General features: G+C 37.0%; 1 pseudogene; it reads left to right on the top strand.

The window, feature by feature from the left end:
• Positions 1-138089: 138089 nt before the first annotated feature.
• LOC102269228 (small ribosomal subunit protein eS8 pseudogene) lies at positions 138090-138840 on the top strand (annotated as a pseudogene).
• The last annotated feature ends 5339 nt before the right edge of the window (positions 138841-144179 follow it).

The following is a 144179-nucleotide window of genomic DNA, read 5'->3' as shown; positions in this document are numbered from 1 at the left end:
CAGACACAACTGAGCGACTGGCACTTGGTACTCACTTGAATGTATTTATTCCTGGATATTTAGTTTTATTTTTCCAAATTTGGAAACAATAAATATGATGTATAATATACATACATCTTTTTTTCCCTTTGTCAAATTTTAAGAATTTTTAAAGAAAATTCTTAAAAATATCTCTCAACCTGACACCCTTTTCTGACCTACATTATTTCTCAACCCAGCAGCTAGTCAGAGTAATCCCATTAAAAAAAAAAAAAGTCCAGTTTGCAGTTGTCCTCTGAACAAAACTCTCCGCTCAGTCTCCATTTCACCCAGATCGAAAGCCAAGAATGGAGAGAGTCACAGATGGTCGGCCACAATCTTGGGAGAAGCATACACCCTCCTCAGAATTGTGGCCTGGAACCCTTTTCCCTTTGATCTTTACACAGTTTACACTTTTATTTCCTTCATGTCTTATCTCAAATGCCTGCTAATTTGAGAGGTCTTGACTGACCAGCAATGCTCTCCTTATTCAGTTCTATTTATTTTCAGGTATCGCCTCCTAGCATACTTTTATTACGTTTCTCTTGTCTATCTTTCACAAGAATATAGGCTCTTCAGGGGCCAAAAATATCTCTGCTCTGTTTACTGTCATATTGCTGTACCCAAAGCACAGCGAGCAGCGTGTGAATGAAAGAATGAACCACTGAATGGAATACAAGTTGGGATCAGCTCAGCAAGGATACTGGGCATTTTATAAAGAATTTGTATGAGAAGTACACCTGGACACATTGAAGAGGCGTAAAAGTTTAGATTTAAAAAAATAGATAAATAGTGTGTCCATTCATTGATTTATTCAGCAACAATTTATTCATTGTCAATACATGTGAAGTCATGTGTTCAGCATAAGACACACTGAAATAAAAATGATGTCACAGCTCTTACTGGGGCTTGAACTTTCATTTTCATGAAGGAGAATTCAACTGTGGCTTCAGAAAGATGGCTGGTGGAGAGAGGATACCCTGGGGATTTGCAGGGCTGGAACTGGGGCACCAGTGCAGAGGGTTTTGTCACGGGAGTCTGGTTTAGGGTAACAGCAGCAAGTACACAGGGAAAGAGGAAGAACCTTTCTTCTGCTAAACACCAGTTATTCACTGAACGCATTTGTTGTGAGTAAACGAGCTCATTATCTTGAACGAGCTGTAATGAAGAATGTAGGGGATAATATTGATTCTAGCCCCTGACAGTTTAATTCAAGACTAGTTAGTAAAAATGTCAGGAGTTTGTGGGTCCCCTAATCTCTGGCTGTAAGAAGTTTTAAACAACAGACTCCTACTCTACTGGGTTTATGTGTCATAACCTAAGGAAAAGGGTGGGTCACTTCTGAGCAGCTCTGGGCAGGTGGTGGAGAAGAGGATGCTATTGCTAGAGTGACTTGCCTAGTGCCTGTGCTGACTTAGTTGAGGAACAGGACCAGCTGAGTTTGAATAATCCAACCCAAACCTCAGCCGCTTGGGCTTGGATGGGTTTCCTGATCTCCCTGAATTCTGAAGTTTCTGTAATACATGCCTTACAATTATTACACACAGCCCTCTATATTCCCATCCTTCTGATTTTAATAAAATTATATTCTTGCCCAACTATTCTTATTCTTTTGCCCATTTATTTACTCCTCCTCATTATGGAGTACCTGAATGAGAATTAAATTTCATTTCTGAATTATATGTATATAATACATAAGATAATATGTGGGAGAGCCTGTCACTTCATCCTCTCTACACTGGACAACTGCAACATTTGCACCAGTTCTGGGTTTGTCGGTGCTAATACTCAAATTAATTTTCAGGTAAGCTGTTTTAAAGCCCAGACGTAGCAGGTAGGAAGAGCTAGTAGAGTAGTTGGTTCTAATATTAAATCTTTTTCCCAGCACTATCTTTATCAGTAAAGGTGAGGTGAATTTTTAGAATTATCCACTTAATCCCTATTAATTCCTATGATTCACAAGTAGAAAAGAACTCATGACAGAAAGAATCAAGACCTTATTTGCTAATAGCTCCAAACTTTAAAATCAGCCATCCTAATAAACAGAATTATCTAGTCCTTCTGAACAGAGATAGGAGTCTAGTTGTAAAGACTGGAGTCTCCATAACGGACTTCTGCACTTCTCATATATACCTCTTATCTGTACAAGCTCATATAGACAACTCCCTACTCTTCCTGTCTCACGCTTCTAATAAATCCTCCACGCAACACAGAGGCTAGTGTTTCAACCAATACTGTGCTGGGGTAGAAATTAAATGTCTGTAAGAAGATAATGGCCAAAGTTTTAAGGAGGCCATGAACTCACCCAGGTTTTGTAAATGGGTCTTTGGCCCAAGTTATCAAAGTTCTAACAGGAATAGAAATCTCAATGATATAGAAGTTGCATAATCATTTTTGAGATGATTGAATGAGTAAAAGAAATGTGACTCCCCCTTTTGTTCTCAGTGGGAAATACAAGAGAAGAAAGAAGGGAGAAATATTAATGGGCACTCATCTATGTAAAGCACTATGTTTAGTACTTTATAAATTTAGAAAATATTATCTACACTATGTATATCAAGAGATTTTATTCCATTAATTCACTTAAGTCCTGTTTCATTCCAAGTGAGATTCTGAAGTATCTTTTCACTAATATACATTAGCATACAGCAGTAAGACAGAAAAAAATTAATATAAAAGTAAAAATAAGGTAAATGGTTTAAATAGAATCACCTTTTGGATAAGACTAGTGCTAAATGCTGCATAAATAAGATTTCAGACTATTGCACAGTTGGACTGGAAACCCACTTATGAGTGGATGAGCAGTCAACTCCCAGTGTGGGATAAGTTTAGTTACATTACCTGGTTTCCATTAAAAGAGAAAAAAGGTTAAAAAGAAACACCACAGCTTTTCCTAGCACTGAGAACAGAAAAAAAATTTTTGTTTCACCATGGATCCTATTAAGATGAGAAGGCATTTTTTCTTTATTCCCAGAATATAGTGAAAGAAACTGCAAGTCATATATTGTAATGAATTTGTGAAGGTAACAAAAGTTTGAAGTTAAGCTTTTATCCAACTTTGATCCTAAAAAATATGCAGTTTCTCAACTCTGTCGTGTATTTGGTCAAATGCACTGATCAGGCAGGAAGTAATGCTAAATAAATATGTGTATTTCAGAACCAGTGCACTCTTGAACTCATTGATGAGCTAACAGCGTCAATACATGATTCCACACTGCCCACATTCCTGTTGAATACTGGTGTCATTCATCTAACGTACTTTTTAAAATGATAACATGGTTGTAATATGGCCAAAACATGTTCTCTTCTCTGTAATCATTACAGAACAGACTGCTGAGACTGTTCACCAAGTCCCTTTCCCTCAACTATGGCTCTCTTATAGTTCACTAAGCATCCCAGGGAAGAAAGAAGAGTGTAATCCCACAAGCATAACATCCTATCTTTGCCTGTAGTTTTTTCTCTGACCTTAAAAATAAACTCCATTCCAGTTGTTATCCTCTGGAAAGGAGAATGTTTCAGGCAAACTGATGCACTGTCAAAGCTATGTATGGTTTTTCCAGTGGTCATGTATGGGTGTGAGAGCTGGACAGTAAAGAAAACTGAGTGCCGAAGAATGCATGCTTTTCAACTGTGGTGTCGGAGAAGACTCTTGAGAGTCCCTTGGACTACAAGAAGATCCAACCAGTCCATCCTAAAGGAGATCAGTCCTGAATGTTCACTGGAAGGACTGATGCTGAAGCTGAAACTCCAATACTTTGGCCACCTGATGCAAAGAGCTGACTCATTCGAAAAGACCCTGATGCTGGGAAAGATTGAAGACAGGAGGAGAAGGGGACAACAGAGGATGAGATGGTTGGATGGCATCACCAACTCAATGGACATGAGTTTGGGTAAACTCCGGGAGTTGGTGATGGATAGGGAGGCCTGATGTGTGGCAGTCCATGGGGTCACAAAGAATCAGACAGGACTGAGTGACTGAACTGAACTGAAAAGAGTTCTATACAGTCAAAATGAAATGATGATCAAAATGGTGACAAGAAGGTGAGAAAGTCCAATTGCTGCAGAAGAAGAAAACCCTTGACTTTCTGGAAAGGCAGAATAGGAAACCCACAATTAAATTAAAAACCCCCAACTTTATAACAGTGAGAGCTTTATCCTCTTATTAAACAAGCAATGTATTTTATCTGCTTTCTCAGTAATGGTTCTGGGTTCCTGATTTTCAGGGCTTCAAGTGTCAGGTGGTGGTTTTCTGATGCAAACTTACTGTAATTCCAGTTTCTATGAACATCTAACAATGAATTATAAAGTTTCTATTAAGCAATTATTAACTACAGCATTTAAGATATATTAGGAATAAGGAAGGAATACATTTTCTTTATTTCCTTATGGTTTATAAAGTGAGGTCTAGATGAACTTTATTTTTAGAAATATCAAGTATAAATAATTTATGTTATCAACGTTTCATTATGATTTAGTTTTGTTGTTGTTTATGTGACCTGTGATTGAGGCACAATACAGATGAAGTTTAAATGATTTTCAAAGAGTAACTGATGAGCTTGCACATACTTCAAAAAAAATATTAAAAGCTTCACTTTTTTCTTCAAGTACTCTAAATAACTGCTAAATGGAGATATTTAACAGTCTCCTCTACTCCCTTGGATTAACCCTTTTATCTTATGTTCTGTAATGGCGGCCTCAGTTATTCACTCCTCAAGCCACAGCAGCAGTGTTTCAGCTCTCAGCACTGCGGGATGACGGCTGTCTGCCAAGTCACACATCATTTCTGAATCACTGATTCCTATAATCTCATCCTTCTTGGATGAATTTATTTATATGTTTTGGAATTCCAAATATTGTAATATTTAAACTATGTCGGTCATCTGTAATCACAGCAGAGTTCACAACCTAAGACTCAGGAACTTTCCTGATGTCCTTACTGGTCTCTCCCAGGGTTAACTGTCACTCACTGAGACCAAATGTGATCTTATCATATGTAGATCATCATTATCTATGTATCCATGACAAAGGCTCTGGAAGTTTGAACATACCCAGCAAGCAATCTCTGCCCAAGGGAAAAAGGCATTAAGAAATCAAGATATCACCTTTATTCCTGATAAAAGTTAATTTAGAGGGCAGGCCATCAAGTGAGATCTAAAGGAATTAGCTTAGATTCTATGGGAACAACCCACAGGAGGAAAATTTTAATCCCCTATGAAAACAAAGCTACCAAGTTCTCTACTTCACAGTTGACAAATCCAGAAAGGAAAAATAGACTAAAAACTCCCACCTAATATCCCGGTCATAGAATGCAGACCAAAGCTTGTCACTCACAAGGTAACTTATTCTCTCTCCTTTGAGAGGATCATGTTATCGGAAATGTTAGAAAAAAAATTCCATTATGTAACATGTATATATACTCCTACCTAACGTACTCTAGCTTCTTCACCTATCTCATGAGTTTAATGATTAAGCCTATTTGCTTTCCAAATGCTACATGTTTGTGTTGTGTGTGCTGTTTAGTCACTCAGTCAGCTCTTTGCAACCCCACGGACTGTAGCCCACCAGGCTCCTCTGTCCATGGACTTCTCCAGACAAGAGTACTGGAGTGGGTTGCCATGCCCTCCTCCAGGGGATCTTCCCCACCCAGGGACTGAACCCAGGTCTCCCACACCACAGGTGGTTTCTTTGCCATCTGAGCCACCAGGGAACCCCTGTGGGCAAATGCACAAAATGTTAATTATACCAGCCTCTCAGTTGCACTAACCGGCAGTTACCAACAACCTTGAATGCCAACAGTCCCTGGCGTCCCTGAAGCAGTTGCCTCTAAACACCACTGGACATCCACATCATGAGAGGGAAGAGAAAAGGAAACTAATCCACACACACCCTAGGTCTCTTTCATGTGTAGCTATCAGGTAATTGATTTCAACTCCATGGGAAAGAAGAAATGAAATCCATCTTCACGGAAACCTGAGGAATTATTTCCTTCAGCAATTTATAATATAGATTCATTTTTAAAGTGAAATAATGTGTATGTAACAACTGGCTAGGGAAAGAACGAGATAGAACAGAAAAAACCAAGAGAACTGAGCATCAGAAGACCTAGTTTGGTCTAAGTCCAGCATCCAAATATTAGGAACGCTGTTAGTGATTTTGGCTCTCAGAGCCAGTTTCTTAGTTAGCAAAATAAAAACGTTGAATTCCAGAGAACTTTTGAGTATCGTTATAATTTTTCTAACACATCTTGCTTACATTATCAAACATATGATGAACTTTTCAGTGATGAGAAGAATATTGCACAGTGTTTGCAATCTCAGCTACCAGAATTATTTCCTTTACACATTAGAAACTCAATGTTTATTCTTTCTTCTTGATATTAAACAAAAATAAATTTGGAAAACTCTTAAAAAACAAAAATAACTAGGCAAACGCTCATCAACCCTTCATTTCCTGATTCTGTGATATGCTACTGAATATAGAAGAGTGGTGTGACTCGCACACAGAAAGGGAAATAAGACATTCATCTGTCTCATCCCGGCCTTATCACAACTCGGCTTGGCCTCTGATGAACCCTGTAGGCACTCTCCTAATGATAGGAAGGTGGGCTGAAATACACTTTGCCGAAATAAATTTAATTTGCATTACAAGAAAAAGATGTATAATGAGAACCAACTGTACAGCATGGGGGACTCTGCGCAGTGCTCTATGGTGACCTAAATGGGAAGGAAATCCAAAAAAGAGGGGACATGTGTATGCATAAAGCTGATTCACGTTGCCATACAGCAGACGCTAACACAACATTGTAAAGCAACTATACTTCCATAAAATAAAATGAAATTTAAAACAAGCAAAGAAAGAAAAGATATGGATCAACATTTTTCTTCTGAACAACTGCAATAATACACTTACCAAAACCCTACAGTTAAACACATTCCTAATAATAGCAAATATTTATAATACTTACCCTGTCTCAAACATTGTTCTAAATTTTAAAGAATATGTTAGCTCACTATTCTTTGCAAAGTTCTTTAGTAGTTCTAGGTAGCCTTCGGTTATAGTCTGCCTTCATACTAAACAGGAGTGATATATATACACACTAAAAGAAGTACATTTGGAGATATATATATATATATATGTAAATTTATGTGTGTGTGTATATATATATATATGTACATATGTTTGTGTGCTCAGTCACTTCAGTCATGTCCAACTCTTTGCGACCCCATGGACTGTAGCCCACCGGGCTTCTCTGTCCATGGGATTCTCCAGGCAAGAATACTGGAGTGGGTTGCCATTTCCTTCTATATGTATATATCTTCTGGAGGAAGGCATGGCAATATGAGATTGAACCTGGGATATACATATATATATCTTTTTTTTACATATATATATACATACACTTTTACCTTTAGTACTACAGTCTCCACTGATTTCCCAGTTACTTAGGTTAGTGATAGTTTAGGTGGGTGCTGTTTCCCCAGTGTCCTTCTGTGAGGCTGTTTACTACCTTAACATATAGTTAGACTGGTTCCATTCTGGATTCTCAGACTTCCTACATGATTTATTTTTAATTTGCATATAATATTCACTCTATTGTAAATAAAACAAATAGGCTTTGACAAACTCAGGTATTCAACACTGCATTATCACACAAAGTACTTTCATCAGCCTATATAATTCTGTACTTCATCTATACAACCCCCTACTCTGAATTCTTGAAAACCACTGATCCATTTAGCATCTGTGTACATCTGTCTTTTCCAGAATGTCAGATAAATGACCTCATATGGTATGAGCCTCTTTAGACTTTGCTTTTAACTAACCAATATACACTTCAAGGTTTATCAATGTTTTTCCATGATTGCTGCTACTGCTGCTGCTAAGTCGCTTCAGTCGTGTCTTACTCTTCGACCCCATAGACGGCAGCCCACCAGGCTCCCCCGTCCCTGAGACTCTCCAGGCAAGAACACTGGAGTGGGCTGCCATTTCCTTCTCCAATGCAGGAAAGTGAAAAGTGAAAGTGAAGTCACTCAGTCATGTCCGACTCTTAGCAACCCCATGGACTGCAGCCCACCAGGCTCCTCCATCCACGGGATTTTCCAGGCAAGAGTACTGGAGGGGGTGCCATTGCCTTCTCCTCTCCATGATTAAATAGCTCATTTTTTGATAATATTAAATAGTATTCTATGTTATGGCTGTGAGAGGGTTGTGCTTGCCTATTGAAGTACATCTTATTTCCAGGACATGCAGATTATGAATAAAGCTGCTATGAACATCTATGTGTAGGTTTATCTTTGGACATAAATTTCCAAATTGATACCTAAGAGTACAGCTGTGGGATGATATATTTAAGACTATGTTTAGCTTTGTAAGACACTTCCTAACTTCCTTCCAAAATGGCTGCTCCATTTTATGTTCTTCACTGACACATATTTTCAGTTTTTAGATATTAGTGAGGTTTAATTTTTAAGGTAAGGTGTCTGTTCAGATCTTTTGCCCACTTTTTGATTGTGTTATATTCTTAGTGTTTTAGTTTAACAGTTTTTTTACATATCGGATAAAAGCATTTTATCAGATATGCTTTGCAAGTATTTTTCTCCTAGTATGTAGCTTGTCTTTTATACTCTTAATAATATCTTTTGTAAACCAGAACTTTAAAAATTTTAGTAAACTCCACTTTATCAATTTTTTCTTATTATATATATATTTTTTTTATTTTATATCTCATTCATTTTTTTTTTTTTTTTTTAATTTTTGACTTGGTCTATTTTAACCACAACATTGCAATTTCACAACTTTGAAAGAAAAACTTTTAATTTAGTAGAAATTCTTTTTTTTTTTTTTTATAGTTTATCTCTGTCTTTATTTTTTTTTTTTTTTATTTTTATTTTTACCATGAGGTACTTTAGTTATTTTCAGTATTCATCCCACTTGCATAATATCTAAGACAGAACTATGTCATACCATATTCTTTTTTTTTTTTTTTCTGAAAAATTTCACAATATAATGTTGATAGTTTACCATGAAGAAATTAAGAAAAGAGAATAGTTTCTAATGTTTATCCATGTATTGACTGTTCGTAGTGCTCTTTACTCCTTCCTGTATTTCCCAGTTTTGTTTTGATATTATCATCATTCATAAAGGACTTTATCATTTTTTATAGCTCGTGCATGCTTCCTTAGCTTTCATTTCTCTGAAGGTGTTTTCACCCCCATTTCAAAAGATACTTTCAATGAATATCTATTACAGAATTGACAGCTTTAATTTTTCAGCACTTTATTTATTTTTTATTTGATAAATTTAATGCCTTTTATTGCCATACCTCATTTTACTGTGCTTTGCTTTAGTGAGCTTTATAGATACATGTTTTTGTTTTTTTTTTTTCCTTGTTAATTTTCTGTTTAGTTGATCTATCCATAAGTGTGAGTGGGGTATTAAAGTCTCCCACTATTATTGTGTTATTGTTAATTTCTCCTTTCATACTTGTTAGGATTTGTCTTACATACTGCGGTGCTCCCATGTTGGGTGGATATGTATTTATAATTGTTATATCTTCTTCTTGGATTGATCCTTTGATCATTATGTAGTGACCTTCTTTGTCTCTTTTCACAGCCTTTGTTTTAAAGTCTAATTTATCTGATATGAGTATTGTGACTCCTGCTTTCTTTTGGTCCCAATTTGCATGGAAAATCTTTTTCCAGCCCTTCACTTTCAGTCTGTATGTGTCCCCTGTTTTGAGGTGGGTCTCTTGTAGACAACATATGTAAGGGTCTTGTTTTTGTATCCATTCAGCCAGTCTTTGTCTTTTGGTTGGGGCATTCAACCCATTTACGTTTAAGGTAATTACTAATAAATATGATCCGTTGCCATTTACTTTATTGTTTTGGGTTCGAGTTTATACACCATTTTTGTGTTTCCTGTCTAGAGAATATCCTTTAGTATTTGTTGGAGAGCTGGTTTGGTGGTGCAGAATTCTCTCAGCTTTTGCTTGTCTGAAAAGCTTTTGATTTCTCCTTCATACTTGAATGAGATCCTTGCTGGGTACAATAATCTGGGCTGTAGGTTATTTTCTTTCATCATTTTAAGTATGTCTTGCCATTCCCTCCTGGCTTGAAGAGTTTCTATTGAAAGATCAGCTGTTATCCTTATGGGAATCCCCTTGTGTGTTATTTGTTGTTTTTCCCTTGCTGCTTTTAATATTTGTTCTTTGTGTTTGATCTTTGTTAATTTGATTAATATGTGTCTTGGGGTGTTTCTCCTTGGGTTTATCCTGTTTGGGACTCTCTGGGTTTCTTGGACTTGGGTGATTATTTCCTTCCCCATTTTAGGGAAGTTTTCAACTATTATCTCCTCAAGTATTTTCTCATGGTCTTTCTTTTTGTCTTCTTCTTCTGGAACCCCTATGATTCGAATGTTGTAGCGTTTAATATTGTCCTGGATATCAATTTTTTCTATTGTAAAAACTTTTGCTTTTGATATTGTGGCAAAAACTTATTACACAATTTAAGGTCACATAGATTTTCCTCCAGTGTTTTCTTCAAAAAATTTATAGCTTTTCATTTTACATTTAAGTATATGACCCATTTTAATATTTTTGCATATGTACACTCAATTGTTACAGCTCCATCACTTCAAATGCCTTATAGGTTATCTGCATGCTACTGGTTTTAAATTGAATTATGGTTGGTTTGTAAGTATAGATTATTTATTATTAGAATATGAAACAGGAAACATTATAACTTGTTAAAAATAAATTTGAGCTTCTATATATCTTATAGGATTATGTCACAATTAAAATTTTCTAAGTATTCTCCTTTAAGAACAGATGGTAATTACCTTTTCTACACAAATATGTTTCTTGTGTAATTAAAGGTATGTTTGATCATTTATTCATCAATATACACTATTGCATAGGTTAATCCTGGCATCTAAGCCTTTATGAAGTCATTTTAACATTATGCATTGACATTTATACATTTATCACTGTAAAACTTTATCAACATTTTTCACTTATTCAAAGAATTTTCCTTAAATTATAACTCAAATCTAATTCTTGATCTTCATGAATCCAAGCTCCCTGTCATCCCCAAATCAGCACTCATTACCATCAGTTGAGTAGAATTGTGATCAATTGAAGTCATTTATTTTTAATGTACAATTAATTGTTTGTGGGGCTAAAATTAATTGGACTCATTGGTTTCTCATTTTGAAAAATTAAATCAAAAAAATAAAGCAATTCAAAAATGATCACATTGAATTGCTGCATAAAGAGCACTAACATTTCTTAATTGACTGAATATTAGTAAAATTACTTGAGAAAATTAGATTAGTTAGGCAGTCCCAGATGTTTTTCCTGGACACTCCTCTGTTTTTAATAGGATATCAAGATTTTTAAATATTTGAATATATAAAACAAATGAGAATACGAAATGAAAACTTTTTCATTCATGAGATCCTTAAGACATAATTGGGAATGTGCAGAATCAGTTTTACTATTTAATTTAGAGTACTTGTTGATATTTATTTCTAGGATTTATGAATATTTCTGACACAACTTTTGGAGCAGTCAGAGGTCAGAATGTTGTTGAATAGCACCCTCTTTGACCAAAGCCTCTAGTAAGGGATGTCACATGGAAATAATTCCCTACAATTTTACAAGAGAGAAAAAATAAAAATAAAAAGTCTTTCTTCACCAAGGAATTATATGGAGCTGAGTAAAAATTATGTTACTGTATTCATTGGTGAAAGTAAATATATTGAGTGCTAAGGGAAGACGATACAGAGTTGAAGAGGATTCTTTGGAAATATGTCACAGATTTCCAATAGTGTAACAAAAAGTGACACTTTTTTAAGTCAACAAATTACCTAACCTTGCTTAAAAGCAAAATGAAAAAAATTTTTTATTTGATTTTAAAATATGAACCACTTTCCATAAATGCATGCTGTGTGCTCAGTCATGTCCTACTCTTTGCGACTCCATGAATTATAGTCCACCAGGCCCACCTGTCCATGTAATTTTCCAGAAAAGAATACTGGAGTGGGTAGTCATTTCCTACTCCAGGGGATCTTCCCGATCCAGAGATCAAACCTGTGTCTCTCATCTCCTGCATTGGCAGGCAAATTCATTACCACTGTGCCATGTGGGAAGCCCCTTCCATATATACTGTTCAGCATTTTCAATTTACCAATTTATATAAAATATATTTATGAGGCAATGTTGAATTCTGCATAAAAAGTTTTCTCCATGCTAGGATTAGAGATGCCAGTATCCATACATTAATTCACTAACTTTTTAAAAAAATACTGTCTTATTGGCCATGTTCTGTCCTCAGCCTTGAGGGTATAATGCTGTTAAGTTGCTGCTAAGTCGCTTCAGTCGTGTCCGACTCTGTGAGACCCCATAGACGGCAGCCCACCAGGCTCCCCCGTCCCTGGGATTCTCCAGGCAAGAACACTGGAGTGGGTTGCCATTTCCTTCTGCAATGCATGCAAGTGAAAAGTGAAAGTGAAGTCTCTCAGTCGTGTCCGACTCTTCGCGACCCCATGGACTGCAGCCCACCAGGCTCCTCCGTCCGTGAGATTTTCCAGGCCAGAGTACTGGAGTGGGGTGCCATTGCCTCCTCCAGAGGGTATAATAGTGGACCAAAAAAGCCAAATTAGCATTGACTTTCTCCCTCAGCTATATTGAGGTATAACTGACATATAACACTGTATAAGCTTAAGGTGTACAACATAATGGCTTAATTGTATATATATTATGAACTGATTACCACAGTAAAGTTAGTTAACACATCTATCCTCTCAGATCATTCCAATTTTTTTTTCTTCTTTGGTGGTGAGAATTTTCAAAGAGCTACTTTTTCAAATATATAATACAATGTTGCTAACTTAGTATCATTTATGGTGCTCATAATTTGGGTGGAAAGTTTGGTGAGACACAAAAAGAAAACATTGGTCAATTATTGTTGGGTTAAGTACCTTCTCATTCCTTGGGAGGAAAGTTATGACCAACCTAGACAGCATATTAAAAAGCAAAGACGTTACTTTGTCAACAAAAGTCCATCTAGTCAAGGCTATGGTTTTTCCAGTGGTCATGTATGGGTGTGAGAGCTGGACAGTAAAGAAAACTGAGTGCCGAAGAATGCATGCTTTTCAACTGTGGTGTTGGAGAAGACTCTTGAGAGTCCCTTGGACTACAAGGAGATCCAACCAGTCCATCCTAAAGGAGATCAGTCCTGGGTGTTTATTGGAAGGACTGGTGCTGAAGCTGAAACTCCAATACTTTGGCCACCTGATGCGAAGAGCTGACTCATTGGAAAAGACCCTGATGCTGGGAAAGATTGAAGGAAGGAGGAGAAGGGGACGACAGAGGGTGAGATGGTTGAATAGCATCACCACCTCAATGGACATGGGTTTGGGTGGACTTCAGGAGTTGGTGATGGACAGGGAGGTCTGGTGTGCTGCGGTTCATGGGGTTGCAAAAAGTCAGACACGACTGAGTAACTGAACTGAACTGAACTGAACCTTCTCATTAATTGCACCTTTGTCTTAAAGAATTATCCTGAACACTCTGAAAACAGATTCAGAAATACCACCATAGATAGTCACTGAAATATTAGTAAAGCTTATAAGATGAGAAAGGAATTTGTAGAAAATTACTGGAGAAATGTAATGATTGCATCTGGCAGTATGGATTGACAAGGCATATTATCAGGTGCTGATCTTCCAGAGGAGGAAAAAAATGAGGAGTGGTCAGGGGTAGAAAACTCCTAGTATAATTCAATTATTCTTCAACTATTTTGCTCAGAGATGTCCCTGCACATCTCTGACATAAATATTCAAAGCCAAATGTTTTTCCGCACAAAAGGATAACTGTGAATTGCATAGTGCATTTAACTACTGAAATAAGTTAATTTCCTTTTGCCTTTTACCATTGGGCAAAACTATAATATGGGTTAGTGAGTGAGGGATCCAAAAGTGTTGAGGCATAAACTCTTAAAATATTAATGATACAATTTTGATCATTTGACTTAGTTGAGTAAATATCCCTGGACCCTGATGCAGATTTCATTAGATTCTCATAGTCATTATTCAGAAAATGCAGGAAAAAAAAAAGGAAAAAAAATTAGGAGTTATAGGGAGGATTAGTAATACATGTGTGAGGAGGACATGGGGCTTCAGAGGGGTTGAAATGGTGGCAGGAGAGAAAGGACAGGGGTCCGGAGGAACAGTGTCTGCACTCCAGAGGGCCCAGAAGCAGTAGCTCACGGAGGGGAGGAAGCAGAAAGACTCTCATGGAATGCAAGCTTTTTTTTATACAGCTGAGATGTAAGGTGCTTAGAACAACTATTCTTTTAACCATGTGCCTGGCTGATGGTGAAATGAGACCGTCAGTCTTTATACCTAAGAGTGTGTGAAGTTAAGAGCATCATGAAAGACAGTTGGGTACTCTGAGGTTGTCATGCTGACATATACTGAGCTTCAGGAAAGGTCCTTGAGTGACCCTTTCCTGAGCAGACTCCTGTGTGGCTTCTGGGAACTGGAGGTCCCCACTACCCCATGGTGTGTGTTTGTTCTTGATCACTCATGTGCTATAAGGACTGGATTTTGGGAGCTGCAGGTTCCTTGAGCCTGGGAGGTCCAGAGTTGTAACTGCCGTGCTATGGAATGTAGGGTTCAAATCCGATCTTCTAAGGACTCCCTAGCTTGAATTCTGATTCTCTCTCACTGTAACACAGACATAAATAATACATGCCATGCAACTTTAAATCTAATGGGACCATCAAGCAAATTAGCATTTTTAATAGCAAATCCACATGCATAATGGGAAAAATATGTCTTGTGTTACCTAAAGCAAGTGAAAATGCTTTCATTCATTGAATATATTGTGTCAACACATAGAAATTTGACCAAGAATCTTTTCAGCTTCACTTGGTCACTGACCTAGTTGGTATTAAATCGGGAAGCCAAGCAAACCACGTGATTGTTGGCATAATACCATTTTGATCACTGCTGGTCTGTAAGATGGACACTGATACATCACATGTGTAGAGACGGCACTGGTCACGTTGAATGATTTCCTGGTTTTATTTTTCATTTCCCTTAAAGTGACTACTAATTATATTTATTTACTCCCACTGAAAGTTGAAATCCAACATTTAGACTAGTGAAATGGCTTTGAATATCTGGATGTATTTTTTTAGTTATATCATTCCTTTCAAATAATTCTCTATTATTATTACTATACTTTATTTTGGATAGCCCTGATACTCTAAATAAAACCTTGCTTTGTGAAGCACATGGTCCAATTAGCCTTCTTAAATTATCATTTTTAGGTTTACTTTAAAAATAGTTGGACTACATTTTTACCTAGTTATTGACTTATGAACTGATTTAACGTCTGTGAGTGCCAAGCAAAATTTTGCTTTCAAGCTGACTACAACCAAAGTATACACGTCTTTTGCACTTTATGAAATTTGAACATTTTCCATTTTCCCTTTTAATTAAAATCTTATTTCACTGCTCTTATTTTCCCTATTTTTCTCTGAGTAGTTGAAACAAGTGTAAATGGGAAATTTCAAAAGAATGGGAACACTTGGCTGTATTTCTGGCTGATCAAGAAGCAGAAAATGCAGGGAATCTAATGAGAAAGCTTATTATTATGATTTGCACAGCTCAGCTTTTGCATAATCAGCTATGTCAATGCACTCACACATTTGTGAATGCCGCTTAGAACTACACATCCGAATCTTTTTAATGTTCCCCCATTACTGTTGCTTTTGCTGCCCCACTCAGGAAGCCGTCATCCATGAACCCAATTTTCAAAATGGGCTAGCTAAAAACAAAGACTAGATGTGTTTCCTAATCCTATCAAACGTTTTTTTTTTTTTTTTTTTAAGCAGAATGAAAACAGGTGGTGTTCTCAATTTTTAAAGGAGATGAATTATGAACTGTAATCTGAATATGGCTGTGATTATCCAGGTACAATTGCTCACATGAAAGTTGGTAGAATTGTTGAAGAAGCTTTGTAATATTCAGGTGATCTTTGTTAGCAGCTGTGGTGCTTTTGATCCCTTAATATCATGCAGTACTTCAGTTCCTAACGTTATAGGAACATATGTTACTATTTGTCAATATGACAGTGTGATAACATATGTATGAAGTTGGGTGTCATGCTAAGGAAACTGAACCTACATCCCTCCAATAGAATTGATGTGAGTCATAAATACCCCTCGCTTCCCTTCTCACCCTTCCCATATCCCTATGCTTAGGACTCACATTAAAACATGCTGAAATGCTGACGCATTGTAAGACAGTTCACTATTATAGTCTGGTGATATTTTAAAACTCCGGCCCAATGCATAAAATAGCTTTATGGCAATCCACTTAACACCTATTATTATTATTATAGTTATTTTACTTTTTTGATGATTAAATGAACAGTGATTCTGAATAGGAGAGATTAATTTCAAAATCATATTTTTCATGTTATTATGTAAAACGGGGTGAAATAAAATTTGAGCACCATTGATTAGTGCTTTCTAAAATATTTCATGAATAAGAAACAAAACTATACATGAGAATAAAAATCAATAAATGTGTAGGTGATTGAAGAATCCCTTAAAAAGGTGTCTGTGTCATGGATTCCTGAATGATAACCTGTAAAGGATGCAGGTGGTGAGGTGACATGGGAGCAGTGATCATAATTAATATTCAGAAGAGGGCATTGAGGCCTTTTTTATCTAAGGTATAGATGGCATAAAAGTTTTGAGAGCTACTCAATATTTGAAAGAATACAAAATAATGTCAACAAACTGAAAAGTAACATATAATGAGATGGAATTTTAAAACATTAAATGGAAAGGATTGTATTTATTCTGAAAAATTGCTAAAATAACATAGCATGTGCAACATGAGGCATAAAAAAACATGTGCTAGGGATTTTAACTAGAGGACAAATTAATAGGAAACAACTGCAGGATGAATAAAAACCCTCAGAACATTTTGAATACATCAACCTTTGAACAGACCTTTATGTGTTCCAAGACAGATTTTAAAGTGCCTTTCCACAAGCTTATATTTCCAGGTCTAATTTTGAAATTGGATTAGTATATTAGAATTTTAAATCCTTTCAGTATCCCAAGAGAAAGAAAAATCAAAGCTTGCTGACCATCTACCCCTTTAGATATGATCAAGAACTGTGATCAGTATCTTAGGTACAATCTATGCCAGATAGATAAGGAAAATAACCTTATACTTTGTGGACACTAAATTCATACATGCAATTATCATTCAGTATTTATTTAGACTCAATTAATAGGGCTTATCAGGTGACGCTAGTGGTAAAGAACCTGCTTGCAGGAGACATAAGAGAAGCGGGTTCTGTCCTCGGGTCAGGAAGATCTCCTAGAGAAGGGCATGGCAACCTGCTCCAGTATTCTTGCCTGGAGAATTCTATGGACAGAGGAGCCTGGTGGGCTACAGTCCACGGGGTCACAAAGAATTGGACCCAACTAAAGCGACTTAGTGGAGAAGGCAATGGCACCCCACTCTAGTACTTTTGCCTGGAAAATCCCATGGATGGAGGGGCCTGGTGGGCTGCAGTCCATGGGGTCGCTAGGAGTCGGACACGACTGAGCGACTTCACTTTATTTTTTCACTTTCATGCATTGGAGAAGGAAATGGCAACCCACTCCAGTGTTCTTGCCTGGAGAATCCCAGGGACCGGGGAGCCTGGTGGACTGCGATCTATGGGATCGCACAGAGTTGGACATGACTGAAGTGACTTAGCAGCAGCAGCAGCAAAGTGACTTAGCACGCACAAACGCACTGGCCAATAGCCACACAAAGCACAAAAATATCAGATCCTCTTTGAAGCAAATATCTAAAAACATTAGAAAGGCTATCTTCATAAATTTATTTCTCACTATGTTATTTATTTTAGGAAAAGTAAAACTGATATTAGAGGACAAAAGCTGAAGAATAGATAGGTAAATGATCTTTATGTATATGTATATATATATATATATATATATATATATAGTAGGATATTGCAAAAAAGTATTTCTATGGACTTTATAATAATATGAATTTACTCATGTCAATATATTGATTAAACAATAAACAAAGATATATATATGTATATATACATATATATATAAACAAACCATGTGCAGGGTTATAAAAAGCATACCAAAATGGAATATCCCTAACTGAAAATATTTAACAGTTAGAAATATATCTGCTGAAAAACATGGGCAAATCGCATGAAAGAACAATTCACAAACATAGAAAGTTACCTGCTAAACAAAACATAAAAATATCCTAATTTGTTTAAAGGACTCAAGTAAACCTAACTGAAAACACTAGCACCATTTTATTTTCCTTAATAAGTTAAAAATATATTTAATAATACATGATGAAATAAAAACTGCAACAACCACTTTAAGATATGTATTCACAACTCTAACAATGTAGTATTAGAGTGCGTATGAAAAACTATAAATTCACACATTTTGACCCCATCCCTCCTTACTTTCAATCCCAACTATGAGAGGTTTTCTTACGCAAAACTAGAAGCAGATTAGAAACTCTATGTAAATGATCCTTGAAATGTTCCATGAAACTTCTGAGGGAAGTCAATGTACCTAACACTAAAGGAATGGTTAATAAGATTATGGTTATTCTCTCAACGGAATATCAAGCTGCTATAAAATAATTTATGAAGTTTGAAAAACAGCATATAGATATGATATACTATCAGGTGAAACTCAGGTTATAAGTTACAAACACATTAATATTTAAAGCTACATGAAAAGTATAGACGTGTACAACGACTAAAGGAAACTTTCAAACTGACAGTAATTTTTTTAGTATGGTTGAGTGATGGAATGATTTCCACACTGAATTATTTTAAAATAGCTTTTAAACACAAAATAATACTTAGAGCCAAGAATAAAGTCTGGGCCATAAATGTATACACACACACACACACACACACACACACACACACATACTTGACACTAAAGCAAATCATAGATGACTTGGTATAGAAATATGTAAAGAAAATTCAGAAAATAATGAAGCTCTTTGAAAAATATTGAAATTTAAGGAAAAGCAAAAGATGAGAACTCACATTACCCAAATTAGAATGACAAAACCGGCTAAAAAAGACAGTTGGCTGTATCTCCTACAAAGTGAAAAATGCTTACTTCTTCAAGAGGGCTGGGGATGTACTTACCAGGCAACTTCTCACACTTAATTATTCTTGAATACAAATAACAAACATTCACTACTATGAAGTAACCAAAAGCATTCCACCTCCAAGAACCTGTACTAAATGGTGAGTTAGTTTGCAAGTTGGAAATAGCAAACCTGAGTCAGAGCTGTCAGTCCTGGATTGGCTTAAAGGAGGCTGTGCAGGCTGAAACTCTCCACAGAAGCTGTCTGCTCTGATCCTGTCTTTAGAACGTGCAGAGTTCCTCCAGCAGCTGGGGAGACAGGCTGGGTGACACAGTGAAAGTAGCCAGCACTTGTCCTCGACCCAGGCAAATGCAGAAGTCGAGTGTCTGCCCTCTTCTTGAGGCTGACTGTATGTCTAACTGCATCTGGTCTCCTGCCTGCCCCTAACACACATCAACTTGTCCTCCAAGCAATGCTCTACTCCCAGTCTCTATCCCTTCATTCCTATCCTCAAGCTCAAGAATCTCACTTTCTTAGTCAAAACTAATGAAATGACAAAGAAGCCCAGCTCCTCTTGTACGCAAATCAGAGAATATAGCAGAGGTGTGTGAGTCAAGGCTGAAGATGCAGGATGCATTTTTCACTTGACCACTGACTCCAGTACTGTGCTTTCCCAGAAAATCTTCAGTGAAGTATTTCACTATACTGACTTCAATTCTAGGCCAAACATGGAGTCTTGAGCATGTCTACAATGCCTATTTACTTATTCAATAACATTTTACTGAATGCCTACCAATCTGGCAGAGGAAACAGAGAAGAATGTGATTTCTTCAAGGTGTTTAACATTTAACAGTGAAATTTAAAAAGCATGTGAATACTGTGAATATACTTACAATATTTTGGTATGGATTAATACTGGTATAGATACAAAGTTACATCACCAGTAAGATGGAATCTTGGCTCTGCATAAAGGGTTAGGGTAGGCAGGTGCTAGAGAATAAGGGGATGCCTTTAGTACCAGTCTAGGCACACAGGCAGAAATTCCCTCAGAGAATTACTAGATAATTTCTGACAGTAGAAAAAGCATGGATGAAGTAGAGACACATGGCGGATCAACAATTTCATAGAAAGTCCCAGCACTTCTTTGTGACTTACAGCAAAGGATATATAGCAAAGAGTGCTGGGAATGAAACCTTTAATACAGCTAATAGGGAACCTACCTTGGAGTATATGTGGAATTAGAGTGATATTTCTTGAGGTCATGAAAATTATCTAACTGAAAGATGTTAAGTTACTACAAATGGGTGTGGGAATTAGAAGAGGATTGTACAAAATATCATAGAGTACAAGAGATATTTTAGAACTAGGATTCATAGAACATTCACTGGTAAAATTGGAGCTCCCTGAAGCAAAATTGTTCCTTTACCTGAGATGGTTCAAGAATGCTATCATCAAAAAGTCTACAAACAATAAACACTGGAGAGGGTGTGGAGAAAAGGGAACCCTCTTGCATAGTTGGTAGGAATGTAAATGTGTGCAGACACTATGAAGAATAGTGTGGGATTTCCTTAAAAAATTAAAAAGAGAACTACCATATGACCCAGTAATCTCACTACTGGATATATACCAAGAGAAGACCATAATTCCAAAAGATACATGCACCCTAATGTTCATTTTTTGCAACACTATTTACAATAGCTAGGACATGGGAGCAACCTACGTGTCCGTTAATGGAAGAACAGATAAAAAAAGATACGGTACATACATACAGTAGGAGATCACTCACCCATGAAAAGGAGCAAATCTGTGTCGTTTGCAGAGACATGGATGAACCAAGAGACTGTCGTCCAGAGTGAAATAGATAAGAAAGAGAAAAACAAATATCATACAGCAACACATGTATGTGGAATCTAGAATAATGGTAAAGATGATCTTATTTGCAAGCCAGAAATAGAGACACAGGTGTAGAGAACAAATAAATGGATATCAAGGGGGAAAGATAGGGAGGTGGGATGAATTGGGAGACTGATGTTGACCCATATACATTACTATGCATATACAGTACTACTGGAAAGCACAGGGAACTCTATGCCATGCTCTATGATGGTCTAAATTGGAAGGGAATTTTAAAAAAGAGTGCATATATGTATATCTATGACTGATTTACTTTTCTGTACAACAGAGGCTGATACAACCGTGTATAGCAACTATACTCCAATATTAAAAAAAAAAAAAAAAAGAAAGTCTTTATTAAAATCTAGGCATTTAGCTATAGCTAACATATTTTATGCCTCCCCACAGAAGCAGAGCACGATGTGAATACAAGTAATTTACTAGTCAGATTTCAAAAAACACTAGTAGGAGAGCAGGAATGTGAGATGGAGAAGAAAGAGAAGTCAGTACAGGTACATAGGTACACAGGTTACCACTGTGAGTTACTGAAGCTCAATCCCACTGGGACATGTTTCCAAGTTATTCCACCCAAAACGTGATTCCCATTCATCAACTCCATCCATCACCTGCTTGTATACTACTCACGGGGGCATTAAATTGTTTGCACTCTGCCTTGACCCTTGCCCACAGACTGAGAATATTTTTATAGCCAAAGACGGATTCACAGGTGTTTGCAGTAAGAAGCTGTCAGAGCTGTGAGTGCCAAGGAGATCTGGGTGGGAACTCAAAGCATCTGCTATACACATTACACCACTATTTCTCAACTGAGAGAATGCTGTAGAGTTCTGGTTTAGTTTCTACAATAAATTTTAATGCTTTTAACTTTTTGTATTATCTTAAACATAGCTTCAGCATAGTCTGAGTCTGGCTAATAACTTTGAACTAGTTCACTTCCTTATCGTTTCAGTAACTCAGTGATAGATCATATCAACAAGCATACATTTTTTAAAAGATAAATAAAGAAAACATCATGACCTATTGTGTGAATGGAGGTTTCAGAGAAATTTTAGAAGAGAGAAGTTAGAGATTTTAGTCAGATGAACCAAGCTAATAGACAAGTATTGCTAGGGAGTGAATTGTGCATTGCACCTCCAAATTATTTGTTGAGTCCTAACTCCAAGTACTTCAGAATGCAATCTTACTTGGAAATGGTCAATGAAGATGGAATTAATTAAGATGAAGTCATTAGGGTGGATCCTAACTCAATGTAATATTTTTTTAATTAAAAAGGGAAATTTGGATTATAAAAACAAACATACACTATGTGAAGATGAAGGAAGTGATCTAAAAACCAAGGAATGTCAGAGATTGACACCAAACCAAACCAGGAGGGAGGCATAGAACAGATGTTTTTCACAACTCTCAGAAGGAATCAACCTTATCAACACCTTTATCTTAGACTTCTGGCCTCTGGAACTATGGGGTAATAAATTTCTATTGTTTAAACCACCCAGTTTGTGACTCTGTTTTGAAGGCACTAGCAAAATAACACACATACCAAAGTAAAATAAAACCTACCCTCAGTAGGCAAGACAAAATATAATGATCGTTTTGAGATTAGAATACTTAATTAACCATTGTTCATTCAATTATGATAATGTTCATTTTTATTGGTTTTATAGTTTTATTAGTATTTATTTTGTATTTTTGTTACTATCATATAAAATAGCTATCAGATTAAGGAGTTTATAAGTTATAATTTAAATAAAAATTAATATTTTAATAAAAATAACTTGGTAACTACCAAGAATATTTTTAATGTACTCCAATGAAAAGAAATAGCATAGACAGCATCTTAAAAAGCAGAGACATTACTTTGCCAATAAAGGTCTGTCTAGTCAATGCTATGGTTTTTCCAGTATTCATGTATGGATGTGAGAGTTGGACTGTAAAGAAAGCTGAGCACCAAAGAATTGATGCTTTTGAACTGTAGTCTTGGAGAAGACTCTTGAGAGTCCCTTTAACAGCAAGAAGATCCAACCAGTCCATCATCTTAAAGGAAATTAGCCTAAATATTCATTGGAAGGACTGATGTTAGAGCTGAAACTCCAATACTTTGGCCACCTGATGCAAAGAGCTGACTCATGTGAAAAGACCCTGATGCTGGGAAAGACGGAAGGCAGGAGGAGAAGAGGAAGACAGAGGATGAGATGGTTGGATGGCATCACTGACTCAACAGACATGAGTTTGAGTAAACTCCAGGAGTTGGTGATGGACAGGGAGCCCTGGCGTGCAGCAATCCATGGGGTTGCAAAGAGTTGGACACGACTGAGCAACTGAACTGAACTGAATGAAAAGAAACCTGGAGAAATCCTGCTGTAAACTATTGGCATATTTTTCTTAAGGGTATGGTATGACTGATGTAATGGTTAAAGTTTTGTGTCAACTTGACTGGGCTAAGGGATATCCAGAAAACTGGTAATATATTATTTCTGGATGTGCCTGTACATCTGGATGACTCCAGAAGAGATTAGTATTTTAATCATTAGATTTAGTAAAGAAAATTGCTCTCAACCAATGTGAGTGAACATCATCCATTTTCTTGCAGTCGTGAATAGATGAAAAGGTGAAGGAGAAGAAATTAACTCTCTCTGTTTGAGCTGAGACATGACATCCATCTTCTCTTGCCCCAGGACATCAATGCTTCTTTTTCTTGGGCTTTAAAATTCACACAGACTTATACTACTATCCTTTGATTTTCTTCCTGTTGCTCATCTTTACTTGTTGGGGCGACTATCTTTTATTTTTGTCTCCAAGACCTTTGTCCATTAATCTAAATATATGGGGCATCTATAGACTTCTAGACTAATGTTCTGGACATTTGAGATGAACTGAGATCACTCACTACTCTAAGACCTGCTTCCCAGGTGGTACCAGTGCTAAAAAAAATCTGCCTGTCAATGCAGGAGACACAGGAGACATGAGTTTGATCCCTGGGTTGGGAAGATCCCTTGGAAGAGGAAATGGCAATCAACTCCATTATTCTTGCCTAGAGGATAGCGTGGACAGTGGAGTCTGGTGGGATAGAGTCTATACAGTCACAAAAAGTCAAATATGACTGAGCATGCACTCATGCACATACACATATTCTAACCTTAACTCCCATTTCAAGTCCAGTTTCACAAAAGCACCTATGATCTTATGTAATAACTTGGCTGGGTCATCATTCCCCAGATATTTGGTCAAACATTTATCCTTGATGTTTATATCAAGGTTTTTTGGATGAGATTAACATTTAAATTGATGGACTTTGAGTAAATCAGATTATTTTCCATAGTGTGGAGATTGGATTAGCTCATCCAATCATTTGAAGCCCTTAAGAGACCAAAGATAAAGTATAAAGATGACAAAGTAGAAGGGCATGCACTCATCTTCTCCTGTGAGAACTCCAAAATTGCAGCTAACCACTGAACAAGCATCAAATGTTGGATCCCACCAAAAAAATATACCCCACATCCAAGGGCAAGTGAGAAGCCCCAACAAGATGATAGGAGGGGTGAAATTGACTAGATCTGATAGATAGAGTTATTAGATCTGATAGATAGAGTACATGAAGAACTACTGATGGAGGTTCATAACACTGTACAGGAGGCAGGGATCAAAACCATCCCCAAGAAGAAGAAATACAAAAAGGCAAACTGATTGTCTGAGGAGGCCTTACAAATATCTGGCAAAAGAAGAGAAGTGGAAGGCAAAAGAGAAAAGGAAGGATACGTCTATCTGAATGCAGAGTTCCAAAGAATACCAAGGAGAAATAAGAAAGTGATCAATGCAAAGAAATAGAGGAAAACATTTGAATAGGAAAGACTAGAGATTTCACCAAGAAAATTAGAGATACTAAGGGAACATTGTGCAAAGATGGGCAAAATAAAGGACAGAAATGGTAGGGACCTAACAGAAGCAGAAGACATTAAGAAGAGGTGGCAAGAATACACAGAAGAACTGTACAAAAAAGATCTTCATGACCCATATAACCATGATGGCTGTGTTCACTGACCTAGAGCCAGACATCCTGCACTGCAAAGTCAAGTGGGCCTTAGGAATCATCACTATGACTAAAGCTACTGAGGGTGATGTAATTCCAGGTAAGCTATTTCAAATCCTAAAAGATGATACTGTGAAAGTGCTGTAGTTAATATTCCAGCAAATTTGGAAAACTCAGCAGTGGCGACAGGACTGGAAAGGGCAGCTTTCATTCCAATCCCAAAGAAAGGCAATGCCAAAGAATGCTCAAGCTACCACACAATTGCACTCATCTCACATGGTAGCAGAGTAATGATCAAAATTCTCCAAGCAAGGCTTCAACAGTACATGAACCGAGAACTTTCAGATGTTCAAGCTGGATTTGGAAAATTCACGGGAACTACAGATCAAATTGCCAAGACCATTGGATCATAGAGAAAGAAAGAGAATTCCAGAAGAACATCTACTTCTGCTTCATTGACTACTACTACTTCATTGACTAAAAGCATTTGGCTGTGCGGATCACTACAAACTGTGGAAAAATCTTCAAGAGATGGGAATAGCAGACCATCTGACCTGCCTCCTGATAAATCTGTATGCAGGTCAAGAGCAACAGTTAAAACTGGACATGGAACAATGGACTGGTCCCAAATTGGGAAAGGAGTATGTGAAGACTTTATATTGTCACCCTGCTTTTTTAACTTATATGCAGAGTACATCATGCAAAATGCTGAGCTGGATGAAGCACAAGCTGAAATCAAGATTTCTGGGAGAAATATCAGCAACTTCAGATATGCAGATGACACCACCCTCATGGCAGAAAGTGAAGAGGGAGTAAAGCACCTCTTGAAGAAAGTGAAAGAGGGGAGTGAAAAAGTTGGCTTAATGTTCAACATTCAAAAAACTAAAATCATGGCATCCGGTCCCATCGCTTCATGGCGAATAGATGGGGAAACAATGGACACAGTGACAGACTTTCTTTTCTTGAGCTCCAAAATCACTGCAGATGGTGGCTACAACCTTGAAATTAAAATATGCTTGCTCCTTGGAAGGAAAGCTATGATCAATGGAGACAGCATATTAAAAAACAGAGATCACTTTGTCAACAAAGGTCTGTCTAGTCAAAGCTATGGCTTTTGCAGTAGTCATGTATGATTGTGAGAGTTGGACTTAAAAAAAGTTGAGCACTGAAGGATTGATGCTTTCGAACTGTGGTATTGGAGTAGACTCTTGAGACTCCTCTGACTACAAGGAGATCCAACCAGTCCATCCTAAAGGCAATCAGTCCTCAATATTCATTGGAAGGACTGATGCTGAAGTGGAAACTCCAATACTTTGGCCCCCTGATGTGAAGAACTGACTCTTTAGAAAAGACCCTGATGCTGGGAAAGATTGAAGGCAGGAGGAGGTGGGGATGACAGAGGAGGAGATGGTTGGATAGCATGACTGACTCGATGGACATGAGTTTGAGCAAGTCTCAAGAGTTGGTGATGGACAGGGAAGCCTTGTGTGCTACATTCCATGGGGTTGCAAAGAGTTGGACACAACTGAGCAACAGAGTTGAACTGAACTGAAGAGAACAAAGACTGACCTGTCTGGAAAAAGAAATGTTTCCAGTAGAGGGCCCTCAGACTTGAACTGCAGATTTCCCTTCTCCCTCCATCTCCTGACTTCCAACCTACTTTGCTGATTCGGGGCTTACTAGGTTTCATAAATGCATGAGATAATTACTTAAAATCAATAAATCAATCTCTCTCACCATTTCACCACCTCTACCTCTCTATATAAATTATCTTGGTTCTATTTCTCTGGAGAATCCTGACTAATTCTAAGTAGTTGCCTTTAAATAAATTACCTGGACTAATATGGGGTAGAAATGGTTTCATTGGTCCACTTTGAGTCAAGTAGCCATCATTGAGCCAATTAATGGCAAGGAAAGAGTGGGATATGCAAAGTATGGCAAGTTCCAGGATGATTATTTGATCATACGGTTAATGCAAGAAAGAAAAAAATCATTTTACAGAAAAGTATGGAGAGCCATATGAAGAACATCTCACACATATATTTGCTGAATCGACTACCAAAAACAGCATAGTTTAAGGTAAAATACATGTAAAACAAATGTCCAAGTGTGTTTTCTTATAAAGAAAAAAATATAAAATAGTTCATTCATTCCATCTGGCAAAAAGTATCATGTGATTAAGCTTAATTAAACTGGTGAATTTCAAAGTATGCTGTTTACTGGCCTCATTTATCTGCTATTTTTCTAAAAATGACATCTGTAAAGTATCTTAAAAGTGCTTTGGACCTAACTTGTTTTGACTATTGAGGGCAATCTATACTTCACATTTTACATTGACATTTTACAGATTATTATGTAAAATATATAGGTCATCTGATTTCTTCATTGAATACAAAGAAAATATGTATGGAAATCACCTTAAAATCAAATAAATATTGAAATATGCTGAAGTCCTTCATGCTATAACATTTTATGGCTGCATAATTAAGGTTTATAATGTGTACCAAGTACTTACAGCCTGAAGACATAGTCCAAAGAATGCCCAAATATGAGAGAGACTCACGTTTTACCGCATCATTCTACTGCAAGCAAGCTGGTGTAGAGTTTGTTGCACAGGGATTGGGTATATGAGTTTGCAGTCAATGCTGATCAATGGACAGATTAAACTGGAAGGCTGAAAACTGCTGATTTCTAATTCATAGTGTTTCTTCCTAATAGCACTCAACAGGACAGTGGAAGTCTTTCATTTCTGACTGTGTCTCTTAGGAAGGGGCTCCCTCTTCTTCCATTTAGTCCTTAATGTAAGATATCACTACAGGGACAGAAATTTACCAGGAGACCCATTTTATAAAGAATACAATCACTGTCCCATAAGTGATGTCCTATCTGTAAAGAATTGGGAAGGAGTTAGCTGGCCTTGAAAGCTAGATGTCATGCCTTCTGTTGCTAATTCTGCCATCCATTAATTGTCACTGAGGAAATGTGAATTCTCTGGGCATTATTTTCTTCAACTGGATACTGTGGGAAATAGAAGAAAGTTCTATCCTTTGATTATATGAAATACATTTCGATTCTACTACATGGAGCTGTCTTAAGGAAAATATTAGCAAATGTGGCAGTAGATGTTTTCACTGTTCACAGAACCATTGCTACTTTTCCAAGCACATCTCATGTCTTTTTTGCTCTGTCAACAAAACTTTATTTGGGAACTGAAACTGAGCCTTAATGCATCCATTTCAAAAATCTGCAGATACTTCGGAATTTCTGTGCATAATGTGATATTTTTTAGAAAAAAATTTAGCTGTGTGTGTAATATCAAACTTGCAGACTAAATATTTTAATGTTATATTTTTGGTCACTGAATCAAAATCTTTCTCGACTGAATATAAAATCATTATAACATATCCCCGGAACTTATTTCAAATCTATGACTTTAAGTTACTTTCAAAATAGTCTGAGTATTTTTAAAACTGGCAGTGAATACTCCCCATTCCATAAGATGCAACCCTAAATCAGCATTCAGGTTTGCATTTTGTTCTCACATATGTGCTATTTTTCACATATTACTTTGTCTTGTTTCCATTCTTTTTGACTTAGTAACCAGTTTACTTAACCAATTATTGTCAGTTCAGAGGCTGAGAACTACAGGATATATTGTCTTAATATTGTTGTTGCACCCCAGCCATTACTCCCAGGGCCCAGAACAAATGATCCTTCAAGTAACACTGCAGAGTAAGGGTAGTGCCCTGCTTCCGAAACATTCAATCTCCATATTGATTGAGACCCCAGGGACATAGTATAATTGTTATGACAACAGAACATGAGTTGGTTTATTTATCCATTGATTTGTTTTAAATGCATTTGTTCATCGGTTCTTTAGTTCATTTGCCTTTCTGTTATTGGCTTCTATTTTTTATTGTGCTTGGAAGTAATGAAGAGGAGAGGCAGGTCTCATTTTTAATAAAATAATTTTTTAAGCAGCCACTGTGGAATGTAGGTCCTCTCATAAAAATTATATTTGTGTTAAGTGTTTAATGTATTAAGAGGATCAAATGTTATTTTGCTTTTTTATAGACAGCATTGCAATCTAACTATCACGTGCTTGCTTATACCTACTCTGCTTGTTCCCTCTGATTTTTCTACTACTCTTTTAATTTTTTTTTAATTTCTTTGCCTGGTTCCTCTTCTATTTTGTTGTTGTTACTTATTATGTTGATTTGTTTCATTTAGCTATCTAATTGTTATTTGTCAGTTATGTCATAACTAACATGAGATTCAGAACTTTCTTGTCTCAGACAATTTGGGATAACAGAGATGGCCTCCATGAGGTTTAGAATGCAGAAGAGAGCTTTTAAACATGCTTAGTTTTGAAGAAAAAATTAATATATGGTCAGGTATGGGGCATTTGGTATCCTGGAAACATACAATGAAATGGAGTTTGGGTGTAAGAAATTTCCTTTCATAAACATCTGTGGAAACAATAAGATGGGATCAGAAGTAAGGGGAATAACTCAGCTATGGGACAGGCCCAACAAAACCTCACCCAAAATGATGGAAAGTTCTGACGGGAATATTGCCCTTCAGAGTGTTCTGCGTCTGTTTGAAGTGCCCAGACATTTATACTCCACCTCACTCATCAGCCAGACCCATACCACCCCAGGCAGAACATAACCTTGTCCAAGGCAGCTCTCTGAAGCTGAGACAAACCCTGAAGGAGCTGCTATCTAGAGGCTTCCTGATTACACTATTCCCACGGATCGAAACAAACACTTCCTTAAACAGGGACCAGGATGGAGCCCCGCTGTGTCCACAACGTCAGAGAAGACTAATGTGGAGCATCATAGACAGATGTTACCATGATACATTCTCTGGCTTAGATCCAGGATAGTGTTCAGAGTCTCATGAAGAAAGAAGCTGTGAAACAAAGTGAAAATTAGCTTTGAGGACCTAAAATAAATTGTAATGTCTCCAAGGTCATAATATTGCAGTAGATTCAAGTACTTCTAGAAAAAAACACAAAAACTGAACTTTAATTTTAATAGAAATAGCACATTAACAAGACTACATTAACTACATTGGCAGGAAAATATTTATCCATTCAATAAGATTTTGTGCATGTGTATTTTAAGTTCGAGGTGATGTTGATGATGGAGGAGGTGGAAAAAACATAATAAGTTTCAATCTCAGATGTAATTATCAAAATTCTAAAAGCTTTCATTTAAAGGCTTATCTTTTATCCGTATTAGGATGGAGGAGTATGCCAAACTCTTTTAACTCACTCAGGAATCCATATTTCTTCCTGTTTATTACTTGAGTCAGTTACGTTAAACCAATAGCTAGGGAAGGAAAGGATGGTAAGTGGGGTGTTTCTAAAGACCAGGTCTAGAGGCAGTGCTGATCATTTTCCTCACATTCATGAACTGTAAATCAGCTACAGCTTGCACTGAAGTGCAAACGAAACCTGGCAGGACTCCAAGAGTAATAGGAAAGTTGGACATTGGTGAACATTCATAAACTCTGCAACAAGTCCTGAGATGAGTGAGAATATAGGGAAGAGCTCAAATGAGAAATACTCTTGGTAAGGTAATTTAAATTGACTTAGAATTCAATGCAAGTTGAAGGGTGATTGTCACTCATGTCAGTTAAGAAAGTTTGTAGATGGAAGAACTACCAGATAAGAACAATGGGTTTTTGCTTTTTTAGCTTAGGAATAAAAGTTAAGCAAAAGAAATCCTCAGCAATCCAATATTTTTAAATTTTTTTCATTCAAAGTACAAAATACAAATATGTATTGAGAGCTTGGGATATTTCTGCTTCAGTTCAGTTCAGTTGCTCAGTCGTGTCCAACTCTTTGCGACTCCATGAATTGCAGCACGCCAGGCCTCCCTGTCCATCACCAACTCCCAGAGTTCACTCAGACTCACGTCCATCCCATCAAGTCAGTGATGCCATCCAGCCATCTCATCCTCTGTCGTCCCCTTTTCCTTCTGCCCCCGATCCCTTCCAGCACCAGAGTCTTTTCCAGTGAGTCAATTCTTCACATGAGGTGGCCAAAGTACTGGAGTTTCAGCTTTAGCATCATTTCTTCCAAAGAACACCCAAGACTGATCTCCTTTAGGATGGACTGGTTGGATCTCCTTGAAGTCCAAGGGACTCTCAAGAGTCTTCTCCAACACCACAGTTCAAAAGCATCAATTCTCCGGTGCTCAGCTTTCTTCACAGTCCAACTCTCACATCCATACATGACCACAGGAAAAACCATAGCCTTGACTAGACGGACCTTTGTTGGCAAAGTAATGTCTCTGCTTTTGAATATGCTATCTAGGTTGGTCATAACTTTCCTTCCCAGAATTAAGCGTCTTTTAATTTCAAGGCTGCAATCACCATCTGCAGTGATTTTGGAACCCCCAAAAATAAAGTCTGACACTGTTTCCCCATCTATTTCCCATGAAGTGATGGGACTAGATACCATGATCTTAGTTTTCTGAATGTTGAGCTTTAAGCCAACTTTTTCACTCTCTTCTTTCACTTTCATCAAGAGGCTTTTTAGTTCCTCTTCACTTTCTGCCATAAGGGTGGTGTCATCTGCACATCTGAGGTTATTGATATTTCTCCCTGCAATCTTGATTCCAGCTTGTGCTTCTTCCAGCTCAGTATTTCTGCTTACTGAATTATAAACTTCTTGTAATACTTAGAGATGTAAGTGTGCATATGATACAATCTTCTATCCTGCTTCAACAATTACTGAGGTGTAGGATGATGGATTTGGAGAAGGCAATGGCACCCCACTCCAGTACTCTTGCCTGGAAAATCCCATAGGCAGAGGAGCCTGGTAGGCTGCAGTCCATGGGGGTCGTGAAGAGTCAGACACAACTGAGCAACTTCACTTTCACTTTTCACTTTCATGCATTGGAGAAGGAAACGGCAACCCACTCCAGTGTTCTTGCCTGGAGAATCCCAGGGACAGGGAGCCTGGTGGTCTGCCGTCTATGGGGTTGCACAGAGTGGGACACGAATGAAGCAACTTAGCAGCAGAAGCAGCAGGATGATGGATTACAATAATTAATTTATTTGGAGTGATTATTTCCAGAATACTATGTCAATAAAAGTATTAAAATATTTTGATACACTGTTGTAATTCAGTGGCATTTATATTTCTAATGAGGTGAAGAGGAGGAAGAAGGAAAATATCTAAATTATTTATTTTTGTAGGTAATTTTAGTATGCAATCCTTGAGAAAATGTAAGCCTAAGATATAGCCCTATGGTGTACACCTGACACTCACATAATGTCAGTAACACAACTAACAAATATAGTGTGTTAACTATACTTCAAGTTTAAAGAAGAATATAACTAAGGAAGAAAGTGGCAGATATATAGAAATCAACCTCCCCAAATTTCCTGCCTAAAACATATAAAATAACCTCAAAGCTACAAAAATCCTATGAGCAACCATCTCATCAACAGTACTTAAAGAATGCTACAATGAAAATATAGCAATGACTAAGAAACAAATAATAAAACAGTCTACGGTTCTACCTGCTTCCACCACATCCCTACTGCACAGCAATGCTTTGTGGTGAACAAAGTCACACAAAGAAAAATATGCATGGAAAACAGTAGATAATAGTCAAAGGGACTGAAGGAGAAATGGGAAAACATCAAGACATACTGAATCTGTCATAAATCTGGAAATACAAATAAGTAACTGAACAGACAAGGTGAAGGAGTTTCAAATTAGAGAAAATATAATGGGTCAGACGTGACACCAGACAGGGAACAATGGACTGGTTCAAAACTGGGAAAGGAGTATGTCAAGGCTGTCTATTACCACCCTGTTTATTTAACTTATATGCAGAGTGCATCATGCAAAATCCCGGCTGGAGGAATCACAAGGTGAAATGAAGTTTGCCGAGAGAGTAGTATCAACAACCTCAGATAAGCAGATAACACCACTCTAATGGCTAAAGTGAGGAGGAACTAACGAGCCTCTTGATGAAGGTGAAAGAGGAGAGTGAAAAAGCTGCCTTGAAACTCAACATTCAAAAAACTAAGATCATGGTATCCAGTCCCATCACTTCATGGCAAATAGATAAGAAAAAAATGGAAACAGTGGCGGATTTTATTTTCTGGGACTCCAAAATCACTGCAGATGGTGATTGCAGCCATGAAATTAAAAGACACTTGCTCCTTGGAAGGAAAGCTTTGACAAACCTAGACAGCATATTGAAAAGCAGAGAGAGACATCACTCTCTAGACAGAGTTCCATATAGTCAAAGCTATGGTTTTTTCCAGTAGTCATATACAGATGTGAGAGTAGGAACATAAAAAAGGCTGAGCACCAAAGAATTGATGCTTTTGAATTTTGGTGCTAGAGAAAACTCTTGAGAGTTCCCTAAACAGCAAGAAGATCAAACCAGTCAGTCCCAAACGAAATCAACCCCGAATAATCATTGGAGTACTGATGCTGAAGCTGAAGCTCTAATACTTAGGCCACCTGATGTGAAGAACTGACTCACTAGAAAAAGACCCTGATGCTGGGAAATATTGAAGGCAGCAGGAGAAGGGGCAACCGAGGATGAGATGGCTGGATGGCATCACCGGCTCAATGGACACGAGTTTGAGCAAGCTTCAGGAGTTAGTGATGGACAGGGAGGCCTGGCGTGCTGCAGGCCATGGGGTTGCAAAAAGTTGCTAAGCACATGGCTTAGTGACTGAAAAGCAACTATTTTCAAAGTCAAGATTTTAAAGAAAAAATACAAAAGTGAGTATTTGATTGCTGCCTTTAATAGATGTTAGCAAAATGAAATTATTATTTCTCCTTTCATGCATGCCCAGAAGCTAATAATGACCTGTGGGTGTGTAGTAACAAAACAAGGCCATGATATTAGTTTAGAAACATCATCATTAGAATGAAAAAAGGAGTTCTATACTCCTTGCATGTTCATGTTGAGGATAAGTCTGGGGTCAGAATTTTAGAAGACACACTTAACTTTACTAAAATACTTTACATATATTACTTACAGCATCATACTAGCATTGATTCCAACTGGCTCATTTTAGTCAGTCTGTGGTCTGATGAAAATAGCATGTCTCATCCGGGTACTGCCTTTCATTTTGTTTTTCTGGTTTGGAAGTTTCTACTTCCAAATATCAAATGTCTCTCTCTCTCTTTCTCTCTGCATGAAGCTTTCAATTACCAGGGCTGAAATATTTCCCCCAGATGCGTCAGTGAGGCGGCTGCATCTCTTCGAGACCTTTCTTTATTCTATTGTGTATACCATCTCATCTGCACCGAAAGCCTTTGCTTCTTCTTCACTTCCTTCAGCACATGCTCTTCACCCCCACAAAGACTGCTCTGCAGAGTCAAAGGCAGCTGTGCAGAGAGGAAGGTTGCTGGGGCCTCTCAGAACATCATGAGCATCCCTCCCTCCTTTGAGAAGCTGATTTTATCTTGGCGGGGGAAAAAAAAAATCAAAGATGCAGATTTCACAGCATCACATTCACACAACCTGAAACTTACACATGCAATCTAGCAATAGGCAATTAATGTGTGATTTTCATTAGTACATAAAAGACTAAGTTTTTATCAGTGATTTCACCTTGTATTGGGGGTACTTTATTTTTCTTATATGAAAAATAAGAAATGAAATATGGAATGGCTACCGAAATCCTAAAATTTCAAACACTTGTAACTAAAGGTAATACGGGTTTCTGTTGTCTTTCACAATATCGAACCTAGATAAGCTTGACGCATTTGCAAACCACATTTCTGTAGAGTAAAATGACTTAAAAATGAGGATTGGACATTACATTTCCTTGGTGCAATAAACTACATGAAGATTTGCAGCAAGTCAGATTTAACACTGATCCCCTAATTAGAATAAGATGTTAGCTATCCAGTAGTTTAAATAGGACACTTCTGAAAGCCACCACTGTCGGTTGTAAAGATGACCGTCCTTTGTCCTTGCACACAAAACAGAAGGCCAAATATAAGATAAAAAGAATTTAAAAAGGCAGACCAAAGGACCCATGAACTGAAATGTATTTCCATGAACTGAAATATATTTACTGGATTAAATATTGAGCTTCTTTACTTTAAGTAATCTATTTCATATTTGTTAATCCTCTGGCTTAATTCTGAATAAGTAAATTTGTCAGGCAATTATATAAAGTTGGTTTAATTTTCTGCTTACTAAAAGAACTTATCATTATGTTTCTCCCACATCTGAATTTTTAGAACTAATTCTCTGCTCATCTTATTTCTTGATAACATGCTAAAATGTTTTATGATTGCCTATAAGTAACTATTTCCAAACATACAAATATATACATCTAAGGTTCTAAATGAAATAATTTACTTTCACTTTAATTTTATTTCATTTGATAGACAAGAAATATTTGTTTTATGAAGGCTAACCATCAATATTTTTTTTATTTCTAAAAAGTAGTTCGGAAGTTTAAAACTCAAAATATTCATTATTTTATTCGAAACATTTGACTAGTCCTACCCTCAACACTTACTCTGCCCATAAGTCAGCAAGACATGATTTCACATGAAGAACTTGTGCAAAATGGCAAGCCCTGACTGCAGAGGTCTCCAAATTTCCTTCTTCTCTTTTGGTTGTTTCTCCTCTGCTCTTTCTGACATGCCATGATTGATGTGTTTTTCATTCTCATTTATAAAATGAATGCTTTGCTTGGCTGGACAGGTTTTTTTTGTTGTTTTTTTTTCAGGTGATTGAAACAATTCATTTTTGGTACAATCATTGTCCCTTAACACATAAAAACAAGTATTTTTGAGTATAAGAAATGAATTGTTAAAGTTAATATCTTTGGTTGAAGCAAAGTTCTAGTATTTCATAAGCACTAAAGAGGAGTGACGTAAGCTTCTGTATGTTTACTTTAGGGTGATTTTAGCAAATGTTTTTGTGAAATACAAATGCTCCTGGTAATTTTTGATGATTGCTAGTTAGAGGTAAAGACTACAACCAAAATTACATTTTGGCTGTGAAATTAAAGAAAAGAAAAAACAGCTAATTTTCTTAACAAAACTTTCCAGTAAATTGTTGATAATTTAAAAGGAAAGGAGATGCTGCCATAGTTCCTATTTAACAAAACTGATACTTTTGAAATTGGCAATAAATATAATATTAAGGATTAGATAAAAGTACAATGGAAGGTGCCTTTCCAAAAAGATTTTAAAAATTTAGGGTCCTGTGTTTCTAAAAGCATTTCTAATGTGGTCCTAAAAATCAAAACAGAAAACTTTTAAATGATCTGAGCATGCAAATAGAAGAATAGGTCAAATAAAAATCAATACATGAATATAAAGGAAAAGTATTCAAAGATTAATATCAGATCATGTAAAATAACTTAGTGGAATAGAAAATACAGACACCACAAAATAATGTGAAATAATTGCCAAAAATAGCTTTAGTATGATCTCACTGGTTTGACAAGGATTATGTGGAGAAAAATACTAAAAACATACATTCAGTTCAGTTCACTCAGTGGTGTCCGACTCTTTGCGACCCCATGAATTGCAGCACGCCAGGCCTCCCTGTCCATCACCAACACCCAGAGTTCACTCAGACTCACATCCATCAAGTCAGTGATGCCATCCAGCCATCTCATCCTCTGTCGTCCCCTTCTCCTCCTGCCCCCAATCCCTGCCAGCATCAGAGTCTTTTCCAGTGAGTCAACTCTTCACATGAGGTGGCCAAAGTACTGGAGTTTCAGCTTTAGCATCATTCCTTCCAAAGAAATCCCAGGGCTGATCTCCTTCAGAATGGACTGGTTGGATCTCCTTGCAGTCCAAGGGACTCTCAAGAGTCTTCTCCAACACCACACTTCAAAAGCATCAATTTTTCAGCACTCAGCCTTCTTCACAGTCCAACTCTCACATCCATACATGACCACTGGAAAAACCATAGCCTTGACTAGATGGACCTTTGTTGACAAAGTAATGTCTCTGCTTTTGAATATGCTATCTAGGTTGGTCATAACTTTCCTTCCAAGGAGTATGCGTCTTTTAATTCCATGGCTGCAATCACTATCTGCAGTGATTTTGAAACCGAAAAAAATAAAGTCTGACATCGTTTCCACTGTTTCCCCATCTATTTCCCATGAAGTGATAGGACTGGATGTCATGATCTTCATTTTCTGAATGTTGAGTTTTAAGCCAACTTTTTCACTCTCCTCTTTCACTTTCATCAAGAGGCTTTTTAGTTCCTCTTCACTTTCTGCCATAAGGGTGGTGTCATCTGCATATCTGAGGTTATTGATATTTCTCCCACAGAGCACAATATTCATTTTTTTCTCTCATTAAAAGAATTACGAGCAATTAAAAAATGTATTTTCTTATTTTCACTTGCCTAACTTTTAAAATAATCTAATTTGTAGTGAAAACTTTTTTGAATCAGAAAATTACAATTAAACAAGCATAATAAAGTTATTACATTGGAAATTTCCATATTCTCTACAGGAAACAGTTCCATTATCAGTCACTAAGGCTATAGAGGCAAAAGCACCCACAACTGGTTGTTACTGTTGTTTTACAAAACAAGTAAATTTCTTAATTTCAACTACATAAGAACAGATTTTAAAAGAAGACTTCGAATGTGATCCTATATTTTGGGCAGTTGCACAGCATAACCTAAGTCTTTGGAGTAGGAGAAAAGAAAAGAGGTGGTCTCATACCTTTCTCTCACTTGAACAGTGGCTCTCATTGATAGTATTTAAGACCTCATTTCTTTGGGAACATAACTTTTTCTTCAGTTCAGTTCAGTTCAGTAGCTCAGTTCAGTCGCTCAGTCATGTCCGACTCTCTGCGACCCCATGGACTGCAGCATGCCAGGCCTCACTGTCCAAAACTCCCGGAGCTTGCTTAAATTCATGGTTATCGAGTCAGTGATGCCATCCAACCATCTCATCCTCTGCCGTCCCCTTCTCCTCCTGCCTTCAATCTTTCCCAGCATCAGGGTCTTTACAAATGAGTCAGTTCTTCGCATCAGATGGCCAAAGTATTGGAGCTTCAGCTTCAGCATCAGACCTTCCAATGAATATTCAGGACTGATTTCCTTTAGGATTCACTGATTTGAGCTCCATGCGGTCCAAGGGGCTCTCAAGAGTCTTCTCCAACACCATAGTTTAAAAGCATCAAATCTCTGGTGCTCAGCTTTCTTTATGGTACAAATCTCACATTCTTACATGACTAATAGGGAAAAAAAAAAATTTACTAGACAGACCTTTGTAGGAAAGGTAATATCTCTGCTTTTCAACATTCTGTCTAGGTTGGCCCAAGGAGCAATCATCTTTTAATTTCATGGCTGCAGTCACCATATGCAGTGATATTGGAGCCCAAGAAAAGAAAGTCTGTTACTGTTTCCATTGTTTCCCCATCTATTTGCCATGAACTGATGGGACCAGATGCCAATGATCTTCAGTTTTGAATGCTGAATTTTAAGACAACTTTTCCACTTTCCTCTTTCACTTTCATCAAGAGGCTCTTTAGTTCTGCTTCACTTTCTTCCATAAGGGTCGTGTCATCTGCTTATCTGAGGTTATTAATATTTTTCCCGTCAATCTTGATTCCAGCTTGTGCTTCATCCAGCCTGGGATTTCTCATGTTTTACTCTACTTATGAGTTAAATAAGTACTGTGGCAATATACAGCCTTGACATACTCCTTTCCCAATTTGAAACAAGTCCATTGTTCCATATCCAGTTCTAACCGTTGCTTCTTGACCTACATACAAACTTCTCAGGAGGCAGGTAAGGTGACCTGGTATTCCCATCTCCTTAAGAATTTTCCATTTTGTTGTGATATACACAGTCAAAGGCTTTAGTATAGTCAGTGAAGTAAAAGTAGATATTTTTATGTAATTCCCTTGCTTTTTCTATGATCCAACAAATATTGCAAATTTGATCTCTGGTGGCTCTGCCTTTTCTAAATCCAGCTTGAACATCTGGAAGTTCTCAGTTCATGTACTATTGAAACTTCGCTTGGAGAATTTTGAGCATTACTTTGATAACAAGTGAGATGAATCCAATTGTGTGGTAGTTAGAACACTCTTTGGTCTTGCCTTTCTTTGGGATTGGAATGAAAACTGACCCTTTCCAGTCCTGTGGCCATTGCTGAGTTTTCCAGATTTGCCTGCATATTGAGTGCAGCACTTTCACAGCATCATCTTTTAGGATTTAAAATAGCTCAGCTGGAATTCCATCACCTCCACTAGCTTTGTTCCTAGTGATGCCTCTAAGGCCCACTTGACTTTGCATTCCAGGACGTCTGGCTCTAGGTGAGTGATCACACCATTGTGATTATCTGGGTCATGAAGATCTTTTTTGTATCGTTCTTCTCTGTATTCTTGCCACCTCTTCCTAGTATCTTCTGCTTTTGTTAGGTCCATACCATTTCTGCCTTTATTATGCCCATCTTTGCCTGAAATGTTCCTTTGGTATCGCTAATGTCCTTGAAGAGATGTCTTTCCCACTCTATTGTTTTCCTCTATTTCTTTTGGTTGATCACTTAAGAAGTCTTTCTTATCTCTCCTTGCTATTCTTTGGAATGCTGCATTCAGTTAGCTTTATCTTTCCTTGTCTCATTTGCCTTTAGCTTCTTTTCATTTCTCAGCTATTTGGAAGGCCTCCTCAGACAACCATTTTGCCTTTTTGTGTTTTTTTTTCTTGGGGATTGTCTTGATCACCATCTCCTATGCAATGTCATGAACCTTGATCCACACTTCTTCAGGAACTCTGTCTATCAAATTGAATCCCTTAAATCTGTCACTTCAACTGTATAATCATAAGGAATTTGATTTAGGTTATAACTGAGTGGTTTAGTGGTTTTCCCTACTTTCTTCAATTTAAGTCTGAATTTGGCAATAAGGAGTTCATGATCTGAGCCACAGTCAGTTCCTGGTCTTGTTTTTGCTGACTGTATAGAGCTTCTCCATTTTTGGCTGCAAAAATATAATCAGTCTGATTTTGGTATTGTCCATCTGGTGATGTCCATGTTTAGAGTTGTCTCTTGTGTTATACCAAAGAATTTCTCCTAGTGTAAAGAAAGTTTTAGGACTGACAACACATTTCCCAACCTGTGGAGACAGCAAAGGGACTCAGAACCCCCAGGATATTTGACTTTGAAGGCCAGTGGGACTTGATTACAGAATTTCAACAGAACTGGGGAAACAGACTCTTCGAGGGCACAAACACAGCCTTTTGCACACCAGGGGCCAGGAGAAAGGAGCAGTGTCCCAACAAGAGACTGAGCCAGACTTCCCTGTGAGTGTCCAAGAGTCTTTCATGGAGGTGTGGGTCAACAGTGGCCTGCTGCATGGCCAGAGGCACTTAATACAACAGCATGGGCCTAAGTTCTTTTGAAGGAGGTCACCATTATCTTCATTACCTCCACCAAATGTTGACCTCAGGCCAAACAACAGGGAGGGAACACAGCTCCACCCATCAACAGAAAATTGGATTAAAGATTTACTGAGCATTGCCCTGCCCATCAGAACAAGACCTAGAACAAGACACAGTCAGTTCTCCCATCAGGAAGCTTCCAAAAGCCTCTTACCCTTTTCCATCAGGGGGCAGAGAGAATGAAAATCACAATCACAGAAAACTAACCAAATTGATCACATGTATAACAGCCTTGTCTAACTCAATTAAACTATGAGCCATGCTGTGTAGAGCCACCCAAGGCAGATAGGTCATGGTGGAGAGTTCTGACAAGACGTGGCCCACTAGAGAAGGGAATGGCAAACCACTTCAGTATTCTTGCCTTGAGAACCCCATGAACAGTAAGAAAAGGAAAAAAGATAGGAAACTGAAAGATGAACTCCCCAGGTCGGTGGGTGCCCAATATGCTACTGGATATCAGTGGAGAGAGAACTCCAGAAAGAATGAAGAGATGGAGCCAAAGTGAAAACAACACCCAGTTGTAGATGTTACTAGTGATGGAAGCAAAGTCAGATACTGTAAAGAATAATATTGCCTAGGAATCCAGAATGTTAGGTATGAATCAAGGTAAATTGAAAGTGTTCAAATGGGAGATGGCAAGGGTGAACATTGATATTTTAGGAATCAGTGAATTAAAATGGACTGGAATGGGCAAATTTAACTCAGATGACCATTATATCTACTTCTGTGGGCAACAGTCCTTTAGAAGGAATGGAGGAGTCTTCATAGTCAACAAAAGAGTACAAAATGCAGTACTTAGGTGCAATCTCAAAAACGACAGAATGATGTTTGTTCGTTTCCAAGGCAAACCGTTCAGTATCACAGTGATCCATGTCTATGCCCCAACCAGCAATGCTGAAGAAGCTGAAGTTGAACAGTTCTATGAAGACCTACAAGACCTTCTAGAACTAACACCAAAAATAGAGGTCGTTTCTATCATAAGGTAATGGAATGCAAAAGCAGGAAGTCAAGAGATACCTGGAGTAACGGGCGAGTTTGGCCTTGGAATACAAAATGAAGCAGGGTAAAAGCTAACAGTTTTGCAGAAAGAACACACTGGTCACAGCAAACACCCTCTTCAAACTTTTTCTTAACCTAGTTTTTCTCCTTTTCCTCACATTCTCATAGGAATTTTCTCCAAGGAGGATTGTTTTATTGAAACGTTAGTTCAAATTTCTGTATCTCTCTATTTGATCTGCATTTTTAAAGAATGGCTTACACTTAACAAAGTGAAGACAAGGTTCTTTCTGTAACCTTCTTGCCAGACACGAAACTATATCAAACTCCACCACGAGAAAACTTCGGGTTACATCCTCAGTTACAGCACAATATCTGACACACAACTATAAATACGTTTTGAATGAAATAATACTTAAAAATTACTTAGACAAGGCATTATGGGGTATGGTTTCCTGATTTATGAAATGAGAAGGCTATGGTCTCAATATTTGTGTCCCTTCCAATTCATATGTAGAAATTTTAAACCTCTGAAGGTGATAGCTTTTGAGTAGGCCTTTGGGAGATGATTAGGTCATGAGGGTGGAGCCCCCATGTATGGGACTAGTGTTCTCATAAAAGAAATCCCACAGCAGCCCAAATGCACTAAGCGAATTAGATGATCATTTTAAAGTACACTTCCCAATCCTAAACCTTCTGTAAAAATGTCCACTGACAGATGAAAGGATGTAAAAGATGAAAGGATGTATACACAATGGAATATAACTCAACCATAAAAAAGAGTGAAGTGCCATTTGCAGCAACATAGATAGGTCTAGAGATTATCATGCTAAGTGAAATAAAGTGAAAGTGAAAGTCATTCAGCTGTGTCCAAGTCTTTGGGACCCCTTGGACTATACAGTCCATGGAATTCTCTAGGCCAGAATACTGGGGTACTGCCCCAGCCTTTCCCTTCTCCAGGGTATCTACCCAACCCAGGAATCAAACCCAGGTCTTCCACATTGCAGGCAGATTGTTTAAAAGTTGAGCCACAAGGGAAGCCCAGGAATACTGGAGTGGGTAGCCTATCCCTTCTCCAGCAGATCTTCTCGACCCAGGAATCGAACTGGGGTCTCCTGCATTGTGGGCAGATTCTTTACCAACTGAGTCCTCAGGAAAGCCCAAGGGAAGTGGAGTAAGTCAGACAGAAAAATACAAATGTCATATAATAGCACTTATATAAGGAATCCAAAAAATGATGCTAATCAATTTGCTTATAAAACATAAATGGGTTCACAGACATAGAAAACAAAATTATGATTACTGAGGAGGAAAGTGGAGGAAGTGATTAAAAAACAAACAAACAAAAATATATGAGAGGCCACAAAAGCAGCTCTAAAAGGGAAATTTGTAGCCATACAAGCTTACCTCAGGAAACAAGAAAAATCTCAAATAACCAACTTAACCTGACAGCTGAAACAATAAGAGAAAGAACAAAGCAAACTCAAAATTTGTAGAAGGAAAGAAAGCATAAAGATCAGAGCAAAAGTAAATGAAATAGAGACTAAAAAATATCAATAGAAAAGATCAATGAAACTAAAAGCTGGTTCTTTGAGAAGACACACAAAATTGATATCCGACTGACTAAGGAAAGAGGGGTGGGGAAGCAGCCCAAATCGATGAAATCAGAAATGAAAAAGTTACAACACACCATAGTTAGTTACAACTAATAGCACAAAAATACAAAAGATCAGAAGAACTACTATGATCAACTATTTACCAATAAAATGGACAACCTAGAAGAAATTGACAAATTCTGAGAAAGGAACAACCTCCCAAGAGTGAGCCAGGAAGAAAGAGAAAATATGAACAGGCCAATTACCAGTACTGAAATTGAATCAGTAATTTAAAAATTCCCAATGAGCAAAAGTCCAGCAGCAGATACTTTCACAGGTGAATTCTACCAAACATTTAGAGAAGAGTCAACCCCAATCAATCTGAAAGTATTCCAAAATTTGTAGAGGAAGAAACACTTCCAAACTCATTCTATGAGGCCACTGTCACCCTGAAACTAAAACCAAAGATACAAAAAAGAAGAAAATTCCAAGCCAATCACTGAGGAACATAGATACAAAAATCCTCAACAAAATACTAGCAAATCTATTCCAATAATACATTCAAAGGATCACAGAACACAATCAAGTGGGATTTATCCCAGAGATACAATGACTTAATATTCACAAGTCAATCAGTGTGATGTACCACATTAACAAATTGAAGAATAAAAACCATATAATCTTCTTAGTAGATGCTTTTTGATAAAATTCAATATCCACTTATGATTAAAAGAATCCACAGAAAGTGGGCATAGAGGGAATATTCATCAACATATGAAAGACCATATATGACAAACCCACAGTTAACACCGTACTTCACAGAGACAGCTGAAAGCATTCTCTATAAGATCAGGAAGAAGACAAGGATGCCCACCCTTGCCATTTTTATTCAACAAAGTTTCACAAGTCCTAGTCACAGCAATCAAGGAAGTAAAAGAAATAAGAGGAATCCAAATGGAATAAGAAGTAAAACTGCCACTGTTTGCAGATGACCTGGTGTTATACACAGAAAACCCTAAAGACACCATAGAAAATGACTAGAACTTATCAACAAAGTTAGTAAAGTTGCAGGATACAGATTTAATGTACTGCTTCAGATTCAGAAGTCTGCCTAATTTCTATAAGCTAACAACAAATTATCGGGAAAAAGAAATTAAGCAATCAATCCCATTTACCCATTGCATCCATTTCATCAAAAAGAATAAGATACCTAGGAATAAACCTATCTAAGGAAACAAAAGACTTGTACTCCAAAAACTATAAGACACTGATGAAACACATTGAACATGACATAAACAGATGGAAAGATACACAGTGTTCTTGGATTGGAGGAATTGATATTATCAAAGTGACCATACTACCCAAGGCAATCTACAGATTCAGTGAGAGCCCTATCAAAATACCAACGGTATTTTCCACAGAACTAGAACTAATAATTTAAAAAATTTTATGTAAACACAGAAAAGATCCTGAATAGCCAAAAAAAAAGAAAAAATCTTGAGAAAGAACAGAGCTGAAGGAATCATGCTCCCGGACTTCAGACTATACTACAAAGTTACCACCTCACCATGTCAGAATGGCTATCATCAAAAAGGACAGAGATAACAAATGTTGCTGAAGATGTGGAGAAAAGGGAACCTTCTTACCCTGTTGGTGAGAACGTGAACTGCTGCAGCCACATAGGCAGTTTCTCAAAAAAGTATAAATAAAACTGGCCTATAACTCAGAAAATCAACTCCCAGGTATATATCTAAATATAAGAAAAAACTCTACTAATTAAAAATGTTCATAGCAGCATTATGTATAATTGCCAAGGTATGGAACAAGCTAAGTTTCCACCAACAGGTGAATAGAAGATGTGGTATATACATACAATGCAATACTACTCAGCGTGAAAACAAATGGCATTTTTCATTTACAACAACATGGATTGACTTGGAGTATATTATACTTAGTGAAGTAAGTCTTAATAGAGAAAGAAAAATGCTGTGTGATATCAGTTATAAGCAGAATCTAAAACACACAGCAAACTAGTGAATATAACAAAAGAGAAAAAGACTCTCATAAATAGGGAATAAACTAGTAGGAATAAACCAGTGGGAAGAAGGAAGTGGGGAGGGGCAACATAGGAGATTAAGGAGTACAAACTATTATGCTTAAAATAAGCTACAAGGATATATTGTACAACACAGGGAATATAGAGTATAATCTTTAAAACTTGTGAAACACTCTACTGTACACCTATAAATTATATAATATTGTACATTAATTTGACTTCAATGACTTTTTAATTCCAAGAAAAAATCCAGTACATAGATGTGAGATTTTACTTGAAGCTACTAAGTGACATTTCTGCTCAGATTTCCTTTTCATAAATAACTCTTTTCTATTTGAGCACATGAAACTTATGAAAGCCTCTGCTTTGTAGCAGGAATATTACAGAAGAAAGGCAGAGAGCTACAGAGGAGTCAATATTCGGCTTGGGATTTTGAAACTAATCCAGAAAAAAAAAAATGAGCTTGATAGAAAGAAAGGTAGAAATGTATACACAGTGTTGAAAGGCATACTGGACATTCCGGATAGTTTAAAAGATACAAAAGCAGAGAGATATTGCGCCCCATTTCCCACATAAAGCCTAAATGATGAACTCAACCTAACAAGACCTTCTTGAGTCTGGTATAGAAATGGCTGATAAGACTGAGTTGGTATCCCAGAGCTTTCACTCATTATACCATGGTATTGAGAAAAGAAAAATGTCTTGAGGAGAATGCCTTTGCCTTTTCCTGGACTGAAATGAAAGGTGTAAAGTGCCTTACAGACAACCATATAAAGTTTTTCATAAAGGAATACAGAAAGGTGTTCAAAAGTAGTTGAGAAAACTAGACTTTAATATGCGTTGAAGTTAACAAGGAACCACAGTAAAATTCCCTGAAAAAGATGACAATGGAGGGCAAGGTGCAAGTTTTGTTATATGATGACAGTAACTGTGTGTGTCTCTATAACCCAAATATCATTATATTACTCCAAAGGATCTTAAGCAAATATATCCAGTAATTAAGTTAGAAATGATTTAACTGAGATTTAATTTTGTCATGAAATATTGGAACCTCCAAAATAAATATTGGTTTATTTAATGCAAAAGTAAAGAATCTAATGTCTTATATACCTGAGATTGTAGCCTGAAATTTTTTTACACATTGCATGTGTCATGAAAAGATTTTTATATCTATGGCAAATCATAAACCCATTGCTATAATATAATATTCCTTAGACACAAACTCATCTAACAATTACCTCTCTAAAGGTGAGTCTTTGAAATGAGTTTGCAAAGACATGTTTTCCTTTTAATTACAGTGCCAGAAAACTAAATCATGTTTTATTTACAGAGGGTAACATCCATTAACTCTACTCCTTTATTAGTGATGGAGGTGGAAATACTGCATATCAAAAATCACCTGGGAAAATTTTAAAATGTCACCTACTCTGGTTGTTGGATAGCAAGTGTAATCTGAAAAAGAAAGTGAAAGTCGCTCAGTCGTGTCTGACTCTTTGTGACCCCATGGACTATACTGACCATGGAATTCTCCAGACCAGAATACTGGAGTTGGTAGCCTTTCCCTTCTCCAGGGAATCTTTCCAACCCAGGGATCGAGCCCCGTTCCCCTACATTGCAGGCAGATTCTTCACCAGCTGAGTCACCAGCGAAGGCCAAGATCCCTGGCATGGGTAGCCTATCCCTTCTCCAGCGGATCTTCCTGACCCAGGAATCAAACCAGGGTCTCCTGCACTTCAGGCAGAATTTTACCAACTGAGCTATCAACGAAGCCTCTACTCCCATTTCTCCATCTTATCAACTTGGGAACCAATGTTTTTTTTTCTCTGGAAAAATAAAGGAAGAGATGTTAAATTGCAAGTTATCTCATATTTTCTCAGAATAAGAAATAAGATTATCAAACATAAATTATTAAATATCACTAGGATAGATATTATTCTTTGTACATAAGTTCTTTCAGCTTCTTTCTTCTTGCTTCTTTCCTTTTAAAGACCTATCCTTGACCTTCTTTCCAGTCTGATTTAGTTTATCTAAATATACCTTAAGAGAGAATATGAGAACATGTGCTTTATGAAGGACTTCGGTCCACTTACTGCAGAAAGTTAGATTTCTTATATGATATTATATATGTTTCAATGCAACCAGTCCAGGTTTGATGCAGGATACAGGATGCTTGGGGCTGGTGCACTGGGATGACCCAGAGGGATGGTATGGGGAGGGAGGTGGGAGGGGGTTCAGGGTTGGGAACACGTGTACACCTGTGGTGGATTCATGTTGATGTATGGCAAAATCAATAAAATATTGTAAAGTAATTAGACTCTAATTAAAATAAATAAATTTAAATTAAAATAAATAAACAGAAAAAAAAGAAAGATTTCTAAAATTTTAATCATTCAAAAGCCCATGGCAAACATTTGTGTGTGATTTTTTCAAACAATCAAACACAAACAAAAAAATGTCTTCAGGTTTCACAAAACATCATTGAAATGACTTCTTCTATAACAGTCATTCATGATTATTCTTACAGGCTCTGATGGAGGCATTTGCCATTGCTTGGATACGCATCAAGTTTGTTCAACTGCATTCGTTGTTTGAACCAGCAAGAGCACATTTGTGTGTTTGTTTTTATTTTATTTTGTCACTTGCATTCTCGGGACTATGACAGTTCTCCATCATTTAATATAAAAACTATATATTTCATATCAGTCATCAGCTTATACTGAATGAAAAAAGGACATCTGCTAGAATTCATAAAAAGCAGCATAAAAAAAGAAGCAAAGCTTTTATCCTAATTAAAATGTTGTTGTGTCTGTTGTTTCATGGTCAGAATGGTGGAGGATAATTAATAAATCTTTGTTTCCTCAGGGGAATAAATATAAGACTCATTAACTAGAAGTTGTCTTTTCTTGAATTAATCCAATATTTTACATCAATTTAAGATTGACTGTTTGCTTCAGCTATAAAAATTTCACTTACTCTTATTTCTAAAGCATTCTTTTGTAAATTTTATTTCATGAGAGTTTGAATAAAGAAAATTCAGGTACATATGATAATGTGATCCTACATTAAGTAGGTCTCACGTAGGAAAGAAATATCAGTGCAGAATTGAGTGAATACATGACTCCTCACCAAAATGTGTATATTATCACAGACTGATTCATTCATTTCAGTTGCTACATCTGAAGGTCAAGTTTTCCAAAGTAGTCCATATCATTGCCACCATCCTTTGCAATTATTATGCTTTGCAAAGGGAATCCACATAAAGTTATCAGCTGTTTTCTCTGCAGAAAATTTAGAGACTATAAGGGAATGCCATAATGGGCTCAAAGTTCTGAGATAGAAAAACCTGTAACCTAAGATACTCTACCCAGCAAGATTATCATTTAGAATAGAAAGAAAAGTAAAGAATTTCTCAGACAAGCAAAAATTAAAAGGATATAGCAATACAAAACTGATACTAAGAGAAATATTGAAAGATATTCTCTAAATAGGAAAGAAACATATATAAAAGTGTTGAAGATCACTTAAGTCATATGTAGACTAAAAAAGAATTTTAAAAAATTTTGTAAAAGTGAATGTAACTAAATTAATAGCAAAAGGATAAATATGAAGATATAAAATAAGACATCAAAATCACAAAATGTGAGGCAGGGGACAATAATGATGTAGACCTTTATAAATGTTTTTGAATTTATATGACTACCTGTTTAAAAGGAGTATATGTATTTATGCGTCAACAGTCTTGAAGCCCAAGGTAACCACAAATCAAAAATATACAAAAGATTCATTTTAATAATAACAGGGAAAAAAATCATGATAACATTGCATTGGCCAAAAAGTTAGTTTGGGTTTTTCTGTACGATGTAAGGGAAAATTCCAAATGAATCTTTCGGCTAACCCAATACAAAAGAAAACCTACAAACCACAAAAGGAAAAACAAAAAGAAGAAATGAACAAAGAAGAACTACAAGATCAACTATAAAACAAAGTTGAAAATAGTCATAAGTACATGAAGTGAAAGTAAAAGTCACTAAGTCCTGTCTGACTCTTTACAACCTCATGGACTGTATAGTCCCTGAAGTTCTCCAGGCCAGAATACTGGAGGGAGTAGCCTTTCCCTTCTCCAGGGGATCTTCCCAACCCAGGGATGAAACCCAGGTCTCCCACACTGCAGGGAGATTCTTTACCAGCTGAGCCACAAGGGAAGCCCAAAAATACTGGAGTGGGTAGCCTATCCCTTCTCCAGGGGATCTTCCTGACCCAGGAATCGAACCGGGGGTCTCCTGCATTGCAGGCAGATTCTTTACCAACTGAACTATGACAGAAGCCTATCAATAGTTGTTTTAAATGTCAATGAGCTAAGTGCTCTGATCAAAAGATAGTAGCAGATTGGATTTTTTTTTTTTTAAGTTCATACAATGTGCTGCATACAAGAGACCCATTTCTGGGCAAAAGACACACACAGATTGAAAGTGAGTGGGTGGAAATAGATATTTCATGCAAATGGAAACTATAAGACAGTAGGGGTAGAAATATACTCATATCAGACAAAAGTTCTTTTAAAAATCTCAATTAAAACTGAGTCAAATGAATAAAATACCTAGGAATCAACTTAGCCAAGGAAGTAAATGGCCTAGCCACTGAAAACCACAAAATTCTGATAAAGTAACCTGAAGATGATTCAAAAAAAATGGAAAGATACCCATGTTCTTGAATTGAAAGAATGAGGAATGTTAAAATGGTCATACTACCCAATGCAACCTACAGGTTTAATAAGATCCCTATCAAAATGCCTATGATATTTTTCAGAAAAGAGTTGATTCATTGGAAAAGACCCTGATGCTGGGAAAGATTGAGGGCAGGAAGACAGGGGGTCGACAGAGGATGAGATATTTGGAGGGCATGACTGACTCAATGGACATGAGTTTGAGCAAACTCCAGGAGATGGTGAAAGACAGAGAAGCCTGGTGTGCTGCTGTCCATGGGGTCGCAAAGAGTCAGATATGACTTAGCAACTGAATAACAACAACAAAGAGGGTAAAAAATTCCCAAATTTATATGGAAACACAAAAAGACCCAGAATTGCCAAAGCAATTCTGGGGGAAAGAACAAAGCTGGGGGCATAACCCTTCCAGACTTAAGACTATACTACAAAGCTACAGTAATCAGAACAGCATTGTATTGGCACAAAAACAGACAAACAGATAAATGGAACAGAGCAGAGAGCCTAGAAATAAGCCCACATTCATATAGTCAATTAATCTATAACAAAGGAGGCCAGGATATATTAACAAAAGGGAGAAAAGAGAGTCTCTTCAACATGTGATGCTGGAAAAGTTGGACAGCTACATGTAAATCAGTACAGTTAGAACAGCTCTTCACACCATATAAAAAATAAATTCAAATTGTTTAAAGACCTAAATATAAGACACAACACCATAAAATTCCTAGAAGAGAACATAAGCAAAACATTTTCTGACATAAATCAAAGCAATATTTCTTAGATCAGTCCCCAAAGGCAAAGGAAATAAAAGCAAAAATAAACAGATGAGACCAAATCAATGAAACAAAAAGACAACCTATCAACCTTGAGAAAATATTTGCAAACAATGTGACCAACAAAGAATTAATATTCAAAATATACAAAGAGCTCACACAACTCAATGTCAAAAAGAAAAAAATCAAAATATGGGCCAAAGACCTAAATAGACCTTTTTTCAAAGATACGCAGATGGCTAACAGGGACATGAAAATATACTCAATATTGTTAATTACTGTACTCTGCTGAGTCGCTCAGTTGTGTCTGACTCTCTGTTAATAACTAGAGCAATGCAAATCAAAACTACAATGAGGTATCACCTTATGTAGGTTAAAATGGCTACCATAAAAATGTCTACAAATAATAAATGCTGGAGAAGATGTGGAGAAAAGGGAAGCCTCCCACACTGTTGTGGAATGTAAGCTGGAAGCCACCATGGAAAACCTTACGGAGATTCGTTAAAAAACTAAAAACAGAACCACTATATGATCTGCCAATCCCACTCCTGGGCATATATTCAGAAAAGATGAAAAGTGAAGTGAAAGTGTTGGTCACTTAGTCATGTCTGACTCTTTGTGACCCCATGGACTGTAGCCTGCCAGGCTCCTCTGTCCATGGGATTCTCCAGACAAGAATCCTAGAGTGGGGTCTCTCCGATCCAGGGATCAAACCCAGGTCTCCTACATTGCAGGCAGATTCTTTTCCATCTGAGCCACCAGGAAAGCCCAGAAATGATGAAAACTATAATTCACAAAGATATGTGTGTCACAAGTTCATAACTGCATTACTCCATTGGCAAGACATAGAACTAACCCGAGTACCCACCAGTGGATGATCAGCCTAAGAAGATGTGCTATATATACACACAGTTGAATATTATTCAGCCATAGAATGAAGGAATATTACCATTTGTAACAATATGAATGAACCTAGAGATCATCATACTAAGTGAAGTAAGTCATACAGAGAAAGCGACATATTACATGATATCACTTACATGTGGAATCTAAAGATATAATACATATTCGCCAAAAACTTTACAAATATAAAAATCAGAAGCACACTCACAAAGAAAACAAATATGTTTACAATGGAGAAAATGAAGGGGGAAGGGATAAGTTAGGAGTAGGAGATTAACAGATACAAATACTATACATATAATAGATGAACAACAAAGATTTATGTATGCAACAGTTAACTATACTCAATATCTTATAATAACCTGTAATGGAGAATAATCAGAAATATATATATATATATATACACACACACATACACACACACACACATAAGAGCAAATCACTTTGCTGTCCACCTGAAACTAAAACAAAAAATCATTTCTAAATTAGTAATCATCAAAACATTTAGTCATATATATGCTGCTGCTGCTGCTGCTGCTAAGTCTCTTCAGTCGTGTCCGACTCTGTGCAACCCCATAGACGGCAGCCCACCAGGCTCCCCCATCCCCTGGGATTCTCCAGGCAAGAACACTGGAGTGGGTTGCCATTTCCTTCTTCAATGCATGAAAGTGGAAAGTGAAATTGGAAGTCGCTCAGTCGTGTCCGACTCTTTGCGACCCTGTGGACTGCAGCCCACCAGGCTCCTCTGTCCATGGGATTTTCCAGGCAAGAGTACTGGAGTAGGGTGCCATTGCCTTCTCCGAGTCATATATATGTATACATACAAATATAATACATTTACAAAATATAGACAATATATTAATAGTTAACTTTTTTAAAATACCTATTAAATAATTCTTAATCTGGTGAGGCAGAACTTCACAAATGCTATCTGTAGATGGGAGGAAGATCAAACTTATCACACTTCTTAAGTCTGTTCAGGGTTGAACATGCAAGCAGACACATGTATATCTTATTTTATCACTGAACACTGTTAAAGGCTCATATATAAAACAAACTGAGCAAATATGAAGTTAAAAAATGCAACTACATAAAGTCAAAAATACCTAGAATTTAGGAGCACTCAAAATGGTTATTGACTCAAGCTTGTACGAGTACACTGTAAATGAACAGAAAGCCAGGTACTATCAGATCAGCACACAGAAGCCATTAAACTATAACCATGTTAATTTAAGTTTTCCCCAAGATGTACTAAACAATCACATCTTTAAGAACAGTGTACAGAGAAGACTGTGGGGTATTTGTTATTAAAAATTCTAAATGAACAGTCAATAGTCTGTACTCGACTTTCAATACTGATGGTAACAGCAGGGTAAACTGATAATAATGTTTGGAAGTCAGATTCCCCCAAGGAGTTTTTATTTCAATATATATTCTTAAAAGAAAGATTCTGAACTGCTGGTCTAACAGAAGTGTGAATTCTTTGCATAGATATCTTGGTGAGGTAAAATTTAGCACTGCATCTAGCACATAGCAGACACTCAAAACATATTTCTTGCATGAACAAATGAAAAAAGAATAAATGACAACTTTATCTAGTTCAACGATTTTAATTTTACAGATGAGAGTGATGGAAAAAGGCTGTCATATGTTTAAAGTTACAGAGGCCTTTAATGGCAGAACCAAATCTAAAATTCATGGTCTAGAGCTTTCTACCAAATTGTGTTGTCTGAATAAATTCCACAAGAGTGAAACAGTGCTACAGTGAACGGGATACAGGGCAAACTTTGTTGCCAGCAAGTCTGCGTTCATATCCTTTTCTTCCATTCACAAACCCTGGCAACTTGGACAAGTTCATTAAGTTGTCTGTGCCTTCCTGAGTTTGCTGTGAGAGACAGTACTTTTGCGATGTAGCTGGTGAGAATTAAATGAATTATGAAGGGTCTCAGTAGAGGCCCTGGTGCACAGGAAAGGGTCAATCGATATCATTATTTTAAGTAATCAAAACTATACCTCTCTCAAGTCAATTATGATATGCTGGGAAGAGCAACAATAAATGCTGTTATTCATTAACTCCTTTCTGTGTACCAGGAATCCACAGATATCAGTTATAATGTCACCTATCTGTGCGAGGCAGTTCTAATTAGAAGCAATATCAGGAGACAGAATGTTGTAATGGTGGAGAGTGAAGGATCTGGATTTACACTAAGTAGGTAAGAATTCTGTTTCACCAATTGCCAGCTCTGCCATTGGGTGTTTTTTTTTAATTTCATTTATTATATTTAACAAACATTTATAAAGTCCTACTATATGCTAGGCATTTTTCTAAATACAGTAACTGAGTCACTTAATCTTTATAAAAGAGCAAGAGATTTTATTAAATCCATTTGCAGAAAAACAAATAGATATTGACAGAAAGTATCATGGTGTAGTGATTCAGTACATACGCTCTTGAGGGTGACTCAGTTCAGTTCAGTTGCTCAGTCATGTCCGATTCTTTGCAACCCCACGAACTGCAGCACGCCAGGCCTCCCTGTCCATCACCAACTCCCGGAGTTCACTCAGACTCACGTCCATTGAGTCGGTGATGCCATTGAGCCATCTCATCTTCTGTCATCCCCTTCTCCTCCTGCCCCCAATCCCTCCCAGCATCAGTCTTTTCTAGTGAGTCAACTCTTCACATGAGGTGGCCAAAGTACTGGAGTTTCAGCTTCAGCATCAGTCCTTCCAGTGAACACCCAGGACTGATCTCCTTCAGGATGGACTGGTTGGATCTCCTTGCAGTCCAAGGGACTCTCAAGAGTCTTCTCCAACACCACACTTCAAAAGTATCAATTCTTTGGCACTCAGCTTTCTTCACAGTCCAACTCTCACATCCATACATGACTACTGGAAAAACCATAGCCTTGATTAGATGGACCTTTGTTGGCAAAGTAATGTCTCTGCTTTTTAATATGCTGTCAAGGTTGGTCATGACTTTCCTTCCAAGAATTAAGTGTCTTTTAATTTCATGGCTGCAATCACCATCTGCAGTGATTTTGGAGCCCAGAAAAATAAAGTCTGACGCTGTTTCCACTGTTTCCCCATCTATTTCCCACGAAGTGATGGGACCAGATGCCACGACCTTCGTTTTCTGAATGTTGAGCTTTAAGCCAACTTTTCACTCTCCTCTTTCACTTTCATCAAGAGGCTTTTTAGTTCCTCTTCACTTTCTGCCATAAAGGTGGTGTCATCTGCATATCTGAGGTACTTTGGTATAAATCCTGCCTCCTTCAGTTCCTAGTAATATGACTCAGGTCATTCATGATAGCCAACTCTGCAACAATTACCTCTTCTGTACAAGGTGATAATAATAGTACCTGCCTCCAAGAGTTGCTGCAATATTTAAATTGAATAACATGACAAGAAATTAGAACAATGCCCTGCAGATAATAAGTGCTGAAAATATGTTAAAGATTAATACTGTCAATGTTATTGTTATTGTTAATACCACTAATGGACTTCCCTGGTGGCTCAGTTGGTAAAGAATTTGTCTGCAATGCACAGGACCCAGGTTCAATGACAGTTTGGGGAAGATCCCCTGGAGAAGGGAATGGCTACCTAGTCTAGTATCCTTGCCTGGAGAATTCCAAGGACAGAGGAACTTAGCAGACCTTAGTTCATGGGGTTGCAAAGAGTTGGATACAACTGAGTGACTAAATACTTTCCACTTGCAATATTACTACTACAGGTGGGAAAACCAAAGGTCTGATTTAGTCACTAAACCAAAGTAAAGAGGACAAACAAAGCAGCTAGCTGGCAATCAAGCTCAGTTTGTCTGTCGCCAGAGTCTGGACCTTCCTGATTATAACTTGCTTCTTTATGGAGGACTACCAACTTCTCTCCACAGACGACCAGCACCTAGCTAGTAGGCTTCAACTTATTAAAAAACGTAGTAGAAATGTAGTGACTCCATGAGCCTGAGAAGCAAAGTAGATAAGTTTCAAATGTTGATTAGGGCTTTGCAACAGACATTTCCATTACATAGTTCCTGAGAAACAGACTCCTGTCACAAGCCCCAATCCAATGTTAGCTGAATCACATTTTTTGTATCCCTGGCCAGTTAGATTATCATTAGCTGAACAATGCTTTATCATGGGTAACCAAGACAAAGTACTCAGAGTCGTAAAGTGATTAACAGTTTTGGAAACAATACAGATATCCTCAGTCTCAGCCTAGCTGAGATCCTGTATGTCATGCTGTTTTATCACTGTTTTAAAATTTATTTAAAATGTTCACACAGTCTTATGCTAACCACTTCCAGGTTCCATTTATCTGTTTACCTATTCTTTGTTTTCCTGGGCTTTTTGTTTGTTTGTTTGTTTGTTTGTTATTTTACAAAGGCTTATGTCTTCAAACAAAAGATGATACTGTGATACTTTTTTTTTTTCTTGCACATAGCTAAATCTGTGACTTTTCCAAAATAAGATTTTCTGTAAACATCTTCTGTTCACAGAGAAAAATTGTCCTGCCGAGAATGGTGGAAATAGAAAAACAAATAAGAAATGCACCAAACACAAACCGCATTAACACTAATAGGAATCCTTTGCAAAGTTTCAGCAACTTCAGACTTGCTTTCGAAAACTGCATACTGGATTTCAGAAAAGAGTATTAATTGTGTGATGAGGAGAATAAAACTCAAGGTATCTCTTTAGAGAAGTTTCCCAAGGCCATCACTTTCTCAGCTGAATAAACTTCTAATGTCATCATCTAGGGAAATTATAGTTTCGGCAGAAGAGCTGTGCCCCCTGGAATCACAGTTATTGAGTCTGCCCTTTTCCTGTAGGACCTACCCACTTCACCATGTCTTTCTCTCCAGCAATCATGCAATGTTATTAAACTACAAGTGAATCTCAAATTACAAATACAAATTATCCAGCTACAAGCATTTTCTCTCACAGTATTCAGTTCAGTTTGGCACATATCCACACATAATGGAAAGACTTTTGGAAGAAAATCAAAAGACCTTGGCTTAGATCCCAGTGCTAGCACTTTCTAGTTTTGTGACCTTGGGCAAGTTATTTGGCCTCACTGGTTTACAGTTTCCATATTTTTAAAACAGGGGATGATAATTCCTATTATTGCTGGTGTGAGGATTAAATGCATCTGCTTTTAAGCACTTTGGAAATGATCAACTATCACTCAAAAGCGAGATATAGTTTCAGTGGCTTTCCTTTCTCCTTTAGTTTCAAACACTGTGAAAAGCACAGTTGAATTGTAGGATGTACAGTGAATGAATACATGAAAGGATGATTGGGGGTGAGTTTTGTTGTTGTAATCAAACCATACATTTAGTCATCAACTACTAGTACCTATTGTGTATGACTGTAACACTGGGTCTGGAGAAGACTGGAGGTCCCAGAAGTTAGCAACTTCACAAAGCTAGCTCAGTGCACTTACTATGTGCCCTTGCAGTGGGATGCACAGGATTGAACAGGATGTGGCTTGAAACACTAAGTGATTTGGGCTAAGAAAGAGAGCAGAGAAGGGGGTGAGAAATGACAGAACTGGAGGAGTAGTCACGTCTGGGATCACTTTATAAAACTACTTTTTAATCAAGTTTAAATGCTAACTTTTAGAATGCAAAAATATTTGAAATATCATGGTCTTATGAGGTCTCCAGTGATCAGGATGCCGTTAGGAGGAACTTAAATGTATGTCATTTAATGTGTCAGTCAAAATCAACAAGCTTGTGTGCCACAAAATAGTGTGTTGGAAAACATCTTTAACTTGCTAACATCTCCAAAATTTGGAATGACTGTTTTACAAGATGAGCACAATTTTGGGTGCATAAGTTGCTTTCTTATTATTCTAAAATAAAAGTGTTATTGCTTTGCTAGCCTGATTAAAATTGATCTATATATCCACCTACTAGTAGAGCAGAGCCATTGATACTATAACTCTTCCCATAGAAAAAAATGCAAGTTCACATGTACATTCAATTTATACACAATTTGCAAATGCTTTTTGTGTGGCACTTTATTTTTCAGTTCAGGTCAGTTAAGTTCAGTCACCCAGTCACATCCGACTCTTTGCAACCCCATGGACTACAGCATGCCAGGCCTCCCTGTCCATCACCAACTCCATTCATCCTCTGTCATCCCCTTCTCCTCCTGCCCTCAATCTTTCCCAACATAAGGGTCTTTTCCAATGAGTTAGTTCTTCGCTTCAGGTAGCCAAAGTATTGGAGTTTCAGCTTCAACATCAGTCCTTCCAATGAACATCCAGGACTGATTTCCTTTAGGATAGTCTGGTTGGATCTCCTTGCAGTCCAAGGGAGTCTCAAGAGTTTTCTCCAACACCACAGTTCAAAAGCATCAATTTTTCGGTGCTCAGCTTTCTTTATAGTCCAACTCTCACATCCATACATGATAAATAAACTATTTTCTTTCAAATTTTGTATTAGTCTATCATGAAGTCACTTGATACTATTTTACTATTTATTTTCCTCACTACTCTTCATTGCTTTTACCTGACTTCTCAAAAAACCATAAAGCTATTTCCATACTCGACACAATCTCAAGTCTTTATCAACGACCACCTCTACCCTTCGTGTGACTGCTTTCAACATCCCAGGATCTAAGACCAGTGATGGGTAAAGCTCCCAAATTAGGCAAAACCAGAGGAGAACCCCCAAGCTCTTTACTTGCCACTCCATTTTGTCCCTGGAAACCACATTTTCATATGACCTGAAATTTTGCTCTATCTGTGGGGTGACCTGAGTGTGCTAATTATGGATGTCACGGTAGCCTGGGATCCTGCAGTCCACCCTGAGGCTTGAACCAGGCCTGTGACAAATTAACATCTTTCAGTTTGAACATTTCTGCAGAGGTATGTGGCTTCCCCGCACATGCCTGGGGAGATAGGAACTCTCCTTTATTTCTTTGTTTATCTTGCTCTAGGGCAGAGGTCAGCAAACTTTCCCTGTACATGACCAGACAGTAAATATTTTAGGTTTTATAAGCCAATTGTCTCTGTCATAAGTACTGAAGTCTACCACTGTCCTAAAAAAAAAAAAATCACACATAAACAATACCTAAATTAAAATTTCAGCAGCTCCTCCAAGACCTTGTGACTGACTGAGACAGGTTTTGAACCTATGGCTAGTGTTAAATAATGGAAATTCTTCCAAAATCATTTAGCTCAACATGTATGCATTGAGGACCTACTAGTGCTAACAACATTTTGGACTCAGGAAAACCACATGAAAAATGCCTGCTCTCATACAGTATATTATTTAACAGCTACAACTTCGTTGTGTAGTTAAAATAATACGCGAAAGCTTGTAATTAAAAGTCCTATCTGTTTTGAACCCTCATCCAAGTCCCCATTGGCTGCCTCTTTCGCCAACTGCCATTGTAGACCTACCCACTGCCTCCATCGTCCTTAGTGCTGCGTCTACACGTCTCTCCAAGACTGGTCAGAGGCTACATGTGTGCACCTCTCCTTTCTGAAGCTGAAGACATTCCCGTTTTCATTTCTTATTCTTCTTTCTGCTTGCATCTACGTTCCAAGGTGGCCGTTTTTTTTTTTTTTTTAGTGAACTTTACACAAAGGTGAAAATAAAATCTTGGTGAGGTTTTCATATTTACATTTTTCATTGTAATGGTAACTGCATATTCCGTGTTCCTAAATTAGCTGATTTTAAATGCTGAAAACTAAACAAACAAAATATATCATTTCAACTGTGTAAGTATCACTTGTGTGAGTTCAGATACTATTCTATCATTTATTTTCTCTACAGGAGTAATACAATAGTGAAGTGGGTTCTTGTTTCTTATGTAGAGCGAGTCATCGTTTAACTTAAGTCTTTTAACTTAGAACCATATAAGGGCTGTGGCATTGTTATATAGTAATCTTCTGAATATTCAACTGGAACTAAATAGCCTTAATATTTAAATATAAAATGCTAACATATGCACATTAACAAAAGAAAATAATAAACATTTTTCAATCTTTTTTTAGAAAGTCTGTGTCTACTTCCCCAGGATTATGAGTGAGAAATATAAGTACAATCTTGGGACATACAAAACCTCTTCTCTTTCTAAACTAGTTTACTATTTCTCATCCTTTGCACAATATATTTTCTTTATGTGAAGAGATTAGGAATCAAAAAGAAAAACACCTAGCAATATCACCCACTTTTCTTCACAATTTAGAAACAGATTTTCATTTTGAAAAGAATGTAGCATAGTAATTATGGCATGTCTTTGTCAAACAAAATTCTATCATTTTTTCAGTATGGTCTTTAATGAAAATGATCAAAAAGATAATCTTTTCTAAATTATTGCTTGTAGAAATGACCCTAACTGAGGTTTTTGGTTGTTTTCTTTGATTTTGCTCTTGAGGAGTCTTTAATTCTTATGCTGTTAGAGAGAAGCCATATCCACCTTCATATTTGATGAAGAAGGTTACCTCTGAAGCCAGGGTGATTACCTTTCCAGCATTTTCTGTCTTGTCTAGAATAACAGGGTAGCCTTCTATTTTAAACAATAAATGACAATTACATATTTCTATTTACTTTGAAAACATCATATCTACTTTATGATTTTTAAAAATTGTTTTCCATGTGAGAAATTACTGATGAGCTGTTTTATTATATACCTACTATATCATCTGCAAGCATTATCTTGGCTGAAATTTGAAACAGATCTATGATAACTTTTTTAGTTTACTTAAGATGCACTGTTTATCATAGACATACATATATTGACTCATAAAGTGACATTCTATAAAAATTACGTTTCTAATATTTGGGGGAAAGTTGCATTTACTTGAACATATTTGGATTAATAAAATGCTTTTTCAATCATACTATATATTTTAAAATTATGATAATATAGCAAATTAATCACATTCAATCTAATGGTCTTTAAATAAACTTTTTATATATTCACAAATATTATTAATGTTATATTATCTTGAGAAAACAGGAAAATGAAAAAAATATTTATTAAAAAAGACCTTGAAAGTATGTCAGTGTCAAAGAGATTCTTCAGAAACAAATATGACAGCCTATTTTTTGGCATTCTGTTTACCATCACTGGGCTTCCCTGGTGGCTCAGCTGGTAAAGTATCTGCCTGCAATGTGGGAGAGCTGGGTTCAATGCCTGGGTTGGGAAGATCCCCTGAATAAGGTAAAAGCTACCCACTCCAGTATTCTTGCCTGGAGAATTCCATAGACTGTATAGTCGATGGGGTCGCAAAGAGTCAGACATGACTGAGTGACTCTGACTTCACTTCACTTACCATCATTAGTTATCTCCAAGCCCCAAAAGAAGGCACGGAAAATAGAAGAATGAAGAGAAAGACCAACTGCTGCATTTCTGTCTCTTGTCTAGTAGGCTTCTTCAAAACAGTTCTGAGGTGGACCTGCTAACCATTCTGCTAAAGCCCTAAAAGGATTATTATTTAGAAATGCCTGGTGGTGTGTTAGTAAAGGACGTTTCTTGACTTTTTAGCACATCATGATCAGATTTTAATAGGAGAGGCATGTGCCTAGAAGACCTCATTGTAAAGTCTTATAAGGAGGTAAATAATCTAGAGGCATTTGCCTTTTTAAAATGACTCTGGGAAACTAGCCTTGGGAGACACATCCAATGCAATAAACAAAAGCAGCCAACTTTTCACCGGTTTATATTGAAGTGGTACAATTATTTAGCATCTCTTTTGAACAAAAACTTTTACACATTTTTCCCCAAAGAAGGGTATTAAAATGCCAGTTCCTTAGTATGCACACATAATACTCCCCAGAAAATATTAAGAAAATCAATAAAGAAATCAATATCAGTCTGGAGTCTGCGAGAGTTGCAAAACACATTGATGGCTTCCCTTTTATGTGTTTGAAAAATTGATTTCAATTGCCTGATTACTGATTCTTAGAATTTCATTTAGAACTTTTTCTTTCTTTTTGTTTCTTTAAGACTCAGCAGGGACATGATATTGTGAATTAAAATCCAGACAGTGTTTTTCAGAAAAAAGTAATCAATGTTGTTTCCTAAGAAAGAAGAAGAATATTTTCACTGCATTATTAGTAAGTAAAACACCAAAGAGGAAACCATCACAGTGAAATGATACTATTATTAAGAAAAGGGAAAAAGCACTCAATATAGAATAAAACAAAAAAATTAAATGTTCACCAAGGCTCTCAGCATTTTCAGTAAGCAAAAAATTAAATTTCTAGTCTAGTCGCATTTGTAACACTTTTGTGTCAATATATGAACTTTTGCAAATGCTGAATTTTACAAGTCGTAAATAAAGTTACTTTTGTTCCCATTTGTGCTTCCATTCAGAGTCAGACACAACCCAGTGACTAACACATTCAGAAACCTGCTTCCACCCACTGTTCCATTTCACGCTCTCCTGTACAACACTACTTATTGAAAGAATTGTCTGTATTTCCAGTTTTCCAGTCTCTCTCCTCTTTTCTCTCTGAAACTCACTTTAGTCAGTCTTTGTTCCCTACCATTTCACAGAAACTGCTCTCGACAAGGTCCTTAGGACCTCAGTTTGCTAGGACCAATGGCCAACTTTGGACTTCATCCTGTAACTTCTCAGCATTGAATCATTTACCTGAGTTGGTCACTTCTCCGATCGATTTCTTCTCACATGTTCCCTTGCTTCCATCATGCTCTTATCTGACCTGCCATTTTCATCACCCACTGTGTGTTATCAGCACATCGGTAAAAGCAGTCCTTTTAACACAGTGCGTGTTAGTTCTCTGTTCAAAAGCCCACAGCAACTATGCATATCATCAAAAGAAAAAAAAAAGTTGCATCTTTCAATGACCTACAAGGTCTTTTGCAGTTTGTCTCAATTAACTCTAAGGCTCTCTCTCTTTTTTCTACTTAGTTCACCCCAACATTGTTCTTTCCCCCTGTTTTACAGCTCCCCAGATGTTCTTATTTTAAGTTCTTTGCTTCAGATTCTCCTGTCTCTCCCTCAGATACCCTTTTTTGGCCAACCCTTCCATCTCTTTCAAATTCCTCCTTCGAAAAGGTACTTATAACATTAATCTTTTTCAACCTGAAACTTTCCCATTACTCACAGGGACTCCTAATGCCTTCAACCTCTCTTTCTCCATTTTTTTTCCCCCCTTAGCACTTCCTAAAGTAGAATATAATTTACTTGTTTTATTTTTTTTGGTTTACTCTCCTCTCTCTCCAATAAAATGCAACCTCCATAAACTAGGAATATTTTCTGTTATATTCACTGATACATTCAACACATAATATACATCTGTCACAATGGTAGCACTCAATAGATATCTGTTGAAGAAATTAGTTAATAAAGATTTTAGTATATACTTCTAAAATTTCAGGTTAATTTAAAAATGAATAATAATAAAAACAATAAAAAGGCAAGGAAAACAATCTCTTTTCCTTTCTATTTTTTATTTCCTTTCTTTTATAGCTCATATAATATACACATATAGCATATCAATTTCTTTAAATATAACACTCATAGGTTGTGAAATCCTTGAAGCCAAATATTATTCTGAGTCATCTTTATTACAATGCCTCGTAGCACAATATCTGGTACACAATGAGAACTTAAAGATTAGGGACACCAAAAACACAAGAATCGTGATAAAAAAATTGGATGATTTATGATTACATATGAAGAAAATGAAAATATGACCCATAGAGTGAAACAAAATACTTGCACATTGAATATCTGATCAGGGACCTGTATCTAGAATACATAAAGAATTCTTACAAATCAGTAGCATAAAGACAAATTAAAACATTGGCAAAGTATTTAAAAGGACATTTCTTCCAAAAAATATGTGCAAATATCCAATAGAAAGAAAAAAAGTGAAAGTGGAAATCACTCAGTCGTGTCCAACTCTTTGTGACTATACAGTCCATGGGATTCTCCAGGCCAGAATTCTGGAGTGGGTAGCCTTTCCCTTCTCCAGGGGATCTTCCCAACCCAGGGATCGCACCCAGGTCTCCTGCATGCAGGCGGGAAGCCCAAATATCCAACATGCGCGTGAAAAGATGCTCAGCACTGCCGCCTTAGGACAGTTATAATAAAAAAGACAGATGATACACAGTGCTAGTAAAAATATGAAGACATTGGAGTGAGAAATAGTACACGTTGTAATCTGTCAGGCTGACAGCCCCTCAGGATTCTAAACAGAACTAGCATATGATCTGGAAATCCCACTCTCAGGCGTGAACCAAAGAAGGCAGAAAACAGACGTCCACACAAAAAGTGTGCACTAGTGTTACAGAAACATTATTCACGATGGTCAAAAGGTGAAAAACAAACGGTGGTAGATTATCTGGCAACAAAAAGGAATAAAATTCTGATGCAGATTACAACACAGATAAATCTTGAAAGCATTAGGCTAAGTAAAAATAGCCAGCCCAATAAAATTATGTGTTATTGATTTCATTTATATGACATATCCAGAATAAACAAATCTATAGAGACAAAAGATGAATGTAGGGTAGAGAGGGACCGGAATGGGAAATGACTGCTGTTGGTTATAGGGTTTATTTTTGAGATGATAAGAGCGTTCTAAACAGACTTTGCCAATGGCTGCACAACTCTGTGAATATTCTCAGAACACTGAGTTTAAAAGGGTCAATGTTGTAGCATATTGATTAATCTAGATGAAAATGTTACAGATAACTATAAAATAACAAATGGATGTCAAGGTCATAATATAATCTTGCAAAGTCAATCCAGTTTAAAGTGAAGCTAAGAGATTACACATTACTTATAAATTTAGACAAGGTTGAGTCAACCTGTACTCTTTGGACACTATCTTAATATTTGTATTCTTTTCCATATAGTATTGCTATAGTTATTTGTATAGGAGAAGGATAAATAAAGGAAAAGTCTGTGTGATTTTCATTTTTTTTTTTTAGGTCATATGATTTTATCTGATTAGCAATGTTTATGCCATTACAATAACAGATTTGGACAGTATTATAAACATGTATTCTTATTTATTCAGTTTGTGGTTATCCATGCTGATGAAAGAGAACAAGGATAAGGGAAGAGGCAGAGTCATGTACATTAGCCCTTACAAATGATGCACCTTCTGTTCTAAGAATTTTCAGTATTATAAACAAGCTGCTAAAACTTCAAAAACCTTTCTGCTCAGATTCTCCTCCCTGTGCCTTAGCTTAACTCACCCACATCCACTACTCCGTGTCCAGACAGAATTAAGCAGGAGGATTAGCAAATATGAAATAGATTATTTAAAGCAAAGAAGCTCAATTTATAATCCAGAAAATTTATTTCAATTCATGACTCTTTCATCTACTTTATTTTATTATCTTTATCTTATCACTGGCCTTGGAAGGATAAATAATTAGACAGTTCCAGATCCAATACCAATGTCCCTCTGTCAAGAAGTCATCCAGGGAGCCCTGTGTAAACTAGATTGTTCTGCTTGCCAAGAGGAAAAAGAATTACTTTCAGAGTAGAGTCAATCCTCCTTTAGCTGAGACCAGAAATCCTAAAGCAAAGATAAAGAAAATGATGATTTCTTAATTACTTAGTTTTAGCCAGTGATAGTATTTCTTTTTCCTTTCTTCTGTGGAGAGAGGCTCAGCTTATTCACTCCTGTGCTCTTTCAGGGGCTTCACGGTAATGTTAGAATCTGCCCTTTCTCTCCCCTCAGTCCAAAATCCATCCGCTGTGTCCTCTCCAGGAAAATCTCTCATCCTTTCTTTGAAGTCCAGGGGAAGGCAAATGCTGTAGCCAGCAGCCCTGCATTTATGGAAGAAGGGGGAGTTTTGACTGACCCAGCAGTTCTTAAGGCAGTCTGACAAATTCCATCCACGATTTCCACTTCAAGGTCTTCTCCTGCTCTCTTACCTGCCTCCTCCAAGCCTGAATTTGATGTACGGATCCGTCTTGTACACTAGCTTCCATCTCTCCTGTACCTATTACCTTTGATTTTTTTTTTTAATGAGTTTTCTCTAGTTTGTTGATGTTATCCCATCTGCTTTGAGTTGATGCAATAAAAATTTGTATTTTAAGGCAAGATAAGAAAAATTTAAACACAAAGTTTTCTCTGCCCATTTTGGCCTCCTCCCTCCCTTCTAATATGCATTGTGCATCTGTATTATGTGTTAACCAGGCCCATTCAATGGCAGAAACAAACAATACAACCAAATAAATCTCTGCTTACAACTGTCAGTGAAACTTACACACAGAATTTCAGACCTTAGGACTGATTATATACCCATATGTTTTTCACTGACTCAGAAAGGATACTAGGATGCTGTATTTGGATACTGTCCGTTTTTTTCTCCTTTCCCAAACCTATATGTATGTATACTTTCACATATTAAAAAACAACTTTAAAGAGTATAGCAGCACATTTCCCTCAAATCCACACAATCGACAATTATACATTTCCTTATCAATTATCATGTGTACACAATAAGAAACAGGATAAGTCACAATTCTGTCTTATTTCTTTCTTTTCTCCCCTATTTTCTGATTTTCTATTTAATTACTATCTTGGTTAATAATAAACCAAATAAAATTGTGGAGGATTCATAATTACAAATGATAAGTGAGTATAGATATCAGACATCAAAAAACTTACTCTGTTTTATTCTTTTTCAATTTATAGGGTTGCATACTTATTCTTTGCAAACTATTATCTGTGTTCACTTTGAAAAAAGGCCCATAGGAAGAGATGGAAGTGGTTCTTTTAAAGAAAAAATGATTTTACGTCATGAATGGAGGAGCAAGAGGTGATCATAAAAATATTTTATTTGCCATGTTTACAAAAAAGATTTAGCAATTTCCCAGATTTTTATATGGCTAGAAACATTTGCATTATGAGAAGACACATAAGAGTACACAGATTTTATGCCAGCTACTCTTCCTCTACGTACCTGAAGGCATAAAGATTTTGCATTATTTGTTATTCTATTAAAAAAAGACATCTTTCTAGTTGAAGCCAACCAAGTTGCTGTAAAAATGTTAGACAGTTATAGTACATTGGAAGTGGGATCTTTTAAAATTATTATGCAGGGTGGATTTCTTGGAGAAATTGTGTTCTTGAAAACCAGAAAATAAACTTGGAACGATGGTGTGACTTATTTTGAAACATATCAACTAAGTGTCAGATAAGTACTAAACAAAATAATCAGATATGAATTTACCTAAATATCTGTGTTGGCTTTTCTTTATAAAAACACTGCTTAAGCAAAACTGAAAATGCATTTGCTATTTACAAACTTTCTTATGGTATGCTAACACACTCTGCTACAGCATATAGGTGAAGAAAGCAAAAAATATATACAAATATCATTAAATATTATCAATAAAATTTTGGAAATTTGCTTTGTTTTGATAACATATAAACTAATTGTAATTTTATTATAAAGTTTTAATGTTTTAAAGTATAAAGAGTTGTTTCTGTCTTAGAAATACATGATTGTACAGGAAAGACAATTCGTTTTTATTGTTACGTAATATAGTTTTATTATAGAGCTAATATATCATTGTAGATAAGATACGCAATTCAGAAAAAATATTACTACCCATTGCCCAAATATCTATAGGTAAAAATGGGTAGGTTATTACATTAGCATCTAGTAATGTAGTATCTTAGTTTCTGCTTCCTTACATGAGTTTGGCCCTGTGATTTGTTTTAACAAGTAGGTGCTAGCAAAACTGATAGAAGCTGAGGCTTGATAGATCACTTCTGCACTGATGATTGTTTTTTTGAAACATTACCACCACTGTGTAAAAAACCTGGACTATTCTTCAAAAGAAACCGTGCGGAGGATATCTAAGATTCTCTGACCTCAAACCTCAGCTAACCTCCAGTTACGTGGCTCCGACCTTGGATCACTCAGCCCTAGGAGAGTTGTTAGACAACTGAATCCGTGCAAAGTGACCCCAGATTTAATCAACAAATAAACTGTCCAATTGAGTTCAGCCTAGATTGTAAAACAGCAAGCAAATAACTGGTTGCTGTTTTAAGTATAAGTAGCTGAAACTTAAATTAGAACCTAAAGCTGGGATGCAACCCTTTAAAAAACATTAACCATACTCCACTGAATTTGTGAAGTGCTTTGGGTGGACAAATGGTGAACAAACTGGTAGTGAAAGTTGAAAAGATGGTGAGGAAACTAACAATGGAGGCTAGAAGCATGATAAAGCAGTTTTCACAGTCGTAAAGTAATAGGGGAATAGATAAAGGGTTAATTGACAGCATTTAGTTGCATAGGAGAAAAATAGAGGGGCATACAGGAAAAGAGAAAGACGGGAAAAAGGACTATTTAGCTTTCAAATAGAATTTTGAGGAAATATGGAGCATTGAAGAATTTTTAGGTCAAAAAATTAAACCCATAGCCAACAGTCCCATGAAAAGATGCTCAACATCACAAATCATCAAGGAAATGCAAATCAAAGCAACAATGAATTATCATCCCAGACCTATGAGATTGGCAATCAACAAAAAGAACACAGATAACAAATGTCGGCAAGGATGTGGAAAAAGAGATACTCTCATCCGCTGTTCATGGGACTGTAAACTGGGGCAGCCACTGTGGAAAACACTTTCTCAAAAAACTAACAGTATGATTGCCATAGGACCAGCATTTCACCTCCTGGGTATACACCTGATAACAACAAAAGCACTAATTCAAAGAGATACACGCACCCCAGTGCTCAGAGCAGCATTGTTTACAGTTGCTAAGATACGGAAGCAACCTAAGTGTCCCCCAACAGACGAATGCGTAAAGAAGATATGGTATGTATGCACATGTATGTGCGTCTATAACAGAATGCTGCTGCTGCTAAGTCGCTTCAGTCATGTCCGACCCCACAGACGGCAGCCCACCAGGCTCCCCTGTCCCTGGGATTCTCCAGGCAAGAACACTGGAGTGGGTTGCCATTTCCTTCTCCAGTGCATGAAAGTGAAAAGTGAAAGTGAAGTCGCTCAGTCGTGTCCGACTCTTAGCGACCCCATGGACTGCAGCCTACCAGGCTCCTCCGTCCACGGGATTTTCCAGGCAAGAGTACTGGAGTGGGGTGCTATTGCTTTCTCTGTATAATGGAATACTTTTCAGCCGTAAAAAAAAAAAAAAAAAATCTGCCATTTGTAGCAACACAAAAGGCACTATGCCAGGTGAAATAAATCAGAGAAAGACAAAGTATGATATCACTTATATGTAGAATCTAAAAAAAAAAAACGCAACAAACTAAAGAAGCAGGCTCACAGATAAAGAGAACAAAATAGTGGTTACCCATGGGGAGAACGTAGTGGGGAGGGGTAATAGGGGGTAGAGAAGTAAGAGGTATAAACTATTACATACAAAATAAACTATAAGGAAATACTATACAACAAGGAAAATCAGATAAGATTTTATAATAACTATAAATGGAGTATAACCTTTTATGAATGATGAATCACTATATTGTATGCCTGTAACTTATGTAATATTATACAGCAACCATATTTCAATAAAAAATAATTTTAAAAAACCTCTTTCTTAGATCTACTCAACTTGACAAAAACAAAAGACTAAAAAAAATGGCTTCAGAATAAGGATCATTCAAGAACATTACTGTAAAATACTTTGTTAAGACTTTAAAGATTTGAAGTTAATGTTTGAATACATACATTTTAAAGAAAAGAAACAACTTCTAGGACTTCTGCAGATATTGTTTCAAAGAGTCTAACAAGCCCAAAGAGAATTATGTATATGATTCTTGGAGCATTAAATAATCCATAATTAGACTCAAAATAACTAAGAATTCTTTAAAATAACTGTATGGTCTTCGTCAAAATGGGTCACAAACAAGTTAAGAAAAGAAGCTTCTGGGCCTTCAACTTTTACAGAGAATATACTGAAAAATCTAGTCCTCTTCAAGCACACCCATTTCTTAAGGAAAGGGAAATATTCAAGAGCAGAGGCAACCACTCAGAGGGAGATTCAGATGTAGGAGAGTATAATATCCTAGGAACCATTTCCAGGGAACATAACATGACTGGTTACTAATCGAGGAACATTCTCTGTCTCTTAAACAGAGACTTTGGCAGCCTGTTTTGGCCAGATTTTCTTGATAGAATCATTATCAACAACTGTTTACTAAGGTCTCCCACTCCCCCCATTTTTGAAGGTATACAAACAGCTATTATGGTTTCCTGATTTTGCCTAAACATTTGACTGGATGTTGTCTGTTTTCTTTTGGTTTTGAAATCCCAAAATCAAGAGTGGTTGAGAAGCCTTCATTCAGACTTGATGAAGATGAGCAGATTATAGAATTCAAACACAATATCACCAATATTTTCTAGCCAAAGACCACCAAGGTACACCTTTAAAGAAACAAACAGGGTTTATTGACTCACTGCATTAAGGGAGAATGCACCCTATGAGGAAGCATGGGGCATCTGAGCACTAGGGTGTTTGTTATTTAGTTGCTAAATCGTGTCCGGCTCTTTGCCACCCCATGGATTGCAGCCCACCAGGCTCTGTCCATGGTATTTCCCAGGAAAGAAAACCGAAGTGGGTTGCCATTTCCTTCTCCAGGGGATCTTCCTGATCCAGGGATCAAAAATGTTTCTCCCGCATTACAGGCAGATTCTTTTACCACTGAGCCACCAGAGAAGCCCAACAGGATGTTAGAAAAGACTTAGAAAAGACTGTAGTAAGATTTAGGCTTTGTGATTTGCAGAAGAATTCCAGGATGTGGGGTTTTCTCTGAACTTGATTCTCTCAGGAGGCAGAAGCAATTTTAAGACTGAACATCTTAATATTATTTAGTTGCTCAGTTCAGTCCAGTCATTCAGTCGTGTCTGACTCTTTGGGAACCCATGAACCACAGAACGTCAGACTTCCCTGTCCATGACCAACTCCTGCGGTTTACTCAAACTCATGTCCATTGAGTCAGTGATGCCATCCAACCATCTCATCCTCTGTTGTCCCCTTTTCCTTCCACCTTCAATATTTCCCAGCATCAGGGTATTTTCCAATGAGTCAGTTCTTCGCATCAGGTGGCTAAAGTATTGGAGTTTCAGCTTCAACATCAGTCCTTCCAATGAACACCCGGGACTGATCTCCTTTAGGATGGACTGGTTGGATCTCCTTGCAGTCCAAGGGACTCAAGAGTCTTCTCCAACACCACAGTTCAAAAGCACCAATTCTCTGGCACTCAGCTTTCTTTACAGTCCAACTCTCACATCCATACATGACTACTGGAAAAACCATAGCCTTGACTAGATGGACTTTTGTTGGCAAAATAATGTCTCTGCTTTCTAATATGCTGTCTAGGTTGGTCATAACTTTCCTTCCAAGGAGCAAGCGTCTTTTAATTTCATGACTGCAGTCACCATCTGCAGTGATTTTGGAGCCCCAAAAAGTAAAGTCTGTCACTGTTTCCACTGTTTCCCCATCTATTTGCCATGGAGTGATGGGACCAGATGCCACGATTTTAGTTTTATGACGGTTGAGCTTTATGCCAACTTTTTCACTCTCCTCTTTCACTTTCATCAAGAGGCTCTTTAGTTCTTCATTTTCTACCGTAAGTGTGATGTTCTGCATATCTGAGGTTATTGATATTTTCTCCTGGCAATCTTGACTCCAGCTTGAGCTTCATCCAGCCCAGCGTTTCTCATGATGTACTCTGCATAGAAGTTTAATAAGCAGGGTGACAAAAGGCAGCCTTGGCGTACCCCTTGGATGTGGGGTATCTCCTCATGGCTACTCCAGCGCCATCCAGCAGCGGCATTTAGTTGCTCAGTTGTGTCCAACTCTCTGCGACCCCATGGACTGTAGCCTGCAAGGTTCCTCCATCCATGGGATTCTCCAGCTGTGAATACTGGAGTGGGTTGCCATGCCCTTTCCCAGGGGATGTTCCCAACCCAGGGACTGAACCACTTTTCTTATATCTCCTGCTTTGGCAGGCAGGTTCTTTACCACTAGCACCACTTTGGAAGACCACCTTTTGAGCATACTTACCCACAAATGAAAATGCAGCTGGTTTTGTATATACAATTTCATTCTGAGAAACCCTGATGTACCCATTTGTTTTAGTCTATAATCCCCATGGCTGGGAATCTTCTTCATTTCTCAGTCCTCTGCATACCTAGTTCTCCTGTTTTGAGCACCTGATTATAAAACTCCAAGTTCTAAAACCTTGAAATTTGGAGATTTCAAATCAAGAAATCTAAAATCTTAAAATCATGCCTTTCCCACACCTTCTCTTTGAATGTTCCCTTCCAATACAGCAATATTGGAAATGCATTGCCCAATACAATTCCATAGATTTAGCTGAGCTAAAGATACTAGGACCCTGTTATTGCCCTCAAAGAGATATCAGATTATCACAAAGAAAATTATTGTATGACTGTAGAGAAAGAGCAAATTAGCCAAATGGCATGGTCAGGCTGTCGCCCCATGTTTTGTAAATAATGGTTATGGAACAGCTGAGATCACTTACAGCACTGTGATGTGTGTCGCGAGGTACTGGCTTGCTCATGGGATACTGTGTGCAGAATGCCTGTGTGAGCTTCGCCATGAAAGCCCTGGCTTCTGCTGCATTGGCGCAACACTGGAGCGACATCACAATTATGTTACATGAGGTTACGTTATGGCTCTGTTATGGCTACGTTATGGGTATGTTGTGGCTCCTGCTACAGCTGCTGCGTCAGCCAGGCTGTTGTGGCTGCTGTGCCAGCCAAGAGAGAGCAAGGGTGTCTGCAGTTCCTATGGCTCCTCAAGCCTCCTTCCAGCATCTTAGGTCGAGTCCTGCCTAACCTGGGTTCAGCGAACACTGTGGGCAGTGTGAACAGCAAGGCAATTGGCATCATGAAGAGGATCAGCAATGCAATGATGTGGTATACGAAGGATGTTTTAAGGCCAATGAGGTAGCTAAGAGTTGTGTGGGTTCATCACTGTGTAGACTTTCAACATCCTGTGCATCACGGTCCCTGCTTGTAAAACTGGTGATATTATTTATAGATTTTCTTATGAGGCTACATAATATAACATATGTAAAACCTTAAATATTTTACATATATAGCACTGTATATATGTTACCAGTGTTATAAAAAAAAAAATGGGTAGGATTTGAAGAGGCAGGCATTGAATGTCAACTCTAGGCAGGGATAAGCACATAAGCATAAAGGTCTTAGGTGGAAAGTCCACAGCATATTGGTCAATTTGCATGAAGTTGAATTATAGGGTTAATAATAATATTGCAAGCTGGATTAGAATTATTATTAATTTTATATAGCATTTGAAAGGCCACTGAACATCACGTTAGCAATGCTTAATCTTCCTTTTCTAGCAAATATTATTTTAGCTGAATATTCATTGGAAGGACTGATGCTGAAGCTCCAATACTTTAGCAACCTGATGCAAAGAGACAACTCATTGGAGAAGATCCTGATGCTGGGAAAGACTGAAGGCAACAGGAGAAGTGGGCAGCAGCAGATGAGATGGTTAGGTACCATCACTGACTCAATGGACAGGAATTAGAGCAAAATCAGGGAGATGGTGGAGGAGAGAGGAGCCCTGTGTGTTTCAGTCCATGGGGTCGCAGAGTCAGACACGACTTAGCGACTGAACAACAAGAACAAAATCCAATTAAAATAAATAAATATATATTTTAAAAAAAGAACAAAATCCTTTTAGCTAGGCATCAAATGTGAAGAAGTTGGCCTACAAAAGCCAGTACGTGGATCACACCTTTTATTTTGTGACATGAAAAGGTCCACCAGGTAGATGAGATTTGTTCCGTATTGTTCAAGAAAGCAAAGCTAGAGCTACCAGTTTAGTTTACATGTAGGCAAGTTTACCCTCAGAGTGGCAAATAATTTACTGCAAATACACATCTGTCAGGAGAAAGGGCTCTTATACACAGTAACAAAATGTAGCTCACAGGAATTAGAATAGCAAAGAGTGGAAGACAAACCACAGATGCTATAGAAAGCATTAATACAAAATAAGGATGAGGGGTTCACGTGTGTACATGGGCCTCGCTCAGTTTTCAGGAAAGGAGAGCACATGTTTTCGTCACACTCTGAAAAAAATGCATAGCTCCAAAAAGGTTAAGACTGATACAAAAACATTATTGGACTTAGATGCCTCGCTGTGATTTTGAATGTCTCAATAGCTAGTCAGCATGCACAGAGAAATACCTAAATGTTGCAACCTTGGCAAATTATCTGACTTTGTCATGGTGCATGCGTGCCTAAGTGGTGTCTCAATCTTTGTGATCCCATGGACTGTAGACTGCCAGGCTCCTCTATCCATGGGATTTTCCAGGGAAGAATACTGAAATGGGCTGTCATTCCCTCCTCCGGGGGACCTTCCCAACCCAGGGACTGAACTACAGTCTATTGCATCTCCTGCGCTGGCAGGCAGATTTTTTACCCCTGGGCCACCTGGGAAGGCTACCTAAATCGCATAACCTAAATTTCATAACTGATTTTCCTTAATCCCTCACTCTGTCAGTCTCTCTTTTAATTCTGATGCCTATTGCTGTGTTTATTCCATCTACTTCTTAAACTTAAATTCTCATTCTGGTCATTTGAGCTATTCTTTAGCATTTTTATTCTGTGAGATTTAACATTTATCTCCCAACTTTTTAACTTCACAATGGCCTTTAGACTGGAAGGACCAAAAAGATTTCTGAACCTTTCTTTCAATCCCCCACACCCTTACACCCCCGGACACTTTATTCCCCTGATCTTTTTATTGCTTTTAGTGCCGGATTTTACTTTCATTGTCATTCTTTTGTGAAGGGCATTTTTTTCAGGCCTAGCGATTGTTAAGTCATAAACCTTATCTGTGAATCTAAGTCTGTTTGGGGGGTGGGGGGCCGGAAAGAAGATTCTGAATCAAAGAAAGGTTAAGGGATTAAACTGTGACTCTTTAATTTGCAAGTTATCTTAACTTTGTAGGCAGGGACTTTTATTTTTATTTTATTCAGTTAAAGGGATTGAAAGACATGCAGCAAGCTATCAATCGAAATCACAGTGTAAAACACTGAATCAGGCAGACCCCATCGTGGTGTATGTCTCCAAAGATACTGCCTAAGGATTCTCCGAGGGTTTTATCATGTATACGATAATGTAGATAACTCTTAAGCAAGTTTCAGAGCCAATGAATATGGTTTCATAATATGTAATAAATTTGCAATCTTCTGTAACTCTTTTAGTGAACTGAAGCGTGCAGGTCCCCCTGCCTGGATATTACTCTTGACTTTTAAAGTTACCAATCCTTAGACCATTCTTGTGAGTTCAAGACAAGTAAGACACAAGCCTATTTTCTATGAGTCAGTGACAAATTCTTTATCAAGGTTTAATTATATTTCTCTCTTTACATCTAGTGAGTTGACACCCCTTTCATGAAACAACGCTGAAATAATTCATCCATACAGCCTCAGAGGGGAAAGAAGTGGGTTACCTAAACTGTACCCTAGCACTGTGGAATCAAAGAAAAATGGCTCAAAGGTAGGGCTGAGAGGCTGATTTTACATGGAAGAGATAGTGTTTCATTTGCAACAAAACATCTGATATAAAGATGCATGGCATTATGTTTTTATCTTGAAATACTAACACTGCTAGCAGCTCAACCTGCGATTCCATTAGAACATCTCATAGGAATTCTGGAATTTATCTGCTGCCCACATAAAAACAGATAAAGCAAAGGAAAAAAAAATATTAAAGCTTATTTTTATCACAGAACAGGGCTGTAGCTCCAGAATCAAAGCTTTTAAACCTCTATCATGAGCCGTCTGCAAGAAAGCTCAGGTACAATGCGAGCAAGGCGAGGGACAATGGCAAGGGAATGTATACGAACAGTATCTTTTTAATGTTGACACCTACATTCTACGCAGCTTAATATTTCTCTTCAGAGTCACAGAACAGCAAGGAGTCTTACTTTGTTCCCCATTCTGAATCCATAGATGCAACAATGCTCTGCCTGGAAAGTGATAACAATGTAGGCAGAGGAGATGCCTAAAGCAGAAGCCCAGAGTTGCTTTGCGTGAGGGAGCTTAAGAGAGTATAAAAAGAGAAAAGTGAGTTTTAGAGACCTATCCAACAGCCGAAGTGAGAATCCCCTGTGACCAGTGGGATCTTGGGGAAGAGAATTACTGAAATACTGTGAATAAAATGAAATTTTATCTAAATTAGCCACTAAGGTCTACAACAGTACTGTCAAACAGAAAATTATGAGATGATAGAAATGGTCTATATTCGCTCTATCCATAATAGTCACAAGCCAAGTGCAACAACTGAGCACTTATAGTATGACTGTTTGGACTAAGAAAATAAATTTCAAATTTTATTTAATTCCATTTAATATAATTAGTCACATTTGGCTAGTGTCTATGTTATTGTACGGAATATATCTAGAATACAACTAGCTAAACATATTTATAAAATCTTAGTGTATGAAATCAAAGGGAAATAGTTCTAGTAGTGAAGGTAATTTAAAGAGTTTGATGAACACATTTTCCATTGCATCTCTTTCCAAGTCAATTTTATTGAATATTTTGTGCCTTTAATCATCATCTGAAATATTTGGAAGATTTTCATGTAGAGAGACACTTTTTAAAATTTATTTTAATGAAGTAATGATTGATAAAAGAAGATTATTGATTAGACTGATTGACTTGTTCTAAGATCTCTAAGTAAGTAAACTCCTCATCTCAACACCATGGTAACAGTCACAGAAAAATGAGTGACTCTTATAGACCAGTGCCTGAACTATTAGTGCTTTCAGTTGAACATTTTATTGACATGTAAAAACAGTACATTAAGCATGAAAGAGAGAGAAAAATAATGTAAGAATGCCAAAATGACTGGGATTCCAATTCCAACTAGTGATATAGACTAAAGAGATATGAATGGATATTATATTTTCATTTTCAAAAAGCTGTGAGCTCTGTAGAATCCCAAAGGGGAAGATAACTTTATAGTAAAAATGGTCAGATTTCAATAAGAGCCACGTTTTTAGTTTCTATAATTTTTAGATATCCCTTGGACTGCAAGGAGATCCAACCAGTCCATTCTAAAGGAGATCAGCCCTGGGTGTTCTTTGGAGGGAATGAGGCTGAAGCTGAAACTCCAGTACTTTGGCCACCTCATGCGAAGAGTTGACTCATTGGAAAAGACTCTGATGCTGGGAGGGATTGGGGGCAGGAGGAGAAGGGGACGACAGAGCATGAGATGGCTGGATGGCATCACTGACTCAATGGACGTTAGTCTGAGTGAACTCCAGGGGTTGGTGATGGACAGGGAGGCCTGGCCCACTGCAATTCACGGGGTCGCAGAGTCGGACACGACTGAGCGACTGAACTGAACTGAACTGACAATTTCAGAATTGAATGTTTAAATTCCTTTCTTACATTCATTTTTTTCATTCCTTCCTTCATTATTTACCAAAACCTGGTGTTTCATTGGTGCCATTTCTGTGCTAACTTGACAGTGCTTTGTGTTTACTGAAAAAGCTCTGCACCCCTGATCATGCAAAAGAGTGTGGATTCCACTGGTTCAGTTACAAAGTGCTTCCATCTTAAGAAACAGTGGGAAATGAAATCATAGATCTAGATGAAATGGAAAATTCCTAGAAAAAAATGAAGCAACATGGCTGAATCATGAAGAAACAGAAAATCTGAATAGATTAAAGACTACTAAGGAAGCTAAATTGATAATCAAAAACTTAACAAAGGAAAATTCAGGGATAAATGCTTTACTAGTGAATCATACCAAACATTTAAACGGGTCTATCCTTTTCAAATTCTTCTCCAAAAAAATTAATGAGGAGGGAATACTCTTATACACATTCTATGAGATCTGTGTAACAAAGCAAAGTCAGACCAATAAAAAAGAAAATACAAGAAAACTACAAACCAATATCTCTTATAATGATTATAATTCCTCAATAATATACTAGAAAATGAAATTCAACAGCACATCAAATGGATTATACACCATGAAAAAAAGGGATTACCCCTAGAATGCAAGGATGGTTCAACATATACAAATTAATAAATGGGATACACCATATTAACAGAATGAAGGATAAAAATCATATGATCATCTTAATAGATGCAGAATAAAATATTTGATAAAATTCAACATCTATTCACGATAAAATATTCAACAAATTAGGAATACAAGGAATGTACCTCAATTAAATAAAGGCCATATATGACAAATCCATGGCTAAGGTGAAAGCTTTTCCTTTAAGGTAATAAAAATGACAAGGGTGCCCACTTTCACCACTTCTATCCAACATGTATTTGGAAGTTCTAGCTGGATTAATGAAGCAAGAAAAGGAAATTAAAGCCATCCAAATCAGAAAGGAAAACGTTTAACTGCCTCTTTTTGTGGATGATTTAATCTTTTTTTTTTTTGGCCTGTTGTCAGTTTCTGTTTTATTTTTTATTTTTTTTAAATTTTATTTTATTTTTAAACTTTACAATATTGTATTAGTTTTGCCAAATATCGAAATGAATCCACCACAGGTATACCTGTGTTCCCCATCCTGAACCCTCCTCCCTCCTCCCTCCCCATACCCTCCCTCTGGGTCGTCCCAGTGCACCAGCCCCAAGCATCCAGTATCGTGCATCGAACCTGGACTGGCGACTTGTTTCATACATGATATTATACATGTTTCAATGCCATTCTCCCAAATCTCCCCTCCCTCTCCCTCTCCCACAGAATCCATAAGACTGATCTATACATCGGTGTCTCATAATCTTATATGAAGAAAACCCTAAGACTCCATAGAGCATTTGTTAGAATTAATAAATGAATGTAGCAACTTGTGGAATATAAAATCGATGTATAAAAATCACTTGTATTTGTATACACTAACAATGAATTATCCAACAAAGAAATTAAGAAAACAATATCATATACAAAGCATCAACAAGAATAAAATACTTAAAAATTTAACTAAGGAGGCAAAAGACTTGTACACTCAAAACTGATAGACATTGATGAAAGAAATTGAAGAAGACACAAGAGTACATGTTGATGGATAGGAAGAGTTTGTAGTTTTAAAATGCCCATATTATCCAAAGCAACCTACGGATTGAATGTAACACATCAAATTCCAGTGATATATTTCAGAGGAATAGAAACAGTGAATCTACAATTTATATGGAACCACAAAAGACCCAAAATAGCCAAATCAATCTTGAGAAATAGTTTAATAACAAAGCTAGAGTCATCACACTTCATTATTTCAAACTATATATGTATTACAGAAAAACAGAAATCAAAATAGTATTCCACTAGCATATTAAACAGAAGCACAAATTAACAAAACAGACTATACAGTCCAGAAGTAAACCCATGCAAATATGGTCAACTAATCTTTTGCCTGGAAAATCCCATGGACGGAGGAGCCTGGTAGGATGCCGTCCATGGGGTAGGGAAGAGTTGGACACAACTGAGCAACTTCACTTTCAATTTCGCTTTCATGCATTGGAGGAGGAAATGGCAACCCACTCCAGTATTCTTGCCTGGAGAATCCCAGGGATGGGGGAGCCTGGTGGGCTGCCGTCTATGGGGTCGCACAGAGTCGGACACGACTGAAGTGACTTAGCAGCAACAGCAGCAGCAGCAGCAATCTTTTATAAGAATGCCAAGAACAGTTATGGGGAAAATATAGTCTCTATAATAAATTATGTTGTGAAAACTAGATATCTAAATACAAAAGACCCGTTTCTTACAGCAATCCGAAATTGAAATTGATTAAAGATTTAATATAGACAATAATGTAGAAAACTATTTAAAAATAAAACTATAAAACTCCTAGAAATGAGTGGGAAAAAAAATGCCCCTACATCAGTCTTGGCAATGATTTTTTGGGTATACCATCGAAAGCACAAACAGAAGAAACAGGCAGAAGTACATCAACCTGAAAACTTCTGTACAGCAAAAGAGACAGTTAACAAGATGAAGAGGCAGCCTACAGAAGCAGAGGTAACCCATGCAAACCATGTGCCTGATATGGGATTAATGCCCAACATACTTAAGGAGCCCATAAAATCCAGTAGCAAAAGAATAGATAGCTGCATGTAAAGTTGGGCAAAGGTCCTAGACATTTCTTGAGTGAAGACATACAAATGGCCAACAGATAGACAGAAAGTTGTTCAATATCACTGATTATGAGGGAAACGCAAATGAATACCACAGTGAGATGTTACCTCACACATGTTAGGACAGCTATTATCAAAATGATAAGAGATGGTACGTTATGGCAAGTGGGTAGAGGAAAGGGAGCCCATTGATGGAAATGTAAATTGGTCAGCCATTAAGAAAAACAACACAGACTTTCCTCAAAATATTAAAAGCTTAACTACCAGCTGATCCAGCAATTCCACCTCTGAGTACATACTCAAAAGAATTAAAATCACTATCTGAAAACAATATATATTCTCGTGTCCATTGCAACACTATTCACAGTAGCAAAGATATGTAAACAACCAAAGTATTCATCATGGATGAATAGATAAATAACTTGCGTGAGATATCTATATAAGGATATCTCTATATATGTAGGTTTACATATATATATATATTTACACAAATAGATACATATATTAAATGTAATATTGTTCATGGGATTCTCGAGGCGAGAATACTGCAGTGGCTTGCCATTCCCTCCTCCAGTAGACCACATTTTGTCAGAACTCTTCTCTATGATCCATCTATCTTGGGTGGTCTTGAATGGCATGGCTCATAGCTTCACTGAGTTATACAAGTCCCTTCACCATGACAAATCTGTGATCCATGAAGAAGGGCTGTTACAAAGAATATTCAAACTACCACACAACTGTGCTCATTTCACATGCTAGTAAGGTTATGCTCAAAATCTTTCAAACTAGGCTTCAACAGTACCCGAATCAAGAACTTCCAAATGTACAAGCTGGGTTTAGAAAGGGCAGAGGAACCAGAGATCAAATTGCCAACATTCATTGGATCATAGAGAAGGCAAGGGAATTCCAGAAAAAAACATCCATTTCAACTTCATTGACTATGAGAAAGCCTTTGACTGTGTAGATCACAACAAACTGTGGAAAGTTTTCAAAGAGATGGGAATGGTAGATCACCTTATCTATCTCCTGAGAAACCTGTATTCATGTCAAGAAGCAACAGTTAGAACCGAACATGGAACAACTGATTGGTTCAAACTTGGAAAGGAGTACAAGGCTGTATATTGTTACCCTGCTTATTTAGCTTATATGCAGAGTACATAATATGAAATGCTGGGCTGGATGAATCACAAGCTGGAATCAAGATTGCCAAGAGAAATAATCACCTTAGATATGCAGATGTGTGTGTCAGTCACTGAGTCATGTCTGACTGCAACCCCATGGACTGCAGCCTCTGTCCTCAGAATTCTCCAGGAAAGAATACTGGAGTGGGTTGTCATTTCCTTCTTCAGGGGATCTTCCTGACCCAGGGATAGAACCTGGGTCTCCTGCTTTGCAGGTGGATTTTTCACCATCTAAGCTACTAGGGAAGCCCAGACACGCAGATGATACCACTCTAACAGCAGAAAGTAAAGAGGAACTAGAGTCTCTTGATGAGGGTGAAAGAAGAGAATAAAATACTATATGATCTCACTTATATGGGAAATCTAAAGAAGTCAAACTCATACAACCAGAGAGTCAAATATTGGCTGTGAGGAGCAAGGGTGTTGGAGAAATAGATGTTGTTCAAAGTGTACAAAGTTTCAATTATAAGGTGACTGTCTTGGGATTTAATATACAGCATGGTGATTAAATTAATAACACTATAATGTACACTTGCAGTTCTCTAAGAGTGTATGTAGATGTTGTGTTCTCTGCAGAAAAAAAAAAAAAAAAAGTTACCAGATGAGGTTATTTACTTTGATTGTGGTAAGCATTTCACAGTATAATTAAATCATCACATTTGTACATCTTTTAAAAATTATATCACATTACTTAAATATATATAATTTTTAATTTGCCAATATTACCTCAATAAAATTGGGAAAAGTTATAATAATGATATATTTTATGGTATATGTTTTATTTTGCCACCATAACCAAGCAAATAAACAAAATGGAAACAGCAATTCAGCCATGCTAGTAGTATACAATTTGATATATGATGAAAATCACACTTCACTTCTGTGATCTTCCTCTTTAAAATACAACTTCAGTATAATCATGGTAAAATACCAGAGAAATATCAGTTGATGGACATTATATAAAATACTTGACCACCACTCCTTAAATTTTCGAGGTCATCAATGGTAAAGTATGAGAAATTGTCATTGACAAGAAGTAGCTTAAGGAGACATAAAGTTTTTAATATAACTTGGTATCCTAGATGGGATTTTGTGGGGAAAAAAAAAAAAAAAAAAAGAAAAGAATAGTGGATAAAAGCTGAGGAAATTTTAAGCATGAACTTTAGTTAATACTAATGTATTAATAATGATTCATTAATCTTGTCAAATATGCCATACTAATAATGCAGGCTGTAAAAATGGAGAGTACTGGATATGGGATATATGGGAACTCTGAACACTATATTGAAAACTTTTATGTAAATCTGAACCTATTCTGAAGTAGTCTTCAAAAACAATTTATTTTAATATAGAATTGTAAATATACAGAATGTGTGTGTGTGTTAGTCCTTCAGTTGTGTCTGAATTTTTGACCCCATGGACTGTAGCCCACCAGGCTCCTCTGTCTATGGAGTTCTCCAGGCGAGAATACTGGATTTCCATTCCCTTCTCCAAAATATATAGAATACTTAGCATTAAGTATGTTGAATTAGTACTTAAAATCTGCCTACTGAATTTATTCAAATTGGTTCAACCATATTGGGAAATTATTTCACAGATTCTATGATTTAGCAATTCCTCCCCTACAGACTAACAGAAAAATATATGTATCAAAAAGGCATGTGCAAAATTACTTATAGAAGCATTATTCATGTTAGAAAATCAAGCAATCCATGTGCCTATCTACAATAGGATAGATTAATTGTGACATATTCACATGAAACATTTTTACTGAACTATGGAAATTAACTGTTGTTAAACACAGCTAGGATGAAAATTACAAATCTAATGTTGAATTTAAAATATCAGATATCAAAAAGCTAATTCTTATCAAGTTAAAAAAAACATTCTTAGCTAATCTATGTCATTTATATCAGAAAAGTGGCTATCCTTGAGGAACGTAAGATCAACGAATGGAATGCAAAGAAGTTCTGTTGTTGATGTTCAGTAGCTAAGTCATGTCTGACTCTTTGCAACCCCATGGACTGCGGGACACTGGGCTTCCCTGTTCTCTACTATCTCCCAGAGTGGAAGTTCTAGATACTGGTAATATTGTTTATGTAGTGGTGACAAGTTGGATTTGTTTACCTGGTGAAAACTATATCAAGCAATGATACAGTACTTGTCAAAAGTGAAAGTGCTCAGTCGTGTCCGACTCTCTGCAACCCCATGGACCAGGCTCCTCTGTCCATGGGATTTTCCAGGCATTAGTACTGGAGTGAATTGCCATTTCCTTCTCCAGGGGATCTTCCCAACCCGAAAGACGCTTTACCGTCTAAGCCACCAGGGAACATTCTCAAGAAACCTGGCATTCCAGGCTTCTGAATGAGGAAAATCTCCCACCCTTGATACCAAATCCATGCAATGACAGCATGAAGGATATTTACTGGCCAGTATCATTTTGCACATAAAAAATAGTAAATAAGCCAGCAACGTGAATTTGTGTAATCAAAAAAAAAAGTTTAGTCGCTCAGTCGTGTTCGACTCTTTGTGACTCTGTGGACTGTAGCCTACCAGGCTCCTCCATCCATAGGATTTTCCAGGCAAGAATACTGGAGTGGGGTGCCATTTCCTTCTCCAGAGGATCTTCCTGACCCAGGGCTCAAAGCCAGGTCTCCCATATTGTAGGCAGATGCTTTACTGTCTGAGCCACCAGGGAAGCATGTACACAAAATATATACCTAATATTTATATAAATAACATATGAATATGTCATGTATACATTTTTGTTTTGTTTTTATTTTTTTAATTGTTCTAATTAATTTATTTTAATTGGAGGCTAATTACTTTAAAATACTGTAGTGGTTTTTGCCATACATCACATGAATCAGCCATGAGTGTATATGTGTTCCCCATCCTGAGCCTCCTTCCCACATCCCTCCCCATCTCATCCCGCAGGGTCATCCCAGTGCAGCAGCCATGAGCACTGTCTCATGCATCAAACCTGGACTGGCGATCTATTTCACATATGATAATATACATGTTTCAATGCTATTCTCTTAAATCATCCCACCCTCACCTTCTTCCACAGAGTCCAAAAGTCTGTTCTTTACATCTGTGTCTTTTTTGCTGTCTCGCATATAGGGTCATTGTTACCATCTTTCTAAATTCCATATATATGCATTAATATACTGTATTGGTGTTTTTCTTTCTGACTTACTTCACTCTGTATAATAGGCTCCAGTTTCATCCACCTCATTAGAACTGATTCAAATGTGTTCTTTTTAATAGCTGAGTAATATTCCATTGTGTATATGTACCACAGCTTTCCTATCCATTCATCTGCTGATAGACATCTAGGTTGCTTCCATGTCCTGGTTATTGTAAACGGTGCTGTGATGAACATTGGAGTGCATGTGTCTCTTTCAATTCTGATTTCCTCGGTGCATATGCCCAGCAGTGGGATTTTCTGGGTTGTATGGCAATTCTATTTTCAGTTTTTTAAGGAATCTCCACACTGTTCTCCATAGTGGCTGTACTAGTTTGCATTCCCACCAACAGTGTAAGAGGGTTCCCTTTTCTCCACATCCTCTCCAGCATTTATTGTTTGTAGACTTTTTGATGGCAGCCATTCTGACCGGTGTGAGATGGTACCTCATTGTAGTTTTGATTTGCATTTCTCTGATAATGAATGATGTTGAGCATCTTTTCATGTGTTTGTTAGCCATCTGTATGTCTTCTTTGGAGAAATGTCTGTTCAGTTCTTTGGCCCATTATGTATACATATTTTAAAGATAGTGCTTAAATCAGCAGGGGAGGGAGAGAGAGCAAATGTATTTGAAAATGGGTTAACAAATGGTTTTGTGTACTAACATGTATGCCAGACACGGCAAACGGTATTTCAGACAATTCTAAAGACATGGATTTGATGAAATGAAAATTATCTAAAGATATTACCCAGAATACAGCTCAGAGTAGGACAAGATTAAAAATAAAGAACTCAGGAGAGATGGAGGGCAAAATGAGATGGCCTAATGGTCATCTTTCCAAAGATAATATATAGAATGAGAGATACTTTATTTAAAGAATTTTTTTTTGCATAATATGTTTCACAGCAATCTCTGATGAGTTCAGTTAGCTCAATAACAAAATCGGTTTTCTATTCTTTACAAATGAAGGGAAGATCCAGGGATGCATTGGTCGAATTATCTGACCAATGTTAAGAGACGCCATGCATGTGAGACATGAGACACCCCAAGGTGACTCTAATGCCTCCATGTATCTTCAAACTAAAGCAAACACATTGTTTCTATCTGCACTTGGGGAGAGTGTGCTGGGAAATCTTTCAAACAATTGGATTGGATAAGATGAAGGAAGCTAATGCTACCATAACAGATTTCTATTAAGTAAAACATATTTTTACAAGATATTTTATCTGTTCCTTATAAAATCTCTCAGATAATAGTGGTATTTTAATAAATAAAATATTAATATATGTTGTTAAACAGCCTTTCTAGTATTTTAATTTTTAATATAATTTGTCCTAACAGTTTCTTTCAAGTATACTAAGTAAAGAAAATTTACTTTAGTGCTTAATTCACATTTTCCCTCACATTGAACTTGACATTTTCACAGCAAGAAAGAGACAACATCATTCTATGTGGGAACAAATTTTATGGTATATTGAAACAGAGAAAACAAAATTTTTTTTCAGATATACACAAAATAAAGTATAGTATATTTTTGTTTCATTCTGCAAAACTATTACCTGCATTAGGATAGGGAAACAAATCTAATGTAATTTCAGAAGGATGAAGAAAATTAATAAAAGGGCATTTAGTCATCAAGTGTTAAAACTTAAGCTACAGCCTCTCTTTAAAGAACTGGGAATTGTCTTGACCAATTGTAAAATGTGAAACCAGCCACATAGACAGAGTAAAACTGGTCTCACCTGACAACTTTCAGTGTTTGAGTTAAGTAGAGAAGCAGCAATACATGCACAGTTAATTTCAGGGAGAAGATACACTCATCGACAACAACAACAACATCAAAAATGAAGAAGTATCCGTAATTGACGCTAAGATACCAGTGAGGTCAACAGCAGACCCTTTGGTTAGTCCAAAACAGTATTTTGTTCCTTGGATCAAAGGCTTTAAGAAACTATGCTCCCTCTTCATGGAATTTTTTGTAATCCTAGCCGTGGTGCATTTTTTGGTAAATCAGAAAACTGTGTTTTTGTATATACATTATATTTGTTAAGCGCACATGTTTTGTGTGTGTTGCGGGGGGGGGGGGGGAGTGATGATAGTACCAATGTTAAAGACTTAAGTGGTTTATAGTTAAAAAACACATATTAGAAATACATAATAGTATTTGTTAATTTCACATTTTGTTAATTTCACATTTTACATTGTCAACAGTAGCATCCACTGGCAGGAACAAGGCAAACTGAAAATGAGCATTTTCAATTATTTTGAATCTTGTTTTCTCTCAGAATTTAATAAGTTTTCAAGAGCAAACAACACAGACAATCACACTTTTTTTTTCTTGTTGAGTTCTCATTTTTGATTCCCCAAAGGTGAGACAGAGGAAGAATTGCTCTTCAGTTGAAAACACAAATATCAGAAAAAAGCATACATCTCCTTCTTAAGAGTCCTTATTCTCTTAGTTCTTGGGAACGCTTTCATTTGAGTTTTTTGAGCCAAATAATCTTTTGATTTCATTAAATATAATGCTGATTTCCATTTTAGATGAATGAATTTGAAATTACTAACGTGTCAGAATAAGCTGTCAGGGTAGACGACGTTGGTTACATACATTTAAACTGCTTTTTAATTAAAGTGACACTTAATTTTGATACTCATTAGAATGTGAAGTGAAACAACAGAAAACCTATGAGCTTTCTCAATTAAACTAAAAGTTTAATAGGGATTTGTTATTGTTTTTTTTATACTTTGACATTTCAGGTAAATACACACATACACTTAATTACATAAATTATTTTTTACTCATTTAGCAAAACTAACGAACAAGAAAAGTCTCAAAAACTAACAAGTGCTATGAAGAAAAATTAAAGCAGTGTAACCTAAAGGGAAGTGGGTTGACCTTTCAGATTGGGAATAGGAGGTCTCTCCGAGGAACTGACAATGAGCCAAAACCTAATGGAGTGAGGGGTAATTCCTTTTGGATTTCTGGAGGAAGAGCATCATAGTACAGAGAATAGAACGTACAAAGTTCTGATACCAGGGAGTTGACAGCATGTTTAAACATAGGATCAGAAGCCATGGTATCTGATGCACACTAAAAAAAAAAAAAGTGAAGGTGGTAATAAGTGTGTTTAGAGAGGCAGTCAGGGACTAGATTTAGCTGGGTTTTATAGGCATTAGTAAAGAATTTAGATTCTGTTTTAAGTGTGACAGCAAGTGCTAGATAAATTCTGGAGTATGATTGCAGATGGGTTTGGAGGACAACCAAGCCCACTTTCTCAGCTTGGTTAAGGAAAGATAGACCAAGTTATTAGATAAAAAGGCTAAAGATGAGAAATGACAATTTTGTTCATACCTAAAGGTTATTTACTATACTCTGGCAAATATATTTCCAAGAATGATGTGATAACTCTGGCCCAGGCTAATGGACAGAGATAAGTATCCTAAAAGATTATATGCTGGGCTGCTCCAGCTTCATGCAGCTATAAGCCCAACTGAAAATCGCTGAACATCCAGGAGGTGGACTAGGACTCCAGGTTTTCACTGACATAACATTTCAACTTAGAAGGTTCTATGACCCTAAAGCTTCTGGTCAGATCTCTCATATTGTGTTCTTATCCTTCTACAGTGAATTCTGACTCTATTGCTGCTGCTGCTGCTAAGCCGCCTCAGTCGTGTCCAACTCTGTGCGACCCCATAGACGGCAGCCCACCAGGCTCCCCCGTCCCTGGGATTCTCCAGGCAAGAACACTGGAGTGGGTTGCCATTTTCTTCTCCAATGCATGAAAGTGAAAAGTGAAAGTGAAGTCACTCAGTCGTGTCCGACTCCCAGCGAACCCATGGACTGCAGCCTACCAGGCTCCTCCATCCATGGGATTTTCCAGGCAAGAGTACTGGAGTGGGGTGCCATTGCCTTCTCCAATGCATGAAAGTGAAAAGAGAAAGTGAAGTCGCTCAGTCGTGTCTGACTCCCAGCGAACCCATGGACTGCAGCCTACCAGGCTCCTCCGTCCATGGGTCTCTACTGACTTATCTATAAATCATTTAGATACACAAATCTTATTTAATGTGGCTACATTATGTCTGTATCTGATCTATTCACCAATATGTACCTGCTATTCACACTTGCTGATACAGTCACCCAGCAAGAAGCCACTGGAGGATATTAAGCTGGCAAGAAAAATAATCTGACTTATGTCTTAAAAGACCATACAATAAATATAATGAAGGCATAAGAATAGAAGCATAGCTGCAAGTAAAGGCTCTTTAGAGCAAGAAATGATGGAGCCTGGATAAACGTGACAGTGGAGAAAGTACAGACAAGTAGTGATCAGATTCCGGACATATTCTGAAGGTGGAACTGAAGTATTCTCTAATGCTAAATACAGAACGTGAGTATAACAGAGAGCTATAGCATAACTAAGCTTATTGGCCTGAACAGCTGGGTGAGTGATTATAATATTTACTGAAATATGGTATACCATAAGAGGCATGGTTTTGAGTAATCAAAAGTTTAGTTTGGGGTATATTATGCTTGAGGTGTCTAGTAAGATCCATGGAGAAATATCAGTAAGTCAATTGGATATGGAAATCTTTATTTCAAGGGCAAAGCTGAAGCTGGTATCACAAATTTGTGTGTCATCATTTTATGTATAGTAACTAAAATCAAGTGATATAGTTGTGATTACAGATGGACAGGAGAAAAGATTCTTCATCAGAAAGTTGGAGCGGTCTCAAATTTTTAGAACTGGGAAAAGAATAATCAAGTAAAAATAACTGATAACAATGGCTAGTGAGGTATAAAAACATACACACAAATGTGAGTCTCAGTAACTGAGTGAACAAGTGTTTGAAGAGAGATTGATTATATGCTTCTGCAGACTTAGAACGTCAGATAAGATAAAACAAACTGAGATAAGACAGTGAAAATCTGCCATTGAATACCTCAAGATAGAGGTCTCTGGTGACACTGACAACAGTAGTTTCAATAGAGTCAAATTGGGTATTCTTGGGCTTCCCTTGTGTCTCAGCTGATAAAGAACCTGCCTGCAATGTTTGTAGACCTGGGTTCCATCCCTGGGTTGGGAAGATGCCCTGGAGAAGGGAAAGGCTACCCATTCTGGCCTGGAGAATTCCATGGACTATAAAGTTGCATGGTTGCAGAGTCAGACATGAATGAACAACTTTCACTTTCACTCACTGAGTAAGGATACTGATAAAATTAGTCCCATGTATTTTTTCTTTGTGGTATCCTGAAACCAAATGCAATTCTAAATACTGCTGACAGCAATTGGTTTGCATGGAGGAGGGGAAAAATTGTTAGCAAAGGGAAAAAACAAGGAAAACACGCTGTCGGGAAATGCAGTATGTGTCTTTGAGGGCAGTCTAAAGCTTCTGTGGTCATATTTAGAGTGAGGATTAGCATGTATGTTAGTAACTTCAAAAGTAAGATCAACAAAAAATTATTGGCTTCAGTGGGTAGAGGTCATGGTAGAATCAAATAACATGGAGAGTTAGAGTTCTTGAAGAGATCATATTTTAATGTGAAAATACGAGGTGTGTTGGTTTTAATTAAGATTATGAAGGTAGTCCAGAAATTGGTAATGATAATGTTTAGATAGAATGATGATGGAATGGGTGATTGAAGTGAATTGTAGAACAAAATTATTGGAGGTGAGCAAGTATAAAACTAAAATATGTTGTATAGATTATCTATATAGATGTTGATCGATGACACAAAGAATAAAAATAAAAGTACTGGTGGAAGGAAGGTAGTAAACAAGTTGATAAAACATCAGTGATGTTTTTTAGTAGGTGATTACAATCATTAGGAAAACATTTACATTCACAATTTTCCCTGATACAATTTAAACAAGTTGTTCATCTGCTTGCTTGTTTTGAGGAGAGATGCAAATGTATCCTAGCTCCAGGACTGCTGCTTCTTGGGGTGTGAGTGAAGGACTACTAGAGAGTCCTACTCTGGACACAGTGTACTTAGATGGCTAGATTTCAGTTAGAACAAGAAGTAGCAGAAACATTCAGACACAAGGAAGGTAGGGGGAATTTTCTTTGTTCAGTGGTCACCGTAAGAGTTTACACTATGAGAGAATGAGTTATCTCAGTGGATACACAGAGCCGTGTGTCTTCAAGAAATTAGGGAGACCTAAGAGTCTTGGCCTACTTAGGATACGGACACAAATGAGGGTGCAGAGAGTATTTGGATTAACTTTTATGATTTCTTTACAGAATGTGATAATCAGCTCTGGTTATGGTCTTCTATTGAGCAATATTTTAAAAGTTTGGTTCTGGAACAAGAAGGGTTGGCGATCAAAAGTGGTCTCACCATATGCTTGGGGGATTCTCAGATGCCCCCACCTTCAGTCTTGATGTGAGGAATGTCAAAGCTGGAGGGGAGGTAGTTTCAGCAGGAACATGGGTACTCTGAGGGACCTTTGTCACCCCAAATTCAACTTTACCTCCCAACAAAACACCTTTCATATTTGACTTGAATACGGAGAGGGCAATGGCACCCTACTCCAGTACTCTTGCCTGGTGAATTCCATGGACAGAGGAGCCTGGTGGGCTGCAGTCCATGGGGTCGCTGGGAGTCAGACACAACTGAATGACTTCACTTTGACTTTTCACTTTCATGCATTGGAGGAGGAAATGGCAACCCACTCCAGTGTTCTTGCCTGGAGAATCCCAGGGACGGGGGAGCCTGGTGGGCTGCCTGCCGTCTCTGGGGTCACACAGAGACGGACACTACTGAAGCAACTTAGCAGCAGCAGACTTGAATAAAAGCTCATTTTCCTCCATTTTACCAGGGAAAAGAAAAAACAAACAAACAAACAAACTTTGCCTCATACTGTAAAGCAGAATTAAAAGGGAAGAAAGCCCTTGGCATGAATCAGCTCTTTGGTGAGTTGTCTTAAAGAAACATCCCAGTTTTAAGGCAACATCCCAGTTACCTTAAAGAAACATTTCCCCTGTGAATGGAAGAATTCAAGTGGGAAGGAGAACACGATGTCTGAGAACCAGCACTGAAGGGGTAAAAACATGGTAAATATTAATGAGACTTTAAATTAGATGTGATTTCAGACTGCTAGTCAGATTTAATGACAATAAACATATTTATATCGCTTCTTTAAGATTTCAGAGAATGGGATGTCTGCATGATATTCCATGAAAAAGCATTTTCTATGGCTAATTCACTTTGGAATATCTTACCTAATATATGCATACCCTAGATTCAGACAGTTTAAGTTATTGTGGTATTGGTATATGAAAGTTCTTGTTGTAAAAAAGTAAAATAAAATAAAACAGAACTCATTTGCCTTTATTTAACCAAGAGCTGCCCATTGTAGTTGATCCATAAAACTATGTCTCTGCGTGTATCTGTGTGTGTGTAAATACTTACTGAAATTTTGCAGAAATACAGTCCCAATATTATCTCCTATGTACCTAGGAGGCTGTTGTTTCTTTCAGTTCAGTTCAGTTCAGTTCATTTCAGTCATGTCCGACTCTTTGTGACCCTATGGACGGCAGCACAGCCAGGCCTCTCTTGTCTATCACCAGCTCCCAGAATCCAGCCAAACTCATGTCCATCGAGTCGGTGATGCCATTCAACCATCTCATCCTCTGTTATCCCCCTTCTCCTTCCTCTTTCAATCTTTCCCAGCATCAGGGTCTTTTCCAATGAGTCAGTTCTTTGCATCAGGTGGCCAAAGTATTGGAGTTTCAGCTTCAACATCAGTCCTTCCAATAAATACTCAGGACTGATTTCCTTTAGAATGGACTGGTAGATCTCTTTGCAATCCAAGGGACTCTCAAGAGTCTTCTCGAACACCACAGTTCAAAAGCATCAATTCTTGGGGACTCAGCTTTCCCTATGGTCCAACTCTCACATCCATACAAGAATACTGGGAAAGCCATAACTTTGACTAGATGGACCTTTGTTGGTAAAGTAATGTCTCTGCTTTTTAATATACTGTCTAGGTTGGTCATAACTTTTCTTCCATGGAATAAGCATCTTTTAATTTCATGGCTGCAGTCACCATCTGCAGTGATTTTGAAGCAAAATAAATAAATAAATAAAGTCTGTCAATGTTTCCACTGTTTCCCCATCTAATCACCATGAAGTAATGGGACCAGACGCCATGATTTTAGTTTCCTGAATGTTGAGCTTTAAGGCAGCTTTCTCACTCTCCTCTTTCACTTTCATCAAGAGGCTCCTTAGTTGTTCTTCACTTTCTGCCATAAGTGTGGTGTCATCTGTGTATCTGAGGTTATTGATAAATCTCCCAGTAATCATATGCCAGCAAATTTGGAAAACTCAGCAGTGGCCACAGGACTGAAAAGGTCAGTTTTTATTCCAGTCCCAAAGAAAGGCAATGCCAAAGATTGCTCAAACTACTGCACAATTGCACTCCTCTCACATGCTAGTAAATTAATGCTCAAAATTCTCCAAGCCAGGCTTCAGCAATACGTGAACCGTGAACTTCCAGTTGTTCAAGCTGGTTTTAGAAAAGGCAGAGGAATCAGAGACCAAATTTCCAACACCAGCTGGATCATGGAAAAAGCAAGAGAGTTCCAGAAAAACATCTATTTCTGCTTTATTGACTATGCCAAAGCCTTTGACTGTGTGGATCACAATACACTATGGAAAATTCTGAAAGAGATGGGAATACCAGACCACCTGACCTGCCTCCTGAGAAATTTCTATGCAGGTCAGGAAGCAACAGTTACAACTGGACATGGAACAGCAGACTGGTTCCAAACAGGAAAAGGAGTACATCAAGGCTGTATATTGTCACCCTGCTTATTCAACTTATACGCAGAGTACATCATGAGAAATGCTGGGCTGGAGGAAGCACAAGCTGGAATCAAGATTGCCAGGAGAAATATCAATAACTTCAGATATGTAGATGACACCACCCTTATGGCAGAAAGTGAAGAGGAACTAAAGAGCCTCTTGATGAAAGTGAAAGAGGAGAGTGAAAAAGTTGGCTTAAAACTCAACATTCAAAAAACAAAGATCATGGCATCCGGTCCCATCACTTCACTATTCATGGGAAATAGATGGGGAAATAGTGGAAACAGTGTCAGACTTTAGTTTTGGGGGCTCCAAAATCACTGCAGATGGTGACTGCAGCCATGAAGTTAAAAGACGCTTACTCCTTGGAAGGAAAGCTATGACCAACCTAGATAGCATATTCAAAAGCAGAGACATTACTTTGCCAAAAAAGGTCTGTCTAGTCAAGGCTATGGTTTTTCCAGTGGTCATGTATGGATGTGAGAGTTGGACTGTGAAGAAAGCTGAGCCCTGAAGAATTGATGCTTTTGAACTGTGGTGTTGGAGAAGACTCTTGAGAGTCCCTTAAACTGCAAGGAGATCCAAGCAGTCCATTCTGAAGGAGATCAGCCCTGGGATTTCTTTGGAAGGAATGATGCTAAAGCTGAAACTCCAGTACTTTGGCCACCTCATGTGAAGAGTTGACTCATTGGAAAAGACTCTGATGCTGGGAGGGATTGGGGGCAGGAGGAGAACGGGACGACAGAGGATGAAATGGCTGGATGGAATCACTGACTCGATGGACGTGAGTCTGAGTGAACTCCGGGAGTTGGTGATGGACAGGGAGGCCTGACATGCTGCAATTCATGGGTTCGCTAAGAGTCCGACACGACTGAGCGACTGAACTGAACTGAATCTTGATTCCAGCTTGTGCTTCATCCAGTCCAGTGTTTCTCATGATGTACTCTGCATATAAGTTAAATAAGCAGGGTGACAATACACAGCCTTAACATACTCCTTTCCTGATTTGGAACGGGTCTGTTGTTCCATGTCCTGTTCTATTTGCTTCTTGACCTGTATGCAGATTTCTCAGGAGGCAGGTCAGATGGACTGGTATTCCCATCTCTTGAAGAATTTTCCACAGTTTGTTGTGATCCACACAGTCAAAGGCTTTAGTGTAGTCAGTGAAGGAGAAGAAATGTTTTTCTTGAATGTGCTTGCTTTTTTATGATCTGATAGATGTTGGCAATTTGATCTCTGGTTCCTCTGCCTTTTCTAAATCCAGCTTGAACATCTGGTAGTTCTTGGTTCACATACTGTTGAAGTCTAGCTTGGAGAATTTTGAGCATTATTTGCTAGTGTGTGAGATGAGTGCAATTGTGAAGTAGTTTGAACATTCCCTTGCCTTTCTTTGGGATGTGAATAAAAACTGACCTTTTCCAATCATGTGGCCACTGCTGAGTTTTCCAAATTTGATGGCATATTGAGTGCAGCACCTTTTTTTTTTCCTGGCTTCTCGACTTTTTATTTATTTTTTAATTTTTATTTTATTTTTTACTTTACAATATTGTATTGGTTTTGGAGAATGGCATTTAAACATGAATAATAATCATATATGAAATGAGTGCAGCACTTTTACAGTATCATCTTTTAGGATTTGATATAGCTCAGCTGGAATTCCATCACCTCCACTAGCTTTGTTTGTAGAGATGCTTCCTAAGGCCCACCTGACTTCGCATTCCAGAATGTCTGGCTCTAGATGAGTGATCATACCATCCTGGTTATCTGGGTCATGAAGATATTTTTTGTACAGTTCTTCTGTGTATTCTTCAGTTCAGTTCAGTTCACCACCTCATAATACCTTCTGTTCTGTTAGGTCCATACCATTTCTGTCCCTTAGTCTGCCCATCTTTGCATGAAATGTTCCCTTGGTGTCTCTAATTTTCTTGAAGAGATCTCTAGTCTTTCCCATTCTATTGTTTTCCTCTACTTCTTTGCATTGATCGATGAAGAAGGCTTTCTTATCTCTCCTTGCTATTCTTTGGAACTCTGCATTCAAATGGGTTTATCTTTCCTTTTCTCCTTTGCCTTTATCTACTCTTCTTTTCACAGCTATTTGTAGGGCCTCCTTAGACAACCATTTTGCCTTTTTGCATTTCTTTTTCTTGGGGATGGTAGTTTACTTACAGTCAAAATTCAAACATATGGTAGGCCACTGCTAATTGACTTCTGACAATTTAAACATCTGACTAGATTATTGATTATAGTATATAAATACCCATTTGAACTTAATATTTTCAACACAAAGAGTATTAACAGTATATTTGAGCTATAGTTAAATATACAATGCCATTTGACAATATGTGTAGAATTATGTGTGATTCTGGTTTCCAAACATCTAGTTTTGCATATGCAAGATTATTGAAATCATCAGAGTATACTTTGTTGCCTTCTCTAACCTTGGGCATTAAGAAATAAAGTCACTAGTTTTTGAACGGTCTACTAATCACAACATATATCTATTAATGTAGATAAATAGTTTTTACTTTACTTTTGAAAGTTGCACTTTTTTGAGACCAAAATAATATCTCAAATAAAGCAAAAGTAAGACACAATTTTATACATCAGTGATACCCATCACTTGGGAATGCAAATCTCTTTGCATTTCCTTCAAACAAAAATAATCAAATTTTTTCTTTAGATCATCCATTGGAAAATTCTCATAATGATATCCTCCATTCAGGGATGGAAATGATAGGATAATATCCACTTATTATAATAATGACTTTCAACAAGAAAGCATTCACAAAACTTAATGGCTCAAGCAAACATTAAATGTATAATTTTAGCAAGCAACTATATGGCCTGAGAAGAACAAATATATACAAATTATCCAATATAACTATTCCATATACAGCACAGTAGACAAAGCAAGGATTAGGCCTCCAATAACTATAAAATGCACATAACAGCACACTATAATGGAACCAAATAAAACATTTAAAAAATTACAATGATAAGTTTGATAACTGTATAGACATTTTAAGCGGTCTATTATGGAGAGAGATATGTACCCACACACACATAATACACATACTTCTTATTACTACATTTTTAAGTGACAAAATTATTACTTTATAAAGCTTTTAAATGGGTGTGGTGTATCTTTCATGGTTGGCAAGCTCATATTCAATTAGATGGTTTTGCCTTCAACATTTTATAAATTTATCAAACAAATGATTATTTTAATATGTAACTTTTAAAATGGAAGTGGTTGCTTCATACCGTACACCTGGTTACTTGGAAATATAACTTGCATCAAGCTTAAGATAAATGTATAACTACCAACTACAGTTGATATTTAGTAATGTCTCAAGTCTTTTTATATTTACTGTTTTGTGATGGCCTTCAAGTTAACTAGAAGAGCGAAACTGAGTCACATTTTATACAATAAAATACATCAGCCATGGTCCTATGCAATTCAAGTGTTTCTTACTATATGAACTATTTCTAGCTTGGCATTGAGTTATCTATCAATTTGAAATAGACTGAAGATAAGAAAATAGAGATATTCTGTGATCTCATTTCTATTGTTTTGTATTTCTCAGGGACATGCTTGTTGAGAGCTAAATTCATATTGCAATCAATAGCTTTCATGTCCTCTTTATCCTTACTGCATATCATTAAGAAGTTTATATTTATTCAGTATTAGATAAAACACAGTGAAAATGCTAGTCTGAAATAATGTTGGAAAATATATTATCTGAAAACTTTGAGGTTAAGTTCACTATAACAGGTTTCAAAACAGGAAATATGAGTGTTCGTGTTCACTGAGAAAATCAACAGAAAATATTGGTGTTTCTAATCTGGCATGAGTCAAAATACTGCATTCTTGATTCGATATGAAGAGCTGTAAAATAAACATGCTTGTGCCAGTGCTCGCCAATAATATCTACACAATACATAAAACGCATTTGCACAAGTATGCATTATAAAACTGATTAATATTTCCAGCTGTCTATATTAATATCCACATATGATATAAAATATAATTCAATACAGTTTATACCATTTTTTCCTAAATTGTCCAAACACTCTATTGACTGAAGTGAAGATGTATCTTTTTTAAAGTAGAAAACTTCTTATAACATAATAATATAAATTTTTACTCACATTACAAATTTTCCCTCAGGTGCTCAAAATTCACAAACCCTATTGTGTTTCAACACCTGGAGGCAGGAGAGAATGTTGTCTGAACACAAGCTCTATGGTAAAGATTTATGTCTAAAAACACAAAGAGACAAACTGATGCAGAATACACAGGCTTGCTGATAAAGCGTCTGCTCTCTGCCATCACTCTTCAATGGTGTAACTGATTTGAGGAAATTGATTATTGCCTTGAGTGCTGAGTAAATGATCAAGGACAGTTTCTTTTATTTTTCTGATTTACACTTAAAGTCAATGGTCACCTCTTTCAGTAAAAATCACTCTTTTCCTGTACCTTCCTAGAAAGCATCCCAGATTATTTTTAAACATATTTCCAGTGTTTTAAAAGTCCATATCATTAACATTTAGTTGAAAAGTACTTGAGAAGACTGTCCCAGGGGCACTTTCATCTTTTAACCACTTCTCAGACCAAGGTAATTTAGCACAGAAATGCAAAATCACATGCCAGGTTTGACTTTGAGGAGCAAGTTTTCATCTGCCCAATCCAAAGTCAGATCAGATCAGGTCAGATCAGTTGCTCAGTTGTGTCTGACTCTTTGCGACCCCATGAATTGCAGCACACCAGGCCTCCCTGTCCATCACCAACTCCCGGAGTTCACTCAGACTCACGTCCATCGAGTCAGTGATGCCATCCAGCCATCTCATCCTCTGTCGTCCCCTTCTCCTCCTGCCCCCCAATCCCTCCCAGCATCAGGGTCTTTTCCGAAGAGTCAACTCTTCTCATGAGGTGGCCAAAGTACTGGAGTTTCAGCTTTAGCATCATTCCTTCCAAAGAAATCCCAGGGCTCATCTCCTTCAGAATGGACTGCTTGGATCTCCTTGCAGTTTAAGGGACTCTCAAGAGTCTTCTCCAACACCACAGTTCAAAAGCATCAATTCTTCAGTGCTCAGCCTTCTTCACAGTCCAACTCTCACATCCATACATGACCACTGGAAAAACCATAGCCTTGACTAGACAGACCTTTGCTGGCAAAGTAATGTCTCTGCTTTTGAATATGCTATCTAGGTTGGTCATAACTTTCCTTCCAAGGAGTAAGCACCTTTTAATTTCATGGCTGCAGTCACCATCTATAGTGATTTTGGAGCCCAGAAAAATAAAGTCTGACACTGTTTCCACTGTTTCCCCATGTATTTCCCATGAAGTGACTGGATGCCATGATCTTCGTTTTCTGAATGTTGAGCTTTAAGCCAACTTTTTCACTCTCCACTTTCACTTTCATCAAGAGGCCTTTCAATTCCTCTTCACTTTCTGCCATAAGGGTGGTGTCATCTGCATATCTGAGGTTAGTGATATTTCTCCCGGCAATCTTGATTCCAGCTTGTGTTTCTTCCAGTCCAGCGTTTCTCATGATGTACTCTGCATATAAGTTAAATAAACAGGGTGACAATATACAACCTTGATGTACTCCTTTTCCTATTTGGAACCAGTCTGTTGTTCCATGTCCAGTTGTAACTGTTGCTTCCTGACCTGCATACAGATTTCTCAAGAGGCAGATCAGGTGGTCTGGTAGTCCCTACTCTTGAAGAATTTTCCACAGTTGATTGTGATCCACACAGTCAAAAGCTTTGGCATAGTCAATAAAGCAGAAATAGATGTTTTTCTGGAACTCTCTTGCTTTTTCCATGATCCAGCATATGTTGGCAATTTGATCTCTGGTTCCTCTGCCTTTTCTAAATCAAGCTTGAACAACTGGAAGTTCACGGTTCACGTATTGCTGAAGCCTGGCTTGGAGAATTTTGAGCATTAATTTACTAGCATGTGAGAGGAGTGCAATTGTGTGGTAGTTTGAGCATTCTTTGGCATTGCCTTTCTTTGGGATTGGAATAAAAACTGACCTTTTCCAGTCCTGTGGCCACTGCTGAGTTTTCCAAATTTGCTGGCATATTGAGTGCAGCACTTTCACAGCATCATCTTTCAGGATTTGGAATAACTCAACTGGAATTCCATCACCTCCACTAGCTTTGTTCATAGTGATGCTTTCTAAGGCCCACTTGACTTCACATTCCAGGATGTCTGGCTCTAGGTCAGTGATCACACCATCGTGATTATCTGGGTCATGAAGATCTTTTTTGTACTGTTCTTCTGTGTATTCTTGCCATCTCTTCTTAACATCTTCTGCTTCTGTTAGGTCCATACCATTTCTGTCCTTTATCGAGCCCATCTTTGCCTGAAATGTTCCTTTGGTATCTCTGATTTTCTTGAAGAGATCCTTAGTCTTTCCCATTCTGTTGTTTTCCTCTATTTCTTTGCATTTATCACTGAAGAAGGCTTTCTTATCTCTTCTTGCTATTCTTTGGAACTCTGCATTCAGATGTTTATATCTTTCCTTTTCTCCTTTGCTTTTCGCTTCTCTTCTTTTCTCAGCTATTGTAAGGCCTCCCCTGACAGCCATTTTGCTTTTATGCATTTCTTTTCCATGGGGATGGTCTTCATCCCTGTCTCCTATACAATGTCATGAACCTCATTCCATAGTTCATCAGGCACTCTATCTATCAGATCTAGGCCCTTAAATCTATTTCTCACTTCCACTGTATAATCATAAGGGATTTGATTTAGGTCATACCTGAATGGTCTAGTGGTTTTCCCTACTTTCTTCAATTTCAGTCTGAATTTGGCAATAAGGAGTTCATGGTCTGAGCCACAATCAGCTCCTGGTCTTGTTTTTGCTGACTGTATAGAGCTTCTCCATCTTCGGCTGCAAAGAATATAATCAATCTGATTTCGGTGTTGACCATCTGGTGATGTCCATATATAGAGTCTTCTCTTGTGTTGTTGGAAGAGGGTGTTTGTTATGACCAGTGCATATTCTTGGCAAAACTCTATTAGGCTTTGTCCTGCTTCATTCTGTATTCCAAGGCCAAATTTGCCTGTTACTCCAGGTGTTTCTTGACTTCCTACTTTTGCATTCCAGACCCCTATAATGAAAAGGACATCTGTTTTGGGTGTTACTTCTAAAAGGTCTTGTAGGTCTTCATAGAACTTTTCAACTTCAGCTTCTTCAGCATTACTGGTTGAGGCATAGACTTGGATTACTGTGATATTGAATGGTTTGCCTTGGAAAGGAACAGAGATCATTCTGTCATTTTTGAGATTGCATCCAAGTACTGCATTTCTGACTCTTTTGTTGACCATGATGGCCACTCCATTTTTTCTGAGGGATTCCTGCCCGCAGTAGTAGATATAATGGTCATCTGAGTTAAATTCACCCATTCCAGTCCATTTCAGTTCGCTGATTCCTAGAATGTCGACATTCACTCTTGCCATCTCTTGTTTGACCACTTCCAATTTGCCTTGATTCATGGACCTGACATTCCAGGTTCCTATGCAGTATTGCTCTTTACAGCATCCGACCTTGCTTCTATCACCAGTCACATCCGCAGCTGGGTATTGTTTTTGCTTTGGCTCCATCCCTTCATTCTTTCTGGAGTTATTTCTCCACTGATCTCCAGTAGCATATTGGGCACCTACTGACCTGGGGAGTTTCTCTTTCAGTATCCTATCATTTTGCCTTTTCATACTGTTCATGGGGTTCTCAAGGCAAGAATACTGAAGTGGTTTGCCATTCCCTTCTCCAGTGGACCACATTCTGTCAGATCTCTCCACCATGACCCACCCGTGTTGGGTTGCCCCACGGGCATGGCTTAGTTTCATTGAGTTAGAGAACGCTGTGGTCCTAGTGTGATTAGATTGACTAGTTTTCTGTGAGTATGGTTTCAGTGTGTTTGCCCTCGATGCCATCTTGCAACATCTACCGTCTTACTTGGGTTTCTCTTACCTTGGGTGTGGGGTATCTCTTCATGGCTGCTCCAGCAAAGTGCAGCCATTGCTCCTTACCTTGGACGCACAGTGAACTACTTCAAACAGACAAGTCACTTAACAATTAGTTTAAAAATAAATGAGGGCTACAATAGGGGTCAATTACAGAAATTAGCTACATAAGGAAAAGGAATAAAAAGTGCAATTGCTGAGCAAAATAGGTCATTAAGGGCTCAGCGTGTCCTCAAAACACAGTGTGATTTCAGGTTCAAGTGTAACATACAGCTTATATTTTCTTTCCGGATATTTAAAGTTGGAACATTTAGTTCCATCTACAATGCTTGAAGGAAGTCTACATATTTACACTTTAATATTCAGGAGTCAATAAAAATGAAAGAATTTTCATATTTGACTGAATTATTTCAACAGCATCTTACAATTTTACAAGTCAAGTGACTGAGAGAGGAAAAAAAAAATAATGCAGACTGTGGCACATACATCTCTCGTTTTCAAGAGCAGCTCTGCTTTGGTATGAAATCTTCTTGCCTGTTTTATTTTGCTTTTGTTTTTGCATTTTTATGAAAGTAAAGCATGAGTATGTTTTAGGAGGAAGAATGTATTTAATTGTACAAAAATTTCCATGTGCATTCATTTTAGTTGAAATGTATGCTCAGTGAATTTATATGGCCAAGTGGAGGACTGATTCTGACTAATTTAGTTCTCTAGTTTTACAAGACTGACGTTGAATAGAATGTCTTTTCCTTTGTGCGTCCTGAATTTTTTTCCATCTCCCTACAATGAAAGAATCTCATTTTGTCCTCTATTTCAACCTAGAGGGTAGTAAGTCATTCCCTTAGGTGTAATAACCAAGGCACTAACTGTGATTCAGTTAGCAAGATGGTAATAATGATAACAATATCTCAGAGTCTTTTTCCCTAGAGACTCTCAAAGACACTACCAGTACTAACTCTCCCACATTGTAAGTTTCATGAACTGTACGTGAAGGTTTAAATGTAGCCCTAAGCTGAAAAGAAATATTTTTTTAAAGTGGCACCTTGTTATTATTATAGCATACATTTATTCCCTGCGTGCCTTTGGGTTGTCTCTGCTTATGACAACAACAAGTTTTTACAACTGTCAGCAAGTGCCAGCACAACTGGGAAAGGGCAAGTGAGAATGTCTTGTACTTCATGTATCAACAATATTACTTCCCATATCCCTTTGCTCTGGATAGTTATAGAGGAAATATATATTTAGTAGCATCAAATGGTGCCTGGAAAAATTATCAGGGTTATGAAAGTGGGGAGAGAGCTAAATGCTTGTTGGGCTGTTTCATTTTATATGGAAAATCTAGCATGTCATATTTGCTCACACTGATATGTTTCTTTAGCCCCTAAAAGCTGTTTCTGGATTTTTATTTACTGGATGTATTTGTGTCCCGGTTAACAGTGAACAGGGTTTCTTTAAGATTTCCTTTCTCCTCCGTTTGCTCCATGGAATGAAGTGAAGGGCCACAGTAACGGAAATAGTAAAGAAAGAGTTTTTGAAACAGCTCATTTTTGATCAAAAATTGTTTTTAGAAAGATTAAATGAATATAGGATAAAAGATGAACAGTAAAGCAGAGGTTCGGATGAGGTATTAGGAACATAACACATTTCTCATGTCAGAAAACTTCGCTTGCTCTATAGCACAGGGAACTCTGCTCAATGTAATTTGGTAGTCCAGATGGTAGGGAAGTTTGGGGGGGAAATGGATATATGTGTAAATGTATGGCTGAGCTGCACTGCTGTGTACTGGAAACTATCAAAACATTGTTAATCAGCTATATTCCAATATCAAATAAAAAGTTAAAAAAAAAAGAGAGAAAGCTTTGCTGACTTTGGAAATAATGATCAAAGCTATGTTTGGGTATATAAAAGTTACAAGGGGAGCATAATATCACATTGAACTATCATTAGATCATTATCAGTCTATTTTGAGTGTCAGAGTTTTGTTGTTTTTTTTTTTTAAATTATGGTAGCAATGAAAGAAATTTTAAACACATAAAGTTCTCTTTAGTGAACTATTGAACCGGACACTTTGCACACACATGCACAAGAGCAGACACACGTAAGAAAAAGCAAGTTCACAAACCGTGATTAGATGTGTGGATGCAAGGAGTTAAGGAAGTGAAGAGTGAGAGGTACTGAAATCTCATTCTCCCGGGGATAGTCCTGAACATCGCAGCCTGAATATCGGATTCTTATTAAGCAAGGAAAAACGTGTATGCCCACTGTTGACAAGGTCACTACCTTCGTTTTCAATAGTAATGGAGTTGTGGGTGCAAGACAACATTCTATACGACTACCCAGCTCTCCTTCACAGGCCGGGGAGCACAGAGATGGATTCATCAAGGTTTTTATTACTTCAGATCATCTCAGATATTCATGACCAATTTTCCCCCCCATGAACTTTATCTTCCATCATGTTCACAAAATGCCATGTCAAGCTTTTCAACAAATTGGCTCTAACATCTTTTCCAGATTTTTTAGCACCAATAAGAGATATATTTATATTAAAGGCAACAAATTTAAAAATGTACGTATTTTTTCAAAAGCCTGTATTGATAGACAATAAGAAAATCATCCTATTAAATTATCAGAATGTAAAGCTTTTCCTTATAACAAGTGCTTAATTTTAAACTACAATAAATGTTATTATTATGGATAATTTGGGCCAGCAGAATCCCTTTCCCTGGTGGCTCAGATGGTAAACACAGGAGACCTGGGTTCGATCCCTGGGTTGGGATGATCTTCTGTAGGAGGTCATGGCAACCCACTCCAGTATTCTTGCCTGGAGAATCCTATGGACAGAGGAGCCTGAAGGGCTGCAGTCCATAGGGTTGCAAAGAGTTGGACACGACTGAGCGCCTAAGCACAGCATATTATGGAGCATAAGCTTTGCAAAACATGCTCATTTGCATAAACCTTTACTCAAAATCCTCTGTAGTGCAATTCAGTCACACTCTACACACAGAAGAAAGTACTGTCTGAGGATGTCAAGTAACTTGACAAAACCCCATTACAACTTCAAACTAGTTGGTTATACTAATGAAAGTACTACCATAGAAATGGAGGTCTTAGATCAAGAGAGGAAACCTATGAAGTCAAAGATTTATGAGAGGTAGGGTACATGGCTCCAAATTATGTTTTCTGGAAAAAAAAAAAAACAGTCCTGAATAAAATAGCACAGTTTTCTCAGGACTGTAGAAGCTGATTGGGGTCTCCGGCTTGGGGCTGTTAATGGACAGCACACCTGCAGGCACAAGCTGGCTCTCATCTACCTTGACCAACTCTATTTATGGCAGTATTTATATAGGGATTTTTAACTCAACTGACTTATCACTCCAAATGAGTAATTATGAACTACCATTGAAGTCCTCCTGAGTTTTCAGATAATTGGCCTCAGATACTTAGAAGTATTTGAGCTCTTCCTACCCAACAACCTGTTATTACTCAGATCACCTTTTTCACAGGACTAAAGCCCATATGTAATCTTTAATAAGTATTCAATGATTATACCCTCTGGAGCATTCATACATAAAATGCTTTATTACACATTTTTTAAAAGGGATCCTGAATTTATGAATAACTTCACACTTTCTCATTTGTAAGAGACTGTCCCCTAGGGACTTCATTCTGTAAGATTAGAAGGTAAAACTCCTAACTAAATTACCCTTGTTTTGTGCACTTGTTTTACAAAAAAAAAAAAAAAAATGAAGTTCAATCTCACAGGTTTGACTCAGGTAACCACTGGTTTTGAATTTATTCAATTCCAATTATTAAATAATTATTTTCTAAAAATTAGTAGGTCTGTTTTAATAATGTTTTAACATCTTAGCAATGGTCAGAATCTTCCCCTCAGTCTTTCCAGGACATTTTAGTTTAATTTAAAAGTGAAGATATGTAGAGGATCATGTCATCTGCAAATAGTGAGAGTTTTACTTCTTCTTTTCCAATTTGGATTCCTTTTATTTCTTTTTCTGCTCTGATTGCTGTGGCCAAAACTTCCAAAACTATGTTGAATAGTAAATTTGAATCAGTTCTAATGAGGTGGATGAAACTGGAACCTATTATACAGAGTGAAGTAAGCCAGAAAGAAAAATACCAATACAGTATACTAACGCATATATATGGAATTTAGAAAGATGGTAACAATAACCCTGTGTATGAGACAGCAAAAGAGACACTGATGTATAGAACAGTCTTACGGACTCTGTGGGAGAGGGAGAGGGAGAAGGTGGGAAGATTTGGGAGAATGACATTGAAACATGTATAATATCATGTATGAAACGAGTTGCCAGTCCAGGTTTGATGCTCGATACTGGATGCTTGGGGCTGGTGCACTGGGACGACCCAGAGGGATGGTATGGGGAGGGAGGAGGGAGGAGGGTTCAGGATGGGGAAAACATGTATACCTGTGGAGGATTCATTTCGATATTTGGCAAAACTAATACAATATTGTAAAGTTTAAAGTAAAATAAAATTTAAGTAAAAAAAAAAGTGAAGATAAATATAATTTAAATTAAAAGATAAGATGCATATTTTAAACCTCATAAGAAAGATTTTGTCGGGGACTGGCATATTTTAAACCTCATAAGAAAGATTTGGGGGGGTGGCGACCATACAGTGATTAAATTATTTGGAAACTTTACATTTTTTTCTCCAATTCTGTACTGCAGATTGTAGATAGGAAAGCAGGCTGAAGCTTGGAGGATGGAACTTGGCTCTCCTGTTCTTTCACTCAGAGAAGAGTTCAGACAATAATTGTTTCATATAGTCAATTTTCACTAGAAAAACATTTGTGCAAATAAAATTATTTCAGAAAATCTTGTTTTAAAGCATGAATCTCTACTATGTATCCAATGAAAATGAAAGTGATAATTGCTCAGTCATGTCTGACTCTTTGCAACCCATGGACTGTACTTTGCCAGTCTCCTCTGTCCATGGAATTCTCCAGGCAAGAATACTGGAGCGGGTTGCCATTTCCTTCTCCAGGGGAACTTCCTGACCCAGGGATCAAACCCAGGTCTGCTGCATTGCAGGCACATCCTTTACCATCTCAGTCACCAAGAAAGCCCCTATATATTCAATAGTTTCTTTAAATTATGAATTATTTGGAGAAATATTTTATGTTTACAATTTATATATGGAAGTGACTCATTTTAACACTTGTTTTAATGGGTACTATGCAAAAGACTCAGCTGGTAAAAAATCCACCTGTAATGTGGGAGAACTGGGTTCAATCCCTGAGTTGGGATCCCCTGGAGAAGGGAATGGCTACCCACTCCAATATTTTTGCTTGGAAAATCCCATGGACTGTATAGTCCACGGGGTTGCAAAGAGTGGGACACGCCTGGGTGACTTTCGCTTTTTCATGCAAAAGTAAGTCATGACAGTTACAGTGGACATTTTTTTTTTTTTTTATAAATGCAATCTTATTGGCAAATTGTTTTATCTACTCTTACTTCGTTAGACTATTGTCAGGTATCTCTTTAAATGATTTTACTATATAACAAATGTTTTCTAAAAAGATGCCCAATGGAAGACAGGCAGCTAAACACTGTAGAATACCTGAAGTATTTCATATATCTTACCTCAATGAACCTTGCAGCCTTATGTGATCAGAACTATATTCATGTAAATACAAATAATACAAGGGAATACTTCACAAGAATCAAAAGAGAGGTATAGGGACAGTATGTTCTATGTTTAAAAAGCATCACAGCTCGTTAAAGATGCAGGTGTCCAAATCTATTCTAGACCAACTGAAATAGTAATTTTCAGCGTCTAGTGCAAAATGAAAACATGTGTGCTCTTGTTTAAAAAGAAGGAAGAAAGTGCCATTAAACAGAAAAATTTAATCCCATTTTCTTTGTGCTGTTGGCCTTCTCACTCATCTTGCCATATTTGCTGTTGTTATTTAATGTTGTTTCAAATAAATAAAAAATAAAAATTTAAAGTAGCATGAATTTTGTATTCATTTTTATATTGTGTAATGCCAGTTTAAAACACATATAATCTGTATATGGAATTACTTAACTTATGCAATTCCTAATTTTAGTGAATATAGTACACATTAATGTATTTCAACATTACTAGAAACGCTAAACTCTCCACAAAACTAACTTGGTTGTTATTTCATTTCCTGATAAGCACACATTCTGCCAGAACTTTCTACCTGAGGCTTAGCGATGAGTAAGAAAGGACAGAAAGGAAACAAGCTATGGACTGTCTAATCTTTCCTTTTCTGCCCATGTCATCATTTTCAGCATAAGTGGTTGGACATACAGGGAAGTAACAAAGGTAGGAAAAGATATAATGGAGTTTCTTGAGTGTTCATGTTTCTTAGATTTTCACTGCCTTTACGCTGAAGGAAAATTCTGATTTAAAGGAAATTTGAATAAACCCGTCTCAGAGCTCCCTGTTCCTCTGCTTATTTTGTATGTAACATGCTAACCCTGTATTCATTTGAGTCTGTCTGAATTCCCAGCCATCACAAAGCAGAATTCCCTGTCATGGTGCATCACAAATGCTATATGTGAATGGTGTGATAAGAATTAGAGGGCAAACACATTGCATGTATGTTCTTTGGTAATGCACATGCTCACTTGTCTCGTTGGACTTCATTTACAGAACATTAGTTCAAAATAAAATTTACAAAACATTAGTTCAAAATAAAGAAAGAAGCAGAGCGTTAAAGTAAATGTGGGAGGCCGTTCTGAGTATGGGGCTTTGTGCTACTCTATAGGTCTCACATGCAAGTTGTCAGCTCTTAAAAGGGTCAAGGATTCTTTGTTTTAAACAAGCACTCAATGGGATTCTTATGCAATCTAAATTTTTTTTCAGTCGAAATTTTTGTAACCCTAAAGGCTATGAATTTCAGAGTTAGGACAGCTTTCTTCTACCTGGCTATGAAAGATTCACAGGCTTGTATGGACTTGAGTTTACTGGATAACATGACTTCTTATCTTACCATCATTTGCATCTATGTCCTGGATAGTCAGGTCTACGTGTTCAAAGTAATGTTTTCAAATTGCAAAAGAAAGTTTCCTAATGCTTTCCTAATCAAAGCATTAATATCATCTAGATGACTCTCTCGGAGAAGGCAATGGCACCCCCCTCCAGTACTCTTGCCTGTAAAATCCCATGGATGGAGGAGCCTGGAAGGCTGCAGTCCATGGGGTCGCTGAGGGTCGGACACGACTGAGCGACTTCACTTTGACTTTTCACTTTCATACATTGGAGAAGGAAATGGCAACCCACTCCAGTGTTCTTGCCTGGAGAATCCCAGGGATGGGGGTGCCTGGTGGGCTGCTGTCTACGGGGTCGCACAGAGGCGGACATGACTGAAGTGACTTAGCAGTTAGCAGATGACTCTCTGCCTGTCCTACATTTCAGTGGTTGAACATGACAATCAATGGAAATGCATGTGGCCCTCACATTGTGCCATTATGAACCACTTTTGAAACAATACAAATGTTTAAACATTTAGAACACAGTTTTCATTTTAAACAGAACACTTACTTATAGTAGGCAAATTTGAAAACCAAATACGGGAGACCAAACATTCAATTATAAAACTTTAAAAATTGTTATATTTCGCACTAAATAATGTTGAGTAAGCAATAATTTTACAGTTTTAAGAAATAAAACTCTCCAAGATTCTTCATATAAACCAAGACTATCAATGAAAATACTCTGTTCACTGTGAACATGTCAATTAAAATGAAGACATAATTTGACTAAATATGAATATGCTAGTTTTATGCATTTCTCCTTTAAGAACTTTTACTCTCATAAAGCTATAAAAATCATAAAGCTTTAGAATGATCAGTTCAGTTCAGTTCAGTCACTCAGTTGTGTCCGACTCTTTGAGATCCCATGAACCACAGCACACCAGGCCTCCCTGTCCATTACCAATTCCTGGAGTTCACTCAAACCAATGTCCATTGAGTTGGTGATGCCATCCAACAATCTCATCCTCTGTCATCCCCTTCTCCTCCTGCCTTCAATCTTTCCCAGGATCAGGGACTTTTCCAGTGAGTCAGTTCTTCACATCAGGTGGCCAAAGTATTGGAGCTTCAGCTTCAATATCAGTCCTTCCAATGAACAACCAGGACTGATCTCCTTTAGGATGGACTGGTTGGATCTCCTCGCAGTCCAAGGGACTCTCAAGAGTCTTCTCCAACACCACAGTTCAAAAGCATCAATTCTTCAATGCTCAGCTTTCTTTATAGTCCAACTCTCACATCCATACATGACCAGTGGAAAAACCATAGCCTTGACTAGATGAAACTTTGTAGGCAAAGTAATGTCTCTGCTTTTCAATATGCTGTCTAGGTTGGTCATAACTTTCCTTCCAAGGGGTAAGCGTCTTTTAATATCATGGCTGCAATCACATGTGCAGTGATTTTGGATTGCAGAAAAATAAAGTCTGACACTGTTTCCACTGTTTCCCCATCTATTTGCCATGAAGTGATGGGACCAGATGCCATGATCTTCGTTTTCTGAGCTTTAAGCCAACTTTTTCACTCTCCTCTTTCACTTTCATCAGGAGGATCTTTAGTTCTTCTTCACCTTCTGCCATGAGGGTGGTATCATCTGCATATCTAAGGTTATTGATATATCTCTCATTAGCTGTGGATATTTAATATTTTCAGTTTCATTCACTATCATAGATAAATGGAAATTAGCCTCAGTACTTAAATTATTATTTTCCAAGTTTGACCTAAAATTTGTAGAAAAGGACAAGGTATATATTTGAAGTAGATATTAATACATGGATATAGATTTTCACCTCCTCTATGAAAGAAGATAAAAATTCCTAGCTAAGAATTGAAGAGACTACTTCATTAAGAAGTGGATTCACCTTTATGGAAAGCATTTACATCAAGGACAAATCAATGTTTCTCCACCTTTATTTGGAAGAAGTTTGGACTGGATGTCTCTAAAAGCTTTTGTATCCCTTTGAACAATTTAGGAGAATAGTTTATTGGCCAGTCTTTATATGTGTTTCTCTGCACCTTTTCAGAAGATTCTTATCCTTTCCTCTTCCCTGGAATAGATACATTTGTGTCACGCCACCAAAAATAAATCACATTATTCCTTTATTTCTGGTCCCTTCAGTTGAAATGTTATTACTCTAGTAGGAAGAATTTATTACGTTACTCATACAAGTCCTCGTACAAGTACAATTTACCAAAAGCCGTTACTTACATGACTCACGCTGAGTCATCTAGCTTCAAGTTATCCTATACCTTAAAGAACTATGTAACTAAAGATCCTGAGTTGTTTTTTCTCTCAGAAGTCCTCAGGGTGATTTTTAAGTCAGAATGTATTTTCAAAAACTAAGTTGCTTGTAAAGTCAATTGTCGTAGACATCCTCCACTGAGAATCCTATTCACCACTCCTACAGGGATCTAGCTAAGACAGTACTCTATTTTTACCAAAGACTTGGATTAAAAAAAAAAAATACCATTTATTTTTGCATGAAATCAAAATTAGATTAGTAATATGATATGTTTAGAAAAACAAACACTTTAGACATATGTAAGCTGCCTGTAATTTAAACCTCTGTTCAGTGTGTCCTGAATGTTAAACCCTGTTGCCTCTTCAACTCACTTATCATATCAGAGGATTCCCTAGGATCTGGGCAAGGTTTGATAAGATAGGAAAGTATTAAGGGGACAGGGGGGAAATAACACTAATCCAAATGCCATGTAGAGTCCCCTTGTTAGTAGGCAGAGATACTACTTTCTCTTCCATTTCTGTACCTTTGTCCACACCACAGACAAATAACCTACTCACCATAGGCTTCAATTTCTTAACTCCATAAAGTAAAGGGGTTGGACTATTTGACCTTTAAGGTGCCCTTTAGCCTGAAAATCTTACAGTTCTGTCATGTTCAATCAATGGACTATAGAGAGAGAGGAATACTTTAGGAATAAGCCTGACAAGCCTACAGGCCAATGATGACACAGATGTTCATATTTTTAAGGAGGTGATAGAAGATATTTGATCCCAACGGTCTGGAGTCCCCCAACTGTGATAAAGGAAAAGAGCTGAGAAGCCTTACAACATTAGTGTTCTTTGTCTCTTTGTGGATGACCCTTTCACATTAATATCAACATCAGAAACTCTGAATTCAAGAAAAGAAAGGGAGAGTCACAGATTCTTTCAATAACCCTTTACCAGTGAACATTTGAGAACCATAGGAAGCCAAATCAGACATCACTTAAAATAGTTTTTGGGTCAAGATTACAAAAAAAAGGAAGACAGGAAAGAACAGTGGAATCAGCAGGAGTGTGTCCCCTAAAGTCCCTTAAACTAAGTTGGAACACAACCCAGGGCAAGTTAGCTAGAGCACTTCTCAGTGGGATTTTACCCACGGAAAGGCATTAACCACAAATTGTCCTCTGAAAGCATTTTCCCTCAACACCAAAAATCACTGGGAAAAAAAAGAGTATTATTTGTTAAGGAGACTTTCAATAAAGCATGCATGCCAAATCTTATTGCTTACAGAATTCATAATCAGTCCTGAAAATGGGCATCTTAAATTGGGGAATATGAATGTAATCTTGTCTTTCAATCTCAAGCCAAGATCATATATATGGGAATTTTATAACTACTATATAACTGTTGGCTACATTTGCAGATTTCACCAATGTGTAGAGGGTAAAAACAAAGTAAAAATAAAAAAACATTTTCTGTTCCGAGTTAGGGATCCCTATTTTCTGGTTTTACATAGAGTTAATTTTTAGAGTCACAAAGTGACCATGGCTATTAAAAAAAGCACCACAGAGCTATTTACATGCAGACAGCATCTCAGTTCACTGAATGAAGAGAAAAATGAAATTTCAGCAGAACATGAATTTTGACACATCTCTGGTAAACTATTCAAGTATAATTCAAATATTCAGTAGACCACAATATTTCTTATTTTCCTTCAGATGTTTTCTTGTTCACTTTCCTTCTGTCCATTTCAAATATCCAGGCTGTTTATTTTCAAAATGTCTATCCAAACTAACAGACGCACTATGAAAACAAAATAAGGTATGTCCACTATTTTTTTCTGCAAGTTAATTAACATTTTTAAGATTTAATTGCTCCAAAAGCTAGTATAAAGTCCTATCATTTAAGGAGCATTTAAAAATAAATATCAACTGGTAAGAGTGACATATTGATATTTCCCTATATTTTGCCTGTGCAGACTATCTTGTAACACAGAACTTGGGAAACAAAAGAGATGGGAAAATAGATTCATTTTGCCTTCCTATTTCAATACTGTATTTTTAATTGAATTAAAGTTTATATTGTAGAACTTTGAACTAGTAGTTGAATTAATTTCTATTGCTGAATATTATATAGAATTGGAAAGCTACTTGTAATCTCAAATGATAAATACTATTTGATTATTTAGCAAGACGTCACTATGTATTATAAATTATTAAAAGAATAAAAAGAACATAAATACCTATCATTATCCAATATTAGCTTGGATGAATTTAATTGTAGTTTTCTTTCATTGAACATATCATTAAAAAAAAATTTCTGACTGTTTTGTTTGTCATATTTCAAAAGCCATATGAAATAGCTTCTATATTTAATATATCACAGAATGATGCTATCCAAGTGATTGACCATGCAAGCAGTATATTTTCAAGCTGACAGTTTTATATGGCTAGAATCTATACTTTTTTTTTTTTTGCTTTCCCATATGAATAGCTCATTCTAAATTCAATGCTTTGATCTATCCTATCACCCTTCCAGAGTTCAGTTCAGTATAAATCCCCACTGACACTACTTTGTCATTGTTTTCGGTTTATGATACTAATACACAGCCTCTATTTTTTGATTGACTTTCAGTTTTATTAGATCTCATTGTTTTTAAAATAATTTATTTGTAAATATATTCACTAGTATAAATTATCTTGTCATTTTTTTCAACTTGTATATGATTATTTTTTTATAGTTACATGTCATAAATACACTTTAAGTAGAGGCAAGTGTACTTTAGCAGTGGAAGAAATGTGTAATGTTAATATAGCGCTTCAAAAGCATAGGCATGTGTTGGTTCATTCAATGTGATAGACATAGTTGTGGGCTATGTTCAAACAAGTGCAAATAAACATGCTAAAACTGACAAGAGACATAAAATTAATAAAAAATTGCCATCAGTGCAAATAATGTATAAACTATTCATGTTTTAAAAGAGTAAGTTAACTGACAGAATTTGAAAACTTTATTAGTTGGAGTAATTTTAATATCCCAATCTGGTATATATTATTTAGACACAGTGAGAAAAAAAACAAAAAAACAAAAAACTGTAGTCTATTTAGTTTACATGTTTTTGAACAAATACTGTAATCAACGCAAATGTTCATTATATTTTTATCTATACAACAACCTTGATATTTTTATTAAGAAAGTGCCTTCTGAGCAGTCTTCAGGTGCACTGCATACATTTTAGTATGCTGCCTTTATATTAATTTCAAATTATAAATATGAAAAAAGCCTCCCAAAATAGGAAACAAAAACTAATAATTAAGGGAGAAATATAAAACTGAACAATTGTTGTTACAGACTTCAATATGCCTACTTTAAGTGATGGAAAGAAAAAAGGGAAGATCAGCAAAGAAACAGAAGACTTGTAAACACTATAAATCAATTAGAAATAATAAATGTGACTAGAGGTTTGATATATTTATACGATGGAATAGGACTCAGCCATAAAAATGAATGGAATAATGCCATTTGAAGCGACATAGATGGCCCTGGACACAATGATACCAAGTGAAGAAAGCCAGACAGAGAGACAAATATTGCTTAGACGTGGAATCTTGAACAAAAAATTACAAATGAACTTATATACAGAACAGAAGTAGACTCACAGACACAGAAAACAGATGTTTCGTTACCAAAGTAGTGCAGAAAAAGGGATAAATTAAGAGTTTGGGATTAACTTATACAAACTACTATATATAAAACAGATAAGCAACAAGGGCTCTACAATACAGCACTGTAACCTATATTCAATATTTTGTAATAACCTATACGGGACAAGAATCTGAAAACATAGGTATATATGTATGTATAACTGAATGACTTTGCTGTATGCCTGAAACTCACACAACATTGTAAATCTATATTTCAATAAAAATGAAATAAATAAAATTTAATTTATTTTTTTAAAAAAGAAATATGTATAGAACACTTCACCCAACAGCAGTAGAACACACATTCTTCTCAGGTCCACAGAGAACTTTCTACAGAAAAGACCATATGCTAAGCCATTAAACAAGCATCAATAAATAAAAAATAAATAAAATACAAAATATGTCTCTAAGTGCAATGTAATTAAATTATAATTCAATAACAGAAAGCAATTTAGGACAGTTACAAATACACAAACTCGAAATAATTGATAATTAAATTAAAAATAATCATGGAAATTTATAAAATACATGGAAGTAAATTAATTAGAAAATATTTTGGAGACAAATGAAAATAAAATCACTAAATATCAAAATATACTCAATTCAGCTAAAGGAATTAAACCAGAAGAAATTAGAAAAAGAAGAGAAAACTAAGCAAACTCAAAGCAAAGATAAGGCAATGTAATGAAAATAAAATACAATAAAGAGTATCAATAAAACAAAAAATTATTCATGAAAATGTTAACAAAATTAGCAAACATTTAGCTAGATCGATCACGAGAAAAAGAAAAAAGACTCAAGTTACTAAAATCATGACAGGAACAGGGGGAATTACTACAGAATTTACAAAGGCCAAAAAAAAAAAAAAAGTAAGGAAATACTAGACGCATTTTAAGCTAACAAAATAAAATAAATGAATTGGATAAATTCCTTAAAGAAAGCAAAATCTACCAAAACTCATTCAAAAGAAAATACAATATCTGAAAGTATCATAACAAGTAAAAAGTTTGAGTTAGTAATAAATAACCCCCACAAAAGAAAAGCTGAGACCTACATGGCATCACTGGTAAATCATACTAACCCTTTAAATAATAAATGTCAATTCTTCACAAAATCTTCAAAATATACTGAAGAGGCAGGACAATTCCCAACTCATTCTATGAAGCAAAAACTGATAACAAAATCAGGCTAAGAAAAGAAAACTGCAAGATGGATAAGAAAACAATAAATTTTCAAGAAAGCTAAAAATCAATACACCTTGCAAATACAGAAGCAAAAATCCTCAGCAAAATCCTGGCCAATCAATCCTGTGTACTCAGTTGCTCAGTTGTGTTCAACTCAGCCACCCAATGGTATCACCAAGAAAATTAAAACATACCCACAGAAGGCTAGTATTTCAAATCATACCTTGAAAGACCTATCTTCAGAATATATAAACAAAGACAACTAATCCAATTAATGATTGGGCAAAGAATAGATATTTCTCCATCTTGCCTAATAAAAGCACCAGAAAAGATGCTCAAGATTTTTTGTCATTCTGCTACTGCTTCCGCTGCTTAGTCACTAAGCCATGTCTGACTCTTTTGTGACCCCATGGACTGTAGCCCACTAGGCTCCTCTGTCCACAGGATTTCCCAGGAAAGAATACTGAAGTGGGCTGCCATTACCTTCTCCAGGGACTCTTCCTACCCACAGATTGAAACCACAAGCCACCTGGGAAGTCCTAGTAGCCATTAGGGAATGTAAATCAAAATCACAATTAGATGCAGTTCAATTCCAGAAAGATGATTATCAAAAAGAAGAAATAGCAAGGAGATATAGAGAAATTACAATCCTCACTCACTGAAGGTAGCATATGCTACACTATGCTATGCTAAGTCACTTCAGTCGTGTCCGACTCTGTGCGACCCCATAGACGGCAGCAAAGCCACGTTGGAAAACAATTTTTTGGCAATACTTCAAAATGTTAAACATCAAGTTACTATATGACCCAGCAATTTCACTCCTAGGTATAGCCAATATGAAAATCTATGTCCATACGTAAATTCATACATGAGTGATCAAAGCAGCATTATTCAAGATAGCCAAAAAGTAGAAACAATTCAGATGTCAGTTGTTGAATGGAATAAAACAAACATATTCACACAATAGAATATTATCGAGCAATAAAGAAGAATGAAGTAGTCACACAATCTTAAAATATGGGTAAACAGTAACAACATTATTTCTGGTTTAAGACAATGCAATGCATGATGTTTTTGTGAAAAATACAAAATAAGAGAATTTATGGTAATAGAGAAAAGACCAGTGGTTGCCTAGACTTGGGTACATGCCATAGTGCATGCTAAGTCACTTTGCTACTCCATGGACTGTAGCCTGCCAGGCTCCTCTGACCATGAGATTTTCCAGGCAAGAGTACTGGAGTGGGTTGCCATGCCCTGCACCAGGGGATCTTTCCCACTCAGGGATAGAACCTGAGTCTCATATGTCTCCTGAATTGGCAAGCGAGTTCTTTACCACTAGCAGCACCTGAGTGTTTGATACTGAGTAGCAATGGAGAGCGACTCCTAAAGTGTACCAGAATTATCCTAGGCACGATGAAAACGTCCTATAATTGAACTGTAGTAATGGGTTGGCTTCCCAGGGGCGCAGTGGTAAACAATCTGCCTGTTAATGCAGAAGATGCAAGAGATGGGGTTCCATCCCTGGGTGGGAAAGATCCCCTGGCATAGGAAATGGCAACCCACTCCAGTATTCTTGCCTGGAACACTCCATGGACAGAGGAGCCTGGTGGGCTACAGTCCATGAGGTCGCAAAGAGTGCAACACGACTGAGTGGCTGAGTACTGGCAGTGGCAATGGCTGGCACAACTCTGTAAATATACTAAAAACCACTGAATTACATACTTTGGTGAATTTTAATGTGTAAAATTACATATCAATGAAAATGTTAAAATATATAAATAAAACCAACATTTTAGTACCATTTCTTAATAAATTGCTTAATACCAATCATTCTTAGAAAATAAATTATGTACTAGCTGATTAAAGATGGTACATAGAATTATGTACTAGTTATTAAAAGACGGTTTAGTTGCAATTAATATACAAAATAAATATTGCAGAAATAGTATAGGTTTTGGATACCATTCTAATTGTCTAGGAGCATGCTCTTATCCAATTTCTGGCAAATGTGGTTTTTTACTTCTTTGATGCCAGGATTCCACAAATTCCCTGAATGTGCACATTATATCCTATTTCAAATAACTTACAGAGGTCCTTCCATTTACTTTTACTCACTGATAGCAGGCTCCTCAATCCTCCTCCAAAAATAAGATAAGATTTCATATTTTAAAGTAAGCTAAAAATTTAAGATTACAAACACAGTTTATCCGACTTCCACTGTATTTTTAACAATGTGAATGCTATATACTTCTGGAAGCAACAGGGGCTCAAAAAAAAAAACATGGACCATAAATCTCTAGAACACATCGTGTGGCTATTTCTTTTATTAATATCTTTTGACAGGGAAACTGCCTCTCTTCTCAGTTGTTTAAACTATAGAGACAGGCATGTTCTAACTCTTTAAAGATTACCTTTACTTGCTCTTTTTCCCTCAATGCTTTCCTTTTATCCTCTTTTTCTATGAAACTTTAAAGTTTCTGCTGACTCCTCTGCTACTCAGGTAGTGTTTATTTTGGGAATTTAATATCCCTTGCTCCATCTAAAAACGTTCCACTCTTTTCTACCTTTTCTAGGATTTATGGTCTTAGTGTTATAATTTCAAGTATACAGGCCAGGTAAATGCTGATATTGATTTATGCATAAATATACATATACATCGGAGAAGGCAATGGCACCCCACTCCAGTACTCTTGCCTGGAAAATCCCATGGACGGAGGAGCCTGGTGGGCTGCAGTGCATGGGGTCGCTAAGAGTCGGACACGACTGAGCGACTTCACTTTCACTTTTCACTTTCATGCATTGGAGAAGGAAATGGCAACCCACTCCAGTGTTCTTGCCTGGAGAATCCCAGGGATGAGGGTGCCTGGTGGGCTGCCGTCTATGGGGTCGCACAGAGTCGGACACGACAAAAGCGACTTAGCAGCAGCAGCAGCATAGCATACATATACATACACATACATATGTGTGTAAATATTTATATATACAGAGACACATACATTAAAGTTCAGCAAGCTTTGCTTGCCTTTTACCAAATTGTTTTTCATTCTAGAAAATATAATCAGGAATAGGCATCACATAACTAAAGCTTCTAATTCCTGCATGTGATATATAATTCCTAAAGATGATCACCATTGCTGGGTACAGAAGTCACTCCTCCCATCAAGGGATCTTATCTGTTTTCTCTTTCATATTCTAGGTTGGCCTCAGAATTTATCTTTATCAATAGAATGTAGAATTGACGCTGAATTAGTTCTATGCCTTGCCCTAAAAAGGCTTGCCAGCTTCACATTTCACTCTCTTGAAACCCTGAGGGACCATGTAAAAAGTTCTGGCTACACTGCTATAGAAACCAAGCAGAGAAAAAGAGATGCCTGGACAGCCCATAGCTGTTGCAGACACAGCCACCGAGGCACATCTCCTGTGACCTGAGGCATATTTGATGTTTCAGCTCTAATCAAACTTCCGGACAAATGCACTGTGTCAGTGACCTCAGCTAATCACGTGGAACAGAAATGATCTTTGCCCAAATTTCAGAGTCATGGGCACATAAATGGTTGTTATTTTTCTAATAAGTTTTGGGGTGATTTATATAACAGCAACAGATATGTAAAATAGTCATTAAAAAGAACACACAGGAGAACAAAATGCGAAAGAAAGTTTAACATGGGAAAGAGCCTCTATAATTAAAATTTTAGGAACTTAGAGAAGAATCTGCACATCAAAGTGTCTTAAAAGATTTAAAAGATGTGCTGTTGTTGTTTGGTCACTAAGTTGTGTGGGCTTTTTTGTGACCTCGTGGATTGTAGCCCACCGGGCTCTTCTGTCCATGGGATTTCCCAGGCAAGAATACTGGAGTGGGTTGCCATTTCCCTCTCTAGGGAATATTCCCAACTGAGGGATTGAACCCACATTTGAAGCATTGGCAGACAGGTTCTTTACTACTGAGCCACCTGGGAAGCCCCTTAAAAGAGTAAATGCGTATAAAAAGACATTCTTTAGAAAATTAGTGAAGCTGATCTGTAAGGAACAAGTCGATGCTTTTGACTCATTATAATAAATACAAAAAAAAGTTAAGAAAACCAGTGTAGATATAGTAGATATGTAGATATAGTGTGTATTATTTATTGATTGTAATATGTTACAATAACCTTTTTTAATCAAACAAGAAAAGCAGCAAGAAATTTTATATTTTATGCTTGATGATTGCCAGGAGGTATAGGAATGACAGATGAGGCAAGTGAGAAACTCTCCTTTATTATCCTCCTATAAATGACAAGAGGGTGGCATTGGAATTTTTTCACCACTAGACACTTTTCTTCATTGTCATAATTTTAAGAGCTCATGATTTTGATGGCAGTATTGGCTACCTGTTATTAATATATGCTCCAACACTTAGTGCATACATCAATAAACATTTGTTAGTTTACATTTTCTATAGGTCACAGATCTCAGCATGGTGTAGCTGGGTGGCTCTGCTGCAAAGTCACTTGTAAACCCATGCTGCTGCTGTTGCTAAGTCGCTTCAATCATGTCCAACTCTGTGCAACCCCATAGATGGCAGCCCTGGGATTCTCCAGGCAAGAACACTGGAGTGGGTTGCCATTTCCTTCTCCAATGCATGAAAGTGAAAAGTGAAAGTGAAGTCGCTTAGTCCTGTCCAACTCTTCACAACCCCATGGACTGCAGCCTACCAGGCTCCTCTGTCCATGGGATTTTCCAGGCAAGAGCACTGGAGTGGGGTGCCATCGCCTTCTCCATGTAAACCCGTGGTCAAGGTACTAATCAACCAAGGCTAGTGCTCATATGAGGACTCCAAGGGAAAGCTATGCTCCCAAACTCAATTGCATAGTCGTTGGCAGGATTCAATACCTATGGACTATTGGACTATGGCTGTTTTCTGTGTTCCTTGCAGGTCAGCTGACCTCCTTTCAGAACCAGTGAGTAAGAGAACAAGGGTGGATGTACGAAACTGAAACCACAATATCCTTATAACCTAACCTAGGCAGCAACATTCCATCATGCTTGTCATTTCAATTTCTTAGAAGAAAGTCAGTCATCCTAGACCCCATTTAGGGAGAGACGATTATGAAAGAGCATGAATAGTAGATGATAACCATTAAGTCCAGGCTAGTGGTTGCCTAACATGGTGTTTCTCAAAAAATGAATAAGGTCTCCTAATCACGTATCACCAAACTGCATGAAATGCTTAGTTTAATACAGAAAACAAATTAAAGCAAGTCATCGCATAAAATTTAATTTATATTTTATTAGTAATAAAAAAAAAATAAGAGCAAGAGAAGTACTGGAGGAGAGCAGTAAAGAATGAAATCCTCTACGTGAGGTACATAGATAAACAATCACGTTGAAAAGCCAAGCAAGGCACGGCAAGATTGCTAAACTCCATATACAGAGCAGGCAAAAGGGAATATCCACATGATGAGAGTAAATCTTGCAGCGTAAAAAGAAGAAATGGCGCTCAGCAGTTGGAAACTGCCTAGGTACAAATAGGGAGTTAGGTTATAACGTGAAGAAACTTCATGGAAGATGGGAAAGCAAAGAGGAACCTCACCAAGATAAGAATAGTAGGAAGACTGAGCAGATGCTCATATTGTTATTCAGCTCATTAGCTATAACCCCAAGCTCATTTCATGTCTAAACACATAAAACCAGGGATGTCTGGGCTGGAGCTGATTCACTAGAGTTTTGAACATCAATGTCAGTTCCAAATTAGAAAGATAGAGAAAAACCATTGAGGTTGTTCTGAAAAGAGTTGATAGGCTGATTTCTCCCAGCCCAATTTAGTTCCTGTAGTACTATTGTTAGCGCTGGGACAGAGGACAGGTTCATATCAGATTTAAGACAATTACACTGGACATGTGTGAAAAGCACAGGAGACTTTCTGCCATGTGCACAGCAGAATTACAGGGAAAGAGCCTTAAAATCACAGTGAGGCGATTTGCATATTGCTGTCCAGTTGTCAGATGGCATCTCAGTTTATAAGTGTAGAAATCACAGCAGACTTTATTTTTATCAGGATGTTAGGCTTCCTTACTGAAATATAGAACATCAGCAAGCCTCTCTGAATCTCCATTATCATATTTGTACAGTTCGGGGCTCAAAGGTTTGTAGAGTGGAAGTGGAATCAGCAGACTTTTCTTTCACCTGGGGAAAGTCTCCAAAAGTGACACCCTTTCAACAAAGTTTTTTAAAGTGTAATATTTGACATGACTATTGAGTTAAGGGGGAGATGAAAAATACTTTCAAGGAAGCAATGTGAACTATCGGCAAAGCAGAAAATGTGATCCGCGAGTATTTCTTAGGAGCTTTCTCTCTTACCAACTGACTGCCTAGGGTCTGTTTACTGACCCACTTCCATTTCGCTTTTGACCCAAATCTGCACCACCTGATGTCAAAACAGGGCACTGTCTCCGGCCAACCAATTGTCAAGGGTATATCCCCAGAATCCATGGAACTTAAAGTCTAGTTAGGAATATAACCATTTGAACAGATACAATCATAAGAGAGTATAAAATATTTCCACAGTTGACCAGTGATATGAGAGAGGTAAAAATATTCTCTGTGAGCACTAACGAAGGAGATATTAATTCTGAATAAGAAGACAGAGGGCAATACCTGATTTGGATTTAGGAAAATTCACAGAGATTTTTCTAAGCAGATTTACAGAGTGGGTGGATTTAAGTCAGCCAGAGTAACATGAGAAGAGGAACAGAGCTGGAAAGTGCAGGACCTGTAATGATCAGTCTATCTGGAGTAAAGGTACAGGTGCCTGTGGGGAAGGATGGAGGTATTTGAAGATAAGTCTAGAAAGATAGATTGGATAGGTTATGGACTACCATGCTAAGAAATGATAGGAAATGGGATGTCACTGAAGATATTTTACTGAAGTACTAATATGTCTGGAGCTATGTTTTAAAAATACTATATAGAAACTCTGTGGAGTGTACATGTAGTAGCACAATTTGGTATTAAAGTGGTCTGCAGAAAGGCTGCAATGTATTCATGTATGTCTCTCTTCATAAAATTATGTGCAAATATGGCTACAACATTAAGAGTGCATGTATATTTCATCCATATACATATACACATCTATGGGCTTCCCAGATGGCAAAGCGGTATATAATCATCCTGCCAATATAGGAGACACAGCAAATGTGGGTTCAATTCCTGAGTTGGGAAGATCCTCTGGAGTCAGAAATGGCAACCCAATCCAGTATTCTTGCCTGGAAAATTTCCATGAACAGAGGAGCCTGGCAGGCTACAGGCCATGGGGTCACATACAGTCAGACAAGACTGAGCATTCACACACCAAACATGTGTACATATTTCTTGAATTTAGAGGTGAGAATAAAATTTTAATCAAAATTATTTTTTAATTTTATCATAAGGTACCATTTTATATTATATTTCTGTACAAAAGTGAGCATTTCTTCTTCTCTGCAATAGCCTTCTGTGATTTTTCAGTCTTTTAACTTTCAATGGCTAAGTCAAAGATTCCTGCTAAATGTCACATTGCACTTGAAAATACATGGATTATCTTCAAATATCTTTTGTTGATTTCTAACATACTTCCACAGTGTTAGGATAAAAGACTCTGTAAGATTTCAATATCTTTAGACCATGAAATTTTTACACCTTGCTGTATGTCGCTGGCTATGTTCCATTGTCTCCTGGTTTATAGTCTATGGGAATTTAAATAGCATTTATGTCTCGCTGTTGTGTGAAAACTGTATAAATCTTCATTAGGTTAAAAAAGTAAAAATCTGTATATATGCAAAAAAGTGAGCAATCCCATTTAGTTTCATTCTCGTACATAAGGGAACTTAAATACACACTGCAGTACCAACCTGGGCCATATTAGAACTACTGGCTTAGAAATGATGGCCCAAAGTCATTAAAAATGGATCGCTGTTTAGCGGTGTGTGGGAAATGAGATGATGGTCACAGTCCAGTTCCTACTTAACAGGTGTCTACCTCATAAAAACCACCATCCTAATCAGCACTTATTGGCATCCTTATCATCTGTGTGAAGACAGAAGCCAAGATTTAAGATTTCTTTCCCTTCTCTGTCTGTCAGGACGGTGTAGGACGCTTCCCTTCAACATTTCATAATGGCTTTACGTTTTCCTTCTAACAATATTAATTTCTAAAATGATTTAGTGTCTATGAAGCCATCCCTCGGGACGGACATTGACTTCTCAAACAGCAAATTCATTTTAGAAAATAATACTGTTAGAAGGAAAACATGGAGCCATTATGAAAGGCTGCTTATAATGAGAATATTTCAAGGGGTACCATTGCAGATCAGCGGTTTAAAGACAGACATATGTTCCCACCACAGGGACCTGTCCTACTGTTTGAACACCAGAGGAAAATTCATTACTTGACATCATTAAAGGATCATACTCAAACTTAATCATGATTTACCGGGTGAAATCCACAGCTTTACTCAGTGGTCCTTGATTGTGATGTTGGATGCTACTCAATGGAAGCAGAACTTGTTTTCCCTTGCTAGCGTGTCATCTTTCATATTTTATGCTTTACGCATGGAATCTAATTCCAAAACCCACTCATTTACCACAGAATTATTTTAAACCTTCACTGACTGTATAGGTGACTATTAAAATTCATCTTTTGCATAAAGTTTCATTTATAGATAAAAATATTTTAGGAACATCCCACTGTGCAGTATTTAAGAATTTTCTCATTTTGAAAAAAAAAATGTTTACTGTGGTGATGGTAAGAAACAATTAGCTCTGTTTAAATGACTTAGTGTGATGTTTCAATAGCAGTCGTTTTAGGCTTTTGAAGAGTTAAGGGGAAATGGACTTGAATGCATTCCAGTCATTTCTATATTATATTTTCATTGAACTTTCCATTTATAAGACAGAAAGAACAAAATTACCTGCCTAACAAAATGCATTTATATTTACAACACAGAAAATAAAAATCAAAGAAAAATTCACAAACACCTATGCTTAAACCAGTCTTATTTCATATAGAAAGACAATAAAGAAAAAGACATGAGAACTTTCAGGGTAAAATTAAAACTATAAATAATTCACATTTTTCACAATAACCTTTTAATTTATACAACTAACACTTGCTTACTGAAAAACTTTTAAAAGGAGATATTTAAAATATTTGATAATACAAAAAAAAGGTAAACCACTTTGAATGTAAAATGTATACAAGCTTGTTGGCTGAATTTTTTAAAAAGTACAGAAACATATAATTGCTTTCCAGAACACTTTGATTCATTTCATACTGTTTTGTAGTCTCTCTTCATTCTTGTCTACAAACATAATTTTTAAGGATATGAGACAGCATTTTCACACAAATTATGTAAAAATAGAAACTGAAATAAAACATCTATGTTTTGGATTACAATTTTGACATTATTGCTGCCCCATAAAGAGAAAATAATGCGTATCCATGTAATTTGGGACATAAACTTCAAAATATCTCATTTGCAAGTGAAAAAAATTATCCAAGGTACAAAATTATCTGAAAGAAGAGTCAAATGAATATCTATATTTACAGTCTGTGTTGCATATTAGAAGTGAAGACTTTTCACACAATATTACTGTAGTATGCTCTTCTTTTGAATATGATGATAAGTCAAATTAACATATTGTTCCTTAAATTTTCAGGTGTTTCTTTAATCTATGACTGTTGTTTTTCTACCCTTCTAAAGAACAAGATGTCTATTATCTACAACACAGGTGACTTATGTGGAAGTTCAGATATCCAGAAAAGATTGACTTGTTTCAAGTATATGTTCTAATTTTGATGTACATTTTTAAAAAGTATAGTACTTAAACCTTTCTTAATTAAACTATAATTGCCTAAAGATCTGAGGACTGTGCCATGATCTACTTATCTTTGATAAAACCTTACACTAAGCTTCACTTTTGACTTTTAGTAGAAATACAATAAATTTATATTAATAATTTTATTGAAGAAAGGAAATGATACAGAAATTCTTTCAGAAGTTATAGTATAGGTTGAGTTCCACATGGAAGCATACAAACATATCTCATTGACTTTAAAATTATTTCTAAGAGCAAGAATAGAAGCCACTTATCCATTTTCTTCTTAAATAAGTTGACGATGTTAGTTAAAAATAATTTTCCCTGGCTCTAAAAAAAAAAAAAAGAATGAAACTTTCATATACATTCTTAAGTTGTGATTGGTACACATTATCTTTTTATTTATTGCTTTCCAACTCTTTTATTTTTCAAAAAAGAGAATCTACTAGAAATATTATTTGTCTAATTTTTACTTCAATTTAGGAAGCATATTCTGAAGACTTAATATGTTTCTCCATTTAGTAGCTAACATACAAAATACTTCGTAAGGTGATATCTCTAATTGTCACAAACCAAATAGAGTTTAGCGTAGCACGAAAAAATGACAGTTCTTACTTGATTTCATGTGTTAAAAACACCACTTCAAAATAAAAAGAGGCTTTTGATATGAGTATGGACAGGTGAAGGTTCATAATGCGCAAAGACTTCGTGTCTGTGTGGAAATCTGTAATTAGTGGACTTTACAAATCTGAAGTATTACATTAATACCACAAAGATAGTAAGGTCACAGATAAAAAAAGAAATCTTCATTTTGTGACTCAAGAGTTTATTCTCTTTAAACTCTTTCAATTTTGCATAATCATCACCCATCTTTTCATCTGAATGCCATTTTATGTGATGCTGATCTCTGAAACTCTCCATATGTGGAAAACATTCCAAGGCAGTTTAAAGTAAAGCGGTTTGTTATGAAACACTTCAATTTCACTTCTTCGTGTTTGTTTTACTCTCCACCCAAGCACACCTTAAACACCGCTCTGTCCATTGGTCTGTTCACTGCAGTATGTCCTTTGAGTTCTCAAACATTATCACCTCTTGTCAATCCTGGCATGAAATAGCTTGCAAGGTTTTTATGTTGATTTTAAGGAATTAGCAGCACCAGGCATGTTATTTATTCTGGGTTTATCTTCAGTGATATACACTGCTACCAGCTGCACTGGATTGCATCATGAATAATCTTCTCAGGATTGGCTGCTGAAGTATAATATCTACGTCTGGATTAAGGTTGTCTATATCCTGCACCAAAATTTAGTTTTTTAGGACTTCATGTTGCTAAGTTCAGTCAATAAGAAATCTAGCTTCTCAGAATTCAAATTTACAAGGCCATGTCCCCCAAGCTAATGCAGAATATTTAGCATCTTAGTATATTATACATTCATTTACAAAGTCAAGCTCTCATCCCTATCCTGTTTCCAATAAACACACACACACACACACACACACACACACACACACGACTAGACTGATAGATTTGTTATAGGTTTGTTTTCAGTTCTAATGAAGAATCAGTTCAGTTCAGTCACTCAGTCATGTCCAACGCTTTGTGACCCCATGGACTGCAGCACGCCAGGCTTCCTTGTCCATCACCAACTCCCGGAGCTTGCTCAAACTCATGTCCATCGAGTCAGTGATGCCATCCAGCCCTCTCATCCTCTGTCATCCCCTTGTCCTCCCACCTTCAATCTTTCCCAGCATCAGGGTCTTTTCCAATGAGTCAGCTCTTTGCATCAGGTGGCCAAAGTATTGGAGTTTCAGCTTCAGCATCATTCCTCCCAATGAATATTCAGGACTGATTTCCTTTCGGATGAACTGGTTGGGTCTCCTTCAGTCCAACGGATTCTCAAGAGTCTTCTCCAACACCACAGTTCAAAAGCATCAATTCTTCAATGCTCAGCTTTCTTTACAGTCCAACTCTCACATCCATACATGACCACTGGAAAAACCATAGCCTTGACTAGACAGACCTTTGTTGGCAAAATAATGTCTCTGCTTTTTATATGCTGTCTAGGTTGGTCATAACATTTTTTCCAAGAAGTAAGTGTCTTTTAATTTCATGGATGCAGTCACCATCTGCAGTGAGTTTGAAGAATAAAAGGAGACAACTATGCAAGTATATAAAACTATTAATAGAATTCTGTAAAATAATTTTCAGCAGTGTATATTTGACAGATGCAGAGTCAGTGATGGGCCCCATCACAGGCTCTGCTCATTGTTCTTATTCCCTGAGGAGCTGCTGCTTTTTTCCCCACACAGCACAGGCTCTTCCTTCCAGCAGAGGTCATGCATTGGCTAAGGTCAGCTATAGTTAGCTCATTCACAGATCGAACAACAAATCTATGTCTCATTGTTCTTACAGGTAAAATTAGGAGTTGGGAGTAGGTCAATTATTCATATACAGTTTTGGTCAAATTTCCCATTGATAATCAGAGGAGAAATTTAGGAACTCTACAAAAGACAAAAAGGCATTTTAGAGGCTTAAGCCTTTTGCAGAATAAAGAATTATACGGAGGTATACATTCTTTGGCATTGCCATTCTTTAGGATTGGAATGAAAACTGACCTTTTCCAATCCTGTAGCCAGCAGAGTTTTCCAAATTTGCTGGCATATTGAGTGAAGCACTTTAACAGCATCATCATTTAGGATTTTAAATAGCTCAGCTGGAATTCCATCACCTCCACTGACTTGGTTTGTAGTAATTCTTCCTAAGGCCCACTTGACATCACACTCCAGGATGTCTGGCTCTAGGTGAGTGACCACACCATCGTGGTTACCTGGGTCATTAAGACCATTTTTGTAGAGTTATTCTGTGTATACTTGCCATCTTTTCTTAATGTCTTCTGCTTCTGTTAAGTCCTTGTCATTTCTGTCCTTTATCATGCCCATCCTTGCATGAAATGTTCCCTTGATCCCTCCGATTTTCTAGAAGAAATCTCCAGTCTTTCTCATTCTATTGTTTTCCTCTATTTCTTTGTATTGTTCCCTTAAGAAGGCTTTATTATCTGTCCTTGCTATTCTCTGGAACTCTGCAGAGGAACCAGAGATCAAATTGCCGACATTCATTGGATCATAGAGAAAGCAAGAGAATTCCAGAAAAACATCTTCTTCATGACAACATTAAAGCCTTTGACTGTGTGGATCACAACAAACTGGAAAATTCTTAAAGAGAGTGGAATACAGGACTACTTTAACTGCCTCCTGAGAAACCTGTATGTAGACCAAGAAGAAACAGCACAAGTCATGGAACAATGGACTGGTTCAAATTTGGGAAAGGAGTATGAAAAGACTGTATATTGTCACCCTGCTTATTTAACTTATATGCAGAGTACATCATGCGAAATGCCTGGATGGATGAATCACAAGCTGGAATCAAGACTGCCAGGAGAAATATCAATAACTTCAGATATGCAGATCATACCACTCTAACATCAGAAAGAGAAAGGGAACTAAACAGCCTTTTTATGAGAGTGAAAGAGTGAAAAATCTGGCTTAAAACTCAATATTAAAAAACTAAGAACATGGCATTCTAACCCATCACTTCATGGAAATACAAGGGAGAAAACTGACAGATGTTCTTTTCTTGGGCTCCAAAACCACTGTGGATAGTGATTGTGGCCATGTAATTAAAAGATGCTTGCTCCTTCCAAGGAAAGGCATGCCAAATCTAGACAGTTATTAACCAATACAATATTGTAAAGTAATTAACCCCCAATTTGAATAAATAAATTTATATTTAAAAAAAGCAGAGACATAACTTTGCCAACAAATATCCATGTAGTCAAAGCTATAGTTTTTCCAATAGTCATGTATGGATGTGAGAGTTGGACTATAAAGAAGGCTGAGCACCAAAAAAATGATGCTCTCGAGCTGTGGTGCTGGAGAAGACTCTTGAGAGTCCCTTGGACTGCAAGGAGATCCAACCAGTCCATCCTAAAGGAAATCAATCCTGAATATTCATTCATTAGAAGGACTGTTACTGAAGCTGAAACTCCAATACTTTGGCCACCAGATGCTAAGAGCCGACTCATTGGAAAAGACCCTGATGCTGGGAAAGATTGAAGGCAGGAGGAGTAGCAGGCAGCAGAGGAAGAGATGTTTAGATAGCATCACCAGCTCAATGGACATGAGTTTGAGCAAACTCCAGGAGACAGTGAAAGATGCAGGAGTCTGGCCTACTGCGGTCCTTGGGGTTGCAAACGGCCGATGCTACTTAGTGACTGAACAACAAAAATCCTGCATCGCATAATGTGTATCGGGATCATATTTCTCTTCCCCCAACCCATCTCTTTTCAATAATGTGTATTAAGCTTCCCTGCTCATGGGCCTGGCATAAAAGTATTTGCATTTATATGTATATTCACTGAATCTTTTCTAAAAAGACTTTTCTTGCTGAACAAATCTGTCCCTATTTTTAAACTCTTTCAAAATAAGCTTTTCTAAAGTGAGTATATAAAATTAATATCAACAGACTTCTGAAGTATGTCTTTACCTATACTTTTTAGAGCTGCAAATCAGGTAATATGTTAGATAAGATTTGGTTCAAAATTGTTACAGCAGATTCAATTTACCTTTTAACCTGATATCTTTCAATACATCCCTTTCCTTTCCTCATTCCTCCACTGATGAGTATAACAGATAACCATGTCATTTCTGTTAAATAAGAGAACATTACACTCAACACCACTTTCCACTCCCACTCTTAAAATTGTAATGAAGCTAAGTAACACAGAAACGTTAAAGGAAAGGGAAAGCCAGACACATTTTCTGCTCAGTGAAACAAACCCGTCTTTTTTTCACAGCACTATTTTCTTTCTGGTACTTTATTTTTCCTTTCCAAAAGCAGCTGTTACATGCACTATGCACTTCACCCGTTTCTACGGCCAAGCATTTTTCAGGTCCTATAATTTTGCCTTCATTTTCTCATCCAAATATGAACATTCCCCTTCCCATGAAATGCACACAGATACTCTATTTTAGGTACCACGGTGTGTCAATAGCATCAATCACCATTCGCACCATCGATCATGCAGCTATGAAGCAGCTGGATGACATCTGCCATAACACCCTCTGTGCTAAGATAATGCACTTGAATTCTGATGCAGAAAAATATTGGTCTGCAGACTTGTAATCAATCACAGTATTTTTTCAAGCAGGATATCTTAGAGATGTAGCAGAGAGTTAATCACACATTCTTAGAGTATGTTTGGATGTGAGTATAAGAGAGTTTCATGTTGTTGAATAACATTGAATAATTAAAATATAATTCATAATTCTCCAAACTACCAATGCCATCTAAGTTATTCCAAATAATATGTTGCTCATTCAACTTTAGTCCTTGCCTCCATAACTGTCAATATTGTAGGTTTTTTAAATTATTAAATTTAAGCAAGATTCGTGACGTTCTAAAATGCAAAGCATGAAGACAAAGCAATCTCATATTTAGAGTTCTCTACTCTAGTGCCATTTAATGAATGCAGATTTTATACAGCAATATATTCCTTGCATTGCCGATGGTGACCTCTGGTATATAGAAAAATGGTAATATATTATAGCAAAATTTAAATAAAATATAAGGGAAATTTTGTAAATGGAAACAGTTAAAATAAATGAACAGTAAAATATACCTGAAGGCTATTTAACTTGCTTTCATTTGAGATTAAGTCATTATATCCTATTGTGAAAGGCATGGCAACCCACTCCAGTATTCTTGCCTGGAGAATCCCATGGACAGAGAATCCTGGTTGGCTAGAGTCTGTAGGGTCACAAAGAGTCGGACATGACTGAAGCAACTTAGCATGCACCCACACATTACATTCTGACCTGAAGCCCTTTAAAATCCTTGCTAGTTTTCTCATCTTCTGAAATTTCATCATTATAGCATTTGGTAAATGCATTACTGATCCTTAAATGTATTTAATACAAAAGTTTCTTGCTGCAAGGCTGCTGCTGCTGCTGCTGCTAAGTCACTTCAGTTGTGTCTGACTCTGTGCAACCCCATAGACGACAGCCCACCAGGCTCCCCCATCCCTGCGGTTCTCCAGGCAAGAACACTGGAGTGGGTTGCCATTTCCTTCTCCAATGCTGCAAAGCTAGGGGCAAGCAAAGAAGTACCATTTGGGTTTCTAACAAATCTAGACATTTTGAGGGAAGAGGCTTTGTTTCTTGGAATGTGTTTATGTTCATTCATTCAGTCATGTTTAAGTCTTTGCAATCCTAAGGCAGCCCACCAGGTTTCTCTGTCCATGGGATTCTCCAGGCAAAAATACTGGAATGCATTGCCTTGCTCTCCTCCAGGGGATCTTCCCAACCCAGGGATTGAACCCACCTCTCTCCTGTCTCCTGCATTGGCACACAGATTCTTCACTACTAGAGCCCCCCCGAGGGGTTCCTGAAAAATCCAAACATTTTGAGGGAGGAGACTTTGTCCTGGGATAGAACTCTCTCATTTCTGGATAGCAGAGCCAGGTTTTGCCCCCAAGGGAATGTTTCATTACATCACACTTCTCAGAGCAGGGGGCAGAAAACAGGTTTGGAAGGAAGAAGAAGAGGCTTAAGTGTTTAGAGGCTTAAGTGTTTAGATGCTAGGTGAGACAGACCTCCTTTGTCTGGGATTAGCAGTTTTTAAGGCAGAGTGTGGGGTAAAGGTAGAGAAGTAAAACTGGCTAATATTATAAAAACTTTGAGTATATATATATGTGTGTATATATATACACACACACACATTTGAAATATTATGTGGTTTGCAGGCTACCAACTTGTGACCTCAGTTCAAATTCTTTTTTTTTTTTAATTTTTTTAAATTTAAATTTATTTTAATTGTTCAAATTCTTAAGAGTTTCCTCAGTGTGAAAAATATGCGCTCTCTGCTTTGATGTGCTGTGTGCTTAGCTGCTCAGCTGTGTCAACTCTTTGAGACCCTTTGGACTTGTAGCCCGCCAAGTATCTCTGTCCATAGAACTTCTGAGGCAAAACTACTGGAGTGGGTTGCCATTTCCCTCTCCAGGGGATCTTCCCAACCCAAGAAGATCACACCCGCATCTCCTGTATCTCCTGCATTGCAGGCAGATTCTTAACCTGCTGAGCCACTTCGTGGATTGAGTAATATTTACTGAATAATGGCTGAATGATTGTTGTTAACTTCATATGGTTCAAAAGTGTCTATCTCCATCCCTTCGCATTTTTTCTTCCCTTACAAATCTCCCTCTCTCAATAATATCCACCTAATAACCTTCTTAAATTGGACTGCTCTTTCAAGGCCTTTTTTAAGTGCTACCAGCTCCATGAAGTTTCCTAGTTTTCTATGAAGAGAATGAACTTTTTTTTTTTCTTTTCTGTCCTTCCATCTTTTTAATTATTTACTTTCAAACTCTTCCTTTATTTATACTACTCTGCCCCTTTATACTATTCTGCTATTATACACTCAGAAAAATAATCTTTATATTGGGCCAACTGCTTGAACAAGATTCAAAAATCTTCCTTAATAAAGTAATTTTGTGGTTTGTGAGGTTATAATGAGGAATCCATCTAATATACAGAGCTTTGAACCCTTCTGCTCACACGTACACATGTCAATTCTTCTTTCAACATAATACCCTCTGCTTTAATCGTATCTAGTTGGAGAATGAAGTGGTACAATTAATCAAATATTTTGTGTTATATATATATATATACGATAAATTTAAAAATCTGTGTACTTATATGCATTTATGTAAATTTACACATATTTATAGATAAATTGACATGTGAATCAATTCAAGGACAGCTTGATGTCCTTCTTGACTCTGTCCTTACAAAACTGAAGTGTTATAAGTTCTAAAAGTGTTATAAATTCTAAAAGTAGGCAAATAATATGCATTCTGAAATTTCCACTGGGAAATTAATTCAATAACATATTTAACATATTGATTTGCTTTTATTCATTCAAAGTACAAGAATTGATGCTATCCCTTTCATGTGTCTGGCACAGAATTAAATGCCGAGGGACACTGCAAGGCATACATCAGAAGGATATACATATTTAGAGTGGTAGTTCTCAACTGGGAAATTCTTTGGCCCCTGGGGATCATTTGAAAGGTCTGGAGATATTTCCTAAAGTAACTGGGGTAAGGTCCTATTGGATGGAGGCCAGCAATGCTGCTAAAACCTTACAATACACAGGGAAGGTCCCCAAAACAAGGAACTATCTGGCCCCAAACTGTCAACAGGGCTGAGATGGAGAGATTCTAATTTAGAAGGATCATGAAGGAATATGATAATTACTATGCTTTTTTGGTTCTGAAACGGTACGAGGAGGAAGTCATCACCTCTACTGTAGGCAGTTGTCATGGAAGGCTCCAAGAAGAGAAACACAAAGATTATGGCTTTCGTTATGTTTGCCAAGAATATGACATGATGGAAGGACGTGGTACTTCCAGAGGAGAAAAGGAACATGCACAAAGGCACAGACAAGAGCTCTAGTATGGCTGGAGTATATATACGACAGCTAACGTTATGTGGAACAATGCTGGAGAGGGAGAGAGAGAGAGCACTTCAAATGAGGCGAGAAATATTCTCCTTAGTATGATATACTCATACGCAGTCACATGACTTGGAGTCCTTAGGTGTCATACTCGAGAACAGACTGCATTCTAGACAAGTGGAGAGTTACTGAATGACTGCTTTAACAATGGATTATAATAATGAAATATACAGTATTCTTTACAAAAAAAAATTGCAAGAGAATTTAGAGAGTATGTTGGGGTGGACTGGCACTGGAGACTAAGAGCACAGAGTGTATTTTGCAGTGAAACCTAAGAGAAAGCATTCAAACCAAGAACTTAGAAGTGAGAATGAAGTCAGATAAATGACTTAAGGAATAACTAGGAAGATGACAGAAAGTGCTCTGCAAAGCAGATCATCTATGAGAAGTAAAAGTTAGTAAAAAGAGACACTTAAGGTTCTAGCTTGTCCTCTTAATTGTAATATAAAGTAACCTTGGAAGTCGAGTTTGGGATAAGATGAATACACTGGCTTCAATGAATTATATGTTGAAATTGTAATTTCAGAATAATATTCAAGAGGAAGTATCCACTACGTTTTTGCATGTGGAATTTGGAAAGTACTTTTGGGTAAGAGACATTGATTTGAGAGTTATCAGAATATAGAGACATGAGACCCAAAGAATCGATCCATTTATCTGAGGAAAATAGAGAGAATGAAAATATACAAGAACCCAGATGAAGTCCAACAAGGTTATTGGGCTAGCCTCTAGGAATCTAAACTATTAAGAAGACAAAGGAAGGGTTAGTTAAAAAAAAAAAAAACAAAACAAACTTAAACAATGCAAAAGAGTATGGTATCAGCAGGATAAGCAAGTTATGTTTGACAACTTTTCATTAAATACATTTTTAACAAAAGAATGTTAACTATAAATTAACAAAAATATGATTTGAGGGCACACTTATGATATTCTATACTTATATTCAGGAGTTGAATAAAAGGTATAACCACCTCTGTGCTAAGGCACAGAAAGAGAGATATGTCCTGTGCATAACAGGTGCTCAGGAAACATTTTTGGAATGCAAAGGTATCCATAAAACACCTGAGAGGTAAAACAAGCTACATAATGCCAAATACAGGACAGTGTGACTGATAGAGAAGTTAGGTCAGCTGTGGCAGAGGATAAACCAATCTTCTACCAGAACCACTCCACAAATCTTTTTTCAATTTGTGAACAAAATTATCCTGAAAACAGAAGGAAGAGCTTGTTAGCATAGGAGAAAAAAAAATTAGATAAAGATTGTTTATCTCTTCTTGCTTCTTTTGGAAAGTTGGGTGGCTTGGATTTTTTCCTATGTTATATAGGTTAACAAGTAATATTTCACTTTAGTTTTCTTTCTTGATCCTAGATAATTTGTTTGTTGAAAATTAAAGCAATCTCTTTCAGGAGGTGCCTTCAGATTCCAAGATGAAATAACAGAATGCATACCTTTCAAATCCTGAGATATTTCTATCATTTACCTTATTGACCTTGATCTTTCTGGGATGAAAAGTAGTTTGCAGTTTGTATTTGTTCTGTTTCATACCCTCAAATGTCAGTGCCTTCCATTAAACTTTGGAAGGCTTTTTTTCCTCCTGAACCATCCTTTCAGGAACTTGGTATATTTATGCTTTCTTCTCTAACCTTTACTTTCAAAATCAACTTCTGGAAAAATAATGTAAGTCTCATATCATAGTGTTCATTTAAGATAGTAATATACTAATTAATCAATGTATCAGTTAACTACAACTGTCAGATGTGCTCAGTCGATAAGTGTGTCTAATTTCTTGTGTTTAAGGTACCAATGAAACTGTTAGTGTGATGTATTTGGGTAAGTGATAATGAATAGGAACGAGTTTTGAAGGCTGAAATCACAGTATGCAGCAGCTTTCCTTGGTATAAATGTATTGAAATAAAATCCTCTTCCCTTCCAGTTTAGAAGATGACTATTCAATTACGTTGCTCTTTTCAGAAAGTAAGTAGTTCCAACTTAAATGGATATACTTAAAGGGAAGCTATCTAATTTTTTAATGTGTTAATAGAAACATAGGCTATTCCTCTCTGCTCCAGAACTTTCCTTATGCATTTTGATCTCCCATATTCCCTTTAATCCAACTACACACACACGCACACACACACACACCCCTTTGGGAAGAGTTCTCTTGATCTTCTCTTATCGACAGGTGAAGACCTTTAAGAAGTCATTTATACCCCACCCTTCATTCAAAGAAATGTAATCTAGCTTTGAACAATTTTGAGTATTATATATACATTTACTGTGAAAAATTATGTTTTATTATAAATATGAATATTTTATATGTATTTATGGTACATTTGCTTTCTTTAATTGAAATATTCTCTTTAAGTAGTAATTTAAATAAATCTATCCTATTTGCTGGATAAGGAAATGGCAACCCACTCCAGTATCCTTGCCTGGAAAATGTCATGGACAGAGGAGCCTGGTGGGCTGCAGTCATGGGGTCAGAAAGAGTTGGACATGACTGAGCGACTAACACACTTGCCCTATTTGCTAGCTGAAGCCATTGTTATTTTGCTTTTAAGTATCTATGGCTTTTAAGAAAAATGTCCCTTTTCTATATAAGATTTACTTTTACATTTGATAATAGGGTTTTTATTTTTTTACTGAGTATAGCTAGGTGTCATCTATGGTATAAGAAGCTCCCCCCCTCCATCCAATTCCCTAGGTTAGAATTTGCTAATAAATAGTTTTAACTTAAAAAAAAATAATTTGTAAATGTCTTTTTAAAAAACTCTCAGATTATATCAATTCACTAGTAACCTGTTTTTTCTGTCCTGTTGCTCGTCCCTCCTGCCCCTCCTTCCCATCTTCCTTCCCCTTCTTGCTTTCACCAAGTGCTTACTAATGGGCACTGTGTGTGCATGACATATATGTGCTCCAGATTCCCACTGCTGCCATGACGAGTCAACAAAGCCTAATGACTCGGGACAGCACACATTCAGTATCTCGCAGTTCTGGAGCTCGGAAGTCCTCAACACACAGTGTCACAAGCAGGGCTGCATTTCTTCTGGCGTCTCTACAGGGGACGTTTCCCGCTTCCAGAGTCTACCTGATTCTATCCTTGGCTCATGGCACCTTCCTCCATCGTCACAGCCAACAAGGCAGCAATTTAACTCTCTCTCCTCTGTTTCCTTTTCGTTTCTACCTTCTGACTCTACTTTCTTGTCTTTTCTCTTATCTGCACCATTGTGACTATATTGGACCCAGATGTGTAATCCAGGATAATCTTTTCATCTCAAAATCACCAGTGTAATCACATCTGCAAAGTCTTTTTTTTTGCCAAAGGTTAATTAGTCATAGATTCTGGCCACACATCTTTGAGGAACCACAACTTTGTCTATCACAACACACATTTTATAACTCTTTAAAATATGAAAGTTATAGCAAAATGTTGAAAATGCTAATATATTTGTAAGCATACATGCATATATATTGACTCACAAATATTTATACATATGTTCAAATAAATAACACAGCTTGATGTACTTCTAATGCTTCATGCATTTTAAAGCTTTTATTCAAAACTTGTACTTTAGCACACGAAAAGATGCTCAACATCACTAATTATTAGAGAAATGCAAATCAAAACTAAAATGAGGTATCACCTCACACCCAGTCGGAATAGCCATCATCATAAAGTCTATAAACAATAAATGCTGGAGAGTAGAGGAAAGGGAACCCTCTTACCCTGTTGGTAGGTATGTAAACTGATACAGCCACTGTGGAGAACAGTATGAAAGTCCCTTAAAAAACTAAAAATAAAATGGCCATATGACCCAGCAATCCCACTCATGAACATATATCCAGAGAAATCCATATTGGAAAATGTACATGCACCCTGATATTCACTGCAGCACTATTTACAATAGCCAAGACATAGAAGAGGCCTACTTGTCCAATGACAGAGAAATGGATAAAGAAGATGGGGTACATATACACAATAGAATATTACTCAGCCATAAAAAAGAAAGAAAGAATGCCATTTGCAGCAACATGGGCAGACCTAGAGATTATCATACTAAATAAAAAATCAGAGAAAGATAAATATCACATGATATCATTTGTATTTGGAATCTATAAATTAAAAAAAAGACACAAATGAAGCAACTTTCAAAACAGAAACTGACCCATAGACTTTGCAAACAAACCTATGGCTGCCAAAGGGGAAAGCTGGGTAAGGAGCTTGAAATTAACAAATTCACACTACTATGTATAAAATAGATAATCCACAAGGACCTACTGGATAGGATGAGGACGTCTACTCAGTATTTTGCAATAACCTATGGGAAAGGAATCTGAAAAAAGATGGAGCAACACACGCATATGCATGAACCACTGTGCTGTACACCTGAAACTAACACAACATTGTAAATTAACTATAACGTTAAAAACAATTCTAATTGTCATTTGAAGCTTCCTTAAAAGCTTATCTATTTCCTGCTGTCACAAAGTTTTTTCTTTGTTTTTGCATCCAGCCAATAGCGTTCTCATTCACTCTTCTTAATGAAGATACTAGTTAATAGGGCTTTTTGGATAATAAGTTCAGTGATTCAAGTAGTCTACTAATAAACTTATTGATATACAAGGAATGTGGTATAAAAGTCTTGCTACAGCCACGCTCTTTCCAGCCAGCGCCGAGCAATGGGCATCTCTCAGGACAAACGGCACAAGCCTCGGAAACCCAGAGGCAAGAGAAAGCCGTACCAAAAAATATGAACAGGCACTCCCCGCTGCCAACACAAACACTGGCCCCGCCGCATATACACAGTCCATGTGCGGGAGGCAGCAAGCACCCGGCTTTGAGCCTGGACGTGGGGAACTTCTCCTGGGCTCCCAGTGCTCGACGCGCCGGACAAGGATCACGGATGTTGTCTGTAGCGCATCCAGCGATGGGCTGGTCCCTACCAAGACCATGGGGAAGAAGCGCTTTGTGCTCATGGACAGCACGCCGTAGGGACGGCGGTGTGAGCCCCGCCCTGCGCTGCCTCTCGGGGCCTAGGAGGGGGCCAGGCTGCCTCCCAAGGAGGAAGAGATTTTCAACAAGAAACGATCAAAGAAAATGCAGAAGAAATATCATGAAAGGAAAAAGAACGCCACAATTAGCAGTCTTCCAGAGGAGCGGTTTCAGCCGGGCAAGCTTCTTGCCTGCATCGCTCCAAGACCAGGCCGGCGTGGCCCAGCAGAGGGCCGTGTATTAAAGGAGAAGGAGCTGGAGTTCTGTCTGAGGAAGATCAAGGCCCGAAAGGCCAAGAAACCCTCTTCCTCCTGTCTTAGCTCATGCAATAAAGCCATTTACTGTTCTAAAAAAAAAAGTCTTGCTACAGCCAAGAAAAATTACATTAATCACTTCACCTCTATATATCAGATCTATTACTCTAACCTAGCAGATTAAATTTATGTCAGAAGAGCTTTCAACCCCAAACCTAAAATCTAACAATTTAAACAGCCATACCAAGCTTTTCTTTAGTGAATATGGATGCAGTTAACAGACCAACTTCTGCCATGAAAATTTATGATCGCACACCTAATTCAATTTGATTTAAACCACTTAACACTGTGTAGTGAAAAGAACACTGGTCTAGAATCAGATTGATATTGGCGTAAACTCTGGCTTGGTTGCCCCAGTAGACTATGACTTTTGGCTCATCTCTTGAGTTCTCTAAGTTTTCATGTGAAAGATGGAAATAATAACATGTATCCCTATAATTCTTACAACAGTGGCTCCCTGAAAGGATTCTAAGGATTCAAAGGATTCTAAGTAAATGACAGCAGGTTTTAGCACAACCATCTTTAAAAGAAGAAAGAACACATCATGGAACAAGTCATTAAGTCATGAGCATAATCAAAGCAAAATGAAAATAAAAAATTAAGAGTTAGAGATATGCTTTACTACATCTGAAAGAAAGAAAATTAGCCAAGTAGTCAGGTTAGGTACTAGGTAAATTTCTAATAATATACATGTTTGCCTCTATATCAGTTTTCAAATGTACTTACACTTGCCAGATATTAATCTACTTTTGCATTCATTTTTAAGAAATCTGTGGGTTCCCCCTCTTTTTTTTATCGTATTACTTGTTCAAGCTATTTTTATTCTTTTCTTCTTTTTGTAAACATCTTTTTTATCATAGTCTTTTTCATGATGTGATGCCTTGGACCAGTCAAGCAAGATCACTTCAAAATTCAAAACTTGGTGTGTATGTCATGTTGCTGTATGGCAAAACCAATACAATATTGTAAAGTAATTAACCTCCAATTAAAATAAATAATTTTATATTAAAAAATTCAAAACTTGATGCTCATTTGATCTTTGTTTTATATATTTAATAAAATTATATATATATATATATATATATATAATATCCAATACTATAACTTTGTGTTTTCCTTGTACCAATAGAGAAATGTATCTCATTCTTTTTATCTGAATACAATATTATATATAATATTATATATATAAAACACATGCTATATAAAACAACATAAATATTATCCTTATATGTAATATTAACAAAAAGTTAAATATTTACATAAATTAAAGAATTATATTTTTATTTATAAAATTAACTTATAAAATGGACACAAATATATACATATAAACAGGCACATACCTATAGTGCTATTGAAATAAACACTATTAAAATATCTTCCCAGATGATAGCCTTGCTATCTGCCTTCTTATCTAGCTTATCTACTTAATCTAATCTAATCTGTTTTCCAATTGTCAAGATAGTAATCCTTCTAAGCAGGCATGTTTGATTGTTTCTCTTTGTTCTAAAATGTCAAGTGGAAGTCCATTTTCTCTAGGAGGATATAGAGGGATAACTCAGGGGCATGGTCTAGGAGGGTCTTTGTAATCAGCCCTTCTGAACTCTCCAGATTGATCCCTAGGCCTCATTACTAGTCTCATCACTCAAATCCTGAATGCTTTTTGGTGTTCTTTTTCCCTTATTCACTTCCCTGGTGGCTCAGACGGTAAAGCGTCTGTCTACAATGCGGGAGACCTGGGTTCGATCCCTGGGTTGGGAGGATCCCCTGGAGAAGGAAATGGCAATCCACTCCAGTACTCTTGCCTGGAAAATCCCATGGACAGAGGAGCCTGGTAGGCTACAGTTCACGGGGTCGCAAAGAGTCAGACACGACTGAGCAACTTCACTTTCACTTTCACTTTTCCCCTTACAGTCACTTGGATGATTTCTCTCCCTGTTGGGTTGACCTTCTATATTGAATATGCCCTCTAACCACCTGGCATAATTTTCATTATCTATAGTTTTATTTCACAATTCTAGTCTTCTGGAGAGATTTTCTTAATTCCTTTAACCAGTATTCATCACTTTCCCTTTGTGCCTTCAGGTTTCCATGCCTTCTTCTGTGGTTCTTTTGCACTATTTTGGGGGAATGTGCATATACTCATTACTGTCTCATCCAGACTTCATGATACCACAGGCCATATATATGCATTTCTAGCACAGTGCTCCTCACATGGAAGGAATACAAGAAAGGTTAGTCAATAAGTAAACAGACAAATGAATGAAGCTGGCATTTCTGAAATCCAATGTGTAAAACCTTGATCTATAATTATTATAGATTATAATTATTATGTCTATATTTTTATAATTATTATATTAATGCTATATAAATATGTTTTTTAAATGAAACAATATAGAATACACTGTGTGCAACGTTATGAACTCTCAGCATTTCTCCCTATTGTACTACCTTCCCAAGAGATACTTCTCCTCAGGCTTTCTTCTTCCTTGAGACACAACACTATTTAACTTAGGTGAGTTAAGAACCCTACAATAGCTTGTAAGTGATCAAGTGAAAGGAAGAGCATCAAGTCTCTAACTCTAAATCAAAAGTTAGAAATGATTAAGTTTAGCAAGGAAGATATGTCAAAAGCCTAGAAAGGCACAAAACTAGACCTCTTGTGTCAAGTTACAAATGCAAAGGAAAAGTTCTTGAAAGAAATGAAAAGTGCTACTCCGGTGAACACATGAATACTAAGAAAGTGAAGCAGCCCTGTTGCTGACATTAAGTTTCTGTGGTCCGGATAGATCAATCCAGCCACAACATTCCTTTAAGTCAAAGCTTAATCCAGAACAAGGCCCTAACTTCAAACTTGCACCTAACATCAAAGTGCAAGTTGAAGCAGCAAGTACTAATGTAGAATTCGCAACAAGTTATCCAGAAGATCTAGTTAAGATAATGAATAATGGTGGCTACACTAAACAAGAGATTTTCAATGTATAAAATAGAGCACTCTCTTGGAAGAAGCTGCTATCTAGCACTTTCATAGCTAGAGAAGAGAAGTCAATGCCTTGCTTCAAAACTTCAGAGGACAGCCTAACTTTCCTGTTAGGGGCTAGTGAAACTGGTGACTTAAAGTTGAAGCCGATGCTCATTTATCATTTTGAAAATCCTGGGATCTTTAAAGATTATACTATATCGACCCTGCCTATATAGACTCTTCCTGAATATTCATTGGATGGACTGATGCTGAAGCTGAAACTCCAGTACTTTGGCCACCTGATGAGAAGAGCTGACTCACTGAAAAAGACCCTGATGCTGGGAAAGATTGAAGGCAGGAGGAGAAGGGGACGACAGAGGATGAGATGGTTGGATGGCATCACTGACTTGGACATGAGTTTGAGTAAACTCCAGGAGTTGGTGATGGTCAGGGAGGCCTGGTGTGCTGTGGTTCATGGGGTCACAAAGAGTCGGACACGACTGAGCGACTAAACTGACTGACTGACTGACTGACCCTGCCTACGCTCAATAAAGAAAACAGCAAAGTCCGGATGACAGCATGTCTATTTATCATATGGCTTAGTAAATATTTTAACCCCAGTGTTGATACTAATTGATTCTTCTCAGTAAGAAGATTCCTTTCAAAATATTACTGCTCATCGATGACATGTTTGCACGCCTTTAAGAGCACTGTTGGATCTGTTCAGTGAGATTCATATTGTTTTCATGTCTCCTCATCCTACACCCATTTTGTAGCCTGGGGATCAAAGGATAATTTCAACATTCAAGTCTTATTCTTTAAGCTGCCGTACATGGTTACTTCACTAATGGATCTGGAAAAAAGTAAACTGAAAACCTTCTAGAAAGTATTCACCATTCTAGATGCCATTAAGAACATTTATGAGTCTTGGGATGAGGTTAAAGTATCAACCTTAATAGGAGTTTAGAAGAAGTTGATTTCAACCCTCATGAAAGATTTGAGTCATTTGAGACTTCACCTACAGATATGGTGAAAACAGCATAAGAACTGGAATTAGAAGTGGAGCTTGAAGATGTGACTGAATTGCTGCAATCTCCTGATAAAACTTGAATAGATGAGAAGTGGCTTCTGACAGCTGAGCAAGGAAAGTGATTCCTTGAAATGGAACCTACTCCTGGTGAAGATGCTGTGAAGATTGTTAAAATAACAAAGGACTGAGAATATTACATAAACTTAGTTGATAAGCCAGTGGCAGAGTTTGAGAGGCTTGACTCCAATTTTCAAAGAAATTCTACTGTGGGTAAAATGTTATCAAACAGCATTACAGGCGACAGAGAAAATTTTCCTGAAAGGAAGAGTCGATCAATGTAGCAAATTTCACTATTGTCTTATTTTAAGAAATTGCCACAGCCACCCCAGGCTTCAGCAACCACAATCCTGATCAGTCAGCAGTTATCATCATTGTGGCAAGACCCTCCACCAGCAAAAACATTGCAACTTTTGAAGTTTCAGATAACAGCATTTTTTTTAACAATAAAGTATAGCTTTAATTAAGGTATATACATTGTTTTTTTTTAGACATCCTATTGCGCACTTATTGGCCCAGAGTATAGTGTAAACAAATTTTATTGGAACTGGGGAATCAAAACGTTCACACTCTTCAGTTTGTTAAAATACTTGCTTAGTTGTGATGGTCTGGAACCAAACCTATAATATCTTTGAGGTATCTTTATAATCTAACTCTGCACAGTTTAACTCCCAAACTATCATAATTTCATTAATACAGAGTTATAGCATATTAACAACTGAAACTTGCAATATATTCATGTTTACTGGAAGTGGCTACTAAATGTACTACTAGGAGAAAAGCAGGTGTTTGAATTTAAAAATGTTTTAAACTACTAACTTTCTGAAAAAGTTAGACTGTGTAATTAACCACTATGCAAAACTGGAGAATAAATGGGTTTGGAGCATCACTGTATATAAAAGCTTCAAATGTTGGAACATAGAAAATTATAAATTTGAGGTAATCTCTCATATTCAATAAATATGTTCAATAAACTTATTTTGAGCAGTGCAAAAAAGATCATGCAGGCCAAGTAAAACATGTGAGTGTTTATGATTTAACACAATTGTCTTATTTTTAAATGTCATATATTAATTGTTTTAATTAAATATATAAGGTAATTTTTACCAAAGTTTAGGCAATATAGAAACATTATATAACTGACAAGGAATGACTCACCTTGTGCTTCGGCTTAAAAAACTAAATCTAATTGACTTTAAATTAAATTAGTCAAATCCACTGTTTATTTGGCATAGAAAAGCAATTCCACTGAAAAACAGTTGATTGACATTTGGGAGTTATATCTTAGTTATAATATTCAATTATATAATTGGCAGTCAGGAAACAAACTAGTGTGTGCTAATATGAAACATTATTTCTTACCTTGTTTAAATATAAAATTTATATTCAGCTGGCAAGAATGTTATTATGCAAAATA

This window comes from Bos mutus, chromosome 7, assembly GCF_027580195.1.
Source record: "Bos mutus isolate GX-2022 chromosome 7, NWIPB_WYAK_1.1, whole genome shotgun sequence".
NCBI classification, from domain to species: Eukaryota; Metazoa; Chordata; class Mammalia; order Artiodactyla; family Bovidae; genus Bos; species Bos mutus.
The sequence above is the reverse complement of the archived record's forward strand: the minus strand, read 5'-3'. Positions and strand labels throughout refer to the sequence as shown.